Below are 119,283 nucleotides of genomic sequence, written 5' to 3' on the forward strand. Positions count from 1 at the left end.
AGAATTCAACATCTGTTTCTGTAAATATGTTTTTGCTTTACTTATCCAACAACCTACAGTTTTTGTAAGCACAAAAATACTTTTTGTAGATTAGATAAATTGTGTGACTTGTGTTTAGGTTGTGTCTGAAGTACAATACATGAGAGAAACCCCAATTTGCTGTCCTGCATTTTCAAATACGGATCCCACTTGAATCAGCAGCTCACTTGAGGGGGGACACATCTCACACACACACAGCATGCTGGTCCTCTTACACTGGAAACACACACCTTTAATGGACATAGAAACTGCTAAGCTGAAGATCCTGAAGTAGCTATTATTTTATAATGTGAACACTATTAAAAATATGCAGATAGGGCTGTGTCTGCTAAAAAACAAAGAAAAATTAAGAATATTTACCATATTTTAATCAGGACAAGTTAGATAAGTTTATTAAATACATATTAAAAATTCTTCAATATTGTCTGCCCAGGTGGACATGCCAAAAACTCATTGATATTCCGTTGATACTCCTCTCTTATTTTTTCTGTGTTGAGTTGGCCACATGTTTTGGATGTTAAGTTACATCCACTAAAATATTCCATCAGAACCTGTTTTTAGTTTTCTGGTGGTGTTCACCATATTTTTATATACAATCTCCTGGTATTTCAATTCCCTCATGACTGTAAGTCAAAAGTTGTTTTTTTTTTTTGTTGTTGGTCAAAGTTCTTGTTTTTTATGACATGTATTGCTCAGGCTGAACATATGGACAAGTTTAGGTAGATAGCTATTTTCCTATAACACACAATTGATAAGAGCACATTTAATTGTTAATATTTAGAGGTCATTAAAAAGGAAAATACAGAACTTATTCTCATGTCTATCTGTGTTAATAGTTGTGGCACTGATTGTTTTAAATAATGCATTATTTCTTTACATGCTTTTTTCTCCCTAGTGAATAAGTTAAAGGTTGTTTGTCTAATTTCTTTTAAATAAGGAAGAGTTTGTCTTGATGCTTTTTATACATCTTCACCATGGGTGCCAGAAAGTGTGGATGGCTCTCTGTGACTAATGAAAAAATAAAAGCAAACAAGAGGGCAATAAACTCATAAGAATCTTTAATTAGATTTCCAGTGAATCTCCTTCATTTTTTTTCTTGCTAATGATAGAAACAAAAGTAATCTCTCTTAAACTCCTGAGTCACGATGCCCTTCTCCTTATCCTCCCAAATAAATTTAACAGAATCCTAAATGAGTAAGACATTTTTTCTCAGGACAGATACTAGATTATTTTTATCCTGTGGCACTTTTTTTTTTTTTTTTTTTTTTTTTGACTGAAATAACCCGTGGCTGCCGTGTTTCTGAAGCGGAAAATTATGCCGGGGTGAAAACTCTGAAAAATAATCCCATTAAAATCCAGCAGCTGTTTAGGGCGACTTCTTGGAGAATTTGGCAGCACAGTGCTTTTGCTGGAATTAAAATGGCTCTGTGAGATGACAGGTTGTGTAACTGCTGAATTTTAAATCTGTAGTGAAAACACATTACGTGACTCAGGCTGAGAGAGAAAGAGAGAAGAGATGAGAGCACTTGGCTATTCCAGAAAAACAGGCTAGGACTGCAATGTCAGACACAGCAAATACATCAGAAATAATAAGAAAAAGATCATTTAGTTTGTTTTTTTTTCTCAAAAAAGGATAATCACATCAAACTTGAACAAATCCTTATATATTGACAACAGAACAAGTATATAAGAATTATAACAGAAATATCGACAGCATTGTCTTGTGTGTTAAAAGCTACAACCATATAAGCCCTACACACTTTCTACCCCCACTTCTTGTCTGCAAACACTCGACTATTTAAATTTTACTTTCTTGCTCTTTGTAGTATAACAGATCTTGGTGGTGGTTGTGGAACTGCTGTGATTGGATTAGTTTTGCACCGTGTCCTTTTAAACACCTTGAATTAAGCATTGTTTAAAACATTTTGTCAGTAAATGTTCCCTCTGACCAGACAAGCAAAGCAAAAATGGTAGAATCCCAATTTAGTTTTGACAATACCCAAGACCCTACTTTTAAAAACCAAAGCAGCTAATGGTCACTTTAGGGATTTGATTTGTTTGTTTTTTTGTCAACTAAAGTACAAGAATGTCATACTTCTAATTGCAGTTTACTAGAATTTGAAGATAAAAAAAGATTTATAAGGATATAATGATTTGCCCCAGGGCCTGCTCTTATAAAAAATATTTCATTTTTCAATCTAAAACTAACATTTCCTTTGAAATTAAAAGCTTTGTTTGCAAAAGTTACTGACTCACCTGTTGAAGACGTATAAAAAGCCTTAAAATAAATCCATCTTTTATTGCAGTAACATAATCTCTAACTTGGAAAAAAAACACAAAACAAAAAAACCCCTGTACTGGATCTGGTCACGTTTAACCAAGGTGTGAAAAAAAAAACTAAACTAAAAAATTACATCAAAATAACAATTGACGACAAATTTCTAAATGGGAAAAGAGGAAAGGAAAAATGATCACCTTTACCAACGTAAACCTGGGCCATTTTCCATTAAGATTCCCCTCATTATTTGCTTCAGTAATATGAAGTGATTATTAATAGCATCTCACACAGGTCCCAGATACCCCCTCCTCACCCGCAGCCTTTGAATAATGTTTTTACACTGAAAAGTTTGTAACTGCAATAAAAGCTGAATTTGTTTGAAGGATCTCTGGCAGTGGTGCCAAAAAAAAGAAAAAAAAAACATTTCTCATAGACAACAGAAATATAAATATAATTTTCACTGACAAATATGTCAGCTTCCTTTATATTATGTTAAGTGATCTAATTCTACAATTTTAGGTGTCAGGTATATGTGCCTTTTAATTGGTTTTAATCTCCTAATTTACCACCTTTAATTAATCAACCTTTACTTTCTGCTCTGGAACACGGCAGCATTTTCATTCTTTACATACTGCAGATAAGCTCTCACACACGTCCACTCAACCAGTGTCGTCACAAACGAATCCGAATGAATTTGAAGTCTAAAGCCATTGCTGAGATGACATCTGTGTTATTTCCCTCAGAAATCTTCCCCCTGAGCCACAGCGGATATCAGAACTATGTTTCCATTCGCAGTTGTGCTCATGACAAGCACACCAGCTGAATTATAAATAGGCTATGGTACCTGTGCCCTTCTAACTTTGTCTCTAAATGTATTCTGGTCTATGCCCTAGCATGTGCGATTGCATCTGTGTGGATTACATCATCGTTAGTCTGCCAGAAGCAGCTGGAATTGTTCCGCTCTTCTAAGAGTGCACATTTCTGGTCTTCTTAAATACGTTGACACCCATCAGTGAGGTCATATAAATGCTCACTGCTTCATACTCTGGTAGACTTCTCCATTTCAGAGAACTCTGGTCTTCAAAGCTAGAGGTGCTGGAGGCTTGTTTGGCTCTTACTAAGAGCAGCAAGAGTATTTTTAACAGAAAAAAAGGAGTTGGTTCTATTGTTAGGACTGATCCCGCTGCAAAAGAACAAGGTTTGATCATCAGGGAAACTCCTCTTCAGTTGTAGGAGCCCTTGGATGGCTGTTACATCCTTTGACATCATGAGTCACGCTGGACTCTCATCCTTTTTGAATAGACATGACAAAGGGATATTTATGGCAATGCTGGCAATTATTCTTTTTGCTTAAAGGAGATTTAAGAGAAAATGCACACTTACTTTAAATGGAAAACACACCCGAAACTTTTTTTTTTCCTCACAAAACATTCATATTCCCACAAATCTCTAGAGATAATACATTCATTCAAAGCAATGGCATTGAATATTATAATGTCATCGTAGAATAGACAGATTCATTAAATTTATGGCAAAAACCTGAGTTATTTCAAAGTATTTCCATATGAAACTGCACAACAATGCACTTAGAAAAGAAACAATGATCCAGTATAGAGTATTATTTGCATGACTAAGGCTATACTAATATATTTATGTGAACTATACACACTTTAACATTACCGATGTATATGTATGTCTCAGGGGCCAGTCTGAGAGGTCAAAACACAGAACCACATTGAGACAGGATGAGTTATAGCAATTCATCTGAAGTACATTGCCCCAGAAAGCATGACATTGCAACAACAGTGTGACAAAAACAGCATATGTATACATTTTTAATCATCAGTTTATATTTTTGAAACTCAAGTGATGAAGGAAAAAAAAACAAAAACAGATTTGACAGGTTTGATATGGATAGTTCAGCTTTGTTGGGGTTTATCCTCATTTTTTTTTCTCATTCCTTCTGTCTTCCTCCACTTCCAGCCTCCACCAGCATTAAAGCAGGAACAACATTTTATTTATTTTTTTTAAGCTGTCGGCCCCAACCTGACAATTAAGATATGTTCTGCCACTGGATCGTCAGTTTTAACAGTGTCCTCTTGGCACTGTTGGGCTACCGCTGCACTCGTTGTCAGCATGTCTTCGTCACAAAAGGTCCTCGTAGTCCAAGAGTTTAGAGTGTTGGCGCGTCTTCCAAAGGCGGTAAAGGCGAAAATCGAAGTACATCTCGATCATTTCTTTGCCTTGAATGATAAATGACGAGGAGAAAATAAAAAGGTTAATTGCATTTATTTATTTTTTTAGAAAAAACATTACAAGAAACAAAGCTTACATAGTTTTTGAGTTTATGATCTGGATTACATTAAAATACCCACACAACATAACATGCTGCCACAATTTTACTTCCCCAGCTGTGATGACGCCAGCTTTCCCCTTTCACCTCCAAATACAATGTCAGCCATTATGGCTAAATACTTCTGTTCTAGTTTCATCACATCCCAGAAGATATTTCCAATAACTATGCTCTTTTTAAGTAAATCTGCAAGCTGTAATCTGTTTTTTTTGTGTTGCTTTTGGAGTAATAGCTTCTTCTTTGCATTGTGATCTCTCAGACTATGTTGGAACAGAACATCATTTAGTGAATATAAATTATTCTGGTATTATAAAATGGCTAAAAACAAGTTTTGTCTTTGTATACAATGCGTGTAAATATCTGACTTCAACTGTATTTGAAATATATTTAGTGTTGCCTCTGTATTGGGAAGGAGGGTGTAAAATGTATCATCTGCTACTGCAAAATTAACTTTGTTTGGCCACTTTATTCAAATAAGGTCTTCCTGGGCTGGCTTGAGATTAAAATTAAATGATATTTTTGCCTAAATGTTTATTTAACTTTATAAAAATGGTTCCTATTCAAGGTATCATCGTGGTTGATGAATGAAAAATATACTTTTAATAGAAAGTGGACCTTTTTGTATCACAGCTAAAGAAAATAGAAACTTTCTAAAAGGAAAAATGTGAAACAAAACTTCCAGAGAAGTATGGAGAGTGAAGAGGGAATCGTCATTCATTAAGATTTGATTTGAAATGAAAACACTGTAAATAAAAGAACATATGTTTTGTAAATCCTCCTCCTTATCTGTCAGGGTTGGACAGATGGCATGTGTGTGAGTCATATTGTAAGTGTTGGATGAACTGCGTGAATGCGTGTGTGCGTGTGTGTGTGCGCGTGTGTGTGTGTGTGTGGGTGTGTGTGTGTGTGTGTGTGTGTGGAGGGGGGGGGGGGTGGTGGGGGTGTGTGTGTGTGCGTGTGTGTGTGTGTGTTTGAGTAGCCGTGTTAAAGTGTTAGGGTGTGTTCCTGGGCCTACCTTGTGCAGACAGCTCCAGCGGTGATTCAAACTCAACAGAATATGGCCTCATCAGATTCTTCAGTTTCTGGAACAGCTGTTGGGCACAGATAAGAAAGCGAGCGGCAATTAATCCAGCTTCTCTTGTAACAAGGGAGCCGGAGTGTTCAGCGGCACACACCAAGCATAAACCCATAAATTCAGCTCGTTACAGTCTAACAGACAAAACTGTTTCTGTGCAGGTCACAAAAAAGACAAAATATGCAAGGGTGTTGGTCTTTACTCCTGGCTTTCATATTGCCACCTCTTTTAAGGACAACTCTATCTTATAAAAGGTATTACAATATAAGTACACATGCAGAAACCGTTTTTCTGTGGAGAAACTGTAGGTGACATGGAGAGTAATCAATATTATAAAAACTACAAAAATAATAAATTGTTACTACGCTTCTGTTTACAACAAGAACAAATCATTACTTTAGATTTTTGAAGTCTTGTGCTAACTTCAAATGTGACACTGTAAATTCCTAAATTCAGTTAGCTGAGGACCTGAAAATATAATGTGGCAAAAATAATAAATGGGAGATAACAACCCAGCATTTGAAGCAATGTCTCCTTTGGCTGTGTTCTTACTTTTCAAATGTCCAGTAAAAGCTAGCTGTACTGCAATGCTTACACTAGCATGGAATGTAGTGCAATGCTTACACTACATTCCATGATAGTGTAAGCATTGCAGTACAGCAATGCACGAAATAGACCTCACAACACTACACTTCCTGTTATCGGAGAACACCACACCGCACACTGTGAACACTAGGGAGCGCTGCTTATAAGTACAGTAGTGGAGCGAAACCACTGTGGCCAACTTCTCAGTAAGAAAATGACAAAATATGTAATGTATAAGAGATTTTACTGGCATTTTATATTATAAATCAACTCAAAGTAGAAAGTAATCGTAATGTAAAAGGAAAAGGAAATCTTTTCTTACCTCCCTTTTTCTCTACCAATTTTACACATCTAGTAACTGATATTTTTGCCAATTTTTCCTTTGAAAATAGTTTAACCTCAGATTGGATGAGGTGTATCTATCGAGAGCATTTTTCAAGTGTTGCGAGTTGCAAAACATTTCTAGCTTTTGGTCTGGACTTTGACTGGGCCATTGTAATAGATGAATAAGCTTTAGTCTAAACAATTCTATTGTAGCTAAAATCAAAACAGCATGAGCCAATAACATCATCACATACAATCAAGATATTATTGATCAAACACAAATGCTAGCTCATATGTTAAGTGAGCACACAAAGCACACATAACATAGTATACAAATATTTGTGACACATTTGGAACACCATAATTTCTCAATACTTTTTTGTTCCTGTAGATACAGAATGATTTATGTTATAAATATCATATCCCATCACACTGTAGCTATTCCAGTTAGTCTGTGATTGTGATGTCTCAAGCATAACATTTTGACAGGAGTTTTCTCTGTGTGAGTCTGCTGTTGGCACACACTCAGTCTCTTAACTCCGAAAATCCTGGCTCCGCATGTGGCTGATTTCAAAGGGACTCAGAGGACCTCTTGTAAACTGGTACAAATGATGAAATTTGTGTCACACAGGTGCAATGGGAAGCCATGAGATGAAATTCTATATCACTTTCAAACCTGCATGGTATAATATACGTTGTGATTTTTTTTGAAAACCTAAAAAGTAAATTAATATTCTCTGGAGAAAATGTAAACATAAAATAGAAAACTGCAGTTTTAAGAAGGCAGCAGTGCATGTTTACAGGTATACCAACCAAAATCACGAGCTTAAGTCCCTATATAAAAAAAGAGCAACCTTACACCTGTTTTGTTTTTGTTTTTCATTTTCGCTTCATACAGTCATAAAAAAAAAAAAAAAAAAAAAAAAAAGCTTGCAACTGTGTTTGTCTGTCTAGGTGCAGAAATCCCTGATGTGTAGTCTGTTCTGCAGACTGTCCATCAACCCCAGAGAGAAGCACTTTATATAACAAAGCATTGTTTGGCAGACATGACGGAAACAGACAGATGGGTCAGACAAACACCGCTGGCGATGGTCTGTTGCTGCTTATGTGTTTGCCAGCTTGTGTGTGCACGGGCTTTGTTTATCCTTTATTTTGGCATGTTTATGTGTTGCTGTGTGTCTTAATAGCTGTTCGGATCAGGTACAGAGAAGAGGTGTAGCATAACTAGTATGTATATGTGCTACTTAAATACACTCTGTATAATCATTTAGAAATATGAGAAAACAGTCATGAGTGAAAAAAGAGAGCTCGCTGATTTAAAGGGCACCTTTTAGTCTTTGGTGAAGCTCGCATCTCAAGTAGGGATTTATTAACTAATATACACTTAAGAAATATTAAAGATTAAAGCCAAGGTATACATTTTATGATGCAAAAATAAAGTCTTTCCAAGTATTTTTGGTCTGATTTTTAGTGCAAATACCGTCAGGCAATGGAACTAAGACAAAACCAACTTGAGATGTTATAAGTGAAATAATCTGCCAGTGGAACCAAAACTTAAAAAAAAAATTTTAAAAATCAATATCAATAAGTAATTAGTGTCTTAAAACGAACTTCTGTTTTTTGTTTTTTTTTAAGTTTACTATCTAAGGTGTTGGAATACCTTTTCTCCGTTGGGGTTTCCCAGAACATAGCATCCCATTATGTGGATCACATTTGGCTCTGGGTTGACTTTACTCATAAAGCGACTCAATCTTCTCCAAAATCTAAAAAAAAAAAAAAAGAAAGAAAACACAGAGAAAAATCAAATCTGTATGAGATTTTCATGTAAGCATTTTCAGGGCAACAAAGACCAAAGAACTAACTGAACTAGTTCTCCTGTCAAATAAGAACAACAGCGTAGTTAAGACCAAATAAGCTACGGAAATCTACGTGATCTGCGATCACATTAAATAAATATTTCGTGAATTGTTGTTAATATTTTTTTAAAGATAGTACCAAAACATCCTGGTTTGATAAACCTTTAATTTTCAAAACTTTGATAAATAAAACAATGATTTTTTTTTTTTTTTAGATGAAAACTACCAACACTCTGAGTCATGCGTCTTCACATGTCTGAACCTTCATTAAAGATTAATGCAAATTGTGACAGGACAAAAAAAAGTTAAAAAATAGCCTCCTACTGGCTCATATCTTCTTCTTTTTCCACTTTAGCAAAGGTCGCCACCTTGTTCTTTAGCAGGTACAGATGACCAGGGCCTCCCTGTTAAACAAATATTAACTCACATTTAAAAAAGGAGAAAGATTCATAGATGGAGTTACAATAAAACTAAAATATAAAATCTTCCTTCTCACCTGACAGAAGATAAGCATCCGCCAGAATTTACTTCCTCTCCTGTACGCGGTGAGCTTCTTGTCTATTTCCTCTGTTTGCCAGAAATAAAGTGGGATAAGTGATCAAGGAACTAATGAAAAAATGAATAGATCACACTTCAAGACAGAAGCATGTGAATGTATAATATCAGGATTTACACATGCATTATGAGCCAAATCTAAGCTATAATTTGGAGATTTAATTGCATGTCCTCAAGCCATTTGCTTTACCTTTAATTCTCGCTCTGCAACAGGAGTCAGGTTGGACTGTTCTGCTGCTCAGCTGAGAATAAAAACTAACGGTGGCTCATCCGATACGTTTGTACTCCGAGTGATCACAAAAAAAAATCATATTGAGCCTCAGCTTTAAAATGAATTTTATAAAAGTGTAAAGCCTGCTTATGAAATTATGCCTCATTTGTATAAAGACTCTGTGCATAGAGCATGTGAGTTGGGGCCAGGAAACACCACAGCTCAAGCTGCAAATTTATTTTCCTTGAAAATTTAAATGAAAGAAATTACACCGACTTGCCCAGAAGCGCAGATACAACAAAGAAATAATTAACTAAACAGAAGTTCCTTACTTTTTGTGCGAGGTTTACATATAAAATGCTGTTGGATTTTTTTTTTCTGTCCTTCTCCTCACTGATAAATTTGGCTTTAGTGAAAGAATTATTTATACAGCTAATATCATCTTACTATGACGCTTTACATTGTTTTTAGTTGCATGTTAAGCAAACAGGTGGCAAATAACTCACCCAAAATGTCATCAAAAGTTGCATGTTCATGATCCTGTGAAAACAAACACATAAACCATAAACCCTGAATTAATGAAAAAAAAATGTAAATGATGATTGCAAGCTGTATGCTGAATGTCCTTTGTGATCTTCAGCGTACAAAACATATTAGTCTTCGGTGTGTTGGACTCACATAGAGGATGGGGATGATAGATGGATCATCCCTGCGGATTATGGTGGGAATGTATTCTGCTTTTGGAACCTTGGAAGAAATCAGCTGAAGATTGAGCAGAGAGGACACAGAGGACTGATTAGTGAAGTTATTTAAATGACATTCACAATTCAAAGGCTTCATTTATCCTACTTGACATGAATGGAAAAAAAAACCCCACCCTGACAGCCTCCTGCATCAGCCAGTTTTAACCAATAACTACTGGCTCATTAAAAATACAGTTTTCAGAAGACATGGGCAAGGTACAGGACCTCAAAAAGAGGCGAAAACACACATTGGTGTTATCTTGGAGTTTATTTTAAACTTACACTTTATGATAGCACTAAAGCTGAAGAGCCACAGATTAGTGGAGTGCACACTAAAGCAAGACCACAGAGTTTAGTTCTCCAACTGGGGATAAATAAAAAAATATGCTGAATATCTCTGATGATAGCATAGATGGAATTTGTATTGAGTCATATTTTTGTTAGTTTGTGGTACGTTTGGATTACTTTTTATATGGTTTACATTTTCCTTTCCATCCAGTTGGTTTGTTTTCTTTTTGACAGCATATCGGTCAGTGACCTTTGATTGTTTGGATTGGAAGAATAAGAGAGACCCAAGAAAAGCCAGTAATGAGGGACAATATTTTTTGCTTAAGAAATAAATTTCTTTCTACATTTAGTTCTTTATCATTTTCTGATGAGTTCATGACCAACTCAAAGCAGCTCCCTTATTATGTTAAAGAGACTTTGCTCTCTTCTTCCAGACAAATCAGCCGAATACTGTAATAATACCATGATTTTGGGAGGAACAAAGTCATCTCCTTCACAGGCCAGCCTCTCCATCTCTTTCTCCTCCTCCCAGTCTAGAGCATCATCAAGGGCTCCATCCTCCAGAGCGTTAGTGGAGGCCTGCAGGTCTCCACCTGGAAGAAAACAAGGCACAGGGCAGAGCATCAAGACCTGAGGTAACAGGACGCATGTGGAGATGCTGGAAGAGCAGTGGAAGAGCGATGTGGCAGAGAGATAGCTAGGGAGTAGAGACCAGTTCAGAGGGAAAGGATGAGAGGTGAGGGGATAAACCTCGTAATTCTGACATAAATGAGAGAAAATGAGAGGAAGGGAACCAAACACTAAGTTTGGCTACTACCAACCAGAAAAATGCTTCTGAACTGATAATGCTAATAATTTAGCTGCCTATATTTAAGAGACATGTTTATGCTATTTGTAGTACATGTATGAAAGTTTATAAAATATTTTCTGGTTGCTGTAAATGAATGTTATGATAGAGCTGGGTCAAGGAAAAATAAATGAAACGCATCATGAGCCGATTACTGGTATCAATTTGTACAAATTTTTACAGGTTCCAACAGGATTTTGGTTTTAAAGTCCTTTAGGTCCAATGACAGACAAACTACTGAAGCCTTTTCACGGGCTGTTTAGAGTGTAACATTTTGTTTGCTCCACCTGTTGCTGCACACTGCCGGTGCGCTGGATGAAAGAAGGCTCTAACACAGCTCATGCTTACAAGGGAGAAAAATTTGTCTGGGAATATTTTCAGATGCTAAATGCAATCATGGTACTCTTATTCTGGTAAAGCTTTGAGTGGTTTGTTAGTTAAGCAGCGAACTACAGATATATTAATTACACATCTATTACCATGTTTCACTGGTGCAACTCTTGAAAAAGCAGGACTGCAAAAGATTTAATACTTTAAGCAAAAATGCACTTAAATTCTGTGTTTATATTTTAGTTGATGCATTAATATTAACCATGACTGCATTTATCAATGTGTAGCTATCATAACTGCAATCGTTAATGTTATATTGTTTTAAGCCAGTTTTGACTGATATTGTGAATCACAAAACTTTGTCTCAGATATCACCATGTGTCAGGTTTATTTGTGAATTCACCCAGGCTAGAACATTTTTTGTAAAATAAAAGCTCATTTCACTGCATGACTTTTAATGTGATTAGAGCTGCAGACCTTACTTAAGGGCTTCTGAGAGTAATTTCTGTCCATTCAATGGTTTTGAGAGACGTTTTCTTTGAATGTAAGTGAGGGAGTGGAGTGATGAAAGTCTCCTTAAACAGGCTGCTCTCTTAGGACCGTTTCAAACTGTGGAGTACAGAATAAAATAGACAGATAATGGGCCTATATTTCACAAATTGAAAGCTGCAGTGTTGTCAGCTGTTTCATGCTAAACAGGTGTAAAGTTCAAGGCCTCTGCTGCTGAGAGGGAGTCGAGAAAATAGTTTTGAACGCATGCAGTGATTCAGAGATTTTTGACATCGGTCTGTTTCCACATTGACTGGTTACTTCCTTTTGCTCTGGAGAGTAGTTTGACATTTTAGCAGCAGAAATCTGTGTTGCACTGGAGCATGCAGCACAAATTATTAGTTATTTCAGAGTGGAGCTCACATTTGTGGTTTGAAAGCTTTGATGTTGTCATACTGTCACATTTGGAGAGAACAGCACAGATATCCTGTGGCACCAGAGCCGGCCCAAGGCATAAACAAAGCAAGATGATACTTTGGTCCCCCAGGAGCGTTTGAATTCTTAATATATTGATATCGAAACTCGTGAATTTTTCTTCAAAGGTTTCAGAGCATAAGATTCTAAATATTTCTAAGATTTTAATATCTTAACATTCTGCAGCACATTTTATTTCGCCTACGAATTAAAACATAATTTTAAACTGTAGATCTTCAAGGAAATCAAATATTCGTATCTGACAGGAACGTTATAATCACTGCAGCTCCACTAAAGGCTGCTTTTTTTGTAAGTTTCATGTTTTTAGTGATTTTGATTTTGACCTTTCTTTGTGTTTCTGTCTTTCTGATTTCATTCAGTTTGACAAAATTCATGCAATTTACATTCAAATAGCAGTTTAATCTTGACTTTCTCCTTGTCTCAACTTTCTAATCATCAAACTGTTTTTTTATTATTTCATTTACTAATTCGAGGTTTTTATAATCTTTTCTTCTCCTTGGGTTTCAGTTGTTCTTCTACAATCTTTGCTGTCATCAGCTGCGCCTGTCACTCTTATTTTGTCTTCTTTGGGTTTTAGTTTTGGGTTTTCAGTATTTCATTTTGGAGTGATTTTTTTGTTTTGTGTTTGTCATTTCAAACAATATGCATTATTGTGAAACAAGTAATTATGCTACATTAAATCCCACTTTATGACAAAATTGCAGTTAACGAGTGAAAATAGCATGAATGGAGGGACATAAATGACAAAATGGGATCAGAATTAAGACCAACAAAGTCACAGCAGAGGTTCAAGAAACATCACATTATATTTTCATCAATTCATTTCTTTTGATTATGTATTATATTGAAACACTGATGAAGGTGGGGAAAAAATAAATAAATCAAAGCACAAACCCGAACATTAGTGCAGACAAACAGCATGCAAACAGTCTGCGCTGACTCGCACTTTCACAGCCCCGCAAATTCACCAAAGACACACAAGTCCTTACAATAACATTTCGACCAGCTGAAACACTCGGACTTGGACACACTTCGTTGTGGGGGACATACTCACAGAACGAGAGAGCATCACAAAGTTGAAGAAAGACCCACAATCAGAGAGAGACAGATGGACAGGGTCTTAATCAACAGCAGAAACAATCAGTATGTACGTGTGACTGTGTCATTCATGTGACTGTTTTTATTTATTTTTTTTGTTTTTTACAGCGTTAGTTGGTCTTAGTCAGGATATAAGTTGTGATGCCAAAAGCTACTTTGTGATAAGGAGGATCTGTAGAGCAGACTGTGCTCTATGCTGTTAAATAGTGAGTACTCTCTGAGGTTTAATGCTTTCAGTTAAGTCTTCTATAAAAACAAGATTTTAGAGTACAAAATTGGTAGAGAATAAAGGCAGATTTTACATGTGAATGTCCTCCAGAGTTATCATGGGCCTCCTGGTTGCTACTTGGACTAACTCTGCTTTAAACTTTTCCTTAACTTTCTCCCTGATGTGTTTCTGATGTCTGATGTGTTTCGTGCTCTATTTCAATGTTAGAGTAAAGTACATAGACACTACACCGTTTGGATTGGAAAACTGGTTTCTTGTTTCTTCAACTGAACTTTATGTTTCATCAAATATTGGAGAAGCACATCAAAGTTTTAGTTTTTCAAGTGGCAAAATTTGAAGAGATTCAAGAAGCTTGAACACTTCTTGAAATTAAAAATTTTAAAGCTCAAACATGTAGAATGTAGGAACATGTAGTAGCAAAACAATCACATTTGTGTTCAGCAAGATATTCATTACATATTACATTAAATAATACTTTTGTGGGTATTTGCAAGTGCAAAAATATTAACTTCTGTGTTTCTAAATAGGATTAAAGTTATTTTTTCTTGTTGCACCATTTCATTAATCCCTATGTTGCTTTCTGTTAGCATCTCAAGCCTAATTTGGTGTGTCTTTGCGTGTGGATGTGTCTGTCCGTGTTAACTCACTGTCTTTAGCCTCATGAGGGGAGTCAGTCTTGACTGGGGTGGGGTCACTCCAGGAACGGCTGAAACTCTTCGATCTACGCTCAGCGAATGCTAGTGTAGGTGAGGAGAGAGAGTCACACACACGCCCACTCTCGCACACACAACGGGAAGCCTGCAGAATGGCTTTTTTCTCAAAGCACACGCCGCCAAAAACGAACAGGAGTGCAAAGACTGCTGCAGCTACCAGAGCACAGATACAGAAAGCACACAGAGCAACAACTCTTCTCCACAAACACCGCTTACGCAAAACCAATAAACAAATGAGCACGCAAACAGCACAGTCATTCTGTTGCTTATTATTGTTTACATGTTTACCATTTACCACATGTTCATCAGTACGCATATATGGAGGCAGGGCAAATTAACATAGCTATTTACAGAGTCTATTTGTATGCAAACAAGAGTTTGATCATCCTAATTTTCAAATCTGTCACTTGTTATTTATAAAAGATTTTTTTTGAGGTTTTAGAACTTTGACTTTATTGTTTATCTGTATGTTGGCTTGTTTTAATTGTTCCTTACTTGTTGTGCCATTTGATCATTAGAAAGAAAATGTCCTTTCGCCTTTCATAAATCTTACATTTTAGGCTCTAAAGCACTTTGAAACTGTGGCCAGACTCCACAGAGTGTAAATTTCACTCAATACAATGCAAATAAAGTATTGAATAACAAAATCAGAACAAAAATTCACAAATTGTGTGCAATCACAATCACCCCCTAAAACGCCCACTTTGACATAGAGCTGTATTCAAATTATCAGCAGTCTAACAATAACAACAGGCCCAATCTAGCAAATAATTCACTTTGAGGTGCAGTACAGTAATAGAAAGCAAACATTCCAACAATCAAGGCTTGATGCTGCCGAGTCTGTGAATTGATTCTGTAGCTGGAAGGGTTTCAAATAGTAACAGTGTGGAGCTCAATCAATGAGATCATTCTGGTGGCCTCTTTTAAGGAAGCAGATGTTGTATGCTGGTTATAGTGTGTTTCTCTCAGTGAACATGAGTAAAATGGGTTGTTCCAGACAGTTCAGAAGAATGGCACACTTTGATCTAAAAGATGATTAAAGAAGTTCCTCTTATAAAATATTCTAAAAAGCTTTAACGTAGATATTAAGAGCATGAAGAAATGGAAGAAAACTAGATCAAACATAAAGTGACCAGCTTTGGGGTGATCAGTGAAGGTCTTCTGTTCCCTGCGAGCGCTGAAGCAAAAAAAATGCTAAACTATCAACAAGAAACATCCAAAAAGCCTCATTTTTGAAAGCACCATAAATGAGGCTTCTCCTGAACATAGTCATGGGTCTAAAGACAAATGGATCCACATTTTATGAACTGATGAAAGCAAGAATATTCCTTTTGAGTCTAGGAGCCAAAGGTTTGTCAGATGAACCGTACTGAATTCATACGATGTATCATGTTCATGAGATCAGTAATTAACAGGAAAGCTAAATGTTCCAACTCTCTTCAGTTTACGCAGCAAAGCTTTGAGATTATGAAAAAAAAAAAAACTGATGATACTGCTTTTTTTTCATTCAGCTGCTTCATATTCTTTATTCTTGACCTTCTGAGGACTGATTATAAATAGAACTGGGACTTTAATGTGTTGACTTTGATTAATTTGCTCCATTAAAAACAACACTTTAAAATAATTGAGACATTTAACTGCGCAGTGGTACGTAAACCCCTCCGCCCGTTGTCTAGTGTTTACATCTAGTGTAAATGTCAGATGTCCCAGTGTAAGTGAATGCAGCACGTAATGATCCCTACCCTCTGCTCAGCTTACAGGCAACACAAATGAAGGGTTTTTATAGTGTAACAATCAATAATCAGTGTGCAAATGTTATGACGTCAAACAGGAATAAAAATATGTTGAACAGGTTTTGAAAACAAATGTCCCGTTTTGTTCCCACATAGGCTCAACATTTTCAATCTAAAGTGATGGCATGAGACACCCAGATAACGTGAGGAAAAAACAAACAGCTAAACATGAGTTAGTATTGTTTTGCCATTCTGCTTTCAGTGCTGAATATTTTCCCACTTTTACTTTGTTGCTGTTCTGACTGAGAGGTGAGGTGTTGAAAATATTACTCTACATGATGAGGATTTAAAAATCCCATTTTTACTAAATGCAGTGACTAAAAAGCGCGACAGAGAGGACATGAACACTTCTGAATATAAAACAAAATAACAGAAAACCGTTTGGCAAAATATCAAAGCATTTAACTCTTTTTTTCTTTTTTTTTCTGCATGAAAGCAGTGGTTCACCATCCCAGTTTCTAATAATCCTGGGTAGAAACAGACACATGTCATCACAATCAATTTTTCTGTCTATTTATTAGCTAAACCATTAACCAAAATTTACTGGAATTGAAAAACTTGGCTTGTAGAATAATTTATTGGTATTTATTAAGAAATTAAAAGACTTGTGATTAATTGATTGCAAACCGAATTTATTTGACTAATGTTTAATCACATCACAATTACTTCAAAAATAAAAGCCGTACATTGCAACAGGTAATATACTATTTCATTTTTTTTATTACTAATGAGCACCTGTAAAAAAAACAAGCTTAACTCACCGGCGTTTGGTTAGAAATGATTTAGTTTTACATTTACTTAGCAGTTTGCAACCAGACATTCAAAGGACACACATTACATGCAAGCAGGTCCAACCACAAATAGACTTGCCTCATCAAAGATACACTGATTAATATAAACCTTGGAAACGTAGGGCAAACAAGCAACCCTTGGTGGCATTCACATGCAAAGCAACAGTTAAGAGAAAAGAAAAGAAAATGATGATGGTGGGGTGAATAACATCACAGTCAATATGAACAAACATATCAACTGCTTACATACACACATATCTGACTCACTCTGCGCTTTAATCCTTCTGCTTCCCACCATCCGAAGATGCTTCCGGAAGTTCCTGTGGGTAGCCAAATCATAGCGGAGGAGGGACATCGGAAGGCAGAAGACGGAGGACCACAACATGAGGAGGAGACACAGGAAGGGGTGGGCGAGTGGGAGATACGGGCAGAGCGAAAAGAAAAGAGTTTACTGTCGAGACTTTCCTAAAGGTTGAAAAGGGACTATTAGGTAAACAAAGAGCATCATTTTGTTGTCAGCGTGAGCAGAAAATAGGGTTCACAGGCACACAGTGGGTGAAGCATTCTCTCTTATTACTGTGTCAATTAAAATGGCCAGTATAAATAATTTTGTCAGTAACATCTTTTGTTGTTGAAACATCTGAAGGCAAACCGGCGATCCAGTTTTTAGATTCTGATGCTGCTGTGCATTGGTAGAGGATATTCCTCTTTAAAAAAAACACAAACTGGTCCAGCAGAAGACTCTTGAGAGATAAATGTCATATTTATTTGTTCTATGATGCTTTGCATGCAACATACTCTATTCCTAAAAATGGTGTAAAATTGGACATTTTTGTGGTAGAGCTGCACAATATTTCAAATTGAAGTCGCGATGATAATATCAATTCTTGCAAGACTGCAATCACAAGTGATTCCATGGTAGCAATATATGGCAACCAATACAGTATCATATTTTACGTGCATCTCATGAATGGCCGGTTTGAACTATCCTTGATAACTTCACTTGATGGATCAAGAATAAGATTGATAAAATCTTCTTAAGATTATTAAAATCTTGTTTTAGATGTAAATTTATTTTTGTAATGATAAACTTGTATAAAGTGGTCATGTGACAGGTGTGTTACACAGTTTTTTAAATGCTATGATAACCACCAAGTCATGGACTAAAACAACCTCGAACCTTGTTATTACTTTATGCAGCAACTGATGATTGCTGGGCATGAAGGACTGTACTTTTAGAGAAGCACAGCGGGTATTTTCATTGATCTTTGCTTGTAACATTTAACTCTCACCTTTCAAATGATTGCTCTGTGTTTTTGTATTCTTGTAATGATTGCACATTCTGTTGCAGCTCATTTTTCAGCTTCAAATTTTCATAAGAGGCAAAAATAAATAAATACATGCAGTAGACTGACTTACAAAGGTGGCATAATAATAATTGTAATAATATATGTACATTTTATTTAACAGCGGGACAAAAATTACAGTGAATTATTGGTAGTAGTTTTCAATGGGTTACAGTTCTTTTGAAAAATTGAAATTTGCATTGTATGACATTAAGGGCTGCTAGGTCATCTTATTTTAATCATGTTTAGGCTACAAAAGTTTCCTGGCCAAGTTTATAAAATTAAATTCTCTTTTTAGTATTATGATCAAATTATGATTTTCACATTTCGCAAAGCTGAAGACTGAATTGGCAGGTCTTGCTTTTTTAATATTTTCTCACAAAACATCAACTGAGATAAGCAAAACAAATGCAAGTCGGAAAATGGAATTTGGAGAAACATAAAGCTGAAGTTCATGGATCATAAAATAAAAACTTCTTTTTTACTCTTGTCCAATGTTAACTGTGACAAATGGGAAGGAATTGCAGGATGTTCTAGTGTTGGAGATTGACTTGTATTTAACTTGATGGATAAAAGCCTTCATGGCTGTTTGTTTGAGAAAAGAGTAATTTTAGTTAAAAAAAAAATAAGACCCATGTATTTTTATTTCATATGAGTTATGACATTATCTCTTAAACTAAGAAACAAACATAAATAATGACACACCACATCCATTATCAACATCCAAGGTTTTGCTTTTCAAATAACAGCAGACGTATTTTTTTTGACAGAATTGTTATTTTGTATAATTATTTAACACTTAATGTGGCTATTAGTAACTTTAAAATCAGCAGAGGTTTTCATTAGTTGGCCCAATCATTTACTGCCAGATTTTGACATAATGTTCTATGCACAAGCTCCTTATAAACATGCTTTCATCTTTCTGAGCTCCTCCCATGTCGCCTCTACACACAGTATCCCTGCACCAAGCAACCAGCCAACACTCATTATTAATGGCCTCGGCATGTGGCTATGTGAGAGTGGGAAGTGTGTTTATCTGATGGTGGGGAAGCACATAAACGTGGAGGGGGGGCGATAAAGGGGAGCAGACATTTTTATTCAGTTTTTTTTTTTTTTTTTTTGTCATTGGTTTCCCTCTGGTGGTTTGAACATTCAACCTGCAGCAAACATTCAGAAAAAGAAGGACACATATACACTTAAACTGCCTGCTTTGTGGAATAGTTAAAACATTCTTAATTTATTTAATGCATCTATATAGTGGATGCATTAATTGTTTGGAAAGGCGAACCGATTTTTCCCTCCATTTTTCCAAAGGCTCTAAGAGATGAACAGATCTACAGATCTCATATTGAATGCAAGCTAATAAGACTTTTCTGAGATCAGTTTTGCACAAAAATACATTATTTATACCTAAAAAATACATAATTATTTAGTTTGCTAAATGAGATAAAAATAAAATAAGGTGTAGTATTTTGGAAGAGGTGAGCTCATACCTGCAGGGTTGGCTTAGCAGCAGCATTTCTGACTGCTGTGTAGACTAACAAGTGTGACAATCTGTCCCAAACAGCCAGTTAGCTTTTGGCTTCTTGTTAGCCATTTTTTGCTGCCTGAGAACAAAGAGTTTTTTGCTTTCATCTTAAAGCTGCACGGGTTAGTTAAATATAGCAATGTGTGAACAAATATGTCTTATTTCGATGACAACATCTTAGGTATGTTTGGTTAACTTTGAAATAGTTACTTTATCTTAGCTTACGAAAGGATTCAAATCATTGCTCTCGAACAAAAAGCTTGACCACATTTTTAGTCGTTTTTGTTTTGCTGACCACCAACCACATCTATTTCTGACTGGCACTAGTTTTGTTTTTATTTCCATGAACATGCATGACACTTTCAAACAAGTCTTGTTGGTCATGGAGAGCATGTAGCGATCCAAATCCTTTAACATGACCTATGATGGTGATGGGTTCTATTTTAGCAAAGTCGAACTGGAAATATTGGTTAATGTATTTCAAGTGTCAAGAATTCACATTTCTCAGCCTGAAAGATGGATTATGCTCAAACCTAAAGTACATCATAGGGCTAAAGATAAAAAGACAGTTGTAAGCAAATGTGGATTTATCAACATTATAATATTTATCAGTAATATCCCAATCATATGACTGTAACATTATGCAGCATTAAGATTGCATACAAACAGGTAAGGTAGCCTCATAAATGTCTCCTTCAAACATTGAGAAACACTGTTTCCATTTTCTTTTTCTAGAAAATGCAGTAAATACCATCCAACGGGTCCTTCTAAAAGTTTCACACTAACATTTGCAATTTTCTCAGACATTTTTTAAGCTGTGATTTGTGATTTTGATTAAATACAGTTCTTCGCAGCGTTAATGACTGTCACTGCAGATGGATGACACTGAGATGTCAAAGGAACCGAGATATACTGCCTGGTGTCACATTCACCATCTGGCCTTTTGTGACAGAGCATCTGGGTCTGAGTGGTATGCTTTCTGAACTTGCTGGTGAAGCAAGTACCCTTCCAAGTGCAAGAGAACCTCCCTCCATTTTTCCAAAGGCTTTAAAATTTTCATTTCTTGTCTAATGAATTATTAACAGAACTTAAACTGAAAATATCTGCAAGAAGATAATCCAGAGATTGTAAATTTGTGCAGTTTATCCTCACACCTTTATGTCACAGATTTTGACCCTAAATTCTAACAAAAAATAAACTCTTCCCCTTAGCATAGCCTGTCAGGGAACGCTTCATACCTCAGGATGACTTCTGCCGTATCCTGCTCCCTCTCTTGTCTTTTTCTTTGCACAAATCCCCGGAAAGCCCTGCCAGGACGTGGCACAGTATTAAAGGGATAAGAGAGGGAGACTGCTGGCTTGGGGAGGGGTAGGGCTGTGCAGGGAGGCTGACGCCATGGCTTTTAGCTGCAGAGTTCATTTGGCTATGACTGAGACTCTGTTGTAGGTATGGCAGAAGATAGCTTTGACAACAAAAAATGGAGGGGATAACTTAAACTAGTTCAAAACAAAATTGCTATCAATCATAATCAAGCCGGGAGATGAGATGAACCAACAGTAATTAGAAAAGCTGATTTTATGACTTATTGTGACATGTTAGTTTGACTTGTTAAAAATGAAAAGGATAATAACTTGATTTTGGGAAACATTCTATTTTTTCTTCTTTACCAGAATAATTTAGAGGATACATCCTCTTTTCAAATTTCTTTCATAAGCAGCTTACTCTCTGCTGTCTAATATTTATTTATTTTATTTTTTACAGACCCAATCTCTTCTTTGCAAGCGACCTAAATCAAAGGCAGAAAAGTTTTTCTTGCAACCCCATTTTGTGACACTCAGACTGTTTATTGTCTGTGCTAATGCTGGACATTGAGTGCAAACGAGGTGTGAAAATTATCGCTTTCAAAGTGTGCCTTGATCAGTGTTAATAGTTGTCAAGGATCCTGTGAAGCCGTCCAACACTTGCTGCAACGAGAGACCAAACTGGATTCTAAATTATTCCAGCCCGACTATAGATAATGGCTGATGTATTTAGTAAAAGGAAACTGTGGCTGTTCCCATCCTTTGCAAGAATCTTTCAAATTCTCAGAATAAAAAGTGAAAAGAACTCACAGATCTCAACAGGGTTTAACAAATCTCACTGAAAAGTCCATTTGTTTGCAGGTCAAGCATTTTTGTTCTAATCCAGACCTAAATTTAACTGTAAAACTAGATCAAGCCTACAAAAAATATATATTTTCACAGAGGGCATTTCTAAAAATAACTTGACAAAATGTTCAGTTTCTAGAAGTAGAAAATAGTATTAAAATGGCTTGCAGCTGATTACATAAGGCTGAATACAAATGTATGTGCCAGTTTTATAAAGCAGTGACATGGCTTAAACTACTTAATACTGTTAGAATAAACTCAAAACTTCTACTTTAAACTAGCATTATGCATTATTAAACAAGCTCCTCTCACATCAAAATGCACAGCCACATTTATCCACAATTACTTTCACACAACAGACCTCAGATACCTGTACATTGTTCCTCTGAGAGATTATTTCTGAACACTTTCCATCACCTGAATCCCAACTAGTTTTTCTTTTTGTTCTTGCAGAAAAATAATAAATAAAAGAAATAAAACACAACAATGGTACAACACATTTCATGTTCTTGCAGCCAACTGTCTTTTTTTTTTTTGCTTCTTTTTTTTTAATCGTGCAAACTGTGATTCTCCCACAGAGATTTTGGAAACTATCAAAGAAGGAAAAATCTTGATCAGTTTTACTATAACAAGTGGAAAGAATCTTTATGAAAAGGCTTGAACTTAAACATTTCTTTGTGTTTTAATTTCTTATTCAAATAACAAGTTGGTTGCTTTGAGGACACTAAATGTTGTGGTATAAATATAGAAATAAAACCTCAAAAATTCTAAGTTTTTTCTCCGTAACATACTTCATAACTTTTAAAGCAAGAGTCACAGCTGAAAAATAGCAAAAATAAACACTTCCATAGGTCTAAATTTCAAAACTGTTTCACAATCAAGCAAGAAGTATAGCATCACAGAATAGACTACAAGGCTCGCTTTAATTTCTATTCCAACAATATGATGTTTTCATCTCACAATTGCCCAAAATTCTATGTAAAACTAATAGGTCTTTGTGTGGTGGAGCAGCACAACACATAAAACATTTTTATGTTTGATACCAGTGAATGTTAGTTGGGTTAGTGAGAAAAGTTGTGCTGTCTGATGAAGGGGAAGTAAAGGTTTTATCTCACAGTTTTTTATTCCTGAAAACAACTGGACACATTTGTGACAGCAGCAATCTGCCCAAATGGTTGTCACAGACAAAACAAGTAATCTCTCATGCCTGCTTTTCTAACTTCCTGCACAGTTGTGCTGTAGTAGTAATGTCAGCTTTTACTGCAGCTTATATGAATGTACTATTGTATTTTAATGCTTCATCCTGTTTGTCTGGTTATTTTTCAGCTTAATTGAAATAATTATCTTATTGAAACTGGCAGCTTACTTTCTATTAAACTATAACTTAATGGTTTACAAGCACAAATTGGAACTATTTCTCCATACTAAATTTTTCAAGGTCAATTTCCAAGTTTTCAAATTCAGTTTAACACAGCCAGATCACTCTCAGTAATAGTTAGGATGGGTGCAAAGTGAGATTACTGCACTTGGTCATGACTAGCACAAAAAACTTTAAACAGCTCAAGTAAAACTATTCATCTCTGTGTGCTTGTGAACAGTTTGCAGAGCTTAGGTCATCCAACAGTCATTTGGATGACTCCAGCCTGGCTCATCAACTCAGCTACAGTGGATTATTCTGGACTTTATTTCTTGTTGCATGAAATCCTGTAACTTTCTGCAGTTTGACCTTTTGTAACGGTTCACACAGCTGACATCCATTAGCTGTCAATCAATAGGGCAGAGCTTTGAGAAAGGCTTTATGTAGTTATGTAAGTCAGAAGAAACCAACTGCAACAGTACTCTACTAATGCACACAATAGTAATTTTTTCTGGACACACATTAGTTTTCTGTGATATAATATACGGATGAATGTTAATTGTGCGCATCAGTGTTAAGCAGCAGGAGTTAAGGTTAAGTTTGAAAACAAGGAAAAGCAGAAAGGGGGTAATACTTACGATATTCTGTTTCCAAAAATACGTCCGAAAGCAAAAAAGAGAAAAATAAAAGAGTGAAATATGTCAGCGTTTGGTCACCATGAATTAATCATTTGCTAATGACTCCACTTGATAATTTATCATTTATGAGCATTGACATAGCACATATTTGTACAGTAGATGAACCATGTAGGATTTTAAACTTTAGTCATGGACAACTAACCCAAGATCCAAAGACTCAGATGGGAAAGTCCAAAAAATGCATTTGAAAATGAAATTAAAACTTGTAGCCTACTTCTGACATAAACAGATCACCTGAATAACAATTTCAATTTTAAGTGACTCTTGTTGTTGGTGCACCATCTGAAACTTATGCTAGCAGACATATTAATGGTGCAGTTCTTCTATCTTGGCTTATTTGGACTTTTTCTTGCATTGCTTAAATTTGTTTCTATATTTACAAGTTAATATTTCATATTTACTTCCTCTCCTGGAAGGCATCCTGTAAAGGGATGCCTTCAAGCGTACATGATTCATTAGCAGTATGGAAGAGAAGGATTGGACGAGGGAAGGGAGGGAAAATTTATAAAAGTTTTCTAAATGTAATGACAAAATTGCTCAGCTGTTGGTTCCAGTTCTACTGTAAGATTAACCTGCACAGCCTTATTTTGGACACTTCTGAGTTTTCTCAGTCATTCAACTAGTTTACATAAAGCCTGACTGTGTTTGCTCCAGCTCCCAAAGAACAAATGTGTTATCTAATTCTATTATTATTTATATTTGCAGTTTAGTTTTATTGTGTGGGCAGATAAGTGGACAATAATAAAGTTAAAGCTATGATTTATTAACTGCAATGCTGGAAAGTAGGTTGTTTTTTTTTGTTTTTGTTTTTTTTTTTTTTACTTAAATGTAAAATGTTTGTATTTTCTTCATATTCTACTTTTAAAAATGCACTGTTGTAGCATTATTACTATAAACCAACAATAAAATCACTCAAAAATTAATAGGTTTGGAAGAAGTTTTCTGCAGGTCACTGACAATTTTTTTGAAGCTTGGGAAATTTGAAACCAGTTGAATTTCATATAAGTTAATAATATTAACCTTTATTTTGTCTGTTTATTTTAAATGCCAAGACACTAGATATGTCCTGGATTTTACTAAGTTTAAGCTTACATTACTGGAATGTGAGAAACTTACGCTTGTATTGTTGTTGTGGCTGTTTGGAAGGTGAACATGTTTTCCTTGGGGAACCAGTTGGTGTCCTCTGCAATTTGAGAGAAAAATTGGAATTCCAAAGTTAGCGGGCAAAAACAAACAAACAAACAAACAAAACAAATTTTACACTGTACAGGGCAAGTATTGCAAAGCATGTAGAATAAAAGCACAAAACCAGCACCAGCACCTCACAGTGCACCACTCCACAAATGGAGAGAGGGAGAAACAAGGGGAAGAGACAGCAGAGGAGAAACGGTTAGACGAAAAATCAGGAAATACAGACCACCACTTCACATCTAACACCGACCCTCCTGCCCCCGGCAGACCGGAGAAAAAAAAGCATTTGAAGTGTGTGCTTTTGTGTCTGTTTGTCTGTGAACATCAGAAAGTAAAACAACTAGGGGTGTAACGGTACATTCTTCTCATGAGACAAAACAATACATGATGTTGGGTTTGCAACTGCTGTTAAACATGCTATTCAACCCAAATAAGAAGTCAAAATTATAGTATTTACAAATGTTTGTCTTTTGAAGGTTCTTCTTTTCAAATGACTACCTAAAACGTTAAAGTGGTGGACACTTTTTCCATGCTACTGCTTTTTCTACATCAAAATAAAAGCCTCAATCATAGTTCTGGGATGTTATGCACTTTCACAACAGGACATAATAAATATAGCTTTTGCTTACTTTATCAGGCAAAATGCTTTGCAATAGAAATTTCACAAGATCTTGTTACACCCTCAGAATTAACAAAAAAAAAGTTCTTACTGCATTTATTTTTAGCGAAAGTGAAGTGTTCAAATGTTATTTCTTCTCTGGTCCAATATTAGTGAGCCCAGAGAAACTGGGTCACACACCAGCCCCTTCCCTTTTTGAATTGCACCGCCTCTTGCCTCCTCTGTGTCATCCACCCTCTCACCTCTCTCCAGCCCAGTCACCCGGTCCACACTCCACATCCGCTCTAGGCGTCGGTGCTGCTTGCCTGCCTCTCTGGATGTACTTTCCAGGTCCAGTGACCCTTGGCTACGCGAAGGGGCTCCGCTGCACGAGTCGCAAGCAAGCCCACTGCACTCTGCTTCCCCTTTCGCACCTTCACCAAGGCTACGGATATTGTGCGCGCTGACGGAGGTCTGTAGCGGTGGTTGGGCTAGGTGATGGTGATGATGGGCATGGTGGTGGGTCATGTGATGGGAGTGGGATCCTGCACCCGCTTGCTGCTGCTGGTGACTACTGCTACAGCTTGGCCCGCTGATTCCACCGCTGCTAGAGGAGGCGTTTATTCCAGAGATGGAGGTGTGGTGATGGTGGTGATTGCAGTGGTGAGGGTGGCTACAACTGCTGATGCCTCGGCTGCTGCTCGAGCGGATGTACTGGGTTGGAGATGAGGAGGCAGAGGATGGGGAGGTGGAGGGCTGGATTGGGCCACCTCTAGACCCTACCCCACCGCTCCCTGACTTCTCCTTCAGGATGTCCAGTTCTAGGCTCTCTTTGCTGCCCCGGCCACTGCTCATCAGCATGCCGTGCTGGGAAGAGATGGTGTACACACGGGTGCACTCAAACGACGTCTTCTGGTCCTCCTCTGCTGCGAAGCTATGTTCGATACTAGTTGGTTTGGTAGAAACTGTGATGGATGTGAGAGGAGGCTGGATTAGGCCCAGCTTTTCCTTTGCCAGGATAGAATTTGGTTTGTTCGTACAGCCGTTAGCAGAGGAGCAGGGAGGGAGGTGAGTGTTGTTGTTGAGTCCAATCGTGTCTCTTGGCGACTCTGGATCAGGACCCACCAAGGTTTCACACAGAAGATGAGCTACAGCGTGAAAGAAGGAGATGAAGACAGAAATATCAGTATAAACTAATTGTAAAATCACTCAAGCTGAGGAGGAGGAAGTAGAGGAAGATAAAGCTTAGGATGGCACAGCAGATACAGCAACATCATCATCTCCCTGTGGTTGTCAGTGGTTGTTGTGACACACTAGTGAGCACAGCCTGGCATTTCAATAGAGGATGAGGTGAAGCAGGTGGAGGAAGGATTAAAACCTCAAAGGAAAACACAGCAGAGGATAGAGGGATGGACAAATGGCAGGACGACAGAGACGCTGACCTGATCCGTTTCGGTTTTCAGGGTGCGTGTGGGACAGGTACTCTCCAAATGCTCGCGCTGCTCTGTGGGGATACACAAACAACGACATACACACACAAAGGAATTAATTCATGGGGTGGAGGGGAAGGATGAGAGGGAGACAAGACAAAAGGAAAGAGGAGAATGGAGAAAAAGGGCAAGGGAACTATAAATTATAATCCTAATTGCCTTCTTTGAAAGCTTGTGCCACCCACAGATTAAGATATGGCAGTTTTATCTTCCCTCTTCAGCCAATCTTAGTCTGAAACCGAGACAATGAGACAGTAGCAGGACACAAAGTGAAGGACAGTTTTTACCTTATGTAATTTCACAGTATGAGCTCAGTTTACGTTGGTGGATTTACTGGCAGGTGTGTTTGCATGTTTAACTGTCCACGTGTCAGAAAGAAATACTCAAACCTGACAGAAAAGTGGGTATGGGTCTCTTTAATTTTCCCCAAAGATAATTGATCAAAACATTTTTTTTTTCCATCAAGCAAGTCTATATGATGGTCAAACAAACAACAAAGCCTTAGTACTTTCTGACATTCTGGAAGAATAAATAAATAAAATAAAATCAAGCTTTTAATTACCTTAAAATACCTTCATGAGTGGCAAAGTCACAAATGGAATCATGTTAGCGACCTTTGCTAACCCTCCCGCCTGGCTTTTGTGGACTACTCAACCAATGAGAAGTAGTGTGAATAATTATGGTCTCAGCTCAGTTTGTCTATTGACTTCACAGCCTATATGATGTCACAGTTGGTAGCCCTGTTGCTTTGCAGGAACCTTGGGTTCAAATGCAGCCTTGGGACCTTTCTGCATGGAGTTTACATGTTCTCCTCATGCATGCATTGGTTCAGATTCCAGTTCAAAAATGTGACAGATAGCTGAACTGGTCTCTAAATTGTGTCAGTGTGCATAATTGTCTCTGTGTTGCCCTGTGATGGACTGGTGATCTGTCCAGATGTCCAATGACCGCTGTGGCTAGAGCCAAGACTTCCAGCCCCTCGCCTTCAGCTTATTATTATTTTGCATCCCTGGTTATCATAATGTCAGATAATAAGTGTTGCTACCTTCACAAAAAACACCGAATAAATAATTTGTTTGATGTTAAATGTCATCAGCCTAGTTTATTCACTAAGTGTGATATTAATATGCAGGCTTTGTCTTGTCAATAAACTCAAGTATAAATTAGCGATGTCTAGCGTGCTTTAGATCTTTAATCTTACTTCAAAACAGCTTCTTAATCAGAATTGCTTAATATGGCATCAATAAAAAGCGAAAAAAGAGAATTATATGTATATATATAATATACAACACTCCCAAATTTTGCACTGTATTTAGCCTTATAAATGGTAATCAGCATTCTGCTAGTCAAAATACCACACAAAGACACACTGCCTCTCCTTTAAAGTGTGTTTAAAGCAAAATTTATTCCTGAAAACTGATCCACACCCACTAAGTGACACATTCAAATGTTTCTGCAGCAGTTTTTGTTACTCTATCAATCCGATTTCCACAGTTTTTTGTTGAAATTGCTGTGCATTTCCTACTTGTGTCTTATGTTTACCCACATGTACTGCAAAGACATGAAGGCATATGGAGGCTGTTAGACAGGGGTGTCAACATCCAGACCTCGAGGGCCGGTGTCCTGCAACTTTTAGATGTGCCTCTGCTGCACCACACCTGATAGAATAATTAGGTCATTAGCAAGGCTCTGGAGAACTTATCTACACAAGGAGGAGGTAAATAAGCCATTTCATTCCTATGTTTTGTACCTGTGGCACATCGAAAAACTGCAGGACAGTAGCCCTTGAGGACTGGATGTTGACACCCCTGCTGTAAGACAATCGATAGTAGCATTAGGGTTGACAACCAGAAACTGAGTACATGCTGCTTTGAAAGCCAGAGTCCTTCATTTCAGATGTAAAATCAAACAATCACCTGCATCAAATATTTTTGATTTTCTGCAACTTGCAATGTTTGCAGACTTGTCTTTATTTTTTTTCCCTTTTAGTAGCCCCAAGGCCAACCCCATGGGAGGGAAATGTAGTTACTGTGTCTCTGACACATTGAGGGCAAACGCTTACTGGATGCAGGTGCAGGTTTGGAATTTTTGTATCTTTTTGCTGTTTTACTCTTTTACAGTGTCTTGTGTAATTGGTAATTTTGGCTTAAAGCTGGGCTGATATTTTTGTACTGTTACTTTTCTATATCCACAAAGTTTCTCAAGGGCAGGCAAACTGAAACAACATATTAACTAGGTTAGTCTTACTTCCTGTCCTCTATTAAAATACAGACACTAAACCTGTTTTGCTAAGAAAATTAAATAACAAAACATCTCTCATTCATTTGCGGCTTGAATAGTTTTCATAATCTAATATGTTCCTAATGCCAGTTAAACTTTTAAGGCCTAATTTTCTAATCATAGGCAGGAACAGATTTTCACATGTTTGAACAATTATTAAGGTTATATATTTGAAAAGGGTGTTGAAGTCAACAACTTGTCTTGTTTTCACTTATAGATCAGATACACAAAACTACACTGAACAACAAAAGGCTTCTGTCAGCTGGTGGTGCCTTTTGTGACACAACAAATATCAAATAAGAGATAAAAATATATCTGAAACCAATCTTGCAATTTTTTTCAGCAATATAGTTTTATTAGAAATGCATTACAAAGATGCAACTACCTCTTCATCTTGATTTGTTCCAGTAGTGGCAAAAGTAATTAGCTAATGCTAACTCCAGACAGGTCATCTTGTGGACTAACGGGAACATTCTAACATAAAACACAATTCTTCTGCTGTGCTTGATTTGTACGGAATGTCAAACTTAGATATGGGAATGACGCTACGTCTGATTTGAACTTTTACTTGTTAAAAGTTGGTTAAGTTGAATTTATTGATCTTTGGGATCAATCACTATTAGCTAAATGCTATGAGTGATACAAACAGATAACAGTATATACCATACTGCCAAAAGTATTTGCTCCTCTGACTTCACACACATGAAATACATTTCATTTCATATGGCTGAATGGGATGTTGGTGCACTCTATGCACCTATGCACTTCAACTATTCTGGAGAGGATTTCCACAAGGCTAAAGAGTATATTTTTGGTAATTTCTGAGCAATCCATCCATAACGCTGCTGTCAGACTGCCTGTCCTTAATTTCAACTACATTTATGCTGAAACCAAAAATCCATCATGATTTGATTTGCAGTCATATAATTATTCCTGACAATGAACATAAAAATAAGCAGACAATACAGAGACTCCTTCCTGTACTTAAGATTTCCACTGAAGGATAATCTATAAGAGTTCCCCTGCTGCCTGCCAGTGGCCTCAATTATTGAAGCTTGTCCAGACCAGTGAGTGCACAGGTCCCACATGCACACTGAATCCCAGATAGAGCAATGTTACAGATCCTATTTATATTGATTGTCATGTTTTCAGGGGTTTCAGAGTTTCTTATGTTAACTCATTAAAAATTATTTCAAAGGTCACACTTGTCTTAAAGAAAAGGACAGAAATAACAACAAAGTTTCATTATTAAAATTGTAGAGTTTTGGGAAGGTTGGCCAGCAGATGTATGCATGTCTGAACGGCTTTGTTTTATACTGATGATCCTTAATTAGTTGAATTTTACATGATAGAGCAAACGAAAGCAGCTCTTAATTGTAAATACTTGATTCTAATGTTTAAAAAACAATATAAATCTTAATTTATATTGAAAGACCTTTACTCTTATAACCACTAAACAAATCTGATTGCTTTCCAGATCATATATTCAGAAATTTAATCTCAGTATTAATCAATCTCTTCTGTTAAGGCCTCAAAAGTTTGTTAGAGAAAAATGAACCAATAGTATCCTGAAAAGCAGAGGGAAAGAGCAGACAAGTCAATGAGAAAGCTGCAGAAGAGGTTAAAGTGGAGTTGGGTTTGGTTGAAACGCAATATCTCAAACTTTCAACATATCACAAAGCCCTATTAAATTCAACATCCAAAAATGAAACAATCAATCAATGCCAGTTTGCTTACTGCAAAGCTGCTAAGAGTCAGCAACGCAGCAAAACCAACAAGCTGGGCAAGAAAACCATTATTGTACATGGTGATACCTGTGATTAGGAAAGCAGTTTGATCTACAACTTAAACTAAAAACTATACACTTTATTAGTTTGTGTTGGTCTGTCATATAAATTCTGATGAAGTACTTTAAAGTTTGTTTTTGGATTATGACAAAATGTGGAAGAGAGTGAATACTTGAGAAAGGCATTGTATCAGTGAAATGTCAATCACAAAAAAACAATATTTCACAAAAATCCCCAAACTCATTAAGTAAAACTGAAGAGTTGCAGCATTAAACAACTTTATCCAGCCATCTAATTCTGTTTTCTGACACTGCAGGTATAAATTAAAAAAGTTTTCTATGCTTACGGTATTCTTTTGTCTCCTCTTCTGCTCATGGGGATGACAAAAGTGAATAAGTCTCTGATACAGTTTAGTGGCGACATAATAGGAACCGAGATGCTTTGCACATGCTGCGACACCCTCAAGACTCCTTCACTACCATTCTAAAAATAGAGCGCCATGCAGCTGCAAGGATGCTCTGCTGCATCTTCTCTGAAATATATAACCTCCAGTGCTGTATAATGGTGTTCTCTGTGAGTGAAAGAGTGTTTTTCACAGGTTGAGTGTATGCACACACATTTCTGATTATATCTAGAGACTGACACTATGATGATTACCGTTCAGGATTGCAATAAAAGAGGTGTTAGCTGTAATCATTAGGTCTCTCTTAGAAGGTCTCAAATTCATTTTGCCCTCCCATTTCTTCATTCAGCACTCTGGATTCTGATTTAAATTCCCAAACAATAGTGCAAGAGACTCACCTCATCCATTATACATGAGAGGAATTGGAAACCTCTCAGTCTGACTACTAAAGGAACCTCTGTTTGTGTTGAGTTGTGAGAGGTTTCCATTGTTGTGAGAGGTTTCCATTGTGCTTCATATATATATATATATATATTTTTTTTTTTTTTTTTTTTTTTTTTGTGTGTGTGTGTGACAAGGCAGCATGGAGAGACACACACAGCAGGGAAAAATGGAAAAGGAAAAGGCTGGGCAGGCGGGCGGGCGGATGTAAAATTCACCCCACATGCTCTCGGACATGTGATAAGGGTTTTAAGGAGGAACGCGTCCGGGAGGGCGGGTTTCTCAGCAGGAAGAGGAGCACACCCAGACAAATTGGGGACATGTTGACAATGAAAGCTGGAGTAAACTTGGGGAAACTAAAGCAGATGGAGAGCTCAGTCAGCACAATGGAGACGTGAAAGATAAACAAGACAACAATAACAATTCAGAGCCAAATACTAAAACGAACATCTTTCATTTACTTAATGCCTCAAGAGTATATATGTGTCTATTCAATCTAACTTGCAATCTGTGATTCACAAATGCTTTAACAGATAAAAGCCTTATAAAAGTACTGCAAACAGACTGAGTAGGAAAGGGAAGTTAGATGAAACAGATTAAAGTTTAGTGCCCTGGACTTGGTTCAGATTTGACTTTCTAAAATTGATGGAACAGCCAGTACTGTTGGAAAGAAATATTTAACTGTAAAACTAAACTTTGCAGTTAAGATACACAATATATTATTTCTCATTCTAACATTAAAAAACTAAGAGTGCAGTTTTTATTTTTCAGAAAATTTTTGGATTATAAAAAAAGAAAATGATTTGTTAAATGCCAGAATAATGAGCAACAGGAGCTCATTATTCAGACATGTATTTGAATTGAGGTTCAAATACATGTCTGAAATATCTCATGGAATTACCCTTTGAATTTTGTGACTTGGATCAAATGTTTTCTGCTTTTGCTTTGACAAGCTGCTCACAACAATATGCTTGAAATTAGCTTAGTTCACTTATATCTGTAAGGTCTAAAAGCAGTAATTTATTGATCCCAATCGATAGCAGCCAATCAATAATTATGCTTTTTTGACATGAGTATTACATAGTTTGGGTACAAACAGTCTGAACAGAACTTGTAACTACTGCAACATTCTGTTTATAGTTAAAATAATCACTACCGCAAAATTATGTACTTTTCATCAAGTTTCTGATCATGTTCATGTGACTGGAGAAAAACAGCAAACATATGACATCATAAGGTTTAGGGGATGATGGTTTGAGTTTGACTTGAAGTTTCATAGCCCAGACATCTAGCTGTTGGTCAATCATTTGTGAGCTCCTCTGTTGTACTCTGGAGTCTAATGTGGGCCTGAAAGCAGGTCTGGACATCAATAAAAGTGATAATCTGCAATTGGACCCTTGTAGGAGCTATTCAAAAATGAATGTCTGTAGCCTCAGCTTCCTATATAACACATAATCTCTAAATTACTGTAAAAAAAAAACAGCAGTGAGAACAATTATGCCTTTGTTTAATAAGTAAAATGAGTCAGACTCACTTAAATATACTTCACCTCTTAACTGTTTGCAAGAATCTTCTCTATTTCTTTCAAAGAGCTGCACATCTTTTAAATAATTTAGACAGAATTATGAAGTGCCAAAAACAGAAAATTAGCAGAACTATGTTAAATTCTAAGCGTTGTCTTTCTTATCCATATTTGCTTTCTGTTTACAAACATAAAAAAACAATAACATTTGTTTTCCCATACCACTCTATCAGCTGTTTGTTTGGCTTCTGTCTCTAATAGTTTTTAGCGTAGGTCTTCAAGTTTCTCAGCCGCTGTTCACACTCACTTTTTCTGAGTTGTCTTTCATGTGTCATGTGCAAATTGCCTGATTACATTCTTACGCAATGCAATATGCTTCACACAATCGCTCCATTCAGGAAAAGGAAGGAGAAACTCGTCTTGTTCTGAATATCATTAGAAGTGATACCTCCCTTGGGTGTTTGTTCACCATAAACAAGAAGCTGCTAAAAAAAGAAGTTCCTCATTCTTATTGCTCCTTAATCGAATCTTCCTCTCAGAAGCTCTAATTGAATCGCGTCTCTTACAAACACACACATGCAGAGCAGCATCTGTGCACTAATGTGCACAGTAAGGGTGTTGAGGACCTGTTGAGAGGCTTGTCGCATAACTTAGGGGTCCATGGGACTTAATGGGTCTCCTGAAAGTGCAATGCATTATGGGATGTGGAAATGTCAGCACGGTTATGGCCGAAAGCAACAACCATATCACACGAAGAGTTGAGTTATTCAGTCAATTCTTACATATGTGGCCATAAGTGTAAAGTAATTTAATATTTATATAAATTGCAACAGGAAAATCAAACTCAACCAATCTGTTTAATGCACCAATATGGAAGAGTTGCTGCATAGAATACATAATAAATTAGTTTAATTAAGTATTTATGCTCTTTATTAGGCATTTGAATTAAAACAAAAAACACACTGGACCACAAGCAGATTAAGCATCAGATTAACAATTCATAGTTTCATAAAACATTTTTGTGACTGAGCTGCTATCATGTTTGTGTCTTCTTTTAGACTTTATTTATCATAGAAAGTACACCTGGCTCAGATTTTGTGTGTAGCTGTTTTTCTTTCGAGAAAAAGGTAATTTTATAGCCTTTATTAATTTAGAGTTCTCTTTATTTTTCTCAGTCATCAAAAGTACACCTGGTGCAGTTTTTTCTGTGTTTTGCTGTTCTTTCCAGAACTGAGTGATTTTCTGATTAATTGCTATAATGACATTTGTGTACCGCCTTTGATTTTCTGCTCCATTAAAAGTGTTAAATGTTTATGTGTGTCTGTTGTTCCTCCCCATTGAAACAACTTTTGGATCTGTGATTTTAGGGACTGGTTCTTCTCCACTGTCACCACATTCTTGATTATGTAGAGAAATTGCTTGAAAGCTAAAAACTAAAAGCAAGCAAACAGGTTTTCTAAGATAGGTATCTTTTTACCAGCTATTCTGTTTTATTGTATTTCCCTGGTTGATTCACTTCTGATTTGTGTGATTGCTACTTTAGCCAAGTCTTTGTGACTAAAAAGATTTCTGAGCTGAATGGGACTTTAATAATGGTGTATTTGGAAAATATAAACAAAGTGTAACAATATTCTTGATATGTCTTTGTTTATTAGAGCTATAATGGCCAGAACCAATAAAGTACTTATGATCTAGACACTATATCTGCATATTTGCAAAATGTCTTTAGCCAAAAAATATGATGAAACTTGAAATATTCCGAAATCCACAATATTGTTCCACATGGGTGACTTGTTATACACACTTGTGCATTTGTGTTAAGAGGTCTTCGTAATCAGCAAGTTAAATTTGCCATTTGTTTTGTAGAATGACAGTAATTTGAAAATGAATAGGCTCAATTTCAAAGTAAAAAAACCAACAAAAACTGAGCACAGCTGGAACCCTCTTTTTCTCAAACTGCAATCAACCAAATTCAACCTCATTCAGCGGATTTAAAGCAATAATTACTGCTTAACTGAAGCAGAGAGGATAAAACAAAGCAGAGAATAGGATGAATGTCTTACAATGATTTTCTATAAATGAAGATACAGGTCACACAAATATGGAAGTGTTTATAAAAAAATATTTTTAAATAAATAGAAGGAAGTCTGCACGTGAGCATGCTTTTTTATCAAATAGGATCAGTGGAAAGCAGAACAAAAAAGTTATGTAACGCTCTCAGGTTTGTGACTGCAGACCAACAACAAAGTCAGCCAGGTGGCTGACCTGCATAAACTAAGACATAATATTTCATTTGCATCCCTCTGTGAAAGCCAGCCCTTTCATCTCGCATGCCATTTTTCACACCCTCGCGGTTTCATGAACCCCGTTGTCCTCCACCATTCATCCGAACCACGACACAGCTCTCCTCTGAGGCAGATCAAAGCGCTTGTTTTCTCACTTGGGAGAACTGAATTTAGGTGTGTAAATAAGATGTAACCTCTCTCTTGTCTTGGCTGATCTGTTTCATATTCGCAGATACATAAAAGTGCATAAAATTACACACATAAAGCCAAGCAATCTTGAGTGTTTTCAGTCTGTGGCAAAAAAATTTTGTAATTCACATTAGCTTGTTTCCTCAAATGAGCCTCCATATGAAGACAAGCACTTTGTAATTGCTTGATATAATAATCCTGATGAGTGCTTTTTAATCTGGTACACCATGCTGACTTAACAGTGGGAACGGCAGTCTCAGTATTCCCACCACTTTCCTGCAGCATTAAACCTATTAAAAACTATTTAGTGGACTGGAGATAAAACTCTGCAGACCAAACCACAAACTCCAGGGCTGGTAAGTAAAGCCAGCATGCATGTGCCAAACTCTTTAATTAATGAAGTGAGCCAATCCTGACAGACTCCCTTGTTAAAATCACCATTAATATGTGTAATGCCAGGATGAACTTAAAAGCAAAAAATACAAGTGACTTTCAGCTCAATTACCTAAACTACTTGTTTAGGTAATTAGACAGAACAATCTCTAAGCTTTAAAGTGACCGTCCACAAATAACTACGTTTTTTTTTTTCATTATTATTTCAGCCTTGTGTATTTACTGTAGATGTTTTAAATGCCTAATACTGGTAGATGAGGTATAGACATGAAACCTTTCGCCAATTTGATATTGGGTTTGTGTCTTGATAATCACAGGACGAAATCTGGACAAGAAACACATTATGCTATAACGTTTAAAACTACCAATCGGAGTGGGTTCACTTTTAAATGCATCTGTTTCCATCCATCTTGAAAAACTCTCCAGTTCATCCAAAAACTCTCAGAATGTTTGTCTTGATGTTTTCTTCAGATAAGACCAGAAAAGCCCCCAAAATAAATTGCTAAATATCTCTCCAGACCAGATGCCACCTCCACTGATTTATTTCAATACAAGGGAGCAGCAGTTTTCCTGCAAGGTCCTCCTGGTAACAATATGGGACATACATGGCTTTCAAAGCTTAAGGACAAAGCAGCCGGCATTGTTCAGTAATCTCCTCACTTCTCATAAACAGTGAAAAGAAAAGGGTCACTAATGCACATGTGTATTCTAAGGTACATAATTCAGTCAGTTTATGTTAGGCTAGTGGTTTCCAACTCTGGTCCTCAAGACGTGAATTACTGTGTGGAGATTTGGGGAATATAAAACTCCACTTTAGAGCTTGCTGCTTTGCTCATTACAAAAGATGAGCAGTAAATAAGGTGGGATATTTACACCTTATTTATTTTAAAATAATTTGACAAGATCCATATTTTTAAAAAAATATGGATCTTGTCAAATTCAAATCTGGTCAAATTATGTAGCGAGCAATAAATAATCAGATACCACAAATATTTGAAAATATATATATTTTCCAAAAGGAAGGAGGTTTATAAGTTAAGAGAAAAGCTGCATTTTAGAAAACATAATGCATGTACAATAATGAAGAGCACATCCTGTGGAATGAATTTGTGAAATAGCACAGGAAAGAAAAATGTTTTGATTTTGTTGTTTCACTGAAGATTAATGTCGTTGTGTGGATATCTTATAGGAGACTATAGATAGTAAGCAACGTGCAAACTATATAATAATATACTAATTGTACAGATGCGCTTCTGAAAGAGTAGAAATTGTGACAATAAGGTGAAGTTACATTTCTAATGAGTAAATAAATGCCTGTCAAATTAATAGAAGACAGCATTAAGTGTCAGTATCTTTGCAGATTTAACTCAGATTTCCTGAGCATAAGACTTAGATGATCTATGAATGCAGTGCCATAAAATATTCATAACCCTTGAGGGTTTTTATTTTGGTTTTTGCTTCTTTTTTTTTCAAATTTAGACAGATATTTCATTGGGAGTTTACATAAGTAACCAGCCAAAAGTTTGGTATATAAGTAAAGAACAAAGGAAATAAACAAATCTACAAAATGTGAACTACAAGCATGTTCAGTCCCCTTGAGAACCACTCTGTAGAGCCACTTTCCTCTGCAGCTCCAAGTCTTTTGTGAATCTCTTTACCATCTTTTCATTTCTGGAGACTTATTTGTCTCTTATGTGTTGTAAAACAGCTCAAATTCAGACAAATTTGATTGTACGCACGTGTGAGCATTAACTTTCAAGTCTTGGTGCAGATTCTCTGGTCGGAACTTTGACTAGGCCATTCTAACATATGAGTATGCTTTGATGAACTATTCTACTGTGATCCTGGCTTTATGTCCAGGGGATACAAATACAAATGCACGTCACACTTCCCAGATGATTAGTTTCAAACGTTCATCTCACATCCACTTCCCAGTCATCCACCACCCAGCAATGCTGCTCAGTCACATATGAATAAAATGCATTGAAGTTGGTGAGACTGTGAACACCTGCTCTGCCAGAGTAACTTGTTAGCTGAATGCATCAAAGTGGCGCACAGACTCCACGCAGCCCTGAAGGCGCATAGATGAAACCAAATATGGGATTTGCTCCGTGACACACACAGACAGAGGGAATGACGTAATATCACATCAGCCCACATGTGTGGATGTTGGACTTTGCACAGCTGAAGGTCATTCATCGACAGAATTACATATCACGTCGATCCTGTTATGGACTCCCCCCTCTGCTTGATTTTTTTTTTCTCATTCTAGATCTGTCCCGTCTGTCATACATGAACACACAGACACACGTGCTTCGCAGCTCCAACTCAAAGCAGCGCAGCGCGGGATGGATGGATGGATGCAGCCTGTGGAGACGCAGGTCCTTCCCCTGCGTGCCGTCGGTCGTACTTTCTGCTAAATGTGAATTATTTGCGTCTTTTATGAAAACACTGACCGGGCTCAGACGGGTTTCTCGTCCATCCTGGCTCCCTTTGTGAATTTACAACCTCCGCAGTCCCTCTCTGTGCCCGACTCGGGTAACTGTCAGAGGAAGGTGATCAGCGCACGACGGCGTTGATTTTGGGTGACTGATTGATTCATTGATATTGGGATGTGAAAGGCAGCCTAGATAGGGCATCTTCTGAGTGAGAATGCAAAAAAAAAGGGTTCCTGCGAGTCCTCGCTTTGCCTCTCTGCATGACTTTGGTTACACAATGATGCCTCCTCATTCGGAACAACATGGAAAGGCGAGCATCCTCTTCCTCCCCATCGAGACTGACTGAGCCTCAGCCTCAACAGAGTAAAAAGGGCCATCTGCGTGTTTCTATTACAAATGCAGTGGAGGAGATAGCGCTGGGAGATTTAAAGCACTTGTCCGATCAGCCGCACGCCCCGGGGCTACAGACGGGACAAAGCGCACGGAGCGTCTATGCGCATTGCAAAGCAGGATGACTAAACCCCCGGATAGCGCAGTGGTCATTCATCAAGTCACCCGACTGTCAAACCTGCATGCATGGCCACACACACACCAAAAACAAAACAAAAAATAAAAAATAAAGAAAAGAATAGAAGAAGCAGCAGCAGCCTCCCGAGAGGTGCAATCAGAAGCAATTAGAGGTGGACACCTCCGAGGATCGCTCACCTAACTTTTGCTGCCACAGAAGATATCGCATCGTTTCTCAGATTCTTCCTTTTGGACACGGCAGTTCCCATGCTGACATGGAGGCGACGCAGGCGGGAAAAGTGGTCATTCCAAACGCTCTGAGGAATGCGACAAGGACGAGACGAGACGAGCGGAACGCAGAAAAGTTGGAAGCAAAATCCGGGAGCCGCTGGGTTTTTTTTTTTTTACACGCGCAGAGCGGTGAACTCCTCTCGGCTCTCCGCCTTTCGCTCTGGGTCGGAGCACGTACTTGAGGGGGTAGCTCAACAGCTGTGGCTTAAAATACACACGCAGACACCCCACTCTGCTCTCTCTCTTTCTCTCTCTCTCTCTCTCTCTCTCTCTTCTCTCTCTCTCATTGATCCTAAATCCACTCTGAGGACTGGAGGGTTTAACGATCAGCCTCATTCCCACGAAGAGCAGAGCAGCGTGGGGAGAACTGGTATCATTCACTCATTCGTTGTTTTTGGGATTTATTTATTTATTTTTCTGTTATCTGTATGTAGTGATTTTTTTAAATTATTTTTTAGGATGTTATGTAATCGGTCATTTGGGTTAAAGCCACCCCTCCTATCCGTTCCCCGCCTCACAGACTCAGATACAAATGGACTCTCATGAACAGAGACAGACAGCAGAAGGAGCAGTGCAGTCAGTCCTCCTGGAGCATCAAATGTGACACTTGCAGAATTTTCTTCCTGCGGCTGATTTGATCTACAAGCCATCAATCCGGACCGCAGGGATGAAAACGAGAACATACATTTGGCATAGACCATTTGGTTACAGTGTGCCATTAATAATAATAATAATACGCTCAATAATAATTATTTATTAATACCTATGCCAATTTGTAAAAAACGTTAAGTTTGGATGAAAAGCGATCCATTCCTTCACTTTCCAACTCATTCAGAGTAATGTTGTGACCATTCAGCCTCTGGCCATGCTTTGGTGTTTTACTCATTATTAATTTATTGATTGATTTATGTTTTGATTAAAGAAGGTTATTGAAAGGTGGTTTTTGAGAACTGAATATAACATAAAGGGGATGGAGGTCTTCTCTTGGGAGGGCCAGTGGGATGGCCACCCATTTTTCAGGGCGATGGACTCATCCACCCCTCAGGGTCGTGGTTGAGAGACACAGTCAGGCTCACCTCAACACACGGCTCTGACTCTGGAACCAGCGTCCACAAATGTGGTTGGGCACTCTTCCGCTTTGGAGTTATCATCACTGATCTCAAGCAGGAGGCTTCAGTTATTGCCCACTGTCTTGATGCCTGTATAGAGATTGGTGCACTGTCTGCAGTGGTGTGAGCACTGTACCAATCTATTGTGGTGAAGAGAGAGAGCTGAGCTAAGTTCTTTATTTAACAGCCAATCTACAATCCGACCCTCATCTTTCGTCATGAACTCTGGGTAGCAACCTGATTGTAAACTCAGGGATGCAATCAGCTGACATGAGTTTCCTGCACAGGGTGTCCAGGCTCTCGCTTTGAGACAGAGTAAAGCTGCTTCTCCTCCACATCAAGAGGAGTCTCAAGGGCAACAAGGATGAGAGAAGAGAGGTTGAGGTGGCTCAGGCATTTGGTTTGGATGCCTCCTTGACTCTTCTTTGTGAGGTGAGGCCAGATGAAGGCCCAGGACATGTTTCAAGGTGTTATGAATCCTGTTATGTTTATACTTCACTTCTCCATCACTCACTCTCATCTTGCTAATAGTCTTTCCTGCTGACTTGTCTCTTGCCTGTTTTAACCTGCTCCATTCACTACATAATTTCCCCTCTGCCTTCTCTGTTGGATTATGTGAATTGTGTGAACAGTATTCCATTCATTCCTTGCCCTGTTTGCCCTCAAGTGTCTGATCTTGTTCCCACATTATTCTCATCCTGCCCGTGATGGATTAGGCCTACTCCGGTTCATGTGATATCTGCTCCTGACCCTCGGTATGGACACTGACCGAGGATCCCAGCCTTGGCCCTTTGCTAAGTATTCTGTCTTCTGCCTCTTCATGGATGACCAACGCCTTTTTCGGCTGCCTTGTTACACCTCGCCATTCCCCCAGAGGAGTTGGCCCAAGTGAGTAGGAATAAGCGAGTCTGAGCCTCCGCTTACTTACCTTGGATTAAGTGGAAGGTAGTCGTTGGTACAAAATTGTAATGTGCACCATGCTGACAAAAATCAACATAAAACATTGGAAGAAATTGGAAAAACCTAAAATAGAGAAAGTTTTATGGGTAAAAATCAGTTGCATATTGTTATGTTCCTCCAACAATTTTATTTTTTAGTTCAAGTTGGAAATTATTCTAACTTGGTTTAAATACAAAAGGTAAAAAATGACCAACAAAAACAAAACATGTAGTTATGTATTTCAGGTACTAGAGCGGAATTCACAGTATGGTTGAGGCTGACAACTGATGAAGCAAATGATAAGAAACAACTTACATACAAATAACAAATGCAATAGAAATGGAACATTATTATTATATTTACTGTCATAGTGTTATTTTCAAAGGTTTTTAAAATGCTGTAAGATGCTTAAGCAAAAACAGAAAGTCAAATAATTATCTTTTGACCAAAAGCAGACATTTTGCAAATAATGTAAACAAATTTGATGCAATATTTTCAATAAAAGATTTACTGCCAGTGGGAGTGCTTGTAGAAAACTGCATGTCATCAATATTTTCACACAGCTAGGTATCCACTCACCATGTTCTACTTTTATTACATTGGGAAGATAAGTCATTATAGCTTATTACATGTTCAGAACCCAGAAAGGACATGGGTCTGGACCCAGATTAGTTAGTAGAACCACATCAGGTGTCTTTTGTCTGTGGAAGAGCTGTGGCTCTACCCTGTTCCTCCTGATCATTAATTCAGAACCCAGTGGCCCTCAAAACATGCTCATATCCATGATTTAATCTTTTCGTTCATAATTTATTTCTCAAGACCACGGGTAAGGGTCGTGACTTTTGCTCTTTCTTCACCACAACAGACCAGAAGAAACTTTATATCACTACAGACTGCTCCCCAAACAGTCTCTCCTGCATCAATCATTCACGAATATGACACCCAAAAAACTTGAATTGCTTTGCATTTATGCAGGTGAAAACCATAGATTTGAATTGAGACAAGAGAAACCAGAATTTTGCTTAAAATACTGTTAATTTCCATTGTTAGTGCAATGAAAAGAATAAACTTTGTAATGCTTCAATTCAGGAAAACCAACCTGAGTAATAAAAAAGCAAAAATAGTGGCAGAAATCAACAGTACTGTCATTTGATGTATTTACACAAAGCTGTTCTCTTCGGCACTGTTTAATGTACTCCACAAAACCTGTACAGCAGCGCCTATCGATTGATTTGTTCCTAATTGAAAGATGTGTGTTCCTTAAAGCCCATTAGCATTGCAGACTTCGAAGATATTTAATGTTTCCTCACAGATTGATGTTTGTCATTGTTGTGTTTGCACACACTCCCAGGTACGGCACATGCATGCATACGTCATTTAAACGGATGTAAGCTCGTGCTGTTGTGGAATCAGCCGTTAGCCTTAAAAAAAACAACAACATATCAATCAATTTGCAATCCACAGGTCATTTCTCCAGTAACTCAAATGAGCAAAGTGTCCTTGTTGTTGTTGGGGTTTCTTTCTTCGTCTTCGCTTTGCGTCCTTGTCCTGCGCGAACACGCAGATGGTCACTGTCACACACCCACACACAATAAGACAAAAGGAATGAGAATCAATAAATAAAGTAAAGCACCACTGGGCTGGTGTGAGCTGCTGTAACCCATTAGGCAGTAAATAATTCCAGGCATCTCTGACTAGACTGAGGAAGAGTGTGCGGGCAGACTGCAGATGAGCACAATAGGAGGAGGTATAAATGTTTGGAAAATACATAAAAGAATTCCTGCTTCAGGAAAAGTGATGAAAATAAACATGATGAACAGACAAGGGAGATTTCAAGCATAAATGTGCAACATGTTCTTCTAAAAAAAAAAAAATCAAATATCACCCGTGCCAGTAGGATTTAACAGTGCAGAAACTGGGAAAAGAAAGTGCTAAAAAATACAAATAAGAGGCAATAAAATGTGCAGGATGAGGAAAAAACCTTGTGCAGTCATAAATCCACATCTGCCCCGGGTAATAGTGTCTCTGCTGACCCTGAGACACTCTCCATTGATTGATTATAAAACAGATCAATATTTGAGTCGGTTACAGCAGCAGTCCACTAAGTGGTCAGACGGTTTGAAGGGTCCAGTCTCAAATCAGTCAATCTCTTTTTTTTTTTTTTTTTGCATTTGTTCAGAAAACATCTGCAAAGTATGACAGTGGTAATGTGAACACAGTGCAGTAGATGTGAAAACTGAATGATTGCAACCTGTGGCGTGGGTTTTCAGTGAGTGCGGACATGGCAGGCCTCGCCATTCCAATCCATAAAGTGTTTTCATCGGACGCGTTTAGTGCAACATTTGAGACTTGCAGAGGATGACTCATGCTAAAATTGGTCATTCCTCAAGCCGTTGCCCAAAAGGCTGTGTTGTGGTCTGCAGAGGAATTGCTTTCGATGTACTGCAGACGAGCTCTCAGAAAAGGAACATTTTCCACATTTCGCAACCATTGCCAAGACCATTAAAGAAGGTCTTCGTCATGACTTCATGCTGAGGTAGAGTATCCTTTTTATTCCACAGATGGTGTGCATTATTGTCAGAACAAGTACTGATAGTGACTAAAAACAGTTAATTTAGATGTCTGTCAAGTAATTTTCTAGCCAAATTATCTCATTTTGTAAGTTTTTGAAGTTATTGCAGTATTTCTTTAGAATATTAACACATACATCTAAAACTCTGAACTGAATTGATGCGTCCTGTTTCTGGTTTCACCTAGTCTTTTAGACTGTCTTGCACCTGTTAGCCATAAACAAGAGTGTTTGAAAGAAATAGCAGAACCCGTTTCTTCTTAATCACTCCAGTTTCCTCTGGTGAATTGATGAGGTTCTGATTACGTAATCGCTGCATGGAGCACTGATTTGTTGAGCACTTGCTTAAAAGTCAGAGAGTAATGGGTTAGCAAAACAGGAACAACAACATTAAAGAAGTTTTCCTACAGAGGAGTACTACAACAATCTGAAATAATAACCTCAAGAAATGATCTTTTTTGTCAGTTTTATTGTTGCAGTTCACTGTTGGCTAAGCTGCTAAACCAGCAGATCCAGAAAGCAGCAGTTTTCTTTTCCTCCCATCAAACATTCAAATTTGTATGCAAACTTGAGGTAACAAGAATATTCTGATTTACTTTAGCGCTGAAACTACATTTTGCCATCCATGAGACACTAAGCAGGGGATTTCTGGATCCACTATAGGGATGTTCTAACTGTTTGGGGGATAGGAATGATGTATGCATGAGTAGATGTGGAGGGATGCTGTAATCTCAAAAGTGGATTAAGACTAAACGCTAGAAAAGCTTTAATTAAGACATTTATGAATTATGATAACCACCCAAGGCATTATTAATAACATTTAACTCTTAAAAATCCTGGTTCTTTTAAATATTCTTATTTAATTTAATGAGAACTATGTAGAGAGTTAATGGATTACACTGCCCAGTGTTAATTAACTTTGATAGTGCGTTTTAAGCTCATTTATAGGCTCATTTGCTGTATTTGACTACTTAATTAAGTGACACATTCATGATATGTGGAAAGAATATCATCATAGCTTTAAAGGAAAAGTTTGTTTCTTAAAAAAAACAGCCTTAGGGTTGAGAGCTACAGTCAGGCCTTATCATTTGCATCTGTTGCATGGTACATTATTTATTTTTTCTATGTTGAAACAGTCAGAAAAAATTATGACATATAGTTTCCAGTGAGTCGAAATGTTAACAGCGCAAAAAGTACAGACTGAGTCATGAGTCATAATCTTAGTCATAGAGGTGTTATTCAACTCTTATGTAAATACTGTTTTTTCTGTGTCTGCATTGATTAAATATAATATTTCTTACAAACAAAAACCTTATATAGCCAATATGCTGTCTAAAAATACTATTTAAAGGATTTTTATTTTGATTTTAAAAAAAAAATCTATTATCAAAATAAAATACAGCACTTTGCCAAGACAGTGCTTTGAAAAAAATCACTTAATACTTATTTGAATTTCTTTATCTTCAATCATCAATCATTACGAAGCAAAGCAGCCCCAGATCATCATGCTGCCACCATCATGTTTGACTGTTGCTCTAATGTTGAATTTTTTGAAATACTATCATTTCAAAATTGAAAATCTGTGGTAAAATAGTGTTAACTTGCTGTTAAAAACTTACTGCTGAAATTTATCTGCGAGATTCTTCTATAAGATTGGATGAATACACATGCATGCCACACATTCCAGATTGTTACTTGTAAAACATGTGAAAATCACCCTTTAAATTAAACTTCTCAAATAAAATCACAACAAAATCCCTTAAAGCTTCAGCATTACTTAAAGTAAAAAGTTTCAAGAACAATGTATAATTTTGCAAGGTAACCAGAGGTCAGTGGCAAAAACATAGTGAACAAATGATAGCAAGAAAATCTTGCTATCTTTCAGTTCAGGCATTTGTGCGTCTCCCTCAGAAAGGCCTTCAATGACATTGTCAGTCCCATCATTAAATTAAAAGTATGATTTGCTCACGCCCTAACTAATGCAGCTTCCATCAGCCTGAGCCGCACTCAGGTTTCAGTTCATAAATTGTGTCTAAAAGATGGATTTAGTCATTCAATGTCAAAGGTGCCACCGGTGCAGAAGAGCTAGAAAATACAAAACAAAAGCACTGATGGATGTTCTCACTCAGGCCATTAGGCTAAAATATCTGCTTGACTAAGAAACAAATCCGTTGGCAGGCACAAACCACATCTCCTGATGGGACTGTAAATCAGGCTCTAATGTGCACAGTAAATACTCATCTAGCATGACAGTAGCTGTTGCCATCTCATGACTTTAGTAGTACCAGTATGTACATATAACTGCTGGAAGAACTTTTATTATGGTGACTACACCTCAACTGCAAAGCAACACCCTTAGCAGCACAATATGGAAAGCCATTAAGCAAACTTTGGAACTTGGAAAACATTTATAATTAGATTATAAACAATCCTACAACTTTTTGAGATATTGGGCCATGAATTGTGCACTGTTAAGTTTCCTAACTAAGTTTAAATCTGTTGTGTATATTATGTTCAGAATAACAACGTCTTTTTTATTTGACCTCTGTTTACCGTCTGTAAAAGTCGTTCGAGGTACTTTTCTCTTGAACAGGCTGGTCACACCGTAACAGTTCAACAGAGCTGAATTAAAACAATTCTGCAAAGAAGAGCAGGGACAAAGTTCATCCATAGCAAAAACACAATTTACCAGAAGTGCCAGATGGCAGTGATTGGCTCATGGCGGCACATCCAGTTATTAAGTTAAATAACTTTTTAACTTAATAACTTTTTAACTTAAATAAGGCCAGGTTGATTTGGACAGCCTTTTTTCCCACTAATAAACAAAGTCTGTTTACTATTGTCATTTTATTGCCTTTTACAACAACTACTTTTTTCTGTATTTTTTTCAGATGCATTTTTATTGCTAAAGGATTTTCCTCCAATTGTAATAAATAAAAGTACTCCCAGACTCTTCAGCAAATTCAACTTCTGATTTATTGGAAAAATTCACTTCAAGCAAAAATACATAAGAAAAACCTATTGCAAAGCAAAAATAGGTTCCAAAAAAAGATGCCCAATAGCCCTTTGTTAAATTATCTCATCTTCCTGTGAGCATAGACGTCAGTGATAATCACCTGCTACGGCTACAAACTAACCAAACACCCTCTACCTCAACTTTAAAATGTTCAGCCAGTGTCATTTTAATATGAACAATTTGTCAGAGGCCGCATTAACATAATTCCCTATTACCGATTTGGACAGAACAAACAGCTCATTTAACCTGCTGCTGGCAGCGTGTCTGTTCTGTTTAGTGCAGATCCTGGAGGTGTAGCTATAAAGAATAAATCAGTATGTTGACCGCAGCTCTTTGATGGGGATCTTCATGTTTCTTAGCTTCTCCAAAGCTTGCCTGCCTTTAGTTGTGCTCATTGTTCATGTATGAGATGACAATGTGTGCCCTTTCAATTTTTAAACACAGGCGTGTTGTTGCGAGGCTGATTTAGGGAGCGTGTCTAAAAAAAGAGGGGATAGATTTTTCCTTGTTATGGCTGTTTGTTACTTTATTTGTCATTACCACAAGCTGAGCGACAGAAAATTGGCTGTTAAGTGAGTATTTCATTTGGAAATAGCAACTGCCGTCAAAATGCTTCTTGTTGAGTTAATTAAGCTGCGTTTACTTTGTGACTTGCGCTGTCTGTCAGTCCATGCAGAAATGATAAATCACACCATAATCACAGCCTGGTTAATAAACTTGATGCACATATATGTAGACACACTTACATGCACCCATCATCCACCTATGAAAATGTATCCGCTTACAGCGGTGTGATTCATTTCTGTGCATTGCTGTTTGCCATTTTATCCACTGACATCCATCTCCTCTCACTCCCTGCTGTGTCAGGTTGGCAGTTTCCTCAGGTACATGGAGACATGCAGCTTCAGACAGTCCTGCCTTTGAATAGGCTGGGAAAAAAATATTAGAAATTTTCCAAACAGAAAAGCTGTCTTCTGTTCCCACATTTGTTTCTTCAAATTTATTTTAGCAGGGATTAAAATTAAATTTCCTATTTATCTAAATTTAAGGAGTCAAGAGTTTTATTTCTGATTGCCAAACAGTGTAGAGGAAAATTTCATTCGGAAAAAGAAATCTCATACACCAGTTGATGTCTTAGGAATCTAGTTTTATATACTTAAAATCATTGAGCTTCAACATTGCTACAATAACAGGAGCACTAAAATGTATCCATATTAAACACAATTTAGGAAAAGGAAATGTCTCCTATAGAATTACTATAACATATTACAAGCTGTTGATAAATCAGTAAACATGTCGTGAGCATGCTGTTAATAATTTATGCAAAAAATGTCTATATGACCATCAAATTCTGACAGATGCTCACATTTTCTATCCGTTGTCTGAAAATTTTGGGAGTTTTGCACAAAAAAGACATACTCCTCCGCTGCAAACGTCTTCCTCACCTGCAAAAAGAGAAGTGCCGAATAAAAATAATGACTTTGCTGTTTTCAAACAAGCTACAGTACAGCTTGGCACCACAGAAAGATACAATATGGAGTAGCAAGAAGGCACAACTGGGTATGTCAGCTAAACAAAATTTAACATTTAAAAGGTGAGATGTTGAAATAGTCTTCTGAGAATTGATAGTAATTTCCTAATGTTTTCGAGGCAGGGGATTTTACCACATCAGTGAAGTTATCAGGTTTCTATATTTGCAAGAAATTGTTTTGAGTAATAAAGCTGGTTGACCCTATCCTATCAAGTAAGTCTGTTTCTGAGCTGTTCCAGCAGAATTTTGCCACCAGTAAAGGGAGAAACACAAGCTCACATAAAGCGTCTTGGTGCAGTGAATGATTTCTGAGTTTATAGATTTGAAAGTGCAGCTTTTCTGATGGCTCTGAAACCAGGCACTCTTCACAACAAGGACGGAGAACTACTGAGCAAAATGACTGTTGTGAATACTAATGTAAAGGATGACCTAGACAGAGCATTTGGCACCGTCTGAGGAACAAATGGCTGACCCTAAACGAGTCCAAGGAGACCAACAAAAACGGAGGGAACACGTTGTTTGAAATGGAGAGCAGAAAGTGAGAAAATGGAGGACAAGATCCTCAGTGACAGAAATGAGTGAGGGAAATGAAACTGATGAGATAAAATAAACCCAAAAGGGGACAAAGTATGTGAACAACAGAGGGAGAGTTGAGTCCTGGTCTGAAAGGCAAATCTGCGCCACACATGGGCCCCTCCTCTCTTTCCTGAGGGCAGCCCCTGTTATTTATCACCAGTGGATGGTGGCTTCATTAGAGTGAAGCCAAACTAGGCTGTCTTGTTCAAGTGAGTCATCCGCCAGCGCTCTGTTTCACATCCGTTCTCTGCTTGGCAAAGGCAGCAGGACGGTAATTGTCACTCTCCCTCTGTTAACGGGAGTCCCACGGTCACGTCCACTGCCCACGCCCCTGTGACATTCAGCCGGCTGCAACAAATGAGCTGCGAAATCCCGGAGATGATGTGGAGGATTAAAGCTCCTAATTCACTTGCATGACGAGGGAGGCTGCAACAAAAGGAGTGACAAAATTCAAGCAACACCCTGCAGATTAGCTCAACCTAGCTGTTATATAACTTCTTTTTTTTTCTGTAATGCTGTTTTGTTTTTCTCTGACCTCTCCTGTAGACTTTATGAACTATCTAATAGCTATTTAACACATGCAATCAAAATCCTAATTTGTTCTCCTTAAGCCCAGTTCACACTACACGATTTCAGAAAAGTCGGCCGATTCTAAAAACGTGAGAGAGAGAGAGAGAGAGAGAGAGAGAGAGACCACATACTAGCCGATTTAAAATCGTAGGTGTAACGGGTTCGATCATAGAGTGTGAGGTTTCAATTCTAATTCCAGATACGAACAAGCACGGACAACAACAATGAAGAGGTAACTTTAAGTTTGCGGAGTTATTTTAACAAAGCTTTGGATTAAGAACTGGAGACAAACTGAGGTTTTTTTCTTTTTTTTATAAAAAATACTGTTTTTAATGTTTTCGGTTTGGTCGTTTAATTAACCGTTACCGTTTACGTATAATTTTATAACTTTTCGCTGTGTTTATGTTGTTATGACTGAAAATGTTCATGACTGAAACATCAGAGAAGCTTAAAGTAGAAGGAAGCATTTCCTGCATATTCGTTATTAGAAAATCAGATGGCAGTTATCCTTTCCCCCCCCAACTGACCGTGAAAGCTTAACATATTCCAGCTCCTTTAATTGAAACTTATTGTATTGTTTAAAATTGTATTATGACTGCAGAATAAAATCAAATGCACCATTTCAACCAAAGATTGGAATGCGCTTCTCAACCAGATGTACTCTGTGCAAAAGACCCTTTTCACGGCAACCGGAAGCTGTATCTGATAGGACTTCCTGTTTTGGTGACTGTAATTAAAGTACTCTGAAAAATGGCTCTCCTCCTCCGGTCCTTTTCATTGTCCTTACTTAATTTGCCAGCCCTTTCTTTCGCTGATGCGGAGGAAATCACAGTAGCTAATTCACCCACCAACAAACGTGTGAAAGGACACAAGTTCTTCCACGAAAAATAAATCCACCACTACAAAGGCCCTTTCAGAGTGGTGTGGTTCTTGTAGGCAGAGAACGTTTCAGACTGTAAGGTGAGGGATGATGGCGTTTCCAGAGCAACTTCTGTGCAGTCCAAGATGACACAGACATTTGGAGAAAACTTCAGAAATTTCTGAGGCATACTGGCTTTTACCTTCTCTCGACTAATCCACAGGTTGATGGAAGAGAACACAATGAAGAGGTAGTTGGCCCAGGTGATGGTCACAGTAGCTATGCTGACTTGAAACATATCAGCAATGAGCTTCTCCTTCATGCCCACTGCAACCTTGAATGAGTACATCAGGAACTCATCAATGCAGCAAGCAGGGCTGGCTTCAGCACATGCTTCCTCTCCAAGTTTCTGTGCTCTGGTCCAGTACACCAGGCGTGATGCAGAGGGTGCAATGGACTCCCAGAAGATCCGGAACACACATTCAGATGGAAATTTGGTGTAGAACCGGATCTGGTCATCAGAGGCACAGTAGCGGCTAAAAATCCACTTTTTGAAGTCTGGCCTCCAACTCCTTAATATAATCCAGAGCTTCATCAAGTGCACCTGTAAAACCACAAAATAAATGATCAAAACATACGGTTAGCAATAAGTTTTAATTATATATTTGAAACATTACTTCTGTGAAGATCAATACATGTCGTGAGTCGGAGCATTTATGTATAAAGCCATTGACTTAATCTCTCCACAAAATACATAACCACATAATCTCATAATTTCATTATGTGATCATAATAATAATAACATTATTATAGCAACAGTTATATTTTACTGAAATTATCTTACATGGAAAATATGTACAATATACTATCTTTTACCTGCAGGTAGATGTGCCGTGTAGTCATGGTCCGCAGTATCATCTTCAGCCTGGCTAGTTTCTGAGAGGACAAACTGCCGCTTCTTAGCCCTCTCGAAAGCAGACTCTCTCATTGCCGGTGCAGTGAAGTTATTCCAGGCAAACAGGGAAGGAACAGCTCCACTTTTAAGGCGGTTGGTGGTGGATCCGCTTACAAAATCCTCCGGTGTGAAGTGGCGGCTACATACGAAAGTGCTCCCGTCTTTATCCAAAAGTCCGGACCTTCATCTCTTCGGATCGCCTAGATCCTCTGCCTCCGTTGGTCCGGGTCCGTCGGGAACGCATGATAAGGCTGTTTTCTTGCCCCACATGAACAATCAGGGACTGAATAAAAGCAACAGCGCCGAGACTGAGCCATTTTCCTAGCCGTTTAATGCTAACGCTATAGCCACCGGATGTTGTCCAACCCCACATCCACCCCGGCCCCGCGCATGCAATAACAATGACAACCATTTTCCTAGCCTAGTCGGTAGTGCGCATGCGCGGGTCGGGGTCGGCAGTGCGCATGCGCGGGTTGGGGTCGGTAGTGCGCATGCGCGGGTCGGGGTCGGCAGTGCGCATGCGCGGGTCGGGGTCGGCAGTGCGCATGCGCGGGTCGGGGTCGGCAGTGCGCATGCGCGGGTCGGGGTCGGCAGTGCGCATGCGCGGGTCGGGGCGGATGTGAGGTTGGACAACATCCGGTGGCTATAGCGTTAGCAATAAAAGGCTAGGAAAATGGCTCAGTCTCGGCGCAGTTGCTTTTATTCAGTCCCTGATTGTTCATGTGGGGCAAGAAAACAGCCTTATCATGCGTTCCCGACGGACCCGGACCAACGGAGGCAGAGGATCTAGGCGATCCGAAGAGATGAAGGTCCGGACTTTTGGATAAAGACGGGGAGCACTTTCGTATGTAGCCTCCACTTCACACCGGAGGATTTTGTTAGCGGATCCACCACCAGCCGCCTTAAAAGTGGAGCTGTTCCTTCCCTGTTTGCCTGGAATAACTTCACTGCACCGGCAATGAGAGAGTCTGCTTTCGAGAGGACTAAGAAGCGGCAGCTTGTCCTCTCAGAAAGCTAGCCAGGCTGAAGATGCTACTGCGGACCATGACTACACGGCACATCTACCTGCAGGTAAAAGATAGTATATTGTACATATTTTCCATGTAAGATAATTTCAGTAAAATATAACTGTTGCTATAATAATGTTATTATTATTATGATCACATAATGAAATTATGAGATTATGTGGTTATGTATTTTGTGGAGAGATTAAGTCAATGGCTTTATACATAAATGCTCCGACTCACGACATGTATTGATCTTCACAGAAGTAATGTTTCAAATATATAATTAAAACTTATTGCTAACCGTATGTTTTGATCATTTATTTTGTGGTTTTACAGGTGCACTTGATGAAGCTCTGGATTATAGTAAGGAGTTGGAGGCCAGACTTCAAAAGTGGATTTTTAGCCGCTACTGTGCCTCTGATGACCAGATCCGGTTCTACACCAAATTTCCATCTGAATGTGTGTTCCGGATCTTCTGGGAGTCCATTGCACCCTCTGCATCACGCCTGGTGTACTGGATTTTTTTTCTTTTTTACAAACTCATACTTCTGTAGATCTTGTGCTTTAAATTATATGTTCTTCTGCCTTGAGATCCAATGCATTTCAGAAATCACCCAGGACTCCTCAGGCTTTATATCGCTCACACTTAGCTATATCTCTTCCCTAATTTGTGAAAATGTTCCTGGGCTCCATTCACAGTGTCAGATTTCAATTCCCTCATGTCTGAGTACACTGAGCTGCTTCAGCAAGTCTCCCTTAGAGCGGCTCCGAATGGTTTCGACAGTGATGAGGATGGCCTTTAGCTCTACAAAGCCAGCTATTACTGTCAGCTCTGTCATCCGCTCGCCCCAGAACAAAAGCTGGCTCTCGTTTTTGACGGCAATGCAGAGAAGAGCCGGAGACGAGCTCTTCCAGCTTTAAGGTCAAACAGTCACATCCCTCCGTGCAGCATTCACTGACAAGACACGCATTTAACACTCAAACTGTAGCAAATTCCCCAACTGAGTGAACCATGCGAGTCACTGTGCTCACTTTAGATCAACAAGGAACTATTTTCCAATAAATAAACAGTATTTTTCAAAGTGCAAGAGTTGTAAATGTGTCTTAGTTATTTTTGCCGTTTCAGGATTTGCACCCACTGTTTGTGAAAGATTCAGCATCTCTAATCAAGTCCCCACTGCTGGCAGATAGTAAGAATTAAGTGATCAAATGCTTTAGACATTTATTTGCAAAAATAATCTCCGCTTCTATCAGCGCTCCCCACTGGCTTAATTTACATTTCAGGAAATTCTCACAGCAGTTTGCAAGAGCTGGTTGTGAATCACAACAAAGCCAATCTAATATCAAACAGGAAGTAGACTAAACTGCAATTAGAACCGAGCAAACTCTTCTGAATAAAAGGGAACAGCATCAATAATATCATTTTGTTCAGTAGATAGTGTTTGCTTTTTTCAATTAGAATGCTCTTATGTTTCTAATTCTTTTTCTTTTTTCCTTTGCTCATTTATTACAAAAACATAATAAACTGAGTGAAATAATAGTGATAGTTTCTGGTCGAAAACTGGAACATTGGTGAGTATTTTGTAAGATTAACATTTCAAAACATGTAGCCAACACAACACAGTTTTAATCTTCCTTCACAATCACCTCAGGCGCCTGACCTAAATTACACAGATAGAAGGAGAGTATGTCTTTATTGGTTTATTTAGTTGTGACAAAACTAAATGTGCTCAGAGCGACGGTTAACATTTTGCGATCTTTTGGTCATTCAAATATGTTCATTTACTTGAAATATTTTAAACTACACCTTGCATTGGTTGTTTATTGGTACAACGTTCAAGCAAAACACTTGCGAAATGTAAAGTGGCTCACAAAACAAGCTGTGAAATAGAATCATTTAAACGAATCTTAAACTTCTTCTAACATTTAGACAAAAATGTCTGCCAAAATATGATTCCCTTGCATGTTGTCATAAAGTACTGCAGCTGAAACAATAACAAGGAGAAGTGAGTCACTCTTTAGCCGACATGGCAGGAGATGAGTTGACATGTTAGCATGCCCTCTATCGTGTAAACAGGTGGATTTATGGTGTTGTAAAGGGTGAGCTGAGGGGGGGGGGGGGGCAGTCCTCCAATCTCATTACTGCTCCAGAATCACCACTGAGACTAATGGTATTTGTGTCAGCTCTTACGATTCAGCCACAGTTTATGTGTGTGTGTAAATGTGAAGTGGAAAAGCCTCCTCCGTACGTGACCATCATGTCTATCCCCACCTTGGTTCACCTTCATATCGCATCGCTCCCCCATTTCTCCTCCTTCCCAACCTTCTCGTCTTTCCGCATCGGTTTTAAAGATCGTTTCCCCGATGACATATTTCCACTACTTTGTCTAATAGCTGACGGTGCTCTCCGGTTGGCTGAGAAACAGTGGCCTGACTCTTTAAGAGTCACCAGGAGGAGAGAGGGAGAACTGATGGAAGGAGGCGGTTTGAAGAGATGAGAGCAAACGGAAATAAAAGGGGAATAAAATGTGGGATGGAAAAAGCACAAGAGGGTGGAACGTCTGTGGCACTGCGGGTTCCCATGTACAGAGCAACAAGGTGATCACAGCCCTCGGTTGCACAGTAAATTTGAACCTGATTGAAAAAAATACAGTTGATTCCTATGTTCTTTATATGCTGTTGTCAGAGGAGAGACACGCTAATTATCTGTGAACAGTAGTCCACTCAGCAGGTGCAACGTTTTGTAACGGTTCTCTCTTTTTTAGCCCAGTGATGCTCAGACCGTTATAACAGATACATCAATATGACCTCAAAGTATTTAGTTCAGGTGAACAAGAAGCTGAACACAAGAGAATAAATAAACAGCTTTTAACCGAATGGACGGTAACATTTTGTGCACTATAACTTCAATATGCTTTACTACTAAATAGTTCTGCTGCTACATGTTATCTAAGACTTGTTAGGTCTTTTTGACTATGTCACTTTTTGCTTCAATTCTCTATTACTGAGTTTGTTTTACAGCGACGGGCCTAATTCAACAGAGTTTTCAGTCGACTGGTGATAAAAGCATCACAATGACCAGAACTTGCTTTAAAAATAGGTTTTTAATCTCAGTGGGTTTTTTTTATCCTGGTAAAATAAAGGTTAAATATTAAATGGCTCAGTGATCAAATCATAATTAATTTATGAAAAAAATGAAAAGACTAACACATTCACGGTGATGAACATTTTATAGGAAGTGCAACCCAGAAAAACAAAACTCAGGAATAATTTTTGTCGGTTTTATTTTTATTCAAAAATAGTAAGGAATGTAAATAACTGTAACTTGGCTAAAATTCCAAATATTGTTAAATGTTAAGTTTCTTTCCCCCTCTGAATACGTTTTCCCATGAAGAGCCATGTAAGCAATCGGCTATAAATTTATCCTAAGGCATTTTTAAGGCTAGTTGCAAATAACCTTAATTGTGAAATATGTGATGTGAAATAAAATTTTATATAATCAGTTTTGCACAACTCTTAAGCAAAAAGTGCATATGTTTAGCGTTTTTATTTTTATTTTTTAGAATTTGTTTTTCATTACTCAAAACTTGAAGAGCTCTAACTATTCTTAGCAGAATATAATTACATTTATCATCTATGACTTTTAGCTGGAAAATAAGTTAATTTAATTTCAGAAATAATCTTATGCACTTTGTAGCATTTAACAGCAAAAATATCAGCAAAAAAATGTTCCGTGATAATAAGGCTGTTATTAATATGTTTATTATGTTCGTTCAGACAACCTAAAATTCCTTTTCTGAGCTGACAAGCTGCTTCCTTCAGTTACAAGTTCATTAGCTTATGAAAGAAACTTCTGAAAGGAGCAGGAATTTATTAGCCAAACTGGAATAAATCTGTTTATTTGCATCATAAAATCTGGAAAACCATCAAAAACCCAGTGAACAGCTTTACTATTTTGTCAACGTAAGAGTAAACGAATAAAACAACATGCACGAGATGCACAGAGTTTTCAGTTCCTGCAGACAAGATCAAATTAAAAACCTGATGAATCCTGATTGAATAGCATTAAAGTTCCTTTTCTCTTTTCTTTTCTGTTTCTTCAAGCCATGACCTTTAGCAGACATAGGAGGAATTCCCAACCATAACTGAGGGATGCTGCGCATAGATAGAAGAATTGGAGCCTTTATTTGTAGTGAAGCAGATGCTGCTCCAGTATCAGACAAAAAGAAAAGTACTTTATTAAATGATCTGTCTACAGTCCTCCCTTGCCTATGGTCACGATCAAAAAAAGGTTACGAGATACAGTTGTCTGGTATAAGGTTCCTCCACAGGAATCTCTGGACTGAGCCTTGCAGGGAGTGTTAGGACTTCCATCATCTGATCCTTGAGTCGAGCAGAAGCTCCTCCAAATCAAAAGGACTCAGCCGAGGTAGTTTGTGTGATTTTTAATTATTTTTCTATGGTGACTGTGTAACAGGACTTTCATGACTTAATATTCCCTCCTTTCTAATTTACTGCCCTGCTGCAGCTTCACCAGAGGAGTGTTTGGGTTGAGCATTGAAGCTCACTGGTGTCATTTGAGCTTCTCCCAGAATGAATAAAGCTTGGTAGGAGGGGTATTAAAATGCATCTGAATGAGAAGCTGCAGGCAGTGTTGGTTGTCCTCCCAGAGGCTGAATGATGAATTATTGAGGCTCACTCGTCTCTGTTTACCCAGACAAATGTGCCCTTTAGCTTAAAGTGTGTTTAAGGGAACGATGCAAAGGCTTTTAAAGCAATGTGGTTGTAAAGTTAAAATCTTGTGGCATGTCCAGGCGTCAGCTTCAGCTTTTCTTCTCATGCTCTTTACTGTGTAAACTCTGTTTGTGGGAGTTAGAGCTATTAGAAACCATGTGTCCTTTGTAAAGAGGCCAATTTTGGCGCAGGGAACTACATGAGGAAGCCTAACTGCTGGACAGCATCTGTTTGTCCTATGCTGCAGATTTTTTTTCCTGTCACAGACACAGAACTACCTGTATGAAGCATAGCAAAGAAATGTGTCTTTTATTGCTATTGCATAATCTTACACCAACAAATTCAGATAAATCGGGTACCTTTATTAAATATGAAAAAAAAAAGACCAATTATAAGAAATATTATTTTGTAACAAAATAATTAGAGGTCTCTGTCACTTCTAATTAAACTAAAAATATATAATTTTCAGCTTATGCTTTATTCTTATAATTATTCAGCGTTCAAGAGGCTTTTATTAATGATCCATAACTTTCTGTTTCCCTGATTTTCTAGCTATTCTTCAAAATAGGAGAGACATGATTGCAGTCAATTGAGAAAAACTGTGATGGTGTTGATTTTTATAAATCAGCAAGAGTCTGCAAAAATATTGCCTACCTTTTCTCCATAGCAACACTTTATTTTAAATATTCCAGACAAGGACAAGAGAATATATACATTTCTTAAAGATCAGAGCTTGCCTCTTATAAGACAAATTCATTGTACTGTTCACATTTGTATATCATTTAGCATGTTTAAAATATGCCTGTTTTCTATTTTAAGGTGAGTCTGAGTTAGTGGAATCACAACTTGCTTTATGTATTTGAGCAGAACCTCAGTTTTTTCTTTTTCATGTTAGAAAGGTTGTTTGAACCGACTGAGTGTGTTTTCCAAAACTCTTGTGTGGATTGGGGCCTCAGTGACTTCTGCGACTTGAAGAGGTGCTGGACAGACTGCATTATGAGCTCTGTGCTCCACTGATGTCCCCACGTACATCTTGATCAAACAATCCCCATTGAACATAAAGAGGACTCAGTGTCTTTCATTTCACAAAGGTAAAAGTTTGAGAGAGGGGAAATTGAATTGAATTGAATTTTTGCTAAAACAAATTTGTCAGCTTTGACCAGAATAACTCTTCCCCCCAACATTTGACCTCTTGATCAGGTGAGAAATGCAGCGGTGATTAAATTGGTCAGTTATGAGAAATGTGTGGGGTGGTAAGACAATATTGAAATATGCTTTTTTGCAATTAATCAGCGTACATTTGTCTGATGTGAAAAAAATATTTAATGATCAAAAACTTCCAAGTTTAAGCACAAAGCAGAATAAATCTGTAAGGGAGCAAAGTCATCTTTAAAGCATCACATGCATCAGCTGGTATATTTACAGGTCACAAACTATCAACAACTTTAATTTGAGTCTGCACACTAGATGTTGTCTTTTAGTTTAGAAATATGACAAAGAAAATGTAAATAGCCACAATCAAGTCAAATGCTGCAATAGAAGAGATGACACAAAAGGCTGAAAAGTTCTAGAAAGCTGAAACTTTCTACTCTTCTTCATTTTACGATAACATGCAGTGCAGGATTACTGCCGCCTTCTGGAGACCTGGAGTCTTTCCTAACAAACGTAATTAAACAACTGTTTTGATTTCCAGTGACAGCAGGAGAACTTAAAGTGCTAACTTCATTTTTTTTCTTAAATAATTAACTTAAACAAATGTATGTTAATTAAAAAGGAACAAATAAAACAAAGAACTCCCTTGGGATACTTTTTTGAGTCCTGTCTATAATTATGGAACAGAATAATCTCCTGCCATTTAATAATCCAGTGTTTCATTCTGAAGCTAATAAAGGATTAAATCGTCTTTCTTTTTGAATTTTAGGAAAGGTCATCGTCTGTTTTCATAAAGTGTACAAAATTTCAATCAGTTGAGAACATTCTCAAACACACAGAGGATTAGATTAAATCCTTCTTAGTTGCCAGATCCTAACTGTAGTCTGCACACCTACCTCAAATGATTATTTCTATATCCCTCAAGTTATCCGATGGGTGTTGATTAGTAAGTGGTGATTATGAAAGCTTCTGACTGCTCAACACACAAGGATGCATCAAACTGCATCGACTCAATAGACTAAATGCCTTGGGACCTTATTTGTTCCAACAGAGTCTAACCTGGTTATTTTGTTGTTGCTCTGCCCCTGTGAGCAACTGCACTAGTCATCATGTCTATTTTAGAGCTTTTCTTTACCTAAAGTGGTGCTTGGTGTAAAAAAAGAAAAAAAAAGACACGATTTACGTCATTACACTGAGCTAAAGCAAGAACGTGGGAGTACTTTTTTGGTGCTGCGATAATTCAAATTAAGCATGTTTCTATCTGGGGTAGAGATATCCTCCTTTTGGAAACCGTGAACGTCTGCGATGTGCTTGGACACTCAGGTGTTCTCACCTCGTGCTTCAGATCAGCAGCTTCGCCACAATGATATTATGAGCCTGGTGGAGAGCTGAAAGAAACAGCAGTTCAGCACAGACCGTATGTTGGAGCAGGCAGCAGCTGTGGCTCCATCTTTGTTTTTGTCCCTATGTCTGATCCTGCAGACCTGTTAAAGAATCACACAGTCCACAACAGGACATGGAGAGGGCCTCCCACACGCTAATCTGCAGCTATCCAAGCCTTACTGAGTTTTACAAACTCAGCATCACTCCAGCCCACATAAATCTAACAACTAGAAGACATCTATTTTTATATATATATAAACACCAGAATTTAATTCTTTCTTTCTTACATTTTATCAAAATGTAAAACTGAAATAAAGCTAAAAATGATTTTATTTTGAACCTTTAGTGTTTGAGTGTTAAATATTATGTACTATTCTATTCAGACCCTCACATTGTGCGGTCCTTTAATTACCTTTAGTGATGCATTTGAACTGTTCTATGAGAACTGATGGTCTAATTAACAACTTCAATAGTTTTTGAAGACAAGACTTTGCAGAAAAAGTTTGATTGTCCTCAAATCCGCACAAGTTCAAAATGGTATAATGTCCCACTACCTGGATAAATGTTCCATTTGCAAGCTGCAGAAAAAAAAACAGATTGTGTTTCCTTCAGTGAGGGCTTGGCATGATTCTGCATCGACGGTCAACCTCTTTGTTTTGCACTATCGATAAAGTCTATTTTAAATTATATTCCTGGCAAAGACATCCCTAAAAGTCATTCCAAAACCTTCATGTTAGAAAGCTCTATCTATTCAAGATGAGATCATTGAGATCATTGTCTTGTTGGAATGCCCCGTTGTGTCCATGTTTCAGGCACCAGACCTAAACGACCTCTGACAAAAGGAACCACTAACACGAGACACTATGAAATGGGTAAAGTTGGAACTCCAGCATCCCTGTCCACAGTGAAACGAGTTTAACATTAGAGTATGGACTGACAGGGGGCTGACCAAGTTGAAGCACCAAGTCCAAAACTTTGCACCTTCAAGCTCGAGTGGCATAAGAACAAAGTACATTTAGTAATGAGGAAAACATCAGGATTGGATTTCTTGCTTGAAGCACAAACTGGTGACAAAAACAGTTAAACTTTGTGAATGATGTTGAAATATTAAAGTGGATGCATTTAAAAAATAATAATACATTTAGAAGAGCACTCGAATGGCAGCTAAAGAAACATTTGTGAGACTGCAGATGTTTTGAGAAAATGAAGTTTGACATCAAATGTTCCAGATATTGTTTAGTGGCTGCTGACAGTTTATATTTTTTAAACGTAGAATATGTCAGAAAATGGATTGCCAAAGCAACAGCAGCACAGAGTTTTTATTGAAATGACTGTCTGACTTTGTTTCACAATGCCTTTCAATTGTCTGCAGAAGGGACAATTATTTTAATCAAGACGAGAGACTCTGTACATTTACATTTTAGTTCCAGAAGTGTGCATTGGAAATCTAATGTGAGACAATAAGGCTAACAAAATGAATAAGAGTATGACCTCCAAAATTCAACAAACAATGCAATTACATTTGCAGGATTACATTCATGCACTTATGTTCTAGTGGAAAACTTTCACAGTAGGACATGTGTCAAAGCATTTCTTCTCCTCAGAAAGTCACGGCCAGATGTCCTGAAGTCTGGTCCTTGTGTTAATTGCTAGATCTAGGAATGTGGCAACACGCCTCAGATGAAGCGGAGCTTGCAAACATCTCAGTTTATGCTTCCTGTGTTTTCATACAGGAAGCCTGGAAACAATGAGAAATCTTTTGTCTTTTGTTTTCTCTTCACAGGAGGTTGTTCAAAGAATTGTCAGTTTTAGTTAGCTTTAGCATCCCTTCTTATTTATTTAACTTTGTACTTCAGCAATTTAATTCATGGTCTCTGGGTTGTCTTTGATCAAAACATCAAGGCTGAAGATACCCTGGTGGAAAAACACCTGAGATGTCCCACATGTTTATCTCACTGATGTTGAACAGACTCACATGCACAGTGATCAACATGCAGCAAATCGCATGGCACAAGTCCAACTTTTGATTCTCTTCATTTGTGAGAGGACAGGGTATAAACAACGCACACTGATTGCACTCACTCCGATGTCCATCACCAATCCAGACACAATGGAGAACAAATGCGTGGTTCTTGATCAAAGCTTCAAAATATCCACCCAGAATCTATTTCCATGTTGTTTCATGACTGATGATGAGTTTTGGCAGAGAGATTTGTTATAGATGCCGCCAGATCTTAGACCATTATTGTAATTAAGGTTTCCACCAAGATGTATTGTTATTGTTTTTCCTGCTGGGCACATTGTTGGGTCTATAGGGGATTACTCACTCCACCTTATTTAAATATGCAGGCACAGCTGCAGCACAGAAGACAAAGTGTTTAAAATATTAGACATTTTGAATGAGACAAGTAGCAGCAATCTTATGTTTCCTCTATTGTTTCAGGCAAGTAACGGTATTGTAGAGGTGACTTCTGGCTCTTGTGTCCCCTCAGTTTTATAGGATTTGAATATTAGCAATTTATCAGATCTATACCTCTTGTAAATCCATTCTTTCAGCACCAAAGTTGAGCTCACAATGACATCAACAATAATTTGCAACCCTGGCTAAAGTCTCTCCAAAATTCATCTTTGAAAGGAAAATAGGCCCAAAGCATCACACATTTTTCACCATACTTCACAGTGAATATGACTTTCCAAACATTTATCTTTTAACACTAGATCCCGCTTCTTTTTAGTTAAATGTGGGTTATGACTCAAAAATGCTATAAAAAGTCTTACTGACAAATCAAATAAAAGAAACTCTGTTGATCATATAATAGAGACTCATTTCAGTTGGTTGGTTGGTTGAGAGTTTGGTTCTGTCCTTCATGATAAGCGTTTTATCCATCCATCCATAATCTTAAACACTTATCCCTAGTGAGGTTGTGAGGGGTACTGGTGTCTATCTCCAGGGGTCATAAGACGTTCATGTTTTATGTAAAATCACTAATTTAATTTAGACTGTACTGAAGCTCTTCAAATGATTTATGTGAAGTTACCCTGGAAGGACACCCTTTTTGTACATCACTGACACTTTTACCACAGTAACAAACTGTGACCCACTTACCCGTTAAATTCCTTTTTGTCCCCATTTTCCCAATAAACTACAGAAAGAGAAGGAGGAAAGAAGAGAAGCCAAAGGGAGGAGGGGAAAAGGGAAGCGCACCACGCACAATATAATGTATTGTACATGGACCTCTGGCCAACTATAAATAAAAGTGTCTGTCTGCTGAAGGTCAGAAACTTCTTGCTTTTTCCACAAACGCCTCTCCTAATATCTGGTAGCTTGTCACAATTATTTAGTCCAGATGGGCTCATTATCTGCCAGCTCCATGGCTCCACTTGTTCACTGTCAACCTTGACTTTTCTGTCAGGACTCTAATTTCCAGGAAGCCAGATCTCTTTCACCCCGTTTTCTGCCCTCCACTTTCCTTCCCAGTGATATATTGATCCAGACGAGGGCCACTTACGCCGCTCTCCTCTTCCAGGCCCCATTGTGACCTAAATTCCTCCCCTTACAGTCATTAATTAGCTGTTGCAATTCTGGAAAGTAGGAGTATGAAAGGGCTTGTTATAGGACCCATCACTAAGGGGGGATTAATCAAACACAGACATGTGGGATCCGTTTTTTTGGATACTTCCACAAACAGTCCAGACAAACAAAGCTTCTATGTTTCCACCTGCAACTTGTCCTCCAGGTGTTACATTCAGACACTAAATAAACTCACCACCTTCATTTAAACAGTTATAATTTTCAAATGAGCATTATTAATCATTTGGATACAGATCTTTTGCTTGCTTATTAGGATAATTACACAAAATGTGCCAGAAAAACCTTCAGGCTTGATCAGGGTTCCAAAGCACAAAATGAACGAATGCGAGTGTTTCCAGGTTTGGAAACGTATGGGAGAAAAAAATCTTCAGTAAAAATATATGGATTTACATATTAATCTTTTTATTCCATTGTGTAAATCTTGCTATATCTTTCAAACAAATCACTGGGATAACATTTCAGTCTATAATGTTTCATATGTAGAGACTATTCACAGTAGAAACAATTTGTCTACAGAGAACTTTTGGACTTAAAGTATAAAATTAAACTAAGAACTAGACTCCATTAGATAGTCATCATTTTAGCCATCAATCAAAGCTCTTTTTTTCTTTTTCCAATGGTTAATACAATTTTATACTACAAATAATTAAACTGCTTAGGTACAATGCTATCATATTAAACTTAAAAAAGGAAGAAAAAAATCTTAAAGAGAAAAGAAAAAAGTTTATTAATAACATCTGATCAATCAAAACGAATATATAGACAATATTCTGTAGGCTCGTTAGTAAACAAACATCCTCATACAATCTCATTTTTATTAACAAGAGCGTAAAACAAGTGCATGATAAGTAATTTTCCTCACATAGGTCATCTAAGGCGTTTTATATTAACTTCATGGCAGGGCTCCATTCATTACTTCAGCAGCTGATTCATTACAATGACCCATTTAATAAGGAAGTGAAATGTTGATCCGCCTGCCAAACAACAAGTCATTGTGCAAGGCTTCAAAGAAAAAAGAAAGAAGAACGCAAACATCATCATCTCATTGGTAACCAGCAACAACATTTTTTTCTTTCCAGTGTTCACATATTCACAACACATCTATAGTGTTTATAACAGGGGTTGTCCTGTTTTGTAAGGCTGCAGGCACTGGTAGCACCAGTAGTGAATATTACCCCTTTAAAGAGTGTGTTTCAGGGTAGTGTACAGTATCAGGGGGTGAAATAAATCATAATACTTGGCGTGAACATGCTTTCGAGTTTGATATTACCTTAGTGTTGGAATTCTTATGGTTATGGTTCATACAAGGGCCATTACCTTTGTATTTATACAAGTATTTAAACATGTCCATATTGGCTAGGAAGGTGCCTAGCAAATATGTCAAGATCAAAAATGTGTGTAAAAACAAATTATTATAATAGTCTGTCTGCAGATTAGATGAACTTCAAAGTCACATTGTCTGCTGCTATGTCTGATAGATTCACGCCAGAACACAAACTGTCTGAGCAGCCAACGGGGAAACTCGTGCTTTGAAGTGGACCTCCATCATTAATTCCCCCTGCAAGTCCCTGGTACGTCGGGAATAACAAAACTGTGCCGATAGCCGTCACTGGACAGTCTACTGCTTGTTTTGTGCTGCATTCCTAAGTTTGTGTTACTTGAAAAGCAATTTGTGTCCCTTTTGTTAAAAATATGTCAGGGAGAAAATGCATACATTTTATGTTAAGGCAGAGGTTTCTGGGTATTTTATTTCCATAATAACATTTTGCAACACCTGCCCGTGTCCTTAAACCTGGAGTGCATGTTGGCAACAATTGTCAAAACTTTTTCTTATTCACAGGATGAACAGCTTTTCTGATACAATTTTTGGTCATGTGCTAAAGTTAGCATATATCTGTGTTAATGCATCAGTTTTGACAAAACATAACAAAATTCCTGAACAGTTTGTGCTCCGACTTTTTATGGTGACCCAATCAATACTTCCATGTATAAATCATTGTTATCTATATTAAGTCAGGTAAGCTCCAGATGAAACATCTCTGATCTGCTGTATGTACATTTATGTACTTTTCCTTGCATGATGAAGGGATAAAATGTAAAGAAATAAAGCAATAACTTATCATTTTAAGCAGTGGTTATTTTCTTCTTTCGAACAACAGCAACTCTGCCTCAAGAAGAAACAATTTTAGATTTACATCAAATCCTTATTGTAATGCAAGTTTCACTGTTAAGCATGAAAATAGGAACAATCAATGTAGGTAACTTAAACAGAGAAACAATATAAATATAAATAACTGGTCTTTAAAGTAGCCTGAACTTCTGAGTTTCATAATCTAAACATATAACATTACTTGGTCAACTCAAATTATATCCAGCAGTCAAATAGCTTGGTGCAATTTGGTTCATGTTTGAAAATAAATGTCATCATAACTTGTGCCTACCAAACTACAATTGAATGAAACTAGCTAAACTTAAAAACTTGTAGAGCTCCATTGATTTGGTTCCATGAAGTACTGTTTTTTTGTTTGTTTTTTATGTTTCAGACCCCTTAAAAAAACTAAACAAACAATAAACAACCAACATAAAACCACTGCTTCATCATTGTCTGGGAGGGTTAAATGTTTTGAGACACTCTTACTAGCCTGGAAATACAAATATTTTCAGGTAGAATTAGGCAGAAAATGTCTTCCTTCATGCCTCAGATCTTCTCGATTTAAAATGTGTGTTTGAGGTTTACATTTTGGTACATGACCACAAAGAGGAGCGCTTTCTTTAAATAATCATTGTAAACAGCGGTAATGCACAGGAAAAAAAAAAAAGAACAATAGACAGTGATTTCCTGACTACTTTAAACCTAAAAGCTAAACTAATAGTCAATCATGACAGAATCAACCTTTTTCTTAACATTGCCTCAGTAATGAGTATTTCACAGAAATACGAGTTTCTTCACTTGTCCTTTCATCTTCCACTGAACAGCTGTGATTCACATAAAGCTTTAAGGAGTTCACATCAACTATATCTCAATATGAGAGATCAGCCAAGGAAAGTGGATTAATTGGGATGACCTGTTGGCTATTGCTCAGACGGGTGTTTTCTTAATGGCTTGTTTGAAACAGATTTGTAGGCGTCCTCCGCTGCTCTTGTGGGCTGAAGGAGATGTTCGGAGGCTCCCCGCTGAGGAATCCTTTCTCCTCCCGTTCTTCATCCTGAGAGTAAAAGGCAAGAGTTAAAAATGTTATGTTCTGCAGATTAAGTGTTGTATACGAATGTCAGAACCGTCTTATTTAAATAAATCCACCTCCTCAAAGCTGAGGCATTATAGGGCCTGGCATCAGAATGAAGTCCCAGATACACTTAGGTATACAGCTACTCTACAAGTTATTCAGCTGCTTTTTTATAAATTATTTCATATAAATGTATTGTTTACTTAATTTTTTTCTACAGCAAGAGAAGTTGTGTCAATAACAGTCTAAATTTCAAAATGTTGGAAAAACTTTTTATTTTTAATTAAAATTTGTCCACAAGCATCCTCATTCCAAACACTTAAATTTTCACTTCATGGTGCATGTTCACATTATTTATTGACTGTATCTAAGAAAATTAAATGTAGCTTGAATTTAACTGAAGATATGACATAATACCATATATCTAACAAACAATAAAATACAATGACTTAAATCTTATTGTATAGACTAGGTCATCAAATCAGTCTGTCAACTACGTTGCCTGTAGGGATTTTTAATATCCAACAGGTGTCAGTATTCAGTGACACTGTATCAACACAGTATCAATACAGTTTAGCAATGGCTCAAATTGCTTCTTGACGCCTCATTTACCCATCACTACTTCAGCAGAAACAATGAGTACACAGCGTAATAGAAAGTGAAATTATAATTTTAAAGGAAACAGTTCAGCACGTGAAGCATGTTTCAAAAGAACAGTGATTAAAGAAAGGGATGCTCCAGAGTCATTACTAGAACGCCACACCGTGTCAGCTGTCTCCTCCCCTTCGGTGTGCTCCCCGCAGTGACCATACATCTCCACATCAGAAAGTGCACTCTCCAATGCTTCCTCTTCATAGTCAGTCTGATAGTCTGACTCTTCTGAGGAGGGGAAACAGTGGAGGAAGCAGGTTGTAGGTGAAAAAGAAAAGATTGTGTGAACTGAGGACAAGAAACATGCAACTGATTTAAAATGTTTAAAACCATGTAAATTCAAATAGTAACAAAAGACAATGAGGATTAAGAGTAGAATTTATCAGCTCATGTAGATATATATATTTTTTTTTTGTATAAAAATGCCTGATTTGAAGAATCAAAACACATTTTTCTTTTCTTCTGTGTGTCTACTTTCTCATTAAGACATAACAATAAAAAAAATATTTTTTCTGTGCATACCCAATTCTAATGGATACAACAGTTAATTTGGTCTCAGCAAAACATGTCAGATAACGGATTAAAAAAACAAAACAAAAAAACAAACAAACAGAAGAAGTGTAGAGATGTAAAAGATCCATCTGCCAGACAGATGTCAACACGTTTTTAGAAGAATCATGATGTGTTGCTGAAAGTGGCAGTGTTGAATTATGTGTCAGAAGTTTTACCATCCACCACCGCAGGCTTGACAGGCTCGATGCGAGACACGATTTCTGCAAGGTCAGTGAAGGAAGCATTGGGACATGTCACCACCTAAAAAAACACACAAATTCAACTCATAAATAGCAGAAATTGTGTTTAGCTTCTTTTTTTTTTTTTTTGGACCAGATATTTTAAGCCTCAAACTGTCATATAGCCCTCAGCCATTTTTTGGTAGTTTAATGTGTCATGCATGGAATAAATTTGACCGACAACCTGATGACAATGCATCTCCGTTTTGTTTTGCGCTCAGAGTCCTCATTTGTCACTCAAAGCTTTCCTGACCAAAATAATGCACAACTTTAAGTCATAACTCAATCCAAAGGAGTTCAAGCAGGAAATACCTAATTGATACAAATGTATTTGCTGGAAAGCACAGAAGTAAGGATCAGGACTGGAAGATAAAACAAGTCAACTTCCCAAAGATAAAATGAACAGAAACTCTCAGCTATGACTTTAGTGACTGGGGAACAGAGAAGCTCATTTAAGATAACATGCATGGATCACTGCATCTGTTGTTAACAAGAACTGTAATCCCTCATCTTTGTACTCCATCTGCAGGTTCCATCTGTCTGTGCAGCAGGAAAGTGGTATATAAATCCAATGGAGTCTGCAAAAAGCTCTTGCAATCATGTCACAGTGAAGCGAGAGAAAAATATTAACACCGTTTGAATATTTTTGCTAGATTTGGGCTTTCCTTTCTTTTGTTATTTTTTGAGACAATCACCATTCTGTATGCAAACATCTAATTTTGAATACATAAATAAATAAATATTTGTCCCATTCTTTCAGCATTTTGCCAATTCTTACCGACCTAAATTAAGAAAAGTGTGGTCTGATTTAATTTCAGACACTGGGCAACATGATTTTTAAAAGGGAAGTCGTGCATTATTTCTCTTGAGTTACATCCTACAAGACAATCTGAAAATAGCAAGACATCATTAAATGTCTGTGTGGGAAGGCTGTTGTTTTAAAGAATAAAATGGGAGTTGGTCAGAAGACAGCATCACTGTTCAAATCTGAAATCCTAACAATAGTTCCATTCTTGCCTCCATTTTTAAATAAGGTGCATACATTTTCTGCTGTTTTGTAGTATTTAACATGTCAATTCTGCTCTCATTTTATTGCACACGGAACTGCAACACTTTAAAGTTAATTTGTCACTGTCTTATTTTGTTTTGTAAGGAGGTAGCCTTTTCTAAATATTGACAGAAGTCAGATCCAGAGAGGATTATTTTTACTTCAAGAGTGGGACTTAAGTCAGAAACTGGTTTCCATTAATGATTTTTGTCTGAATCTAACAAATTTCACATTATTTAATTGAAATGTTTAATTGTGATTATCTATACTTGATGAAACAAAGAAATATCAAGAGGACAATGCAGACACCACCATGATTCATTGTGGGAACATTGTTTCATGCTTCAATAAACATTTTTAAGAAATTTTCAGCAAGGAGAGAGAATGTTTTCTTACTTGTGCAAAACTAATATAACTATAGAATGTTCATTTTGCTGCAGAAAAGACATAGAAGTTTAACCTCCATTGTTCCAAATAAAAACTAATGTATCACAAATTTAGTGTGTGTTCCACACAGTCATCACTTCCCATGCTTACATTGCTTTTGTTTTGGGTCTTGCAGGTCTCCTCTTGGTGCCTGTCTTTCATCATCTTCTCCACGACGCCACTCCGCCTCCACACATCAAACACGGTTTTGCCATGCTGGTAGCCCACTTCCTGCAACACACACATGTTCACTGATCTGAAAGAATATATCATAAAAACCCACAGGGCAATCTTAGGATTGAAAAGAAACTAGATTTTACAATCCATAACCATTAAAGTGTTAGATTGAACAAAAAGCCAAGTGTGTCTCAAACTTACAGCTATCTCATCGAACTTGCCAAACTCCAGAGTCCGATATCTGTCAATTGGCGGCCTGATGTACTCGCAATAGTCGCTGCTTTTAACGGACTCCAGGTGCCTCACGCAGCATACGTAAGCCAGCCGGGTCTGAATCTCTGCCATGTTCAACACCTGTTGAAATCAACTTACAGCTCAAACGAAAACAACCCAGCTCCATAAATATCTTCATTGTTATTCATAGATTTGGTTTATTTCTTGGGAACCACTTCCCACCGTTTGTTGGGTTTTTATTTATTAATCAATTCATCACCTTCACTTTCTCTGCGAGGGGGTTCAGCCGTTTCCATAGCACCCACCAGCCTGAGAGCGAATCCCCGTAATTAGTGAGGTTGGTTTCATCCCGGCTGCCCACGTCAATAGCTATAACCACCTTGGCCCCCATGGAGCGCGCCACATCAGCTGGGAAAATTGAAGGTAGCCCAACACATATAAGAAACACATCTTGCGGTACAGAAAGAACATTTGTAATATGTTCTGAGAGGGTGAGCTTAACAAACCAGGGAGGTTGTTGATGTAGCCCCCGTCCATCAGCAGGTGTCCGTCTTTGGGGTCACAGAGAGGGGGCAGATATCCTGAGAGAGACATGCTGGCTCGAACGTACCGCCACAGAGAACCTAAAACAGCAAACAGGATATTGGATATGAATTTATTGACTAGTAAACATGTGCAAAAAGCCTCAATATTAAGTATTCCCTGAAAATAAATTCACTTAATAAGAGCATCTTGGAAATTATAATTTGTAAACCAGACCGATGTCCGATGATCTTAAATCAAGAAAAGCTAAAACTTCCCGACACTTCATCAAATCTACAATTAAACAAATAAAATATATTTAGAAAATCAAGTGAAACTATGACAAATAAAACATTATTGCATAGCAATAATGTAGGGATGCTGGTAATTGTGCTGGCCACAAACTGTGTTTAAAGCAAAAGCCACTAAACTCGAGTTGGATATAATGTTTTTAAGTAAATACAGATTAAGCCTCCTTTGTAGGCATTGCTGAATGAAGAACCATTTTCTGAACTTTTGATCTGGATAAATCTCCAAGCAAAGAAGACCTAACAAATCAATAAAAAAAGAAGAGAAAAGGAGAGAGAATCAAACACACAAATTCAATACTTGCCATCAGTATGTACTCTCATGGCTGAAGCACTAATGTCAGTAGTAATATTAAAATATGGGATCCAAAGGTCCTGCATTTAAAAAAAAAACAATAATAATAATCAGAACAGTATAAAATAACTTATAAGATATATATTTCCTTTTTCTAGCTCACCTCAATCTGTTTGCTTTCAAACACTTTACTGATGCTGGAGTTGAAGCCAGCACCAGTAAACATGGAGGACATAGGATACGTGAAATCCCAAACCTTCTTAAATGTTGAGGTCATTTCCTTTTGGAAAAAGAGCAAAAGACATATTTTTATTAAGTAATGACAGTATTTGTCTTGCCACAAGGAAATGTTTTCCTTTTTTAACTCACTACTTTACAAACCATCTTTTTGAAAATTTTCTTTTTAACACCCAAGATTGCCACTGCTTTTTAGCAAAACACACATCTAGATTATATGAAAACACATAAAAAAAAGGTCAGGAATAAAAACTGTCTTTGAAACCTTGCCTGCAGTCTGCTGTCTCTAGGATTAGATGAAATGTTTAAAAAAATATATCTTAAAGAGTGAGGGATTTTCAGTTCACATTAGCAGGGAGTAAAAACTTTCCTCAGATTTCTTGTATGCTACTTTAATCGGTTAATTTGAACAACCTGAGTCAACGAAATTGTCCTCCTAAGTTCAAATATACTAGTTATCTGAACAAAAGGTTTAAACACTATCAGTCACACCTGCAGCAAAGATCATTTTAAAAAGTCTAAGAGCCTTGAACAACATCTTACTGCAACAGCTGGTAATTACAAAAGTTCTTGAAACACTTAAAACGATTGAGGTTTTTGATGTTGTGCTTGCACAAAATAAGAAAAAAAGCTCCTGTTACAAAATAGTATAAATATGACCATGTTTCTTTAAAGCACTGAATTAATCGCTTGACTGCTATGCATCAGCTGCCTTGTTAAAAATAGTAATACGCTATAAACAGTGAGCAGAATGTTGGTAAATGAGTCGATATTTATTGCACTAACAGAAGAAAAACACAGGTGGCTGATGTTGAATATGTCTCTTCTATATGTTTATTTGCATCTAAAGTACAATTTGAATATAAAGTCATGGAAAAAGGTTTCATGGAACCCCAGATGCATGAAAAAGCTCATCATGTAAATCAATGTACGAAGTAATAAGAACAAAGGTAAAAATAGCTGGACCAGCAGGGAGTCTGAACTGCTTTTTTAAATTTATTCAAATGAAATCTTTACCAGAGGTGCCAATAAATGTGACCAGCAGTTTAGCAGTGAAAAAAAATTATACTATAATACAGGAATCCTATATACAGTGTTAAATATTATTGTATGACTGATGAAGCCTGGCTTATGTAGATCGGTCTCACCATTGCCCATTCTCTGGCTCTAATCCTCATGCGGCTGAGGCTGCGCTCCTCAGCATACAAAGCCCCCATCAGCGCTCCAATCGAAGTCCCACCGATCAGGTCCACCGGGATGCCGGCCTCACATAGCGCTCTCATGATCCCCACTTGGGAGCAACCCCTGATTAGGAGATGGAGAAGATGAAACAGGACATTGACTGCCACGTGTTGGGTAAAAAGACTGGTTGAGGAACTAGTTTACCTGGCCCCTCCCCCTCCGAGGACAAGAGCGATGGCATTACCCGTGAGAACACGAGCCAGACGGGAGAAGTCAGAGTGACGGTCTGCAGGCTTCTCAAACACACGCTGGTACAACTCCAACTGCAAAAACAGCAAAGACGCGAAAGTTAAGAGAAATGAGTGAATAAACGATGACGATAATGTAGACTGAGAGCACTGAAGCGCAGCTGGGCCAAATTAGATTACGCAAGATGCTCCGATAGATGAAATATTCCAACCAGCTTGGGGAGGCTCCTCTTAGAGAAGACCCTTCTGGGACAGGAGAGGTGGAGGTGCCTGGAGATCCAGCTTCGCATGTTCAGCCAGTTCACAGTTCCTTGGGGAGGAGGGCCATCTTCTCGGTGCAACAACACCAGCTGCTTCTGGGCCCGCACTGCACTTCCTTCTAACATGCGCTCCAGCTGAGGGAGGGAGAGAGCCATTGCGAACAGATGTTTCAGAACATTTTACATTTGACACTTTTTCCTGTGTGATGTCGGCACAGATGGACAAACACTTGATGAAAAAAAAGTTCTGAAAACTTGGACATAAACAGGCAGAAGTAGCATTTCTGCTGGTAAATTGTCAAAAAGAATGAATCTATATGATCGATCTGTAACAGGTAATCCTTAGATACTGCAGTTTCCTACATCAGCCCAAAACCACACGTTATGACTGACTTTTTTTAAAAACATTTAATGCCCCAGCAAATTTAAAAAGCATGCTGCCCACCATGTGATTTTTCCCTTTATCTAATCAACTCCTTAATGAACACTTTGATTAAAGAAAACAAGATAATAGCCCGATCAGATTATTAGCAAATTACCCCCTTCTGCCTCTGCTGAAGATAGTGTTAAGATCAGGATGTGATTTTTTATTTTTTTTATTTTATAGAGAAGGTGTTTGCCCCCACAGATAAAAACCAAGCCAAAGATATGACTCTCTGAATTTGGATAAATATTGATCCATCTTTCAATTTCTGCTTCAATTTCCTGGTTAGCAGGGGCACATTCTTTTTTTCTGCTCCCCTTTAGAGATTACCTCTCTTCCGTCAGTCCTACATTTTAAAACATTGACTCTCTTTCACAGCATCCATCCAATCTTTGCTCATTTCTCAAAGGGTTATGGGTTAAACACAAGTCATCCTGAGCCGATTCAGCCATTACAATGGTTAAACAAGAAGACCACAACCTGATTGGACTGAATAATGATCAGAAGTGGCCTTCATATTACATTAGACAGACATCGATGGTAGAGGTAATTGTTATATAAAGATTTTTTTATATATATAAATCCAGAAAATTTCAAAAGATGACATGAAGCAAAACTGAGGGGGAGAAGCTGTCCTAAACTGTCCTTTGACAAGTTGTGTTACTACTATTTTAAAATATCTACTCGCAGATAAATAAATAAAAAAAACATATGCAAAGTAAAGCTGCTACCAAAAATCTAGAGCACTGAGCACTTCTAGAACTAAGACTTAGTATAACCAACCTTTACACTCAAACAACTTTGATTCTTTAGCGCACTGCTTGCAAAAACAAAGTCAGATGAATAATTCTGAGGTGCAGATTATGTTGACAAAATTAGTTACAATTTGAACACAATGTTCTCCATCAGTGGAGCTCAGACAACTTTAACTTATGAATGGTAAGATGTTGAGTGTGAAAGGTTCAGTTCTGACTGGATAACTATTAAAGTAGGCAATAAGATGATTTCACTCTAATTACAAATTACTATTTTGAAGTTGCTCTTGTTGGAAAAACAATTACAAAACAGACATTACACTGGAATACAGATAATTATTTAAAAAAAGCTATTAAAAACACTTTTTGCATGCATCAGTCTGACCTCCATCTTTTGCAGTCAAGTCTTTCCATCTCACCTCCCCAACAGCAGGGTCTTGCTCCCCAAGTCCCACAATGATGATGCAGTCAGCCTGACGGATGCACCGCTGAGTCCACGGGGTCAATGTGTAGTCGGTTTGGTACAGAACTATGCGATGTATGTCTTCTTGTTGGCCCAGCCAGCTGGAAAGTCGGTACTCATGGACACTAAAGACAAAATAAGTCCATAAATAAAGGATACAGTAGATATATATATTTTTTTTTGCCTCTGGTATCAATAAAACAAGTTTAAACATAATTAAAAGAACAACAGCAGTACCAAAGGAAATATATCTGACACATGTTCTGGAAAAACCTAAGATTTTACAAATGTAAATATGAAACTCTCAAACTTTAGTTTTGATATTAACATACCTATCCAGTGCTGCAGCTCCAAGCCTCTGCTTGATAATGTCACTTGTTAGCAGAAGAGTGGGTCCTGCATGAGATCAGATTACATTTACCCAATAAATGTCTTCTCAAAGCAACTTCTACAGTAGATCCCAGAAGACTACAGGCCCCCTGTTCAAACTGAATCTTTTCCATGACCTTGTTCATGTTTCTTTGGGAGAAGAGAATCAGCATGCTGCATCTCATCGTGGCAATATTCAACCCGAGTATCTCACAAAGGTTCTTCTGATCTATCAGGTGAATCAGATTAATTTAAAACGACTGAATTATTTAAACGTTTATCTTAAGAGTTTGCACATTTATGTAACAGGTTAATCGCAGCTTTAATTCTTTTTGCATTTTTCCTAATTGATATGTTAAGCAATTCACAATTTTTACATTAACTATACACATGTGTGTCCATTTAATTTTTTTCTTCAAAGACTTAAAAGTTGAAAACTTTAAACTATTAAAATAGTTTAGCTACATGTTGCATACAAAGCAATGGAGTCACCAAAACAAATCTGTCTTAACATGCTCAGACGCAGCTCAAACCAGTGTAAGTGGTTAAAAGTCATTAACAGTCCATTGTCAGTAATCCTAACTAATCGTGTTCCTAAGGCTTTGTTATATACCGTATACTGGAAATCTCCTTGGCGAAACAGCCACCTGTTTTCTTTTCTTTTTTGTTATCTTCACATAACAAGATTTATCACAACAGTTTTCTGATTCAAGTGAAAGATTTTCTTTCCAAAAAGACTGACTTTATGTCTTCCCCTTTTCTCTTTAATTTCAATTTATCAACAAGTAATAACAATAGATGGCACGGCTTAATTTTAATACTTTGGAAGGACACTTACCTGTAATGACATACGAGTAAAATGAAAGCATCATGTCGGTGTGACCGTTGTCTTACCTACAGCAATGAGGGCATGCTGCAGCTCCAGGGTGAATGTAGTCAAAGGCACCTCTTCTGATACAGGCAGGACTGTGACAGTAGAGAGGTTGGAGGCTTGATTCCCCGCATCCCACTTGCTCCCTGGAGTGTGGAGTGCCAAGCTACGAGCTGAACAAATCGTTAAATTTTAGGCACGTCCCTCAATTAAATAAAAGAAAAAAAGCATTGACAAAACTCAATATCTAAGCAACTAAACAATCAGCATCACCATTGGTGTATTGTAACATTATGAGAAAGTAACATCATAAACCAAGCACACACCTGAAAGAGGAACATTGACCTGCTGAAGAATCTTTTGACCCAACAAATGGATCAACCTTGTGACGACCTATGAGATCAAAATGTTTTATAACCATCAGGAAAACACTGAACTTGCACATGTAGTAGTTTAGATCATGAGTACCTGTGGGAACCTCCTCTTGATGGAGTTGAGCGCCCCCTCTGGTAACTTGGCCAGTTCTGAATCTCGAACAGCGTGGACAGTCGTGGCTCGGTTCTGGTGGGTCAAGGCCTCCACCTGTAGAGACATTTGTTGCTTTATACCAAATCCCCACAAACTATGTCACAACTGCTGTTTGCTATGTCTTATCTTTTTCAAAGACGATTAGTGTTTGGAATGGTGTAAATATGGTGTAGTATAGAGGTTCATTACTCACGCTGACTTTTCAAAGTGGCAAACACCAGAGAACTTGTCATTCAAGTCAGGCAAAGTACTTTGATCTTCAAGTGAAGGAAATGTTTCTCTCCAAAACTGATCACTACAGAGTATAAAAATCTAAAAACAACTTGAACTGAGAAACGAGGTTCGTTTTTGCACTACTTGCAGTAAGGAATGCAAAACTCACTGTTGGAGAGTAGCAAATGTTTCAGAGTCAGATTATGCAATTTAATTAAAGCTAAATGCTTCAAGGGTTTTTGAGCATTTTTTACTCATAACTGTGGAGCATCCTGTGAATCATACACTTCCTTACTTTCACATTAGCAGAGAAAAGCTCTCCACTTAGGTCAACCAAGCACTGCTTGTTTGGTGCAACAATAATGACTCTGTCTTCACAAAAATGTCACTGCTAATAAAATGTCTTGGTGTGCTTTAGTGTACGCTTTCGGTTTGCCCAGAGCTTGAACCCTCTTCAAATCTATAAGAGGCGTGGGCAGGTAGCCTATTTGAGCTAAGGTCTATAACTCACTTAAGCAAGTTAAGGGGGTGCCGAAGCACTTTATCCTTGCAGCATTTAGACCAAAGCAAACCACAGAAATTGCATTAAGAGTGCAGGAAATTATTCAATTATTATGAAAAATAAAAACTGCATTATTCAGGTCCTTCAAGATATAAATCAGTTATACTTTACACACTCGTTCACTGTTTATGAGTCCTGTAATAGCAGTGTGAAGCAAAAATCACAAGTGAAAAAAGGAGCTGTAAATGAGTTGTCTTCATTTCATTAAGAAGAGCTGACGTCAATACACTGAGGCTAAATGTTTCTTTGAGTGCTAGACACCTCCATAGCATCCTTATTTTCACCACCACAACAGCTGCAATGACAGCTTTCCTCCTCCAAGTAGCAGTAACCATAGCATCCATCAGCCCAGGCATTATTAGAAGCATTGTGGCAGAAACCCGTCACCACAGCAAGTGGGAGGGCAGGTGAGGGTAACTAAGAGGTTTAGCTTTGAAAAAGTAGCCCAGGTGTAAAACTATAAACAGCATGGCCTTTAACCATAGCCATAAGAAGCTAAACTTGAATCTGGAGAGAATAAAACTTCAATGTGTAAAACATTGCACAGCTAAGACAAAAATGGTTTGATTACTGATTATTGAAAATGGTATGAATCAATATTTTTAGATGCATTTTTAATAAAATGGATTTTTTTTCTAATTGACTTTTTTTTTTAATTAATTTAATAAACTAAATGTAAATTTTGTTTGAAACAGCTTTTTCCCCCACATTTATTTAGCACATTGGCAAGCAATATTGAAGTAAACATCAGTGTTACAGTATTTAGTGTGTCCAAAGTGAGGCCCTTGGGCCATTTGTGGTCCTTGGAAAGTTTTGTGACCCTCTACTAGCTGTTATGGAGATTTGGCAACCCTAAAATGCTACTCTCTGCTGCAGCTGTCTCACAGTAAACACCTAGTCACTGTACATATTAGCATTTTTTTCAAAATAAAATTGAGAAAACTCACAAAGAAAAACTTTCCTTTTTTTCTGATTTTCCACATAAAATAAATAAATAAATATTTTCTGCTTCATGTCTTACCACTCCAATCAGGTCACCACGGCCATACTCTCCTATCAGCTCCTTTTTGCCGTCGTCCTTCCTGATCACCGAGCGTAGTCGACCACTCAGCACTATAAACGTGCTATCTGATTTTTCCCCTTGCCTAGAAAAAGTAAATTAAACAGCTTTAATTTAGTTAAATAAATCTTATTTAGTTGAATATGCTCAATTATTAACGTCCTTTTTTGGGCTGTTGATCTTTGTCCATTTATTAATGTAGACAATGTTCATAAAAATGACAAAGATTTGATGACAAAAACCTGTAAACAGCTCTGCCAGCCTCCACAGCCATCCAATCAAGGGCAAAGTCTATCTGTCTGATAAAAGACGACATCCGCCTGGAGACGGTGTGAGCAACATTCAGAACTACTTTTGGCTCAACACGCATTATCCTAAAGAATTAAAGAAACAGAAATGAAGAAATTAAAGCATGCTATTAAGTTACGATCTTTAACACAAAACGAGAACATGTTAGAATGATCGTAAACAGGACTGACTCGTAGAAGTGGTTTTTGGAAATGGAGAGGAAGCTGCAGTCTCGCTGGGCTCGAACCGTAAATATGAGAGGCTCTCCGGTCAACACAGCGAGTTGACCCACAAGCTCTCCAGGATGCGTCACAAACAAACGAGTTTCTTCTTCACGATCAATCATCCTCTGATAAACATGAAGGAGGCCGGAGATCACAAACTGGATGCTCACTTCCTAGAAAACAAACAGGAACGAGTCAACTGAGGGAAAATTTTAAAGTTTGAGAGTTGGGTGTTTATTTGACAGCAAAAAAAAAAAAAAATCTGCCTGATGCTTGTTTAAGTATCAACTGTATGTTGTCTTCTGCACTTTGAGCAGAAGACAACATGAAAGTATCACAAGGCAGATTGGTAGCACAAATTAATGAATATGTACATACAAATATGTACAAAAAAATCTTGCAAAAAATGGTATGTTACATAAATTTAACACAAAAAAAGAAAAGCAGAATAATTTGTTGCAAGAGTGCTACTTTGAACCAAGTCTTGGAAAGCTTGTTTATGCATTTTAAATGGTGCCACATTGATTAAAAAAAGAAGGGAGGGTAAAGATTTGTTTGAGCAGTAAAGTTGAACATGTGGGCTGTGCCATAAAACAAATAAATACCTTGCAAATCCTTTCTACTTCTGCCAAATAACTTCTTCTGATATTAACTTGTATTTGGTGGAGTTTATTAGGTTGGATGATTGGAGAACGAACAAACGTTTTTTTAATTCAACAAACAGCTCAATTAGTAGTGTGCAGGGCATTTGTACACAACCACAGCAGCCTGGCAATTCCTCCTCATCCTGGTCACCAATCTGATCACACAAAACGCCCAATAAGAACCAGAAACAGGAGGAGTCACAAACTTCAACTGTGCTGCTCAACTTGCAAATATCTCACCTCTCTTAACAAAATCTGTTTTCAGAGGCCTCTTTCACAGTACGAGTTGGTTTATTGTGATATTAAAACTATCTTTACAGTATGTTTTATTATCGCTTTTATTTGGTTTGGTCTGCATAGCACTTTGGTTAAAATAAAGATATTTTTAATATTCTTTATAAATAAAATGGATTTGGATTTAAATCAACCAATGGGATTCTATTTCAAATGCAGCATCATTTAGAGAAAATGTGTCTTTTCAAAAGCTAAGATGTCTTGGCAAACAGCATTGTTAGACATTTTATTACTTCCTGTGATAAGTCTAACTAACAATAACTAAAAACAACTCAGCTAACAGACAATGAACAGAAATTGAGAACAGTCATACAAATTTGTATTAAAAAAAGCTGTGTAAAGGTTTTCTCTAACCTGGTCTCCTTGACGAGCTACAACAGAACCAGCCTTGACATGGTGAAGGGTCACTCTCCCATCAAGTAAACTGGGGTCCTACAAAAAATAAATAAATTAACACCTTCATTACAACAGCATAAAAAAGAAATAATAAAAAAAAAAGAATATTTCATCTCAGAAAGGGCTCATATGAGATTCCCATTTATTGAGATGTATTTGTATTGATACAGTTACCTGCAGCTGGATGACTCCCAGGAAGTCTTTCTTAGCAGCCTGGAGGACAGTGCTGCTTTTACCAATGTTACTGGCATCAGACTGCCCTCCGCTGTCAGTGTAGTGGAACACTTCAGAAGGAGTTTGCTGCATCGTCACATTCTTCTTTAGAGAAAACTACAAAGCCAGACACAAGAAAGTAATTTAAATCAGACAATAACAGCTGTAGAGTTGTGAGGTATAGCAGCTTTCTGGTTAATATCGCACCAAGCTTCTCCTGTCAGAGAAACATTAGCTCAAACATAAATGAGAAGTTAAACCGTAAAGTCTTACTTTCTGAGTAAGAGGACTGGATGGAGCCTCTTCTATTGTGACACGAGCTCTTTCACAAGCCATGTTAAGGTCATTTCCTGTCGTGCAACATACCAAAGAAGATATTTTACAATCACAATTCCTCTGAAAAAGAATGTGAAGGACAGAAAAAAAATAATAAAGTGAGTGACCCACCTCCACAATCAGTGGGTGCAGAGACAGATCGCGACCTCCTACTGCTGTTTAGAGGACTATCCTTAACACCATCTTTAGAAATGGTAAATAGTACGAGTAACAGGTCAAATATGAAAAACTTAAAGCTTAATTTTAAATGTGTGCATGTGTAAGACCATTATACCTGGTTCTGAAGTGGTCTCACTGGTCATAGCTGGACACTCATCCTGGAAATGATAACGACGAGCCGTTTTTCCAGAATTGAACTCAGACATCACACTGTTTATATTGGACAATGGCACAGCCTGACTCTCCTGCCAAAGTAGAGATACAAGAAATAAGTTCAGGTTTTTAATCTTTAGAAGCACAGACAATTGTAAGCTCCAAGAGCAGATTCCATTCACAAATGAGTGCACCTAACATTAAAAAAAAGTGATTTTGAAGAAAATGATTGGGAAGGTTTTTGGCTTTGTGCATACTACAGAAATTATCAGATGGCAATAAAGTCAATAAACCACCAGATTGTCAGTGACACCCATTTTTTGTGAAACAGTTGCATTCATTTTTATTCACATTTTCCTGACCAGGAGGAATGACGAAGTTGTGAAACTGTGCTTAATGATCTGTAAAAGTAGCTTCCCTGTGTGTGATCTAGTGTGCAAATGCTTTTCTAATGTTTGTTATGTGTAATTTGATCAAACGCCAAGCTTAGGTATTCAGCATGAGCCTCTCAGCGTGACTCTGTGTAAATACACAAATATGCGTGCACCAATTAATTTCCCTCCTACCGGATTGAAGAGCTCGGTTGTTAGGCCCAGATAGTTATGCAACGCCAGAAAGGTCACTCTTTGAAGTCGCACCATGATTATCTGCAAATCCAAGTCAAGAATAATTAAACAGAGCAATAAATGTTCTTCACAAGTTTGTAATTACTTCTAATTTATGGAAATTTATTTACATTCCAAATTTATTGTTATACTTTTTATACCTGAATGACACGAACAAGTGTCTCAGGGTATTTCTTAAAAACTGACTCAAAGGCTGAAGCAGATAAGCGCAAGATGGTGGAGCGAGTTGCAGCTCGTGCTGATACAGTCTTATACGGAGCTGGATAACCCTGGAAATAAGAGAGAAGACAAATTCAACTACAACAAAAACTCTGAAGATAGAAGCGAATAACCAACACCTGCTACTTTTCTACTATTTTATGTTTATCATTACTATACACTATTCCATCTCTGGATGTACCTGAATTTTTTCCTGTAGGTCTAATAAAAGCTTATTCTGATACACATCAATGTTAAACGTGAACTACATTTCAAAAACTGCTTATGGAGTGGGTAACTACACAAAAATTGAAATAACTTCTCATGTAATTATATCTATACACAGAGCCATGCAAATATATTAATTCCCCTCAAACGTCTCTTAACGTTACAATCACAAACTTCACTGCATTTTAGTTTTACTGCTGTTTTTTTGTGTTTGCCTATTATATAATATGCACCTGTGAATTAAAAAAATAATAATAATAAATTATAGAAAACTCTTAGGATCAAAGGTTGACCAGGAAAAGGTGGATAACTTCATGAAGGATATGTACTTTTGTCAGGGACAATATTTAAACAGAATATACCATGAAAATGTTTCTTTATGTTTACAGTCATTATATAGTTTCATTATAAAACTGTGAACGCTTATTTTTTGCAGCCTGATTCTCTCATTTTAATATCCATTGTATGTTTTATAGTCTTAAATCTTTATTTTTAAATAGATAATCTGGATATTGAGTTATAATCAAACATTTCATATAATTAGGAGGTGTAAAGTAAACATGTTGAGATAATAAAATGGAAATAAAACTATTCAACTCGATACTTACATTTATTAGTTTACTCAAAGGAATGTGGGTGATTTAATTGAACTGATACAGTCAGATGAGCGCACCAATGAGCACAGAAACCAAACAAACGTAAGATGAGAGAATAAATAAATAAGAGCTCACAGTGATGATGTCCAGAATGCTGAGCAGGCTGTGGACACTGTCTCCAGGGTGAACATCCTTCACTACTGGCTCTGTGCCATCCTTTAAAAGTAAAAGCATCCATAAAACTGAGTATTTGTTCAATGTCTGTTTGAATATGCCATCAAAAAAATTAAAAAACTACATTTCAAAATATCCTATAATTCATATAGTGTATTTAGATGTTACTTTAGTGCCCTCTGCTGTTCATATTTATTAAATGTTCCCAGTCATTTTTAAATTAACATTTAAACACAATATTGCAATCTGACAGTTGTTTGTAGAGCGACATATGTTGCACATAAGAAAACAAATGACTGGACTACTGAAACCCAACTTGAAACCACTTTATCTATGAATATATTTTTTTAAAAAGATCTATTTATAGTTGTTGCTGACATACATTTTCTTGAACACAGAGCTCAAGTCGACCGTCCTGGACCACATATATACTGTCATCGTCATCTCCTGGTCTGAAAAGCACTTCCCCTTCTTGAAGCTCAACAAACACCATGTGGCGGCACAACTCCAGGAACAGAGGTTTCTCAAAGTGACCCAAGACTCTATAAGAAGTTTGACACAACAAATATTATTGTACCGTCTAATAGGGAGACAACATTTTATCAGCAAAGATGTTGAAAAACTGTTTACCTAACATTTTTTAGCATATAGAGAACCTCTGAAGGAAGATTTGAACTCTGCACATCAAACTCTGTTAGATCAGCCTCGAGCAAAGATGGAGGAGGTTCCTTATGCTGCAGAGTGGGTGGGTCTTTACGGATCCTCAAGATTCTGTTAGAACAGAGAAACTGATTTAAGAGCGAGAACTGAAATGTTATTTCCACTGTAAATAACGTAAAAATGTCACGAACCTGCGAGCTATGCTCAGAACTTTGGTTCTTTTGCGTATGCGCTGTGGTTGCTTTGACACTGAGGATAAGGAGGGGGGAGGAGTAGAGGACAGTGTTTGAACCTTGAGCAGAGAAGACAAAGGGAACACATTCAAGTTTGTTGTTCTTTGAGGCATACACCAAATTACTGAAAAGCTTGAAAAATGAATTGTCTAAATATAGAGATCAAAATTTGGTTTTCTTTTGGCTTACATTGCTTCTCTATTTCTACAGTGACCCACTCGCTGTGTCACACAAACACCGGGTTCACAGTGACATGTACAGTAATTAAATTAAGAAGAAAAAAAATTGAAAAGTAACCCAAGACCTAAGTCAATTAGAAAACCATAATCTAGCAAAATGTAAATATCTGTTTTCAGACATGCCAACAAAAATGTAAATAGAAAAAAAAACCTTTCGCATTATCTTCCTTCCATAGAAAAGCACTTTATCTCGTTTTCGGAAACGATACTGGGGCACACCAGGCTGCTGCTCACCTTTGTGAAAACGTAAAATGGAGATACGATTACATTACAGCTCCTTTTGTGGGGGATATAAAATCAAATATTTATTTGAACAATACGTAATTTAGGATGAGTTTGGAAGACTTACGAGCAAGCTTGATTTTTCTGTAATAGAAGAGCACCACAATCCCAATCAGTACCACAGCGACTGCTGCTCCGATCAGTACACCTGTTAGCTGGACGTACAGAAGAAATGATGCAATAAATAATCCAAGCTAACAATAAGATTTTAAATCAGTAAGGTTAGATTAAACACTGGTTGATTCTTTACCGGTGTAAACATCAAGACCACAGAAAATAAAGCAATAAGTTGGCATTTTAGGCACAGCGGTTCTGGCATGCACAGAACAAGCGAAATAAGAAGCAAACTGCAATGAAAAATGTTATCAGTTAACTATTATTCAGTAATTCTTACCATCGTGGTTTGCATCCTCTCTTCCACAAATTGTTGAACTCGTGCCTTCAGAGCACTCCTGCTGCCAGTCAGCATCTAGACATATTTTATATTAGCACTAGTTTGTATATCCAATTAATTAAAAAAATAATAAAAAATACACATTGACTAAAGAGCTCAATGAATGTCCCTTCCGTCACAGGTATCAAAAGAAGTTGTGCTTTATGCATACCGAACTGGACCATTGGCACAGCTCCCTGTCATCTGCAGCACAGTCCATCCTGCGTAACAAGAATCCCAGTAAACGATTAGCCTCACACTTAAATAAAATGTGACCTACAAAAAGAAAGGATATCAGCGTTTTAAAAAGAGAAGTCCCATGTTGTGGAGGTTTCTCTGTGTTCTGGAGAAACAGAAAGAAATAATTGAAAAGAGGAAGCTGTATTTGAATGTTAGCCTCATTCGGTAAACCCCTCCAGCTTCATGAAATAAGTATACGATATGCTCGTGTAATTAGGCAAACAAAGCGAGTGTCAAGCTGATGATTTTCCGACGTGGTCAGAATAAAAAAAATACTATTAGCTTGGGTTATCATTAGCTAGCAGCTGCCTAAACAGGGTTTACCGTCTTGCTAGTGAAACAAAATAACCAAATTCAACAGCTAATTTAACCATTACAATTATCCGAGAAAAACAGGAGTAACGACGCTTACTTTTATGGGATTTTCGAAGTGCTGCCTCCCATTATTTACATCGCTGAACAGACAAATTTGTTAGCAACGCGCTAACAAAGTTTTCTTTATGCTGTCAGCTGCCTTGACCCTCCCCTTTCTGCTGTTGCCTTGGTTTCGTTGAGACAGGTATCCAATCAGAACGAAGCATGTTTCACTATCGTTAAAATGGATTCATTCTAATTTTACAAGATATTTTAAAATTAAGCAAGGTGTATTTTCACTTTTATTTGAACTAGAGCTAAATACTTTGGCTCTTAAGTGAACACTTACTACTGACTTTTAGGATGTTGTCTTTTACTACAGCTGCAGTTTTACTCCATTGCAAACAGAGCTCCAGCAAACCCCTTAGAAATTAATCAAAATAAACATTCCATATTTTGTTTCATTGAAAAAAATGTATGTGTCGTACCTTGCAAAGATATTTGTATTCCTTGAAATTCTTCCCGTTTTCTTAGCTTACAATTATGAACTTCGGTGTATTTTATTTATTTATATGGAAAATAAATAATTAAATGGAAAAATAATATTTAAAACATCTGAAAGGTCTGATGCGCAAGCCGCAGGCCCACTTAAATAATAGAGCACAAGAAGTGACTGTGAACATCAATTCAAGTCTTGGTAAAGATTCTCCATTGGATTTTAGAAACATCATTTTGCTATCAGTTGCATGACATGATCATTTATGGTAAAGTTATATTCCAATATGTCATGTAATAATCAAAGTAAGCTTGAATGCTATGGAACATTGAACTGGTAATGCAAACAATAGACATGCATACATTTGCATCATTTTTATGAATTTGGAGATCAAACATTAACTTGACAGTCATTTAATATATTCCAAAAAAGTATTCTTAGATTTTTGGGGGGGCCACACAACATTCAACAAATGAATCTATCAACACCATGATTTCTTTATAAAATGCAGCCAAAAATACAGTATTTTTTATGTTACCACACTTCATTCAATTACAGATTATGTCATAAGTAAACATAGCTTACAGACTACACTGAAATACAGAACTGACTCATTTTTTTTTTTTTTGTGAGTTTTTAATTGAATGTAAAATACTGATTTATGAAACACAGCAACAATATTCCTGTCAACCATCAGGCTTTGGCATGTACATTTAAAGATGCATAAAGCAATCCTGCACCTTATTAAGACTGAAGAAGACCAAATAGCACAGCACTTTCAAAATGTACAAAATCTTTTATATTTGCAGTAACCTGTTAAATATGCACATGTAAACCTTGTATTGCAGATATCTTTTTGATGTGAAAATGCATTGTTATGAAACAGTTTTGCTTCTTCGTTACTGACAATGGAGGCCATTTTACAGAATCATGCTGGTACCAGTTACAAGAGAGATCCTATTCAAGCACACGTACAACTTAGCAAGTTATTTACATACAGATAAACCTGTCAGCACAAAGGATAAACGAGAGTTTCAACTAAAGCAGATAAATACTAAAAACAAAACAACCCTAGTAGTTTGTCATTCCCCCTTGTTCTATTTGGTCAGGTACTTGGCCACAGATTTGTAGGCAATGAGGATCTCTGAGTCATTTGGGCAGGTGTAGCGAAACTGTTCTTGTTTGTAGGCGTTATCCAGGTAACGTGTCAGTCCTTTCAGCTCCCTGGGGATGTCAAAGTTACGGTACTCCTTACACACCACCTAATGGGAGAACCATGAGAAAAGAGTTACTGTGGTGATACTTTTTTTCTTTTTTTTTTACAAACAATGTGAGTTCTTTTCACCTTTATGATGTTGAGTTTGGGAAGCAAGTTGCAGTCTGCCAAGGTGAAGGAGTCACCATCGAGGTAGAGGCGTGTAGACTCTGAGATATTTGGGTTCTGATCCAGTTCGTGAGGGAGTGGAGTTTCAAGGTACATGCTCATCTTAAGCAGCGTTGACAGAAACTGTTTCTCAAGCACTGGAAGACAAGAAACAGACCTTCGTAAAATTTTTCTGAAACTTTGCAACCAGGAGGCCATTTGTTTGAGAATGTAAGTTAGAACATCTGGGAATTTTTCTTACTGCTATTTAGCCCAGGATTGGGATTTTTAATGTACGCTGAAAATTTTCTGAAGATGTCCTGTCCAGAGGTGTTGGACTCTTTGTAGCGGCAGCTGAGTTTTGGGTAGCTGTAATTTTTACAAAGTATGGTTGCGAGGTTTGATAGTTACTTAATATTATCATAAAAAAATATCAATTATAGATCACTCTACTTACGTCGGTGGGGCAAGTTTCTCCTCCAGGAACTCCTCAATCTTGTTAGTGTCTGTTTTGACTTCATCGTTGTAGAGGAGGAAAGGAGGCTGAGATCCAGGAGCCAAATCTTTTAGCACATCAGGTGCCCTGCCAAGGGACAAGAACCAGAAAAGAATTAGCAATACAGCTAAAAACTGGAATATACCTAAATTTACTTAAGAAAATTACCTGAACAAAACTTGCATTTTATGACATAAAAACTGAAAAGTCAAAAATCAAATGATACATGACCACCATTGCATTTACTCACAATGGAGTAATTACTCACAATGGAGTAATTACTCACAATGGAGCATTTACTCACAATGGAGTAAATGGAAAAATAATATTTGCATTTACTCACAATGGAGTAAATGCAATGAATAACCGATGTTGCCTTTCAGTTACCAGAACTCTAAGCTGTGTTGGACATCAGACCATAGATAATAGCGTTCTAGTCAAGAAGTCAGAATTTCAGTATGGCAAAGGTAATCTATTGGCTTACTCTGCTGAACATAACTTTATTTTCGCACAGTTGGGTAGTTGTGCAAAGTGTCTCAATCAGAAGTGTCAAACTGAAGTCATGTGAGGGCCAGGACCCCAGAACCAATCCACCTTAATAAAATGGCTAAATTGCTTCTTGATCAAACAGTCAAATTCTACACAGAATATATCTTATGACCTAAGGATTAGATCAAAATGTGTTTCAGCAAAGAGACACACCCACAAGCTTTGGGATCATGCCCTTGAGGACTGAAGTTTTACAATTTTGGCCTAAATTGTTCCAAGTTTGCAAAGTTCATACATGTTTTTAAGAAAAAAGCTTGTGAGGACTGCCAATTTTTGCTACTTTTCCATCCTTTGTAGCAGCTTGCTTTGCTTCTTGCTTATGCTATCTTACACCTAAATAGGATTAGCAGATTAATATTTAGTCTCTGGCTATTTTACAATATATTTTCCCTTCTATTAACAATATCAAATCAATGTTAGGCTTTTGACTCCCTGGAAACATTTGTAGTTTATTGGGTTTTAAGGCAGCTTTCTCTCAGTCATCATCCTCAGAAATATTTCTCTGGGGCTACTTGACCTTAATGCAGCCATCTGGGGTTCAATTCTGAACCATGGGACATTTATTTTATTCATGTCTCTCTGCCTATTTCCTATCTAAATACCTCAAGTAATGGTGCCATGACAAATCTTAAAAAAAAAAAAGAAAGAAATATTTTTTTAAAATGCACCACAAAGAGAGATTATGTATTATGTATTATGTATGTAGTGTTTTCAGTGACATCCCTGAGAAATAATTTTGTGTGATGTCAGTCAGGTGGCGACTCCAGCACACCCCAAGCAAAAAATGAGCATAGCTGACCTTACCTCCTCATGTCAACAGTGGTCAGGGTGAAATTGATCCCCTTCAGCCAAAGGATCATGAAGAGCCTCTGACAGAAAGGGCAGTTTCCAACACTTTCAGCATCATCGCTGGCCTGCACACAGACAGAAAACCATAACTAGATCTCATGGAGATGTGAAGGGTGTGCCCTAAAATGACAGGATGACTGATATATTTTAGCATTCTGCAACATGGATACCAAAGCCAGATCTGTAAATTGTCTGAATAAATTGCAATAAATCATCAACACTGATCTCCTCTGACAGACTGAGACAGCTATGGAGAATTAGGGCTTCTGATACCCTACATTAAACAATTAGTTGCTTGCGTTAAACTTGTTATCTCAGCTGTAGCTACAGCGACATATCTGAATCCAATCAATTAACTAACTTCCTCGAAATGGGTAAAAAATCTCTTTGAGATCTTGCCTTCAATGACAAAGTCAGCTTCCTTGACTAAAAATGATTGACTTGGCATAAGACCTATTGGCTTGTTAAGTTGACAAAAAGTTTGCAGTTTCTAAAAGGAAAAAAAAATCTTTCATGCCAACAGTCTTCAGCAGACTAAGTTACAATATTTCGACCTTGTGTGTGAGTAAAAGCAGTAGGATAATATAAGTTTCTTGATCTTACCTTCACGAAGAGCTCAATCTTTGGAGTCTCAGCCATTTTTCTTTCTTTTTGTCTGATAGAGTCCACTACTGCTTTTTCACAATGGCTTGTTTCTGTTCACGCAAAGATAAGGCAAAACTGATTGTAAAGATGTGGCAATCCTTCGGCTGACACATGCGCTCTCATGTACTTTCACGGTTCTTGAAAAACTGGTAGTAAGGTGAATTCAGGTAAGTTGTTCCTACACAGCCTGTGAAAAGTACAAAAACATTACTTTAAACTCACTTTACCGGTATTATGTGTCGACTCTTCACCTCCTCTTTCCAGTGTTCACTGCACCTGTTGCTGTTATTGTTATTATTTTCTTTCTCATCTAACCACACCCCTAAAACTTTAAGTCAGACTACGCCGCCCTCTGGTTTTACCAGTTGGACCAGCATATCTGGATCTGTTGAAGCTGCCTTGCAGCACACAATCTGGAAACAAATCAGTGTTGTTTCCATATTGTCTTAAAACATTGGTTTCTGACTTTTTAAGTGTCTTTAGTCCCAACATGACTGCCAATCAGAAGACCTAAAAGATCTGCTTCAAGTGTCATGGTACCACTGCATGTTAATGAACTTGAAATGTAGAACTCCTTTTGGTAGTTTGAGGGGTCCAGATGTAATAGTGATACAGATTTGGAGGCCAAAATGTGCCTGGACACTAAAGTAGCTTCCAAAGTCGCTTCATTCCTGATGAGCTTTTTCAAATGTAGCTGAGTTACAACCAAGTTAAAACGCCAGAGATACTTTTGTGATACTCCAAAATAATATGTAAATAGTTACGAAGAGGAGGAAAGAGGAAGAAAACATAATTTTAAAAATAATTTTTTTCACTTTTTAGAAAAACCGTATACTTTAGCTGCTAATTGTTATTCTTCCCATTAGTTTCCTGCTTCTATTGAACAGAGGCACCACCAAAGCTTGATGCTGCCACCACTATGTTTCAAGGTGATGTTTGTTTTCATTTCCTGGCCACACATAGTGTTTCCCATTTTAGCTTAATGGTTACCTTTTGATCTGTTATGAGCAAAACAACTTTCTTTCTTTTCTTTTATTTCTGGTTTCTTTTGGGTTTGGTCAGTAGTGAAGAAAATTTGACCAGTTTTTCAAGGGTGCAGCTAACATACTTGATTCTACAGCTCAGCTCACAAAGGTGTATGCCTTAAAGGTTTAAAAAATTAGTTAAGATTTATAGACAATCGCACTGTTGCAAAAAAAAAAGTAGTTTGTGGTTACAGTGTGACAAAATGGGGAAAAACAAAAGATATGAACACATTTGCAAGGCATTGTGAATGACTCCTTCACAACAACACTTTTCTTTTATGTTTTGGATAAAAGCACCAACCCTGAAGCTGTGCTTTTGCATGTCTCCACCTTTCTTTTTCTCTCTCCTTCTGTATCTCTTTCCTGTTTTTTGTGGCTCTGTTTCTTCATTCTTCCTTGTTGACTTTTTTTTATCCTGTCTTTAGCCCAAATACCATCTTTCAGCTTTGGTCCTTGGAAGCTGGCTAAAAATGTGGTGTCATGTTTTAAGCATTTACCTGAGGAAGCATCTCTTGTCAGGAGGCGAAAAAAAAAAAAAAAAAGTAAAGCTACACAAAGAAAAACAAGGATGCAAGCTAAGAAGATCCAAAACCAGGAAACTCACAGTCGGTATACTTTAAGCTTCACAGGTATGTGTCACTAGTGAAGAGGGTGGTTCGTCCTGTCTACGTCACAGGTATGTGTCACTAGTGAAGAGGGTGTGTTCGTGCGCAGTTGTCATTCATCTGTGACTTTTAGCTGAGGAATTCACACGTTGAAGGAACGAACTCTGCAGGTTTCTGTAAAATAAAATGTGTGTTTTTGTTTCAGATCTTTCAGAAAGGTGTTGTCCTTGAATGAAACACAGCAAAACACTTCCTGCTTTTCATTCTTAATGAGGAAGCCCAAAATGTCTCTGAGGGGAGAAATCAACCACAACCTCTATGTTTTTGAAAACATGTTAATCTCAAAGGGCCTATTTGTTCAGTATACAATGTATACTATTTCAGTGTTGAAATAATGATGTATACCATACATCATTATTTCAACACTGAAATAGTTACATAAGTATGTCCAACTGTTTTGATGTCATTCAGTCTGGTTTTCAGACTGCCCTTGTCTCCCTCCTGTTTTTTCCATTCATACCTGCAGTCACATAGCTCATCAGCCCAAGTCTTTTGTTCAGGATTCAACCTCCCTAGTATTTAAGCTTCTCATTCTTAGTCACTCCTTGCCGGATCCTCTCATCTTCTCCCGTCACTTTCCTATGTTCTCCTCGCATCACTCTGCTTGCTCGCTTCTTTTGATTTTTGTTAGTTGTTTCTTTTTTATGTCATTAAAATATTTTCACAATGATTAACACTTCCAGCTCCTGTCTCAGTTTTGGTCTGTCCTCCAACACACACACCTTGACAATTTGAAGGATGAGTAGATGCATAGACTGAGTGGGTGTGCCCTGACTTTCCTTAGATAAATAAAAACAAAAATTAAGTAATCACTGAGTTTGACACATGTGATGTAAAGCATTTTGAATTGCCTTGTTGCTGAAATGTGCTTCACAGAAAACCTATTCTTGCCTTGCCTCATGCATTGAAAATACTTTCACTGAAACAATTTCAAATAGCTAGGTAATTTCTTTCATTTTTGCTTTCTTTATGGGATTCACAACTAAAACCTTAACACACTGAAGTTTTTCATTAAGACATAAACACATTCTGATTCACCATCTACATTAGAAATGTTTTCATTTTTATTTATTTTTTACCAGCAGGCAAAAACATTTTGAAACAAACAACTAAAAGAGTTTTGAGTATAATTTCTATTTGTTCATGTCATGATATTTTTAGCAAACTTCATTATTGTGAAGCACTTTGGTCAGCTGAGATTATTGTAAGTGTGCTACATAATTAAACTTTGACTACACTTGACTAGAAAGTTGTCAGAAATCAGAAGTTTTTTCTTTCAGGATGTAAATAGTTTAGCAACATTCAGACATTCAGATATTCATTCCAAATAATACTGGAATAAATAAAACAAAAAATTACACAACAAACTTTGAAAATATTAATCTGAATTTAATTATGCTATGCAATTAATACAACAGAGTTATTGACATAACAGAACAGTTAATGAAGGTTTCCATATCCTTAATATGAGTTTACACACAATAAAATGGGTGTAAAAAAATCAATCAAATAAAGAGTGAGGAGAAATTTATTTCCTTAAAATGTTATCACTGCTGTAACAAAAACAGATAAGCTTAAAACGCAGCTAAGAACAAGACAAGGCTATAGGGACATAAATATCTACATGTTTGCTGTGGTTGCAAAAGTATCAGAGGAAGAGTTTTGGTTCTTACAACAGCAGATGGTGCAATACTCAATATGTAACTCACTCTTTCAGTCCAGTCACATTTTAAAGGAACCAAAAAACACATGGCAATAATGAAACAAAATGTGCTAAGTCAGTCAGAAAGGCTTATAAAAAATTGAACTACTGAAAAGTTATAATAATTTATGCAAAGAAATAAACGGTTTAAGTGGCTCTCACATGTGAATTCATATCACTTCAAAATGTCATTTTTTGTGATGTATTGAAAACAGACTTAATAAACTATTCAAAATCTTTTTCCAATCCTGTTGAGATATATATTCAATACAATTCAAACACAAAGCACAGAAACATGTTATGGGTGAAAATTATTCATAAGTTGCAAATATCTGGATACACTTGTATGTAGTCTGCTTGACTAATACTTTGTTAAAGCAACAATCATTTCACTTTCGGCAGTCACAGATTGGGTTGGAGGAGATATTCCATTTGGTATAGTAATATGTCTTGTGACCTACACATGTTTTTCTAATATCCAGTGTTGGAGAATTCACTTGTCACTTTTGGGTCTACTATTGGAAGAATATTTCTAGATGCTCCTGCTGTGTGCGGAACCCCTCAATAAACAATGAAGGTAAAAATAAATTTAAAAAAAAATAAAACTTATAGCGTAATAAGTCATTAAAAAAAGGCAAAAAAGTAACAAATGCTGAGAAATGTAGGCAATAGGTCAAAAACAGCATTAAGCTACAGAAAAGAAATGAGACACAGGAAGTCTAGCTGGAACAGGCATGCAGGTCAAAGTTAGACAGGTTTAAAAAAAAAACAGAAGAAGAAAAAACTTACCATGCTGTGTGCACATTTCTGAAAGTGTCCTGGTTGGTAGTCATGTTTACATATTTTTTTCTGTAAGTTATTTGTGGTAATAATTGAAAAAAATAGAGATGTTAAAAAAGGCACAAATAAATATGTTAATTTGTTTTAACTTTATATTACATACCATCCTGACAGAAAACCTTTGGTTTCACCAGCAGATGCACGACTTCCCCACTCAGAATACGTCATTTCACATTTTCATGCAGAAAAACTCTGGAGAAAAATGTCTCCATCTAGAGGCTTTTTCATATTAAAGCAACGACAAAGCATGGCAAAGTTTCAGATAATCATATTTGGCCTGGTGAATGTGAAGGTATTTCAAATATTGAGCAGGTTGCACAAATACAGAAAGTCTTATTGAGTCCAATATTTTTCCTCATTGCTGACCTCTTAGTTTTATCCAGTCAGTGGTTATTTATATAAATTATGCTTCGGCAAATACCATTAGACACAAAGACGAAGTTACCTTGTCAACATGATCATGATTGTGCAGTTTTTGAAGCTAGAAGCAGTTGTGTATCTACAGCAGCATAAAAAAAATTATACACATGGCTCTGACTTCCCCAGACATTAACTGAATAACCTTTTTACATTTTGTTTTTTATTGGGAAGGTTTAAGTATTACTTAACAGAAGTTTTGATGGGTTAAGGATATTTAACATATCTTAAATGATCTGTAAAGCTCCAACAATCTGAATATTCTGCAGATTGCTATTATGAGCCCTCATACTGCTTTTTGTATGACATATATTTTTTAGTTCAATTTAGGTTCATGTTTGTATTTTTGTTACTTACTCTTAGTCAGTTGTTTAGGGTTTTTATGTTATGCTTCTTTGTTCAAGTTTGTGGTTACATCCTGTTTCAGTTGGCAGTGCCTGTTTCCTTGTACACGAACGTAAATTTAACTCCTGCTCCTTTTCTCACACACGCCTATTTCCGGCTAATCTATTCCGCAGAATAAATAAAAACCTCTAAATATATTTTTGCTCAAGTTCATTTTTGGGTTTTTCAAATAGTATTGCCTTTTTTAGTCAGATTCAGCTCGTCAAGTACTTCACCTGTTATAATAATTCTTGTTGACGTGGATTTGTGGCTGATACGGTTGATCTTGAACTGTTTTAAACTGCATTAAACCAAATCCAAATGGCAGCTATTTTGGTCTAGTCTTTTCAAATGCTGAATTAGAAACACTGGCCATAACCAAGGCAAGTAAGGTCAGGCTGCATATTAGTGGCTTAGCCAGTGTTCTAAGTTTTTTGTGACCTCCTTGATCCACCCCCGAACTCCATCCCTAAGTCTCTGGAAGAATAAGTGGGTACAAATAATGGATGTATCAATATGAATATACAATAGTTCTATCAACAACATTCATGTCCACCGTAAGTCTATTTGAACTTAGGAGCAGCACAATATGTATCTATATACACATGTCTGCTCATGTGGCCATGTTGTTACCCTGTGAAATTTATTATAAAGATAAGTGTAAGACAATAAAAGCTGCTGCCTGCTGAGCTTCTGAAAGTTTCTTTTTAATAGAAATCGACAGAGATCTCTCTTGAAAGACTGCACCAGTAATTATTTTAAATTTCCAAATAACAGCAAAGTCCACTTGGGGAAAATTCCACTGGACTCGACTTGAAGTTCTCAAAATACAATGGCAAAGACAATTGATAAAGGGAAGGAAAGATCTGTGTAAGAGTCATTCAAACGCCCCATGTGTAAATGAGGTCTCTTCTGTAAATCACATTTTACACTTCCTCTTTCTCCATTACTACAGAAGACTTCTGCTCTCACAAGAAAGACGGCTGTTGTTGACAACAATGAGGAGAAAACAGCTGAACAGAAATCGCTGTCATTACAAAGAAAAGCTCGATTAAAATGTAGACGTATTGTGGTGGCAGAAGTGATGCAAAGAAGAGATCACTGCTCGTCAGTTTCCTTAAAAGGGTGGGGGTATTTATGCAGCTGAAACTCTGTGGTGTTTCACAACCAACAGCAACCAAGAACTGGGTTTGGTGTCGGCTGATGATTACTCAGGTCCGCTTCTTATCAGGTTAGTGGTTGAAGCTTGTGAAGTACTCTCTCTCGTGTGTTATTTTGGTCAGTGCACGATGTCTAATGGTGTTTATTGCTTCCTCATATTTATCTTTTTTTCTTATTTCAATTTCTTTGACAACATGGGACGAGTAGCATAAGTTTACACATTAAACTAATCTTGTCTGTGACATGTTTATAAACTGTACATGTGAAATGTTAGATTATGAGCTTTTAGCCTTGAGAAAGTAAAACTTTCACCACATCCTGTTCTGAGTTAGTTTTACAGTTCATGCTAAGGAAAGAACACATTGCATCTTTTGTAGAAAAAAGGAAATACAGCAGCAATCTTCTGTGACATTTTATGCTTTTGCTTAAAATGTTCAAATACATTACATTTGGGATGGATGTTGGGGCAGAATTGAATGATGTACATAGTTTGTCATTGGTTTGTTGGATGATCTGACAAAATGCATGGATTACAAAAACAGTAATGTTGGGAATAAAATGAATATATTTGGGGTTGGAAAAAAAAAACATTTATTTCATCCTGTGATAGAAAATCTGCTAAGTCCGGTTGTTGTCTTGGTAAAGATGGCCACCTATGAAGATGACAGTGCTTCTTTTAGTGTGTTGTCTAATCCTAAGAAAATATGTACAGTAAATCTTACTGTATTCAACTGGAAGGGGTGTTTTCAAATTGCCATTCGAAAAGACAAACAGAACTGAAGCAAAGATCATACAGTTAAAATATTAATGTACCAAATATCATCTACTATTGTCTTCAACAGAGACAAGATTGTGTCTCCAGAGAGGCCCTTAATATTCCATTTATAACTAAAATTAAAATAAATGTGCGGTTTCTCCAATAGTCTCAGCTTTCGAAAAGAACCAGAACCAGAACCGAGAAAAATATTTAGCTGGTTTAAAGGAAGCAATTTAAATCTGCAAGCTAATAAATGTAAGTTTATACGTCAAGAGAATAAAGAAATCTGAGTGTATTTCACTGCATTCAAATAAGTTCAACCATAATTGAGTGACAGGCCATGTATTGGTAAAAACATGAAAATATATTCCCATTTTAGAAGACTCTGAAAATGTATAATGTTAACTTTTGAGGACAAATACCAAATGGGGGAGCTCTTAGAGTTGCAGTTAGTTCAATAAAACTGTTTCAGTTTAAGTTAAATGTCTGAAGAGGATTGACTTGGGGTTGCATTGTTTAAATTATGCCTGTGCAGTGAAGACTCGGTTTGACAGTCGGAGGTAAATAAACATATTTATTAAACAAGCCACATTTACAGATGAATCTGGAGCCATTGAGAGTCCCCCCTTCCCTCCCTTATCCACTCCTCTCAGAGCTACTGTCACTCTGCCTCTTCATTGGTGTGAACACGGCACACAAACAATTTTCTATATTTGGCATCATTATATTTAACCGTCTCTTGTGTACACTGAACCTAGATACAGTGCTTACTGTGTGTGCCCAGCTCCATATATGGCAGCTTGCAGCTCTGAAAAGTAAACACCTTGACATGCACACATTTCTCTGCAGTTCAGTCCAACCACAAAGACTCTTAGTTCAAATTGTATGTCACTGAAACATAGAGATATAATCTGCATTTAGATGTAACACATATACTATTAACTAAGTGATAGGTGGAGCTGTGAACTTGCAACCAAGTACAGTAAAAGAATCTCATGAATCGGCATCCTGTTGTACCAACCCGACCAGCACATAAAGCAGGAAGTCATAATGGAGTTGGGCTGTCAAAATCAATGACACCTTTAATGCTTGGGTTTGCACATTGCTGGTTTTCACAACCTGACAAGACATTCTGAAACTAAGTATACGAATCTGGTCTGGCTTATAGTCTTTAATTCATCCTAAAGTTGTTCTGTCAGATTGAGAGCAAGACTCTTCGCTAGGAAATTTCCAATTTGAATACACTTTAGACAGACTTACTTACTTAGGCCTCCAGCTTACTCCATATCAGAGTTGCAGGGAGAATGGTGGCTGTCGTTCAGTACTGAAATAGCAGAGGAAGTGTGGGGGGGCCCCCCATGTGTCCTTTAAACACATCTTGCACACGTTTAAAGGAAGGTGGACTGGAGGCGTACATGTCTCCAGTCCAGCTCTTATTGAATTATATTTACATCAAAAGAACATGAGATCAATAGAAATAGGTGGAGATTAACAATATTTCAATTTGCAAGAGCAAATCTCAAGTAAATCAGAACACTGTCTAACCTATCATAACCAGTTTCTTTTTTTTTTTTTATCAACAGGGGAAACTTTACCCAAAAAAGATGAAATGGTGCTCCATGAAGAGAGGATTTGTCTTCTGCATTTTCAGTGGCTTATTGCTGTGTCTTCACAAAGGATGGCGGGAAGTAGACAACTACAATTACTGGAAAAACACTGCAAATGTGACCATCATGCTGTGGAAGTGGCCATTTGGACGCACACACAGTCTAAAGGGAAATGTGTGCTGGGATCTTTACAAAATACCAAACTGTACACTGGTGGATCAGAGCTCCTATTTCCCCTCGGCTCATATTGTTGTGTTCCACAACAGAGAACTGATACAAGGAAGCCAGCAGCTTCCAACTGAACTCCCACGTCCACAAGGCCAGAGATGGGCCTGGATGTCACTGGAGTCTCCTGCTCACAACGGAAACTTGAAGAAGTTTGCAAATATCTTCAACATGACCATTTCCTACAGGAGAGACGCTGATGTGACCATACCCTTTGGTGAAATGTTACCTTTGGAGACTGAAAATAACCTGGTGGAGGACAGCCATATAAACAAGACGTCTTTGGTCTGCTGGGTGGTCAGCAACTACAGGACCCACCACAGAAGAACCCAAGTCTACAAAGAGCTCAATGCCACGGTTCCTGTGAAGGTTTATGGACGTTGGAATAAAATGCCGCTCTCCTCTGAAGATCTCTTACCAACAATCTCTCGCTGCTACTTTTACTTGGCTTTTGAGAACACTCTGGCAAAAGATTATGTGACTGAGAAGCTGTGGCACAATGCTTACAAAGGAGGGGCTGTACCCGTTGTACTTGGACCCCCAATAGGTGACTACAAAGCTGTGGCTCCAGAACATTCTTTTATCCATGTTGATGAGTTTTCATCAGTACAAGAACTGGGAAAGTATCTTCAAAGACTTGCAGAAGACAGGAAGCGATATGAGGAATATTTTAACTGGAGAAAACACTGGAAGGTGAAAGTGTATACAGACTGGAGGGAAAGGCTGTGCAAGATATGTTTACAGTACGACATTTTACCTCAGCATAAAGTTTATTCAGATCTAGAGGGCTGGGATAAAGCTCGTAATACCTAACTATGAGACAGTGTTTGATGTGTTTACAACATATGTTGCTTTCAAGTTTGCGCTTATCTCAAGATGGTAAATTGAAATATGAGAAGTTTATGAGTAGAAACTGCAACAGCATGTATTAAAAAACTTTGAACTTTCCATCATCAGAGCTGAGATGATTAATCCAATTAATCAAGACGAATTGATCCTTAAAATAATCAAATAATTATCAATTGATTTTGTCATTGATTAATTGTTACATGATGATTTGAAACTGTGGTAATCAGACTCAAACTGTCATTTGCTGGAAAAACAGTGATAAACTCAAAATATATATGTATTGTTGTGTCTACATTTTGCACTACAGATACAAAAAACTCTATAAAAATAACAAAAGAATACTAAGAATCTCCTGTGAAGCACCTTTTTCTATCCATTTATAAATCAATTAATCCAAAACATAATCAACTGTTTAGACCTACATTAAATTGATGTGAACTCAAGGAGAAAATTGTTCTCAAATTGCTGATACTTGCCAAAACCCAAATGAGGTAAGTCTAAGTTAGTCTCACTTCAGTCTGTGTCACATGGTGCAAAAGATAAAAAACTATTCAGGAACACTGACAAGATTTCCCACAAAAAGGTGAAGATAGTGTGTGGTGGAGAGCTGAAAAACACCGAGTGAAAAAGACGTTTCTCTTTTCTCAAAATGTTTGATTCTTTACTGAGTGAACTCAGTAAAGGAGCTGCCATGCAAGACTTAATCATGAACATCAAAGACTTTGACGTGATGGAAACCCACTAATAAAGAGGAAATACTCAACCTATGCAGCTGCAGACAATAACAAGCGAAATCATGTAAATGGAGATTTTAAAACAAGCAAAACAGTACAACAAGAATCTGGAGAAAGCTGCTGTAACAGTAATCCTATATAAAAATGATTACTTCATAATAAAGTAAAACGAAAAAAATGTATTTGATGGAAAATCCAAACTAGGTTAAAAGTCATAAACTTTCAGAAGAATATTTATATTTGGTAAATTACTCATGATTATTTTTCTTTCATTTTCATTTGCAAAAATAACTATAAAAGTTTGGATGTGTTACCGATGATGTGACTTCATGTATTTTTTGTGTCTACAAACAGAATTGAACTGCCAGAGTCATGTGACAGATGAAGCTTGAGATACTCGTGATCTGATCACATCGCAGCTTCTCCTGTTAAATAGGGAACCAAAAAAAAAAAAGATGAGTGTCTGTGGTGATTCAGTTTACCTCACTTGCAGAGCTTGCAGTTACACTTTCAACGCTTTCCACAAGTAAAGAGATTAAAATCTTAAGCAATTATAGTGGAAGTTACGTCCTTGGATGTCTCACTCATGCTAGCAACAGAAGCTGCTATGGCCTACAACCTACAGCTATGTTTCATCATATATTTACAAAATAAAATATCTATGTTGATATTAAACCTTTTGAAGTTGAATATGTTAATATGGTTCATATGTAATAATATGTTAGTAAGGATTGGATTCACTGATAACCTTTAAATCATTTTCTCTTGGTCCAACACCTTTCCAGTATGTTCACAAATTGTATAAAACATCAACTCTTTTTTTTTATTATTTTTATTAGTTTCTGACATTGAATTGAATAAAAACAAAAAACTCTAGGTTCTAGGTTAGTCAGGATCATCATGATTATTTCTAAATGATAAAGATAATTTTTTAATAAATATAGTCGCTGTATTTTGCATAAAATGTGTCATTCAAAGCAGACATTAGTTAGTTATTGGGAACTAACAATAAAACCATTATTGCTGAAAAGCCAAAGTTATAGTCGTGCTACAACTTTACTAACTATTGTAGCAGTTTCACTCATTTTAATTTTTGTCCCAAATGTGTTCAAATTACAATATGCTAAATAAAAAAATATTAATATTCCTCCAAAGTGAGGAATCCTTTAACAATAAGTACAACTGTAAAAAGAGACTTGAAAGCATCTTCAGAGTTGTGCATAAAAGCACCACAGAATGAATCCAGCGTAGACTGTTTTGTTGTGAATGCAGCTGGCATGAAAAGGGGCGTAGCGGCTAACTTTAACCACAGAATCAGAGGGCTTCCCATGTGCATCATATGTAAATGTTAATTTTCAGCAGAATATCGGCAAATTTCTCTCCTGATACAAAAACATGCTGAAGTGTTGGAGTTCATAGCACTATAATTTGCTTTTTCATATTACTTACATCCTTGTTTTGTGAATTTCAACACACAATACCTTACTTTTCAGGTAATACAGTCTTCATTGTCTGATTTTATTTGCTATTTTTGACAAGCTACAGCAATATTTTATGACACATTGCTGCTCAGGGACCAAGATAATGAAAGATATCATAAAATATTGGATGTGGTTTCCAATCCAATTTAAAATAATCAACTTTGCACATGCCCTGCAATGGATTGGCACCCTGTCCAGGGTATAACCCGCCTCCGGAGAGAGAGACCAGAACCCCTCGCAACTCCACCGGGTATAATAGGATAATGGACGGACGGATTAATTTCACACATATGTTTTAAAATGTGGGCTTGTTTAGCCCACATTTAATTATTAGCAATTTAATTTAATTATTAGCAAAGTTAATTGATTGAAACCACACATCTTTTTTATTTACTTGCTAAATTCATTTGCAACTATATACATAAATTATTAACTAACAATTCATAGGTTGTCCTTTGGCTCTCCAGTACATGTGCTTTTACTCATGGTAATGAGGATCCAAGTTGCTCGACACCTTGAAAATTTTTAAGGATTTTTTTTTGTTGACATGTTCCTTTATTTTTGAAAGTGTTGAAACCCGTTTCTGCAAAAGGCATAGTGTAGTTTACCAGAATGTGTGTTGAGAGAGGAAAGTAACTAAAATAAATAGAATAACAATAATATTGTGCTGTTTAGAAGAAGATATATAAAAAGACAACAAGTATGAATGATAGTCTTGGTGTTCTGACTAAAGACGTTACAAACTATTATCTCTTTTTTCACCAGCAGGTGGAGCTAATTGATTTGCAGTCAGAGGCTTCTTCTGTTTCTATGAATTTGCTGCGTTATGGAAAAATTATATTGAGACTAAGCATATGTAAAATCAACTGAAAACTTAGGACCTACTATTTAAAAAGATATGCATTTATTTTCATGTGAATTTTAGCTCACTGTATCATAAGTTTCCACTATAACCCTTGTTTTACTTAGTCAAATGTTGTAGCAGGCAAGAACAGGCAGTCTCTCCATGTTGCTGGTCTAGCTGGAACTTCTATTGAAATCCACAAAGTCGAGAGGTGCTTTGTGACCTCTGGAAAAAGGTGGACTTCCCATCACTTCAAGGATGACCGGTTCCAAAAAGACAACAGAGCTCCTCAACTTCTCTTGCCCTCCATCTCCAAGCCTTACCAAGGGATCTTACTTCAGCCATTTGAATCCAACTCATTTCACCTGGCCATGTGGAAGAGCCTTTTTGAAATGGTTTCACATTATAATCCTGAACTTCAAGGTGTTTTACTGGGATTTTATTTTGATAGACACAAGTCAGGTGAATAAATGTGAAGTGGAAGAACAAAGACACAGGCTTCCTAAGATCACTCTGCAATGTCCAATTGTGTGTAAGTTAACCTCAAAATGAACACTAATGCATTGTCACTCAATAGATGTCAATTGTGAATTATCAATAAATTTGAAGCAGTGATCATATTTGCCTGCAGGGGGAAGCATAGACCGAAAAAGAGGAACAAACGAACATAGTAAAATGAAAACTGAAAAAACTTGTTAAAGTTTAGAGGCTCGAGAAATACTTAAAATCTCGACAGTCTACTGATAGATTGGAGTTTACTCAGTTATAAAACACAGACAAAGAAAAGCCAAAGCATCTCATCTCGAGAGAATGCAAATGGTAAGGGAGAGTTCAAGTCCCTTGAAATAATTGTGAATAATGTTCATGTTAAAAATCAAAAGATTGTTACAAATACCTTTAATAAGTTCTTTGTAAATAGTGGATAAATACTTACAAAGCTTTTTTTCTCTCCTATTCTACCATATCCTATAAATTAAGATCTGCAGAATTTTGAGTTAATATCAAGTAATTTAGTTTTAAAAAATTCAGCTAATTACAGAATTAGGCTCTAAATCTTGCCTCGTTTTTTTCAGTCATTGATACTGAAGTTGATGAAGAAATATTCAGTGACCTCCTTAGACAAGGCAATGTGGTACAGACAGTTTTCTGCTATGATGGTGAGATACCACAGCACATTAAATCAACTGTTATACAGATTTCACCAAAGAATGTAACTGATGTCTATTGTCTCTTTCGTCAGAGTTCTCAGAATGGCCATCTGCTTCTGAGTCTGACTCGAGCTTCAACTCAAATGCATCAACATCAACAATACTAATGGATGAGATGCCACGCAAGAAGCAAAAAACTGAGAATCCTGATAACTCGGTGTCTACTAAAAATGTAACAATATTTTTTGTCTGCCTCTAAATTCTGTTTTGTATGCCCAGACATGTTTTGTCATATTTTGGTAATCTGCATATTTCCTTTTTTCTTCTTTTTTCTTTTTTTTATTGTTCATTTTATAGCTGGTTGAAAGTGTTCTACAAAGCAAGTCTTGTGGTGAAGAAATTCTGCAGGAGGATGAAACTACAGAAACCCTAACTGATGCCACAAGAAGACAAATGGTGAACATACTGGTGGCTGACATGATTGATAAACATAGGTATGTTTGTTTTTACACTAATTTATGTACAATAATTGAAAAAAAGGTTTAATCACCAATTTACAATCTGCTGTTAGGCACCTCCCGACAAAAGCAATCAGAGAGAAGTATGGCTTTGGAATAGTGACACTCTTCCCATCCCTCAAGGATCCATACACCAAAAAAGGCAATGTAATGTTTTTTTTGTTTGTTTTTTTTTTCTACAATCAAATCATGCCCTTTTATTTTGTGACTCAAAACTGTGATTTAGCATTTAATTTTTGTTCTTTTTTTTTTTTTTTAGGAGCACTTTTATGATGCAGCAAGCAGCATTGGATACATTTCATGGCGTCTTAAAATGGTCGTAAGGAAGATTCAAAGAGGATCTCTTGTGCCACCAAATAGCACCAATTACATTTCATCTGGAGGCCCAATATACAGAGAACTGTGATTGTTGAAAAACAGCTTGATGGGAATGCCTGCTGGGAGGCCATATCTCTGCTTATCCACACCACAGACAGTTCCGTGATCTTTCAGAAGATGATAGAGACTTTTGAGCACTCATCAGAAGATGAGAGACTTTTGAGCACTCATCAGAAGATGAGAGAGACTTTTGAGCACTCATCAGAAGATGAGAGACTTTTGAGCACTCATCAGAAGATGAGATTTTGAGCATGAGAGACTTTTGAGCACTCATCAGAAGATGAGAGACTTTTGAGCACTCATCAGAAGATGAGAGACTTTTGACTCATCAGAAGATGAGAGACTTTTGAGCACTCATCAGAAGATGAGAGAGACTTTTGAGCACTCATCAGAAGAGAGAGACTTTTGAGCACTCATCAGAAGATGAGAGACTTTTGAGCACATCATCAGAAGATGAGAGAGACTTTTGAGCACTCATCAGAAGATGAGAGACTTTTGAGCACTCATCAGAAGATGAGAGAGACTTTTGAGCACTCATCAGAAGATGAGAGACTTTTGAGCACTCATCAGAAGATGAGAGAGACTTTTGAGCACTCATCAGAAGATGAGAGACTTTTGAGCACTCATCAGAAGATGAGAGAGACTTTTGAGCACTCATCAGAAGATGAGAGAGACTTTTGAGCACTCATCAGAAGATGAGAGACTTTGAGCACTCATCAGAAGATGAGAGACTTTTGAGCACTTATCAGAAGATGAGAGAGACTTTTGAGCACTCATCAGAAGATGAGAGACTTTTGAGCACTCATCAGAAGATGAGAGACTTTTGAGCACTCATCAGAAGATGAGAGACTTTTGAGCACTCATCAGAAAGAGAGACTTTTGAGCACTCATCAGAAGATGAGAGAGACTTTTGAGCACTCATCAGAAGATGAGAGAGACTTTTGAGCACCATCACAAGCTTATTAAAGATGCCAGTGGAAGAAATGATTTTCTGACAACATTCCCGAGGTTCCTGGACACAAAAGGATTGGTAAGTGTCCAACTGAAGTCTTTAAATGTGGATTTTTACATTGTTATAATGGTTTGATTCCTACATGTTATTAAAGATTGATCAAGACTTCAGTTGAAGAAACCTCATCCAGACTGCTGCAGAAGTGGGATGTGTTCTTCAAACCAAATGTCATCAAGGAGGCTAAGCGTTTCACTTCTACACCTGAGTTGAGAAGTTTGGTTTAGTCAGCAGAAAGTCTTCAAAGCGATGACCTCGCTAACACATCTAGTAAGCACCTAGATATATCTGAAGATAGTTGACTATTCAGAGTACTCATAAAGTTCTGATATATCTGAAAACTTTTATAAATTTGTCCTCAGGCTATGACCAAGAAATGGCCTCGCTGTTACTTCTCTACATCTTCTTCCACCGCAACCAGGACAGAAGTCTCCAAAAATCAGTGCAAGTGATGCAGTTGAGAGACTTGTTGTCTTTCATAAGGTAATTGAAATTTAAAATATGCAAAATTATTTGTCTATTTCCTTTTATAGACACGCATAAATACAGATGTTTGAATGACAACTTTGAAGATGTCTGGGCATACTTAAATTAATTTTTATGTCACATGTATCGTAAAGCTGTATGTTTTGTTTCTAATGTTTGGTGTATATCTTTTTAATTTTAGTCATGCTGCAGTTTGGAGGAGGATCTCCGGGGTCAATGGGGTCTGCAGCCATACCTCCTTGCTGTTGGGCGTCAGAAAAGCAAGATTGACAGCTTCTACATCGTCATGGATAAGTGCCTCATCCCATGCCAGACAAACAGTTCTCTTGGAGCATTTGATGAACTATTCAAAGCACATTTTGTGTTTAATGTCTCTTATGATCCTGCATTGATGAATTTCTACACATTTCTGCAGACATCAATGTATAACATTGACATGGGCAAAATGAAGGAATCGCCCAGAGTTAGGGACGTGAGAGCAAGGCTGCTAAAGAGTCCGTTGCGCTCTCTTGTGAGTAAGTCAGGCTAAAACATGTTGACCTGTTTTTATGTGTCAAAAACTGTATCCAAGCGGATACATTTGATCATCATCATTGTTCAAAGTGAAGAAAGGCATTTAGTAAAAATCCCTGAACTTAAATTTCATAAGCCTTTTGATATTCAAAACTTACGGCATTTTTAATGAATGTCAGATCTAATACATTTTTAATGAATGACATTCATTTTTAATGAATGTCATCGTACCACAATTTAAAATGTTGGAAACACAGCTGCAAAAATAAAGTGTTCAAAATGTATGTACTTGTGTCAAGTTCTTTTTCTTAATAATTATTATAATTAATCATAATCATAAAGTAACTTTTTTTGGAATAAATAACACTTGAAAGTAGTGTTAAATCAACACTAATAAAGTGGTACATTTTTGTTTCTGGATCAGTGTTATCCATTATATCCCACAGTGTTAAATGAATCCTGTTTTGTGAGTTAAATAAGTAACTCTGATAAAGTGTTAAAATCAACTCTCGGAGTTAAATTAACACTGGACTTTTTGCTGTGTAGGAGTTTTTTATGAGGTCTCACTTTTCACATCGGTTACGCATACTTCTGTTTGAACTTTTCGCGTCTTTTTCGGATCTTTTGAAATATATTCTACCTGCTGCTTTTCTGAAGTGGTTTGAAGTGGTTAGACATGAACCGAATGACAGTGGTAAAAATGATTAATTTAATTCAAATGTAAACCTCCAGGCTTCATGTTTATGTACATTGTATTGAGCTGGACAGACTGGTGAATTAAATTCATTTTGCAGGGTTACAAAATGATGAAAAATTGCAATGTGTTGTGTAAAGTATACACACTGCCATTCCAAATGTGTTAATGGTTACTGATTATGAACATTTTAAGATTTTGTCATGTTAAGATGACAAACAATGTATTTTGTGGGAATTTTATGTGATAGTGTGAAACAGCGGCACTGCATAATATTAGCTTGAGATGTGTATTCCATATTTCTTTTTATATATGTGTGTGTGTATGCATGCATTCATACATGTATATTTTTTGATATTACCTAAAGCCAAAAGGTTCCTCATTTAAAATTTTTTTACTTACATTTATAGTGAAATAATCAGCAGATCTGAGTCTTTGTCATTATACTTGAGCCAGAAAAGAACCTCCATGTTCTCCATCGGTGCAGAAACCAGCGGAGAGGTGACCACAGCTGCTGCACACTTACATCCTGTCCATGATGCAGAGTAACAGACCACAAGCTAACTATTTGTGTTACAAACCGGTTAGTACACAATATGCCAGTAGAAATGCACCTTTAAGGTTTTTTCTAATATTTATGAAAAAATCTAAGCAAAACTCCAGAAATGTTTCTGAAGAAGGAATAATTTAACATGATATATATATTTTTAGGAATAGAATATGATAAAGTGGATGAAATATGAAGTCAATGTCAAATTTAAATAGTTTGTGTTTGTCTTTGATTCTGCCAAAAGCATTATAGTTTGTGGTTGTAACTAGAAATTTTTTTTAAGTGCAAGATGTATGGTACAGTACTTCAGATGTAAAACTTGCTTTGTTTTTCATAACAGGAAAGTGGCCAAGCTAAAAAGATGGAGGGCAGATCTATCAATAAAGGTATCATCTTCTGCACCATTGTGGCTTTGCTTCTCATCTTGTATTGTGGATTGCAAAGAGAAGTTAAATTCTCCTACTTCAGTTACTCAATAGGAGGAGGGAGTGTGACCATTCTCATCTGGTACTGGCCTTTTGGCGGCACGTTAACTCTAAAGGGAAATGTGTGCTGGGATCTTTACAAAATACCAAACTACAATAAACTGATATATATATATATAAAATCGCCATTTTGAAAAGCAAAAAGGTTTCACAACTCTTTCGTGAAACGATGCCTTATTAAGTAACAAGTAATAATGTAGGAGTTTTCAGGGTGAATAAATTAACTTTGCCAACTTGCACTTTTTAGAAATAAAAAACAAAGTATTTAATTAAACATCACCAATAAGTCACTAACAAACAAAAGAAATTTGCACACATTTATTCAATTTGCATTATTAATGGATGTTGAATCATTTGGACTTCTCCATAACTGTATCAGTTTACACACTGTTTTCAGACAGTATTTCACAAATACTCCACTAAAATGGAGGAACAAGATTGGTCTAGACACTTCCTGTGGTTTGTGTCAGACTAATGTGGTTAGACGCTCCATCTACCATGTCTCTCACGTAAATTTGTACGGCAGTAAACTAAATGAAATTAACTTGATTTCAGGTACTGAAAATATAAATAGTAAACTAATTCCAAAAGCTTTTCTAACAGATTGCATTAATAATTTTATTTATTTAGTATTTAGTTCTCTGTAGAAGGAAATGACATGAAAACCAGAGCAGACAGGACATCAGGGTTTGTTAGTTTCTTAGTTTTTGCAAACTTTATGATTGAGCACAGAACTTGCTTTCTGTAGTTTTTCACGCTTTCTGTAATTTTTCACGCTTCCAGAATACCCAACTCTTTTGAAAGCTCCAACAAAACGTAATAAAATTACTATTTGTTTACAACTGTAAGCGTGTCTATGTGGTTGTGTTTTGACCTGTTTTGTGTCAATTCCTGGCAAGTTTTGCAAACAACTTACAGTTTTAGAATAATCTGTTATTGGTGCATGCCAGGATGAAGTACTACATACACATACTGATGCATGTGTATGTGGTAAAAAAAAGAAAAAGGTAAAGAATGCAACTGCAACTCTTTGGAGTTGCCTAACTGCTCCTTTAAAACATCAAAAATCAAGGTCATGCACAAAAGTCGTCCTTCCAAAATCTAACCAAATCCTGTTGGAGAAATTGTGATATAATTAATCAAATATTTGTTATTCTCATTGATCTTCATAATGTATCTTTATTTATCTTATAATAGAATTAAGAATGTTTCTTGTATTGTTGATTTACTCTGATTCCTTTCTCAGAAGGAATCAGAGAGCAGAGACAACAGTCTTCCTGCAGGTTTACCTCTTGGTGAAGAGCTCTGCTTCGGTTGAGTTGCTGGCCTGCAATAAAACCATCATTGATAAGATCACTACATATTTTATTAGTCTATGTGCCTGGAAGGAGATTATCTAGTGCAGAATGATTGTGTGTTAGTTAGTGAATGACATTTGACGCTGTAGCTATGTGATGAGTTGTTTTCCTCTCCCTTTAGAGCGACAGCGTCCTTGTGATTAGGGATCCTGAAAACAATAAAAAGAGAGGAGCAGGCAAATGTGTTTTCAGAGCGGTAGGAGAAAGCACATCTCTGTCCGTTCTCGCGAGTAAGAAAGAATCTAACTGTCTTTGTTAATGTATATTCAACAGGTGTTAACCCTAACAATCCGATGCTTTTCAGAAGATGTGGCCAGGATGTTTATCCACTCCATGATTGCTCTACTTTCATATTGAATACTGTTTCACCAGTTTGTCAGCCGCAACCCTAACCGCAAAAACAATAGAATATTCTCTCAGAGAAGCCTTAAAAATGTATGAGAAAGAATTTTTCCTTCCTTCATTGCCTCAGTACTCAGAAATACTAAAATATACATTTAAAAAAAATCCAATTTAAGATCCAATTTAAAATCCAATTTCATTTAAGGGACCTCACATCTTGCAGCGTCTCCTCTGTAGGCGCAATTGCAAAACAAAGAAAAAAAAGCTTGCTTGCTAATTTTGCCATACATGCTCATCAACACCCATCATCCTTTTTTTCTTCTTTTTTTATTGCATTAAAGAGAACACAGCTATTGATGCATGATGTGCACTGTAATGGACAGAAGGTTAAATATTTTATACCAACATAAAATTAAAATACTGTAAATTAACAGTTAATTGTAAGCTAATTATCAATTGTATTTTCAAGTTAAAATAAAGTTCTGGTTATTTGTTTGAAAACATATTTTTGCACTTACACTGGGTAGCCCTTTTGTGCAATTTTCTTTTAAATGGTTCATTTAGTAACACCCACAGAAAAGAAAATGTGTTGTATATAGATATTTACTTTAGTGGTCATTTTACATGATTGGTTTGTTGAATTGATAACATACTGTCATAACATCATTAAAACCTAAGAAAAACTTGTACATGTTAAATCTTTGGCATCACAATTATGACTGTAATACAAGTGCAGATTTTCCAAGTCAGTTTTTAATTTAAGAAAAACATTTACTGCTGTACATTTATGGAAAGTACAGCTTATTACTAAGTGGATTTTGCAATTAATTTAATTTAGCAACATCTTAAAAATGCACAGCATTGGAATAAATTGTAATTATTCTGCTGCATTGCAGACTCTTCCTTTAAGCTAGTTAAGGTGAAGTTTGTGCAAAAAAAGGGAAAAATGTTCATGTTGTAGCAGCTTTCAGTTTCTGATATAGTGTTGCACAAATATGCAATACCCCTTCAGCCTCATAACTTGACCTTGGTATCAGAAAAATTATCTGTGGATGCATGGCATTAAGAAAAAGTAAAAATATAAAAAATAAAAAAAAAACACAGCACAGTTCAATACCTTCACCAATTGGAATCCAAGCCCAAAAAAAAAAACAAGACCAGTCTCTAAAACCCATTAACCATCACCCCAAACATACTTCCATGGAAGTATGAAGGAAACTGCTTGAAATTTCACTTATTTTTTTCCCCCATTTTAATATGCATTAAAGGATTTTTTTAAAGTAACAAAACAAAACAGGTTTTTGATATCAGAAAAGATTTACTGGAAGTAAAAGACAAATCATTGCATGTTCAAACATTTAAGAAAAAAAAAATACAATAAAAAAAGAGCAGCTTGACTTTTAAGCAAATTTCTTGGGAGGTGTTTTCAGATGATTATCTCACTGACGCAATATATTAGAATGCTTTGTTGAGTTTAATAATTTCACATTAAACAGCTAACAGCTAGAGTGAACGTTACAGATGCACTGATGTCAGATCTTCAGGTTAACATGAAACAAAAGGAAATAAGATTCAAAGCAAATCAGACTTTACTTTAGCATGGTCATAATTTAACAGCATTTAAGGACTTGATGCACATGGTTTGAGTAAAGAACATTTTCTTTAAATGTTTCAGCTGAAGTAAAAAAAAAAGAAACTTGTACTGGATGTCAAACCACAACATACAGAACTCTAAAAATCACAAGGAAGTTGCAAAAAGAAACTTGTAAAACAAATTTTAGCAGCCAATACTGATGAACACTTTCCCGTTTTCACATCTAAAATCTTATTGATTTTAAATTACAAAGCATGCAGCCATAAACCCATTTTTTATGGCAATAGTGATGATTACAAGTTTGTGCAAATAAAAAAACAAAAAAAAAAAGATCAAAATTTAATCTTACCAACAGCTTTCGGTTTCCGATAAAGTATTGCACAACTAACTAGACATGACTGGATAATTTGTGGTCAAGCCTACTTTGGGGTTCAGCACTATTAAAACTCCAACCTATAACTTTCCCTCCATATCAGAAAACAAAGTACAAATCTGCAAAACACTGAAAGTTTAAAATATCCACAAGGCAAGAAAAGAAAGGCACCGATTTACAAATGCTTATTAAGGCTTATAGTCTTTTTTTTTTTTTTTTTATAGTCAAAAAGAAACAGCCCTCTCCCACTAGATATTTGCCTTGTTTCACATCAAGTCAACTGGAATCAGATCCCATTTTCAGCTCAGGTTGGGTGTCGATGGATGCTTGAGGAGGTCTGGTTGGGAGACTACCCACCAGTTTAACCGGTCAGGTGGCCAACCAGTCCGGGGTGCAGAGCATGTTTCAGAACATCCGGTGAAGCTGGGGCATGTAGAGGGTTGGAGGAGGTGCTCCGGAGTAGCTGGAGGATGGGTAGGCTTGGCCTTGGATGGGGTTAGGGGCCATGTTCAATGGTGAAGGGCTCTGCTCATAGAACTGGCCTTCACACTCCTCATCCAGCGGCAGGGCCAGACGCTTCCCCTTCTGTCTTCGATTGCAGAACCAAACACGCACCACCTGCCACAGCAAACAATCAATATACAACCTGCCAACTCTAGAAAACATGAATTAAAACACTACGGAAATTGTTGTACACTTACATCTCTTTCCAGGCCCAGATCATCTGAGATTTGGGTTATTTCTTGAGTGTTGGGCTTGGGACATTTGATAAAGTAGGCCTCTAACGCAGACCGCACCGCTCCCTCCAGGCTGGTCCTCCGCTTTCTCTTTCTGGTGTCGACAAACACTCGCTCAATCTTGTACATCTGAAAAAAAAGGAAGAAGAAAGAAAAATATGAGTGCTGATTACAGCTGTAGTAGAAAAATTAAAACCTGTAAGAAATTTACTCCAGCTAGCTTATGCCATTTCAGCAGTGCACAAGTCCACTCCCTAAGAGCAACTTTTTGATATTCCTTCACCAATAGACCTAAAACAAAATAGGGCAGCAGTTGTCCAGGACTAGACTTGGACTGGAAACCCATGCGGCCTACTTCAGGATTCATGTAACCACTAACCAGATGGGTTTCCCACTAGGTGGCGCATCACAAGAGCAGATGGCTTTGATTCCTGTTTGCTCAGCAGGACATTCAACTACTGTAGGCCTGAAAAGACCAGCCCCATCAAGCCATGGGGACAGCTTTTGTTTTCTTGCAAACGAGTTGGCAGATGTTGCAAGCTGTACTTACCTCCTGAGGATTTTCAGAAGTTTCCGCCTCATCCAGCCATCTCTGCAGAAGGGGCTTCAGCTTGCACATGTTCTTGAAGCTCAGCTGCAAAGCCTCAAAGCGGCAAATGGTTGTCTGGCTGAACATTTTGCCTACATTGACAAAGACAGATTTAGCTTTTTTCTAGGAAAGTTTTGAGTTTCTTAAGCAGTTGGAACATTGATCAAGGCATGAAGTTTGTCAGTCTCCAAAAACTCAGCATTCAGATTTGACAGAACTGTTCAAAAATACACATGCATCATTATACAGTAATTAAATTCTGGAGAAAAACAAACCATGGGAGCCTACCGTAAAGGTTACCCAGAGCTAGGCCAACATCTGCCTGAGTGAACCCCAAAGTGATCCGTTTGTGTTTCAACTCTTTGGCAAATTGCTCCAGTTCTTCAGTGGTGAGGTTGTCCTGAGAACAGAAATTTTTTTTTAAATTGCATTGGTCTGAATAAACCTTTATTTTAAATTAAAAAGAGAGTTATCTTAACTTACCTCTTCGGAGTCGCTGCAACCCCCACTGGAGGATCCGCTGCTCCGCGTGTTGGGAGCCGCGTTCTGTGCCTGGGGCTCTGCAGGAACCTGGCTTGCGTTTACTTTGAAAAACGCATTCCCCTGGCTCCCATTGCTTGGTGGCGAAGGAGACGTTGACGGGGACGATGTCGAGGAGGCCGAGGGGTTTGGGTTATTGCTTCCTGGTTGGGTGATGTGAGTGATCCCGGGCCAGAAGGAGGGGTTCCAAGTCGGTGGGTAGAAGACTCCGTGGGTCATGCTTGTGGAAGGTGCAGGAATCGGATACTGTGGAACCTTCATTTCGGTCAGAAAATCATATACAGCGTCCTTCTCAGTCTTGATCTCGGGTAATCTGATTTGCTCCCGAGTCTCGGCTATCGGGGGACTCGGGTTGGTTGGCTGGGTGGCCGCAATCACACCGGGTACCTGGCCGGTGTTCTCGGGTGCAGTGAAGGGATACCAATGCTTTGGTTGCCCAAAGTCCACAGCCTGCAGATCGGATCCTCTGTAGTCACTGGCGACGGGTGGAAACGGGAGAAACGTCTGGGTGGGCGCGGGTGTCATCCCTCCGTAGGCCGGCTTGCTGTAAAGCACACTCGGGTCGGGTAAAACCCCATGAGGAAGCTGGAAACAAGAGTTGCCCATGCCTTCCTGACCCAAAAGCTGAGTGGTACAAGCGCCAGCAAGGCTGAAGTCATAAGGTCGAGTTTGGACCTCCGGGGTCTGCGATCTGTCAGACATCTTCCCGAGAGTGCAAAAAAAAAAAAAATCTCGCTTACAAGTAACTCTCAAATTATAGAAATAATTTTCAAAAAGTTAGAAATAGCTCGAATTAAATCTACCCGTCTAATTAAAAAAAAAAAAAAAAAAAAAGATCTAAGACTACAGTTTAAGAAGGCATCAGTTTCCTGAACGATAGCACCGTCGTCACTACACGGCCTCCTCCATTAGACTCTCTCCTCAAGCAGCTCTCAGTTGAAATGTTCTGTCCTTACTGTGGCTCAACAGGTTTTGCTCTCCACCGCCGCGGGAGTCGGCGATCGACCGATCTGTGCGCCCATTGGCTGGTGCGGACGATTACGCACAGCTGATGCGCAAATTTGTGAATGACCTTGATTCTTCCGCAGAGAAGTGGGCGTGTCGTTTGACACAAGTTTGGGGTTCGTGTTTCACAGAATCTTTGCCAATTTTGCAAAACCGAAGCAAACCTAAGATGAACTCAGGTGGATCATAGTTGATGCAGCAGGGGGAAAAAATCAGCGTCTTTACAATGCAAAGTGGACCCGGGTCACCTCTACTGTAGACACATACTGTAACGCCATACTGCTCTCCTCATCAATGAATTATAAAGCTACATTTGTTTAAATGATGCTTTCTTAAGGAGATGTCTTTGATATTACAATCCCTGTGAAAATACTTGGCTTTCTTCTGCATTAATCCATAAAAAAAAGAAAACCCCTAATCTGGAACAGTTATCAAACATGCTAACTTAATTACTCGGGACATATTTAATTAATTGGAGCAAACAGTGGAGCACATTTTGGCGACGCTGCACGGGGGATGTTAACGTTCAAAGCTGCGGCCCGTGAACAATTTCACTCCGAGTCAACCTCCTGAAATAATGGCCTCAGACGCGTTTTTTGCCAAAATGATTTTTGAAAAAAAAGAAAAACAAAGAAAGAAAAACAAAGAAAGAAGAAAATGAAAACAACAAACCCAACCTCTTTCTTTCCAAAAGATGAAAAAAAAAAACACTTTTAGAAAAAAACGGAATATAGGCCATTAATTTAGGAGGATGTTGTTTTGTTAAGCTTGCTTTAAACTGGATGAATTGTTTTTATGCGTGTATTTTATGCCAACTGTAGTAGAAATATGCATTTTAAATCGTTTATAGTTATTGCAATAGATATTTCGCCTTCAAAAAGGTCTCATTTTCGAAGGCTCAATGTTTCCCTTAAACTACGGGCGATATTTTGCATTGGTAATGTGGTGGGCCAGTGGATGGGCTGTTCATTCAGGTGAGGGCTTATTCACCTAGGATTGGTGCTCAGTCAGGGGCCTGGATGGCCGGGCCATCGCTGCAGATGGTGCTCCCCCCCAGCGCGAGTCATTGGCCGCAGATTGCGGCAGGAAGACGCACTGCGGGGAGGGAGAGGGGGTGCCATTGTGCTTCGTGGCCCCGGGGCACCCCGTGGATTTCAGATCCCGAGTTGCGATGGTCGACCATTAGCTCCTTTTCACATTAGAACAATAAGTCTCAACCCTTTGATTCCGCCCCACACGGATCGCCTCTCTCTCTTTCTCTCACTCACACCCTCTGTCATGTGAAACAAACTCCAGCCAGCAGTTTCGCCCTGGTTCTGTGCGTGGTATCAGTGTTATTTGGCCTAAAGGTCCAAAACTGGTCTGAGAACCAAGCTGTCTTCAGGTGCAATAACCCCTCTGTCCGGAATGTCTCCTGGTGACCTGGTGGTCTGGACCTTCAAGGTCCTGACATTTCACTGTGGCTTTTAAAGAAGTGATGTGTGGCTGTGGAATGTGAAAGTCCAAATGAAACAGTGCTGACAAATTAAGAAAAAAAACCCTTAAACCTTTGTAAACCCCCAAATGAACCTCTTTGCACACGAACAGCATTCTATGTCAGACTCATCCAAAGCAGTGCATCATGTTGAAGTAGAAGGGAGATGAAATAGTGCTAATTTTAGCTACAGAGTCACACTTTGTAGAATTACCCTGGGCAGCATAGACAATATTTCCCAGCAACATATCTTTATTGACGACATCAGTTTTTGGTAAACACTGCTAATCCACCTCATTTGCATTAGTTTTCCGGTCTTTATGTCTCTCCCATTCTGATCAATGCGAGAGACTGTTTGAAATTTTTCCCTTCTCTGTCTGCTTTTCTGTCCTTGTGTCTTTATTTTCAACTCCTTTATTTAGGTATTTGGAATTTTATAGCTAAGACTGCCCTGCTGGAATATGGTGCAGCCAGGTTTCCTTCTACAGCTGTCCTGTAATGTTGGCTCAAAACCACCTCCTTTCAGTTCTCCTCAGCCACATGAAAATGCATGAAATTATTTCAGATCTTGTTGGGTGGGAGAGTCCTCAAAATGGTGATGACAGTATCTTGCGGAAAGAAAATCTGTTGAAAAACGGTTTCAATCAAACATATTTATATGAACGTTAAAATAGATGTTGACAGATTCTGTCCATCCGCTCTGGGTTCGATGGACAGAATCTTATTTTAATCTATTTTAACTCTTTAAATATGTAAAGTTGGTGGAGACATGTTTCAGAAGAGTGCAGCTGGAACTGGAGCAAAAGCTTCCTCCTCGAAGGGTTTACACAATTTGGGATGAATACAAATGTCTGTCACATTTGCAGGTCTTATTTGCAAACTGATTTTAAAAAGCATGCAGAATGTTTTCTTTTTTTCACAATCTCATATATCTGCAGCATTCGATAAGTGACATGCTGAATTTTCTGATATCAGTTCACACTTAGGATCAGCGCTCGTGTCTTCTGTAAGACCACAACCGCAGAGTCAATGGCTTAAAAGACATCAAACTCCATCCTTACAAGCATTGTCCTGGGCCATGGACTTGGGAGGATAATTATCATGCAAAAGGCAAACAGCAAGAGAGATGGCAGACTACAGGCTGGGTTTGAGAGGGAGAGAAAGGGAATCTGCAGAGCACTCATCTCAGGGAGTCCAAAAGAGGGGGGAAGGGGACCAACTGATGAATAGCTGGTACAGTGAGGTGGGGAGGGTGAGTATTTAGCCAGAAACCCCCACAGATGTCTCAGATCTTGTGTTTAAATGTGTGTTTTAGGTGACCTCAGCTTACAGGACTGATCCAGGCCATAGCAGAAAGGGGAAAGTGAGTGATGAAAAGGAAGCATGGAGACAAAAACTGTATTGACCTCCTAGTCCCTTTTTATTGAGTTACCGAGTGTGATGGCCTCCCTGTGCTGCAGATAAACCCCCTCCCTGATCATTTTATAAATTTTGAGATTCAGTTGTGCCTTTTTGATAAGACTGCTGCTGTAAAATTTGGAATACACACTTTCCCCAACTTTTACCAACTAGGGAAACCTGTCCAAAAGTTCCCAAAATAAGTTTCTTTTTCTCATTTTTTCTGAGAAAAAGTTTCTGTTTTAAATTTGTCAGTATGATACCTCAAGCATACAAAGTTTGATTCAACTTTATTTCACTTAGTTAGCTTCACGTCATTCATCTTTTGCAATGCTCTTTACAGGTACTTTATTGGCGCTTCTACGGGCCCACATAGTTTAAGCCGTCTTGTTTGTGGACATTACTTCAAAAATAATGATTACCAACTACTAAAATGTCTGATTTAGGTGAAGACTACCCAAAAAAGCACATCAAAAGACTACATTTTCTCTCATTCTTGCAATTCCAGGTAGCAAATACAGGAATTGTGACAAAAGATTCCAGCTTTCATTTTGCTCCCGATCTGATAAAATACCAACACTTGGATTCCTGTCCCTCCTGTTGAGCAGCAGTCATCCCCCACAAACAGGCCTGACGGCTTTTTGATTTTCCTCCCTAACGATCCTCCTGCCTTTGACACCCACCTTCACATGTCCTCCACCTCCACCCCACCCAGGTTTTCATTCTACTGTCCACCAGCACAAAGGCTTTAAATGGCCCTTGGCATGTGACTCAATGGGGAAGGGAGACTGAACCCTTCCCCTCCCCATCAACATACATCTTCACAATTAAAGGAATTAACAGAGGAATTTGTAGGGTCTCTTTTTTTTTAATATGTTGCTTCCACATTTGTTTTTAAGTGTTATCATTTATGCAGTAACAGTGCAACAAAACCTGCAGAATTTGACAGAATGAAATGCAAGATAAATCTGTACTGGAAGCTTTCCGTTTGTCCTGTTTAGCATTTTCTTAAAAATGTGGATTCAGTATCTGATATTGTAGGAAATAGTTTTTGAAAATGGCTTTCTTTGATTATTTTTACCCTCCTGCCCAGCTGTGGGAAGAAGAGTAAATATAGCCACACACTAAGCCTACATGTTAGCATGTTTATATTACAAATGGGATTTTAACTGCAAACTAACATGACTTTTTCATTTTGAGTGATTTAATC

At 37.4% G+C, this 119,283-nt stretch overlaps 5 protein-coding genes and 1 pseudogene across 8 annotated transcripts; 2 read left to right on the forward strand and 4 right to left on the reverse strand.

The window, feature by feature from the left end:
- Nucleotides 1–1,080: 1,080 nt before the first annotated feature.
- On the reverse strand, nucleotides 1,081–40,164 carry nsmfa (NMDA receptor synaptonuclear signaling and neuronal migration factor a). Its single transcript, XM_055040386.1, has 16 exons — nucleotides 39,891–40,164; nucleotides 27,400–27,461; nucleotides 26,221–27,105; nucleotides 25,285–25,351; nucleotides 24,109–24,114; nucleotides 21,205–21,273; nucleotides 17,360–17,412; nucleotides 14,443–14,532; nucleotides 10,770–10,900; nucleotides 9,955–10,038; nucleotides 9,783–9,816; nucleotides 9,007–9,077; nucleotides 8,835–8,914; nucleotides 8,315–8,417; nucleotides 5,686–5,761; nucleotides 1,081–4,560 (listed from the first exon to the last, which is right to left on the reverse strand). The coding sequence occupies exons 1-16, from the start codon at nucleotides 39,959–39,961 to the stop codon at nucleotides 4,463–4,465; spliced, it is 1,980 nt and encodes a 659-aa protein (XP_054896361.1). The 5' UTR covers nucleotides 39,962–40,164; the 3' UTR covers nucleotides 1,081–4,462.
- Nucleotides 40,165–64,678: 24,514 nt separating this feature from the next.
- Nucleotides 64,679–85,949, reverse strand: pnpla7a (patatin-like phospholipase domain containing 7a). Of its 3 annotated transcripts, none has more exons than XM_055040433.1 (36): nucleotides 85,852–85,949; nucleotides 85,372–85,420; nucleotides 85,161–85,235; nucleotides 84,834–84,921; nucleotides 84,636–84,718; nucleotides 84,204–84,304; nucleotides 83,983–84,123; nucleotides 83,735–83,894; nucleotides 83,314–83,394; nucleotides 82,297–82,425; nucleotides 82,097–82,177; nucleotides 81,493–81,622; nucleotides 81,330–81,401; nucleotides 81,156–81,232; nucleotides 80,844–80,999; nucleotides 80,628–80,705; nucleotides 79,303–79,508; nucleotides 79,066–79,197; nucleotides 78,785–78,908; nucleotides 76,929–77,042; nucleotides 76,787–76,853; nucleotides 76,484–76,633; nucleotides 75,553–75,616; nucleotides 75,177–75,345; nucleotides 73,531–73,713; nucleotides 73,275–73,393; nucleotides 73,037–73,193; nucleotides 71,815–71,931; nucleotides 71,662–71,731; nucleotides 71,033–71,149; nucleotides 70,786–70,934; nucleotides 70,494–70,646; nucleotides 70,227–70,346; nucleotides 68,579–68,663; nucleotides 67,963–68,078; nucleotides 64,679–67,181 (listed from the first exon to the last, which is right to left on the reverse strand). In XM_055040433.1, exons 2-36 carry the CDS (start codon nucleotides 85,417–85,419, stop codon nucleotides 67,071–67,073), a joined length of 4,023 nt encoding a protein of 1,340 aa, XP_054896408.1. In that variant the 5' UTR covers nucleotide 85,420; nucleotides 85,852–85,949; the 3' UTR covers nucleotides 64,679–67,070. The 3 variants fall into 3 exon arrangements, with proteins under 3 accessions (XP_054896408.1, XP_054896409.1, XP_054896410.1); XM_055040434.1 differs by having other exon boundaries at nucleotides 85,372–85,475; XM_055040435.1 differs by lacking the exons at nucleotides 85,161–85,235; nucleotides 85,372–85,420; nucleotides 85,852–85,949 and having other exon boundaries at nucleotides 84,636–84,710; nucleotides 84,834–84,919.
- Nucleotides 85,950–86,903: 954 nt separating this feature from the next.
- Nucleotides 86,904–90,479, reverse strand: clic3 (chloride intracellular channel 3). 2 transcript variants are annotated; one of them, XM_055040761.1, is made up of 7 exons: nucleotides 90,419–90,479; nucleotides 90,150–90,241; nucleotides 89,502–89,611; nucleotides 88,110–88,235; nucleotides 87,915–88,021; nucleotides 87,635–87,810; nucleotides 86,904–87,551 (listed from the first exon to the last, which is right to left on the reverse strand). In XM_055040761.1, exons 2-7 carry the CDS (start codon nucleotides 90,183–90,185, stop codon nucleotides 87,387–87,389), a joined length of 720 nt encoding a protein of 239 aa, XP_054896736.1. In that variant the 5' UTR covers nucleotides 90,186–90,241; nucleotides 90,419–90,479; the 3' UTR covers nucleotides 86,904–87,386. The 2 variants fall into 2 exon arrangements, with proteins under 2 accessions (XP_054896736.1, XP_054896737.1); XM_055040762.1 differs by having other exon boundaries at nucleotides 90,414–90,453.
- Nucleotides 90,480–96,213: 5,734 nt separating this feature from the next.
- On the forward strand, nucleotides 96,214–99,962 carry LOC129366533 (fucosyltransferase 7 (alpha (1,3) fucosyltransferase)). The gene is made up of 2 exons (XM_055040450.1): nucleotides 96,214–96,455; nucleotides 98,726–99,962. Exon 2 carries the CDS (start codon nucleotides 98,747–98,749, stop codon nucleotides 99,785–99,787), a length of 1,041 nt encoding a protein of 346 aa, XP_054896425.1. The 5' UTR covers nucleotides 96,214–96,455; nucleotides 98,726–98,746; the 3' UTR covers nucleotides 99,788–99,962.
- A 2,253-nt stretch (nucleotides 99,963–102,215) lies between these two features.
- On the forward strand, nucleotides 102,216–106,950 carry LOC129366673 (uncharacterized; annotated as a pseudogene).
- A 4,318-nt stretch (nucleotides 106,951–111,268) lies between these two features.
- Nucleotides 111,269–114,899, reverse strand: pou5f3 (POU domain, class 5, transcription factor 3). Its single transcript, XM_055040399.1, is given in 6 exon segments — nucleotides 111,269–112,747; nucleotides 112,750–112,948; nucleotides 113,032–113,196; nucleotides 113,618–113,748; nucleotides 113,945–114,056; nucleotides 114,140–114,899. Coding segments are annotated over 6 exon segments (1,422 nt in total). The 5' UTR covers nucleotide 114,899; the 3' UTR covers nucleotides 111,269–112,691.
- Between the last annotated feature and the right edge of the window lie 4,384 nt (nucleotides 114,900–119,283).

Source organism: Poeciliopsis prolifica, unplaced genomic scaffold (assembly GCF_027474105.1).
Source record: "Poeciliopsis prolifica strain line A6 unplaced genomic scaffold, Auburn_PproV2 SCAFFOLD015, whole genome shotgun sequence".
Taxonomy (NCBI): Eukaryota; Metazoa; Chordata; class Actinopteri; order Cyprinodontiformes; family Poeciliidae; genus Poeciliopsis; species Poeciliopsis prolifica.

Bases quoted from the DNA above. Each gene is read 5' to 3' on its own strand.
- nsmfa (XM_055040386.1), bottom strand. From the start codon at position 39,961: ATGGGAACTGCCGTGTCCAAAAGGAAGAATCTGAGAAACGATGCGATA. The intron at 27,462-39,890 runs GTGAGCGATCCT...GTATCCCCACAG, and splicing joins TCTGTGGCAGCAAAAGTTAG to AGCAGCGCGAGCATTTGGAG. The intron at 5,762-8,314 runs GTATTCCAACAC...TGTGCCCAACAG, and splicing joins GAAACCCCAACGGAGAAAAG to CTGTTCCAGAAACTGAAGAA.
- pnpla7a (XM_055040433.1), bottom strand. From the start codon at position 85,419: ATGGACTGTGCTGCAGATGACAGGGAGCTGTGCCAATGGTCCAGTTCG. The intron at 82,178-82,296 runs GTATAAAAAGTA...TTGGATTTGCAG, and splicing joins CACTTGTTCGTGTCATTCAG to ATAATCATGGTGCGACTTCA. The intron at 71,932-73,036 runs GTGAGACCGATC...TTTTTCCAAAAG, and splicing joins GAGCCAGAGAATGGGCAATG to GAAATGACCTCAACATTTAA.
- clic3 (XM_055040761.1), bottom strand. From the start codon at position 90,185: ATGGCTGAGACTCCAAAGATTGAGCTCTTCGTGAAG. The intron at 88,236-89,501 runs GTAAGGTCAGCT...GTCCCTTGGCAG, and splicing joins ACCACTGTTGACATGAGGAG to GGCACCTGATGTGCTAAAAG. The intron at 87,552-87,634 runs GTGAAAAGAACT...TTCTCCCATTAG, and splicing joins CCAAACTCAACATCATAAAG to GTGGTGTGTAAGGAGTACCG.
- LOC129366533 (XM_055040450.1), top strand. From the start codon at position 98,747: ATGAAATGGTGCTCCATGAAGAGAGGATTTGTCTTCTGCATTTTCAGT.